At 45.3% G+C, this 144,179-nt stretch overlaps 2 protein-coding genes across 5 annotated transcripts; both read right to left on the reverse strand.

Annotated features, from left to right (window-relative positions):
* Positions 1-451: 451 nt before the first annotated feature.
* Positions 452-49,716, reverse strand: TAPBPL (TAP binding protein like). Of its 4 annotated transcripts, none has more exons than XM_085619798.1 (8): positions 49,509-49,716; positions 39,511-39,756; positions 32,029-32,556; positions 30,247-30,585; positions 21,451-21,783; positions 20,343-20,435; positions 11,531-11,565; positions 452-1,787 (listed from the first exon to the last, which is right to left on the reverse strand). In XM_085619798.1, exons 1-8 carry the CDS (start codon positions 49,594-49,596, stop codon positions 1,737-1,739), a joined length of 1,713 nt encoding a protein of 570 aa, XP_085475924.1. In that variant the 5' UTR covers positions 49,597-49,716; the 3' UTR covers positions 452-1,736. The 4 variants fall into 4 exon arrangements, with proteins under 4 accessions (XP_085475924.1, XP_085475926.1, XP_085475925.1 ...); XM_085619799.1 differs by lacking the exon at positions 452-1,787 and adding an exon at positions 8,816-11,382 and having other exon boundaries at positions 49,509-49,706; XM_085619800.1 differs by lacking the exon at positions 39,511-39,756 and having other exon boundaries at positions 49,509-49,696.
* A 5,416-nt stretch (positions 49,717-55,132) lies between these two features.
* On the reverse strand, positions 55,133-75,436 carry CD27 (CD27 molecule). Its single transcript, XM_085619802.1, has 5 exons — positions 73,874-75,436; positions 73,064-73,192; positions 60,983-61,102; positions 59,451-59,512; positions 55,133-55,940 (listed from the first exon to the last, which is right to left on the reverse strand). The coding sequence occupies exons 1-5, from the start codon at positions 74,016-74,018 to the stop codon at positions 55,881-55,883; spliced, it is 516 nt and encodes a 171-aa protein (XP_085475928.1). The 5' UTR covers positions 74,019-75,436; the 3' UTR covers positions 55,133-55,880.
* Positions 75,437-144,179: the final 68,743 nt, after the last annotated feature.

Raw genomic sequence — 144,179 nt, forward strand, 5'->3', positions numbered from 1 at the left:
CCAAGCCATATCTTCCCTGGACCGGAAACAAGCATCCTGGGACCGGTTTCGGGTTCATAACCCTCGTCAGCCAGGCTATCTTGAATCCAGTGGCAAAGTGAGCAAGGGACCCACGTCTGGGCATACCCTGCCAACTTAGGGCGAACAAAGCTATACCAAAGGGGATGATGGACGGAGCGTTAGAGCAAATCAAACACTCACCCCCAGTCAACCCTTTGGTATTGCTTCATTAAGCAGGTGACCTCATGTTTGTTTAATTATTCACTTATTTTCTTAAGGCTTGATGTGGGGGAATGATTCCGTTTAATGGCAGGCTGACGTAAACTACGCACTCTGTTAGGTTTGGTATATCAAATTTTAACATGCGCTTAATTCTGACAGGCTAGAAGGAAGTTCCCAACTCATCCACAGGATAAGAAATGCGACTCAATGACCAACAATATAAATGTTGTACAGGTTGCAAAGGTGCTTTTATTATGTATTTTTATTACATCGAATTCAATGTCAGAGACACCGATCTGTTCACAGTTTTCTATATATATCTTCTGACAAATTAATAAAATACAAACTTTCAGGTTGAAAAATGAAACCGAGAACAACCATTAACATGTGTAGGCCTTTAGTGCTTTGTAATCTCTCATCTGTTCATCGGCGTATGAAAAGACACCAGAAACCAAAAGTTCATAGAGTAAAACCTATTCTCTTTCAGCACCCTACGGTCAAGTGACCAAAATATATTCATTGAACAAGGCTCTGTACATATCAAAAATGAGCTTGTCTTGAATGTGTATTTCAAAAGGTTCCACTTATACTTCTACACTGAAATATACAAGCTGAAACCAAATGCCACTGTCCATTGTTGTGCAGCACAGTGGATTGACCAATGGCCACCAGTAACACAGGAGTTACTTCCACTCCCCTCATGACTTGCAACAAAGTGATGGAAGAAATGCTTGAATTATTCCCAGCCATGCCCTGTAAATCACTTCCTGTTTTGCCTTCAATGTCCCAGAATAATGCTTTAACTCCTGCAGCAGCATCACAAATGCAATTTATTTTCCAATTTTTGTTCATAGTCAACCTGAAAGCCATTATTCAACCCTCAATTAAGCATAATTTTTTTAATTTAAATACAAAATCTGCATGTCTACGACATAGACCAATAAAAATTAAAAGCATCTTCCCTTACACAACTTATTTTTCTTGAAATACCCTTTTTCTCCTGATATTAAACACACACCTCATTCACGCTGACAAGAGCCCCCATGAAGCCAGTTAGCAAAATTCTATTGCGTGGACAAGACACGGTGAATATAACAGAAGGTGTTGTGAGGTACAGATAAGCACAGGGGTAGAGATAAGCACAGAGGGGGGGGGGGTTGTGAAGGAGTAAGAAGGAGCTCTGGCAACTGAAGGCAAGATTTGGAAAATGCAGAGAATGAGTCCAGTGCTCAGTGTGCTGCTAGACTCACTGATGAGGCCCAAAAGGGGGAAAACCAGTCCAGGATTACTTTCATTCATGCCTGAAGGGGGCAGGTCAGTCTTGACTGTTCCTATAAGAACAGGACCAAGAGTAATTTGTATATGGCTGGTCTCTTTTCAGAGTGGCACAGAGGGATGCAGTTACATTGATTGCCAGTGAGTGAGATTAATTCAAACATTCCTTCCATTTCTTGGTTGCTTGGTCCAGTCGTTGTCCTAAGCATGACGGATATAGTCAGACGTCGGCCCAGGGCTCACTGTGCAACAGGGCCCATGCTGCACTTCACAAATATGGCCCTAGTAAGCTAAAGAGAAAACACAATTAAACTTCCAAGCCATTTCAGTGCAGTTGATTTTTAAATTTCTTTCGAAATTAGACCTACTAAATCACAGAAAATTTAAATGCCCCAAGTTTGAGGCATGTGTCAATGTGTCACTGGTGGAACAGTCTACACCACTAGAACAAATGTGCCATCTTTATCAGTAGGCACAGTTACACCACTAGGGACTGGGCAGCTGGACAGTCGATTCTAAAATGACTATCTGCATTTTCCTACTGTCCACATTCCTCACCACTTACCCAGACTCACTACATCCTGTTCGGTACTGAAATAAAGTTAAGACTGAAAAAGAGAGTTCCTTAAAGTAAAAGTTTATGTACAGCAAAAAAAAAGAAATAATATAACAACTCTGACCCCTAGTGCAAGAGAAAAGACCCATGTTGCTCTAATCAGCCAGACTAAATCACAGCTGCACACATCTAAGCATCAGTAATAGGTCCCACTACAAGATTCTTCAGCTAGACAGATCTCATTTTGCAGCAAACCAAAACACCATGTTCCACTTCTAGCTTCCTTCCTGGAAGAACATCCTTACTAGAAGGCGCCCTGCATCACTCAAGCCTCGACATGCTCCACACATCTCCCAACTCCACCACCATTACATCCCTTTGACACCCATTATTTTAAAAGGAGCCAAAAGTCCAGGTGATCCTTTCCTAGCCAACATTGGTTTCTTTACCAACAGCGTGCCACCCACATTGCACACTTGATTCTTCACCCAGTGGCTTCTGTCAAACCAACCCTTGTATTTGCCATGATGTTGTTTAATTTTCTCAAATGACACACTGTTCAGTGCAGCCGTATTTCTTACACACCTCAACCACATGGGTTTTAATTTCGACCGAAACGTATTATGCATCCTCTTTGATAGACAGATGGTGACCACCAGTCACTATTCGCTGTGGTCCAGCGTGCCCAAAGTGTTGTAACTTTTACTTCAAGGGCTTTCTAACTTCATTGCTCTCAGAACACAACTCCCCAGTAACCTATTCATACCCTCAGCCAACCATTGGTTTTCAGAGCGTACAGGTCAGTCTCGTGGTGAACACTGCAAAAACTAAAAAAGGATTCCCTGCATTGCAGCAGGGATGAACTGAACACAGTTGTCAGTAAACAACACTTTGTGCACACCGTCAGAAGCAAACTCATACCTCAAATATTCAAGAACAGTGCCAGTGGCGATGCAACTTACATATCTATTGGTGACCAACATAGTGGTCTAATCCACCTGCAGCATCATGTCAAAACAAATTAAAAGGGACCCATGATAGCCAAACCCAGTTTGGACTCCACTTCTTTGGAGACATCAAAAGGTGACTAAGGAGTCTCCTTTATTACCCTACACTTATCCCTCCTTGCATGCCTGCTGCATCATGTAACACCGTACTCCACCATGCGATCACGTTGAGCCACCAATACCTCTCTCAGACTTAGGCCTTAGTCCGATTCATTTCCAAATGGCGTTCATGGGAAAGATTTACAATTATTTTCCCTCATACCAACTGGAGAGATCAATCTATCTCCTCTGAAGTATTCACCTCCAAATAAACCTAACTCATCCCTCATATTCCAAAATTCCTTATCTAAATCAGATAACGCAATACAATTAGGTCAGACCTTCACCATCTTGTTTCTAATCCCCACCAAGATATTATCTGCTCCTCTTTCTGTGGCATCCTCCCACTCGATTTTCTCTACTGAATTCAGACACACCCTGTGAATACAGTTATCCTGGGGCTTAGACACACCCTATGAATAGAGATGTCCTGGGTCTTAGTAAACACATCATTTACTGGAAGCCTACACAAACAATCAGCAGCCTTGTTGTTCAAACCCTGCAAATACTCTACTATGAATCTGTAATCACTAACACCTTTCCATACACTTACATGTAACACCTTAACTCCAACAAAGTGTACAGCCCAATCGAAGAATTTGAAGTGACTGATCACCCAATAGGAAGCAAGCGCTTCTCCCTAAATCATAGAGTAGTTGGAATCACCTCCCAAAGGAATAGGTGGCAAATGCCACGACTCTTTCCTCACAGTCTGCTATACGAGTAAGCACAACGCCTAATCCATGCAAACTAGTGTCCAAATTCAAAAACTGTCCTCTAGTGTATATCAAAGTGGACATTCTACCAATTTCTTACTTGATTAATTTGAAATCATTCTGGCACTGAAAATTGTCACCACTATCATAGGATGTGCAATTTATGCAAAGTTCTGAAAAATGTTGGAATAGTACTCCACTAACCCAAGAAATCAGCCTTGCTGGTCTTTATCAATTGCAACAGGTGCATTGATTATGGACTCTAACAAATCCATTTTTGGTTAATACCTTCAGCAGAAATTGTGTGATAAGTGACTATCTACACAAAACCAGTCTTCGCTAATCTCTCAGGACCTCAATCAAAACTCTATTGTGGTCTCCCCTATCACTGCCATGTACTAAAATAACATCCAGGAAGAATATCACCTGATCTATGCTCGCCAGAGCACTTTTCATGACCCGCTCCAGAAATATGCAACCACAAATGCCAAGCCAAAAGGCATCCTAACAAAACGATAAGCCCCAGAGCTTATAGAAATGAGATAAGATGTCTACATCCTTCCAGCAACTGTATTCGAGGATATGCAAATGATAAGCCCATCACTCTGAAAAGTTGTGTACCCTCAACATCGGTAATTCTTCCACTAGGTTTGGTAACGGATGCCCGTCTACCCACAAATTAGGATTCAGTTCAGAAAAATGTCCAAATATTCTCCACCAGACCACCAATCATAGGGCGATAACGCTACAGGCGTAAACCACTGAAAAGGCTTTAATCTTCTCCAACATATATGATTCTGGTGTTAAAAGGCCAAGCATTATACTGGGAGCTTTCCTTACATTGTGGACCACAAGTTTTCTCCCACTTTGTGGTTACGTTATGTGATAGAGATTTATACAGCACGCAGCTACTCCAAAGAGTGTGCTGGCGCTAAACAGACATAACGTCAGCTACAGCTAAGACCTACGCAGATTTTTTTCTTAGAGGCAGAGGGATCCCACGTAGTGCATAACTCCCTAGGGAGATTGTTCCATGTGACCGGCCCCAAATAAGAAAAGGATCTGCCGCCCGCTCTAAGCCGACAGATTCTTGGGGCTCTAGCCAAGTGTTCAGAAGAAGAGCCTAGAGTTCTGGCAGCGACATAGTCATGGATCCTCTCCCTCAAGTAGCCGGCCCCAAAGCCTTGCAGGGCTTTTTGTACCAGAACCATAGCTTTAAATAATGTCCTTTTTTATTGGAAGCCAGTGGAGGGCCTCCAGATGGGAATACATATGTGTTCTCAGAGGGAGATTCAGAAGCAACTGGGCTGCCGAGTTCTGAACCACCTGAAGTCTACCTAGGACATGGACAAACTTTTTGTCAGGGCCAAAATTACAGTGTGGTTTGTGGCCAAAGGCCGCTCCAGTAGAGGTCAGAGGGGAGGGGGAGGGGTAGGGGGTGGGGGGGGGGGGGGGGGCCAGAGTAAAAAAAAAAGATCAAACCTTTTTCAAAACATTAGACAATGCAACTATGCTGGATTTCAAAAGCAGATGCAACTACAAAGAGCACATTTTGACAATACATTTTTATTAGCAGACAATAGCAATCTTAAGAGGCATTGAATAGCTTCATACACACTTTGACTACAATTCCATCACAGTCTCTCTCTCTCTCTGTCAGTCAGTATCTCGCTCTTTCTCTCTCTCTCAGCCAGTCAGTCTCTCCGTCAGTCAGTCTCACTCTCTCTCTCTCTCTCTCTCTCTCAGCCAGTCAGTCTCTCCGTCAGTCAGTCTCGCTCTCTCTCTCTCTCTCTCTGTCAGTCAGTCTCTCTCCGTCAGTCAGACAGTCTCTCTCTCTCTCTCTCAGCCAGTCAGTCTCTTTCAGTCAGGCTATCTCTGTCAGTCTCAGTCAGTCTCTCGCTATCCCTGTCAGTCAGACTCTCTCTCTCTATCCCTGTCTGTCAGTCAGTCTCTCTCTTAGTCAGTGTCTCCGTCAGTCTCTCTCTCTGTCTCTCTCAGTCCGTCTCTCAGTCAGTCAGTCTCTCTCGGAGTCAGTCAGTCTCTCTCCCTCAGTCAGTCAGTCACTCTCTCTCTCGCTCAGTCTCTCTCTCTTTAAATAGCAGTATTTCTCTACTATAAACAGACACGCAATAAAAATAGATTTTTAGATTGAACTACGGCGATATATACATATAACTGACACAGATCGCTTGGTTACAGGGCTTTAAGTGGGATGAAAAACCTGGTGGTTCTCTCAAAGGGCCATGACCGATAATAAGGAGATGGCTTAAAAACATGTAAACAAAAATCTGTGCTTAGCATTGTGTGCCACCCTACTGATATTCTGCTGTTTGTCATTAGATCCAGATATATCAGATACAACCAGTAACATTATACCTGCAACAAGTCAGGACTATTGGCTTTGCCAATGGTTGTTAGTAGCAGAAGATAAATAAGCAACAACTATGACTTTGTTGTATATAAATTATAATATTGAAAATGCTTCAGTTCTGAAAAGATGAGACTGTGAAAGAACTAAAACCAGTCTATTTGAAATTACATCAAAATCCTTGAGCAATGATGCTGCTACTGATATGAGATTTTTTTTGTTCACCCTGAGGGCGAAAATGGAGACCCCGATAGTTAGTTGTATAAGATAAATAAGCAACAACTATGGCTATTTTGTATGTAATGTATACAATTGAAAATGCTTCAGTTCTGAAATGATGAAACTGTGAAAGAACTAAAACCAGCCTATTTGGAATTACATCAAAGGCTTTGTGCTGCTGTTGAGTTGAGATTTTTATCTAAGGGCGAAAATAGAGACCCAAGTGGTTGTTAGTTGCATAAGATAAATAAGCAAAAACTATGGCTTTGGTTTATATAATATTGAAAATGCTTCAGGTCTGAAATTATGAGACTGAAAAAATGAAAACAGTCGATTTGAACTGACAAAGGCTTTCTGAGCAGTAGTGCTGCTGCCGAGTTGATATATTTCTTTCTCACCCTGAAGGCAAAAGTGGAGCCCTCGATAGATACCTTTCTCAGCACCTGCTTTGAAGCACCTGGCCCACTAAAAGCCCTGCCTGTTATCTCGGGGTGAACAAACTCGGATAAAAAGTAAATTTCAGCAGATTATTAACTCACAATTGGTCACAGAATGCGGCAACGCCAAGATGGGCAAGGTTTCTTCAGCATTCGAAGCGTCCCAAACCAAGAACCAACCAGGGCCTGTATCTGTGGTTGGAAGGAAAGGGCACTATAAACTTTGAGGCATAAGTTCCTTATTGAGCTCCGATGAGTGCCTGGAAGCGGTGCTTCTTTCGGCCAGAAAGATCTCCATATGTTAGGGGAAGATGAACCGAAGATCATCATCTCGGTCTTATCCGGTTTGCATTTTAGCTGATTAATTGCCAACCACTGGAAGACCTTAGAGAGGCAGTTTTCAATAGCCTCCCCAGCAAACTCGTTTCCCTTTCCACAGGAGAAGAGAAGCGGAGTGTCATCTCCATAAGAAATCGCTTTAGCTCCCAAAGATTACACCAATACCACCAAACATTAAACAGAGTAGGGCTTAAAGCTGAGCCCTGAGGTACACTAACCGTAAGTTAGCGCCCTTTGGAAATAAAGGAGGCATCCAAACCTCTTGGCTTCTGCCGTCCAGAAAAGAAGTAAGCCAGTTCAGAACAGTATTCTTAATCCCAATTGCCTGGAGGCGATCGAGCAGCCTTCGATGAGGAACAGTATCAAAGGCCACCGATAAGTCCAGCATGATCAAGATGGCCTTGCATCCTATGTCCAGGGCATCTCTTACATAATTCACAACTTCTAAAAGTGCAGTTTCCGTAGTGAGGTGAAGCCTAAAATCTGACTGACTGGGTTGTTGGAGATTGTTTTCCTCCAGAAAATTGTTTATCCAATATTTTAGAAGAAGCAGGGAGAAGAGAGATGGGTCTATAATTGGCCGGCGATTTAGGATCAGCTGTGGGTTTTTTTAAGTAAGGGCATGACTTTTGACCTTTTGCAGTGGGCCGGAACCTTGCCAGATTGTAGAGAGGTGCTTCATACTCTGTTTACAATCTGGTTAATAACCTGGGCTACCTTAGCCAACATTGCAGGAGGGCATGGGTCGGAAGGGGAACCCGACTTCAGACTCTTAATAGCAGCCAAAGAATCGTCTAGAGGCAAAGAGTATAAATTAGCAAAGGTTGGACTCCCCTTGGTAGAAGTAGAATCCTTTGTCTCAGAGTGGATTATTACAGATTGGACAAGCACAATCTCTCGCAAAATCACGTGGGTTATTAGATAATAGTAAGATACTTATTAAATATTTAGCCCTAATTTCACTCATTCCTCCCGTTGCTCTTTTTTCTAGTTCAGTACTCAATGTCTTTGATTTGTCTTTCCCCACAGTACTAGTCTCAGTCACCCACTCAATTCTGTTTCCACATTACTAAAACGCTGTCAAAATCATTAATCTCGTCCACCCTACCTTGTACAATGGCAATAACTCCCTTTAGCTTTTGAATTGAAAGAGTCAATCAGATCCCAACATTCACATGTTCTAGCCAGATTTTATAAACACGCAACATAGTTTTCTACACTTTGTTTTCTTCTGCTGGCTTACACCAAGTTTGTTTCTTATTAAGACTACATTTACACGTGTTCCAAAATGTTTTTCTAACATTATCACAGGGGACATTTCATTAATGTCCCTTGGTTTACCCTCACCATTTTGTCAAGACTCTCATAAATGTTCCTCGATTTGATGCCAACATTGTGGGGAAATGTTTACTATCTATAGCTATCAAGTAGGGGTTGGATAGTTTTTTCCAATGCTTCCAAGAAAGATGCGTCTCTCCCGCTTCTGAGAGAAATATTTGTGGCGGGGACATGTTGGCCGCAGCGTTTTAACTACCCGCATTTTAGAAAATAGAACAAAATGACAAAGCAAACTAATATAAATAACACAAAAAATTAACACAAGAATTTAAAATAACTAACTAATATGACTTCATACATAGTGCTTACACAGGTTTCAGAGTACATTACTCTCAGTAGAACTGTTCTAGAATGTGTCCACACAACTCTGCTAAATGCTGTATCATCAGGTAATCCTGAATTTAGCCCGTGCCGTCAACAGAATTAATCCTCAGAGAAATTGTCCGCGAAATCAAGCATAAAGATGTTGGTCACCCTTGACTCCTTTCCACGTGCGCAGGTTTTGTCTTGTATTTTTTATCCTGTAGCTGGAAAGCTCCACTAGACACTAATGTTCTGACTTCTGTTGCAAGGTCTGCAATGTAGTTCCTGTTTTGTCACTGGATGAGCTTGTGTTACACTTTGGTACTTCCCGAACTGCCCATCCAAGGTAGCACTAACATGACTTCACACTAGTGTCACTTAACAGCGTGCATAAGGTGAAGTGAGAAGAAAGGTTTGTTGTAGATGTACTAGTGTGGAAGCGCTCCTTATAGGTGCAGGTGACCTACCACAGCGTCACACTCCACACAGCTTAACAGCCTCCCGAGTTGGTGTCGCTGGAGACGTGCAAGATTAGTGCAGTTACAACTATGTTATTTACCCCCAGCTTATGGGTACCTTAAGTTGGAAACGCCAAATACAAAACTGAACAGTACCTTTTTTCACCGTACGGTGCCTTACTCTGATGAATGAAATAAGCCCGATATTAGATCACGTTGCACCAACAGGAAAATGCAGGGGTTTGTGGTGAAGCCTGCCTCCTACACAGGTCGTCCCCGTTGCCATGTCTTGCAGGTAACACTTCACTGAAGAAAAAATCTACACTACTGGAATTAATGTACCATCATTATTAGTAGCATTGGTTATTCCACCAAGTGCCTGGCAACTGGAGAGCCACTCTTCAACTGACCCTTCATGTTCTTCCCAACTTACTACATCTCCGGTGACATCACCAGATTTCACCTTACTGGCCCAGTCTCAGTGATGACCACAAACATTGGAAACCAAACACCTTCAGCCATACACCCCTTCTTTGTCTGAGTCAAGACTTAGTGTTGCATTATGAGTTTGGTGGTGCGGGAGAGGGACTGCCCTACTCCCACACCGCCAAACCCATGATTGAACCGCCCGCCAGATTAGGAGTTTTCTACTGTCTGGCGGGCAGTTCTCTGGTGTTCCCACGGCAGTGCCTATGAAATGGGCACTTCAATGGGAACGTCAAAATCAGTACCTGCAAGGCATGGACTGCAGCAATCCATGCTGTGCAGGTACTGGGGTGCATGCATACGGGGGCAGAATATGTGCCCCCCTGCATGCACCCCATGACCCTGAGGCAACAGAGGGTGCTGTAGGGCCCTCTTTGTTTCCTCTCAGCCACGGTTTTAATGGCGGGCTCACCGCCATGAAAACTGTGGCGGAGAGGAAACTTGTGATTTGCTTGATGCGACCACGGTGGTCTTGCCAAGCATATTGTGACCGCAAGCCCACCGTGCCACCGCCAAGGATCTCTGATCCCTGGGAGTTGCTGTGGCCCCAAGGTGGCCCAACCGCCCTGGTCATAATAGGGAGGTCTGAAGACCACCACCGCAGCACCCCCGCAAGTCTGGCGGTCCATAGTCGGCCAGACTCCTAATGAGGCCCTTAAACACTAAAGTACACATCTAACAGAAGCAAATACTCACAACCTTCCTTAAACATTTACCATAAAGACTCAAGCACAGAGACATTCTGTACAATGAACAAACAGCATCAAACCGTAGTACCAGAGAGTACCAGAGTATCACTGGGATACTCTTCTGTAGGAATATTGCTTAAACTAAACAACTTTTCCCATGAAAACTTAACAGTTTAGTCCAACCACTTAGTTCTTTACCTGCGTCCACTCGTCCCTTCCTCATCTCCAGTGTTACAAAAAAGAATGAGTGCACACAGGAAAGATCTACCTCTGGAGGCCGCATGTACAAATGTTGAAATATTTTCTATCATGTAGATCCCTACAGCAGCTAATCAGGTATATGAGTCAGTGCCCCATATGTTCTGAATGGAAGCCACAAAATCCTGGGGATCCACATGACATCACACAGGGAACCATAACAAGAGATCACATCATGGCTAGGAAGGGGAAACATCATTAACAATGGTTTCTTTCTTTGATTCTCCAGTGTCAATTCTCTTTAGTCCTTTCTTGAATCAGAGACAAATCTGTTATCCTGGGATAAGAACACATGAGTGTTAATGTCCCGTTGATTAACAAGATAGGTTTGGGCATCAATGGTTAACATCCATGTATTTTTTCCAAAAGTCCGGTGAAGAGGCATGAAAAATGTCCAGAAACAAAACTGCAGACATTAAAGGTACGGGAAGACGGAGAGGACTTCATGTTTCCGAAGCATTTACTAGTTTTTAAAGCCAGCAGTAATGAATACAACTGAGAAGGTTGTTGCACTTTAGGTTTCTACTTGCAGCTTCACGTCTGCACCATCTAAAGATCTCCAGCAGGAACAGCTCTATTGTAACTTCTCTACTTGTTTTAATTTAATTTTAGCTGGAATGGATAGAGAGAAAAAGGATCACTGAGGTATGACTACACCTCCCATTCACATTCTGGACTCTCATTTAACATCAGTTGCTCTTCACTCTCCCCTGCATACCCCAGATTAGCCCATACCCTCAGTAAAGCAAGCTTGCATTACCTTCTGCCCTTCGGCGTCGCTCGCTCTTGCGCGGTCTGTAACAAAAACAAAACAATCATTAGGGAAAGTAGCATTCAATCCAGACTGCAACACAGTGAAACACGACTTCAAGCTCAAAGGTTGGGAAACGATAGAGCACAGCTAATGATCAAATTCACAAAGGGCAAAACTTCTGTTGAGTTTCAGGAAAATATGATGGTGGTTTGTATATTTCTATACTTTTAGAAGGAACTATGGACCTTTAAAGGCCTCCAAGTGCTTTGACCTAGAAGGCAGAAAAGACTGTACATTACCCAAACAAGACTGTCCTTTGCAGTTTTTGGAACCCACAAAAATGTACCTCCTAATGCCTTTCCTCTAAGTTACAGTTACATTACTTTGCTTCTGTTGAACAATCCCCTCATACTCTCTATAACATATACTCTAAACAGGCTATAGAAAAGCTATAGAAGTATCTTGGTACATTGGACCATGAAGCCTTAAGACAATGCTACAACTTTAAATTGGATTCTTTTTTTACTCCACCAGCAGCAAGCAAAGGCAGAGCAATGCTATGGATCTGAGCGCTTTCTTGAAGGCGTCACAATTCTAACGGCCATGTTTTGAATTCAAATTCATTGGACAACGTAGGTGGCTCACACCTGACTGAGCGCAGTTTCTGCTGCATTTGACAAGTCTTTGGCTCAACGATGATAGGGCCCTAAACTTAAACTTACCATAAACTTACAAAAAATAAGGGCAGCTCTAGTACAGGACAGTGTTTCAGATACTATTAACAAAATAGGGCTAATCCAGGATAATGATGACTTTTTCATCTAACTCACAAAATGTGGATGTATTAAGGAAAGAGAAAGGTTTTTAATTTGTGGGTCAGAACCATAGAACATTTTTAAATTATGTGAAGAAAAGTACCTGCCTGCAAACTATCAATGTAAAGAAAATACCAAATTTAGGAGATTTAGAACCAAACTCAAAATCTTTTAGCTTTCACAGACAATTCAAGTGCAAACAGAGGCTTAGTAGCAATTGTGCTTGTGCCATAAATTAAAGCTGTATATGCATAAAGTGTCCTGGATAGTGTTAAATACAACCTTAGATCATTGGAAGTTTAAAATGCGGTTTTCAAGTTTATATATTTACTGTTATATTTTATATGTTTGAGGTTGGAGTGTTGGCATGTCAGGATTGCTAATTAAAGTCTTAATGGTTTTGTGTCCGATATTCTTTTGCTTTTTCTAATTCACCCCATCCTAGCGGACTGTTGGTGTCTGTAGCGTCACATGCAAAGTTGCAATCTGAGGTCCCCAACCTGTAAAGCTACAACGTGGTGTAGCTCTAGGAGTTTTGCAAGGAGAGGGGGCTGCCCGCCAAAAGGAGCACTAAGAAGGCAGAAGGCTTTGTGAGCATGGGTGTAGACCCACCAGTTGCCAGTCAGCACAGAAAACTAGGATGGAGAGGATGATACGGATGGCCTGGATACCAGCCCTGAGATGCAGCTATCAACTGAGGGGGATGACTTGACTCCCGAGTTGGGACTCAGTACCACAGCAGAGAGCAGAATGTCCTCTCAAGGCCTTTCTCCAGAGGAGCTGGAATACAGGAAGGCTGGGAAGGAGTTAAGGCTGCAGATGGCCCAGCTTAAATTGGCCATGGAAGAAAAGAAACTGGTGATGGGGGGAGAAGAAACTGGCTATGGAAGGAGAAGAAAGGAAAATTGCTGACGAGAGGAGCCTTAGAAAGCTAGACATAAGGGCTAGGACAGCAGACTCCAGCAATCTCAGTGGCAGCACACCTGCAGTTTCCTTTTGAGATAAGAGGTTTCATATTCCAAAAGATCAGGTGTCTGTCTATTGTGGGGGACAACATTGACAAGTGGTTTGACACTTATGAGGTGGCTATACAGATGCATAGGATCCTTGAGGAGGATTGGGGGCTAGCCTCTGGAAGCACATCCCTAGAGAGGGGAGGGATGCCCTACTTGCTCTAGATAAGGGGGACGAGATGAGGTATCCCTCCATGAAGGAAACCCTTGTCAGAAAGTATGGCCTTACCCTGGAGAAGTACAGGCAGATGTCTGGGGACAGCCAGAAGCTACCCAACAGTCCTGGGTGAATTGTGTGGACTCCTTTGAGAAGACACTGGGCGGTTAGGTGAAGGACAATGAAGTAATGGATCATCGGGGCTGTACATTTGATTGTGAGAGAGCACATGTTCAGTCTTTGTTTTGCAGATGTGCGCCAACACCTTATTGACAGTAAGCTCACTGACCCCAGGGAGGTTGCAAAGAAATAGACTGCTGACTCAGCACCAGGGTCCATCAGAAGGTATCTGGGGGTATAACCACATGGGTGGGCAAGTTCCTCATCAGAAGAAAGAGGGGGCGGGGGACAAAGAGAAACAGGGAGTTCTCTCAAGGTCCCAAATTTAGATCTAAGGGGGTAAACCCCACCAGAACAAAAGAAGAAATGGTTCCCTGATAGTAAGTCTTCAGGGAAGGCACCCTCCAAGTGCTATGAATATCAACAGATTAGGCACTACAAGGGGGATGCACAGTGGGCACAACCTGCCCACCCCACACACTGGTAGGCAGACATCAGTTTTGGTTAGTGTAGTGCTTGGGGAGAAGATTGCCCCAGATAGTGTTAGGGATAGCATAGAGGTTACCCTTGCATCCCTGGGTGACGGAGAGAGGGCGCAGAGAAGTCACATGCCTAGTAACACAAGGAAATATAGGCAGTGGGTCACCATCAATGGGCCAAGGGTTGAGGCTGTGAGAGACACTGGAGCCAGCATGACAACGGTCAGATATCATCTGTTGACCTTAGAGCAGGTAGTCCCTAAGGTATTCCACCAAGTTTTGCCGCCGACAACCATGAGAGTCACTACCCAGTGGCTCAGGTTCCATTTGAGTGGTTCCTTAAGGGTAGCTGAGTCCATCCTTGCCTGTGGAATGTCTGCTTGGCAATAACCTATAGCACACCATCTGGAAGGAGGTGGAGCACAGGTCACACTTGGAGATGTTAGGTTTGCCTAAGTGGGTGTGTCTGACCACACTGTCTATGACCATCTGAGAGGGTAGTAAGGAGGACCTGGAGCCTGAAAAAAATGGTCCAGGTGCTTGCCAAAAAGAGGACCCCCCCACCCCCCCTCCAGGGGTGTGGTAAACCTGCTCCTGAAATGCCCACGGTTCTGAGGGTGAGGCCCCGGAACCTACAGAGGAGGACATTGCTACCCTGGGAAACCTACCTGAGCTGACCAACTGGCAGCAGGGAGGTGGTTCCACCAGAGAGGAGCTCTGTGAGGCACAGATGGAGCTCCGTACTCTTGAGGGCCTACGACAGCAGGCCAAGACCCCGGCAGCTGATGACACTTCTGGTGATCACCTAATTTATTGGGAGAATATTCTCCTTTATAGTGAGCCTAAGGTTCCTGAGCCTGGTGCAACCCATGTGTTAGTGGTACCCCAGTGCTACAGGGCCTTCCTTCTGGAGCTTGCTCATGATGAACCTCTGGCAGGTTTCATCTAGGGCAGGACAAGACCTTTGAAAGGCTTGTCGCCCACTTTTATTGGGCCCAGATGAGCTGGCCTCAGATGCGTTCTGCAGGTGGATCTAACGTGCTTGCCAGCCTCTGTTAATCCAGCGGAACCAACACATCTCCTCTGCTGCACAACGCAACCCTGAGCAGCATTGATGCTTCACTGCTGCTGCGTGGATCATACCAGTCGCAAAGACCGGCATCGCCTCTGCATCCTCTTTGGTGCCGCCACTGTACGGTGCATTCTTGGTGCAGGCCCTTGCCGACAGCAGCCTTGAGGAAGACACCACACTCTGCATCGCAGCCTTGCAGCTTCTCGGAACTGAAACATCACCCTGACTGTGCAATGCATCCCTGATGCCGGACTTAACATCACAAGCCCCCATCGATGGGATCCTTGCCGACGATGCAGGGCCTTGCATCGCAGCCTTGCCGCACCTCGAAATTGATTGGCGCACCGTTTCAGATACGCGATTCATCTTAAATATGGATCCTCACAACGCTCTGCAAACCAAGATTGAAGTGGTGCCCCCCAGTCCTGGACCCTTGGAAGTGGGCATAAGGTGCTTGCCAGCCTCTGTGGATCCAGCAGCACTGACGCATCACTGCTGCTGTGTGGATTGGACCCATCACAAAGACCGGCATTGCCTCTGCAGCTTTTTTTCGAAACCGCCGCTGCACGATGCATTCTCGGGCCGGCCCTCGCATCGCTCGTCGACGGCAGCCTTGAGGAAAACACCACACTCCGCATCGCAGCCTTGCTGTGCCTCGCAACTGGCACATCACCATGACTGTGCGACGCATCCCCGAAGCCGGACTTCACATCAAAAGCCCTCATCGACGGGATCCTTGTAGATGATGCAGGGCCTTACACCGCAGCCTTGCTGCACCTCGAAATCGATGCATAGTTTCAGATGTGCGATTCATCTTCGACACGGATCCTCACAATGCTCCGCAAACCAGGATTGAAGATTCTTTGTTCAGGAGGCTGAATTGGGTTCCTGTAGACGGCACACTCCCCATAAACTTGTGACTTTGTCCCGAGGCGGCGCAGCTAGATATCTACAGTTGGCGCTTTGTGCTTTTTGGAGCTATTTTTACTAAAATCTCTGGTTCTACTGATTGAATTTTTATCATTTGGGTCTTGTTTTAAAAATAACTGTATTTTTTCAATCCGGTGTGGGATCCTTTTTGTGTGGCGTTTTCACTTTATTACTGTTTGAAGTGTTCCACAAATACTTTATACATTGCTTCTAAGTTAAGCCTGGCGGCTCTGTGCCAAGCTACCAGAGGTTTGAGCACAGGTTAATTTAGGGTAGGCTTGTGCCTCACCCTGACAAGGATTGTGTTTGCTGCTTGTCCACGGCTCACACCCTAATCAACCAGTAACCACATTTCTTACACCTACTGTCTGGCTACCTATGCTTCTTTAACTGTACTCCCCACAATTTTTGACCCATTTGCCAAAACTAACACCTCTCAGCCAGAAGTGCTGGCACACTATTTACTTCTACCATGAGAATTGAATTTATTCACCTCATTCCACTGCGCTTAGCAAATTGCTAAGTGACTAATCACAACTTGAGTAATGAGTAAGCTGGACTTTGGAAGTAGGTTCTTGGTCAGTTTCGAGGACCACTACTTCTTCATTAAAAAAATCTTGAGGACACTATCCAATCCTTACAGACATAGATCCACTTCACTCGAAAGAGATCCGTCAGGCTGGCTCTTGGCCAAGCAAAGGGTCTGATACAAACTTATCACCTAAATATTCAATACTACACATGACAGAACACCCTCCTACCCTTACAAACTACTAGTTCATCAAGGCCCAACTCGTGCTGTTTGCTTTGCTAACCAAACCCTACCCCCGTAAAGTCACCTCACGCCTCCTTACGTTTTTCGTCTTCTAGACTCCTGGGAAATGCTCCCCATAGTCAGCTTGGCGATACCTCTTGCTCACACAAGTCTGAAAACCCACCTTTTGCTCTAGAAAACACTTTCAGCCCATGGTCCTGCACTCCTTAGACCCCATCACCCCTTAGCTGGTATTAAAGGATAGGGTTGTTGCAGTTTGTACAGGTTTTGTAGTTGTATTCTGTGGGCAATGTGCAGGTGTACAGAGCTGCAGTCCACAGTTGCTGCAATTATTCTTAAAACCTGAATTTTTGTGTGGAACTAAAGCTATACCCGTGTTAGAAGCTGCAGATTAGAGGTGTCCAGTAGCTTTAAGTGGGGTGCCAGGTTACCGTATTTTTGATAGTCAGTGAGCCAAGCGAGTAAAGCAATTCTGAACCACCCGAGAATGGTTTGGGGGTCTCTCCTCAAAAACATGTGAAATAATGGGGTCAAATGGTGCACTTTCCAGTCCCATTTGCTAGTAAATGAACACGTCAAAGGTTCTATTTAGAAATATTTCTTATGTGACACTCTGCAATTGAGAATAAAGATGCTTCATGACAGCTCAGTTAATGCTTGTCTAAGGATGCCAATGTTTTAAATATATTTTTGGGCCAACAAGGCACTTGTGGCTACCCGACAGCCTACCCCTCAACCCTCCAGCCCACTAAAGCCCAAGTTACCTGTGTCCACCTGTCAGTGAATGTTGGTTCACTTGTGTTTTTTTTTTTAATCTAACTTCTTACCACAATCATGCAGTTTTGTAGTAATGTTAATGTGCTTCCTGCACAGCAATTCCTGCAACCTGTAGGTGACAAGTTCAGGTCCTAGTGAGATAGTTCAGTTGTTTCATGCAGCTATTGTAGGGATCCTTGTGCAACTTGAAGTTCACAAGCTTCGATCCTTAGAAATAGTTCAGTGGGTTGCTTGCCCGCTGCAAACATCTGTATGCTATTATGTGCAGCATGAGTGTAAATCCTTGCAGGGCTTCCTTCTTCAGATGTTGATGGATGAAATTAATGACATTGAGTTGGGCAGTACTATTAGTAAATGTCAAAAACATGGCATACAGAATAAAATGAATTTCACGGTCTCCAATAGGGGTGGGTGATAAATTCCGCTCCGCTGGCAAAGTTGTGGCCACCCGCGTTAACCTTGTAACGCAGAGTTCTGGCCAAACTCCAGAACTGCCACATGGGGGAGTTTTTTCTCACGTGCCAATAGTAAGTTGGCGAGTGAGAACTGGCTTTCCCTAGTGTCATTTTCAGGCGCAAGGAGGCCAATCGTAGAGATTTTCTCAACGGGAGCAGTCGCGACGATTTGCGGTGAGAAAGCTGCAGCTCAAGTAGAAAGCCTACTGGAGTAGCAGCAAAGAAAAAGGGCCTACTGGAGCACCGTGCGGTGTCTTTTATGCTAATTTAGCAGCACGGAACAATCTCCCTGCGCTAAATATCTGCGCAACGTGTCGATTTCTGCCCGCTTGCGGAATTATGCAGAATCACGCGGTTTTCATGTAACTCCGCGGAATTCCATGGAGTGAAACTCCGCGATTTCACCTACCCCTAGTCTTCAACTCCTTCCAAATCCACAGTTTTTAAATAATAATCTGCAGTTTCTTTATACAACGTGCTACCAGTCTTTAACAGAAGAGCATGCAGTGCACATTGTGTGCTGGTGGTAGTAGGTAGAGGGCAGTGGCACTCATATTGGGGCACCAGGATGTATTTTTCCATCACCAGACTCTGACCCAGAACAAAGAATGAGACTGAAAAACAAGAAGAAAAGAGAAAGAGAGGAAAACAGAGAGAAGGGAAGAAAGCACAGATTAAAAGGAACCTGTAAGAGTGAGCTACAGACACAAGACGAGTAGGGTGGCTGAAAAGTGGCATGATGTAGAAACAAGACCACGCAGCTTTGTGATCTGGCAGCCACAGCATTCTGCAACAGGCCACACAAAAAAAACTTTGGGTCCCTGCATTTGTTTTTACAAATAAAGCAATGATTGCATAACTTCATTTGTTGGCATTATACACAGAAAGGGCCGAATAGAGAAAGCTACAGAATGGAGAGAGCAGTGAATGGGGACCAAGCAGTCTTGTGCAAAAGATGAGAGTCAATTAACAAGGTGACTGGGAGGGCTGCATCTTTTGTTTGCTCTTTTTTACAGTGCAGAGCATAGCTGCACTACAAGCTGTGTAATGAGTGCATGCAGGATCGGCTTTCATAGCCTTATGGGAAAAGTCATGGCTACTCTAGCTTAAAACAAGAATTGCCTTTGGGGTGTATAGGCTTTGGCTAAGGGTTTTAGCTGTGAGGCATAGCTAAAGAAGAACAAAAAAGCCTTTGATGTAGCCCCGATGTCGTGTCGTAAGTGCAAGTTCTACGCAGTGCGTGTCTACAAAATCACGTGGGCACTTTTTTCTGTTTGGTGAGTGATCCAAGTTGGATCGTGGAGAATCCTTTTAAAAAAAAAAATTTATAAAGAGGGTAAGGTGGAAGAAACATTGGTAGGTGACCAAAACAACACAGGGGATTAAAGCAACATAGGGGGACAGAAGCAACACAGAGGGCACGGAAGGGTAGGCGTAGCAAAGCGTCAGAGAAAAACAGAGCGTGGTGGAAGCACATGGGCGAGCTGACAGTGGGGGGAAGAGTAGGTTGTGGGGAGGCGAAGCAACGGGTGGGGAGGCTATGGGTGAGGGAAGCCACAAAGGTAGTGGGTTGGGGAGGAGAGGCACAGGACAACAGAGGCACCACAGAGAGAAAAGTACACCAAGACAACAGTTGAAAAAACATGCACTCTAATGGAGAACTTAAAAAGCAAGCAGTGGAAGCATAGAAGCCAGCGAATAGAACGTGATGGTAAAGAGGGAACGCTTCACGGGAGGCGCAATACTAAGCACTTACATTAGTGACAGGAAAGACAACCAATGGTAATCAATGGGTGAGCTTAAACCCCTGTAAGTTCTTGGTAAGCCCACAATATGTATTGCAACAGGCAGCGCATGCGCTGCATAGTTGGGGAGACCTACAAACACAGATGTGTAGCAGCATGATTTGTTGCAGAATGTGCAGAGTGGTTATCAAGCACTGGCCTTTGGGGACTAGAATAGGAGTGCTGGATGCAGCGCACTGCATAGGAGCCCTGGCTACAGGGGACTCTATTGAAGCACTGGATGAGAGCAATGCTGTGAGAGTGCTGGCTTTCAACTTCTGCTGGAAGGTAAGGTGTACTGTAATGGGTTTCGATGAGTGATGTAGGAGTTCTTGCTTTGAGGGATGGCGTGTATGAGAGCGGACTGCGGTGTATGCCGTAGGCGTGCTAGGGGACGGTTATCCTACAAGTGCTCGCTGGTCGCATAAGCAGATTTCATACCTTGGTTCCTGAGTTTGAAGATCATGTAGCTGGTGATAATAACCAGCATGAGGAGGATGGACAGGATGCAGGCTCCCCAAATATATGTTGCTCCTGAAGGAAATAAATACACAACGTGAAGGCGGGAAAAAGACAAGTGACATTTCGGTAGGAGGCCACCAGCGGATAGAGCGGTGTGTGCTTGGGGGGCAGTGTGTGTACTTTGGTAGAAGGGTGTCATGGGCATGTTACTGTAGGATCTGGGTCCCTTTCACGCAGTAGTTTGTGTAGATGAAGCTCCACTTGGGGAGTAGTCTTTTGGTGGAATACTTCATATGGCAACAGAGACCCCTTAATGGGAGGAAACCCATTGGCTGAACAGTGCAGGAGGTGAGTGAGGTTCCCTCATGACTGGGTCCCAGAGGTGGAGCCAGAGTATAGCGTAAGAGGCACCCCTAATGCTGAGCTATTGGTGTTGCAGTGTGTAGAAAAGGAATGTTCTCCAGCGCTGCGCGGCATCAGTGGGGACGAGCTGGTGCTTAATTTGTCAAAACATAAGTGAAAGGGCCTCAGATACTTCATGGGAAACTACTGGAACTCGAATAACCAGCCAGGGATGTCAAATGCCAGTACCACCGTTACTTACTAACCATCACAAGCTAACACATGTGACAATTTGTATAATTCTGCATCACCAAAGTAGTAACAATGGCCTGGCTGAGTTATCATGTTAATGTTAGCATAAATGTGATTTTTAAACCCTCTGCTTATCTGCAGTGCTCAAAAATAGACGGAGAGCACCAACATGTGCTAGACAGTTAGAAATAAATTGCATTGTTGACAAATAAGTGCTTGTGATGAGCACCGGCAAACACCGGCACAAACTAAGCACTCGCCAGTGCAGAAACAGAGGTAGGTTCATCATGGGCTTACTCTAAATGGTAGAGCAATGTAGCTCGGAAGGGAGGTGCATCCATAGTAGAGCCTCATTAATGAATGACTGCAGATGTGAGGAAGAGCCCTCTTAGCTAATATGTGTATTAGTATGTAAGACATTGGTGGTGTGCATGTGTGTGTATGGCACAATCGGAGTTAGGCTGAGCGTGATGGGGTCATAAGGCTCAATTACCTTTAGGCTCCAGCAACACTCTTGCTGTGATTGGCTCCTTCAGCGATATGTGGCTGACGCTGCAGGTGTAGTCCCAGCCACCTTTAACCAAGTCTGACTCAAGCACCTCAACGGAAGAGCTGATGCTCAAGGTGCCATCCTGGTTGTGCCGGTGGCTGGAGGAGTACGACTCCGCAATCTTCAGTGCATCTTTCAGACCGGCCTGTTGCACATTTCTGGTCCAATGCACCTCAACATCCAGTGGGAAATAACGTATCATGTCACAGGTGAGCACAGTTTTGGGGATTGGGTCATCAGGGTGAGGCAGGACAGAGAGTGTGACCCTTGGAGGTTCTGTAGAAGAGAAAAGACAGTGCTGAACACACAATGGCACAAAGAACAGAAACTGTCCCATGGAAGGCATCAAAAGTCAATTGGACAAGAATATGTGAGGGAAAGAACCTTGAGAGATACTTGTGCCTATAACAAGGCCTGAACACAACATTTGACTCCAGATTCCTCTTGCAAATAAGCAGATCTTTAAATTATTTTACCATTCTAGATTGTCAAGAGTAGCTACTTTATTCCTTCCTCCTTTTTCTCAAGGAGAGATTGAATGGCACCTTTAATGTCACTCAAGCAATTTAACACTAATGAAAGAGGGGTTGAGTGAAGGTATCCGGCCAATCAACCTTCCGGCCATGCATTGTTATATTGTGTAACCTATTTTATATTGAAAATTGTTGTCTTCTAATGCCCGTATGAATCCATGTACTATTCATGTATTTAATACATCTGTGAATAAAAACAAGGTTGCTGATACATTTTCCAATATCTTAGTTCTCCCCCCTATATAATATAATTTACAACATTTATTTTACTTTTGAAATTCACGAAAGGAAACACAAAATTTGTCATACATCACTCTGATTTCATTGATCATTCCAGTTGTTCTCATCTTTAAAAGGGATATGCCCCAAACAGTTCAGTAAAGGTGGCTGTGAAATTTGTCATGAAACTTTCAAATTAGCGTTTTTAACTCATTAAACAGTGGGGCCTATTCACAAAGGTAAATTTGGTCATAAAGGTACGTTTATGACCACATTTACCTTTTTAATGTCTTCGATGAATTTACAAAGGGATTCTTGGCAGGCGTGAAAAAAAAAATGAGGGTTGAGATCTCGGTCCTGCATGGGTGGAAAGAGAGTATACCGAGGTGTAGTTTGACTTGGAAATTTGAAAAGGCCGTAAACAGCGCATGGCGGGGGGCCAAGTTATAGTTAGTGCTGCGAACTATAACTGCTGAATTGTTGTGTTTATTTAGTTCAAAACAATAATGTTGTCACTGAGAAGTTTAACCTTTTTTTTCAGTGAATTTGTAGTTTTTTTTATATAAACTAAATTTGATAGATTTTTGAAGCATACAACACACGACATGTCCACAGGCACAACAATATGGTAAAATAATGGCATACTAAGTACATCTCTACATCCCACCCCAAACATATCTCACTGCAGTCCATGGTACTCTAACCATTTTCTTCATATCTTGTCATGCTTTTTCAGGCATACCCTGGCTTCCTATACAAACTTCTCCTGTGTTACACACCAATCCATCACCTGTTTCCATGGATCAAGTGGGGGATGAGAAGGCAGCTGCCACCCTTTAGCAATATCTCTCTTTGTCAATGCCACTCCAATCCCCACCAGAATCTTATATCCACCGGCATCACACACCCCCATCAGAACACCCAACAGAATGGGCAGTGGTGAGTTGTCAATGGGCCTCCCCACCACAGTAGATAGGACATCAGCGATCCTGCCTCAGTATCATGCAATTTAGATTTTGTTTAAGTAAATTGATTATTTTTGGAGTGTATCAATGGTAGAATAACTGAATAATATATCCTGTATGGGGACATTATTTTGAAAGGGAATGACATTTGTATTGTAATATAACAGAAAAGGGTGCACAGTTTTCAAATTGTTTCTAAAGAATTATTTCGGAGTATAAAACAGAGTAATACAACAATATTTGTGTTGAGATTGCCCATCTCCTCAGTTGTTGCAAGTCTTATATTAAGACATCTTCTCAGGAAGTTCAATACTATTTTAATACCACACTTTTCATAGCCTTCGTATCTGTGTCTACATTAAAGTCATAATTAAAATTCTGAAAGAGTGACCAGTTTTTTCATAAATGTATATTATTAGGTTTCACTATGTAAATCTACTTTTAAGGTGTTTTGTTATACTCACGAGAGGCTTGTGAGCAGCTTTTGCGAGTTATACATTTTGTTATACATTTTGTTTTAAAGTATTATATAAAGTTATTTTTTATGTTTTCAGTTATTGTTTAATGGTAATCTATAATAAGGGACTCATTAAGATATGTTTGTTATATTTATTTATTACAAACTAATAACTCTCGCGAGACACTTGTGGAAGTTGAAGACACAATTCCTGTGTGGACTCCGAGGAGACTGTACGTCCTATTCGAATCTCGCAAGATTGTACATTTGGAATTAACTTAAACAGTGTTTTCTTGTAATACTGAACAAAGTAAGACATTAGAGATGTTGATTAATTTAGAAAAAGCGATGAATAGTTCCATTCAATATATAAAGCAATACATTTTTAGTTAATTATTAGTACTTTTTACAAAGAGGACCTACCGCTAATGTAACTACTTATTTTATGTGCAATTGGACGTCTGTATGATATTATAGTTTTATATACCCTTTTTTTGCTTTGCAGTAACCCCTTAATGTTATTATGTAAGAGGTAATCGATAAATACTGCTGTATGTAAGATCTTGCTCTATATAAAAAATTATGTGGGTTGTTAAGTACATATCTCTATATAAATGCCAATAAAAAGCTATTTAAAAACAAAAGCTATTTATTTTTTACAATCTCATGAGATTCTCGCAAGACTCTCGCAAGAGGTCTGGGAAAAGACACCCATACCAAGCAAGAGCTGTGATTGGAACGTATGGCTGTCTCTATCTACAAAAGGTAAATTCCATCCTTTTGGTTTATTTGACTATTGAAGTTTGCTGTGGGTAGAACTTGTTGTCTTGCTCTGTATGCCTTTTAGTTTTGGAATTGAAAAATATCTTCATCAGATTCTGATGAGCAGCCTAGTGCTGTTGAAACACCTGAGCCACCTCAGCCTACCAAAGAGTCTTGAGTATGACAATATTTTAACATGAGGCCAGATGGCAAAAAGGTCTCTGCAAAGTATGTCATCTGCAAACTTTGCAAGAAGGAGTTCAGCCGGGGGAGTAGAAACAAACAGTATAGTATGAGTACCACAGGAATGTGGAGGCAGCTCAGGTCTCTGCATCCACAAAGACCGGCTTGGGCAGAGTTAGCTTGTTTGTGCTGAGGAGCTCGACAACTCTTCAGGGGCTTCCACCTCATTTCAACCTGGAGATACCGTGCCTCCACAGGAGTGTTGAAGAAGGTAACAACCCTGCTTATCTTAATAAAGCACTTTTTACTGTGTATGTAAGCTGATTATTTTCCATCAGAGACAAGCAGGTCTGCAGAGGACAACCTTGTCCAAGATCACAAATGCCCCCATAGGCAGTAGTTTTTTACATTTTTTTAAAGTTATTTTTTCCAGAATTGCCTCTTTTTTCTTTTTAAATTTGATATTGTTGCTCCCTCCCCCCACCCCCAATTTGTATATTTGAGTTCTGCCCTATTCTAAAATTTAAAAAAAGACAAAAAAAAATTCTAAGTTAGAACACACAAAAAATTGACGTTAACAAAAGCAGCTCTTTTCAGAGCTACCCTATAGTTTAATTATCTATGTTCTTTGCAGCATGTTTCCCTTTTTTCCTTCTTAAAAACTCTTGTGAAAGCCAGGAAAAGCTTATCATAGTCGGTGGCCCTTGTGAGCCTCTCGCGAGGGTTTGTGAGACCCTCGTGAGAGCCTGGCGGGGCAGTGCTGCCTTCTTTATTCTCACTAGACCATACCAAAATTTGAAAATCACCCACTAGAAAAGCTCGTATTGGTTGTAAAGTAACTGCACCATACAATCAGCAGCTGATCACAACCTAATCTACTTTTGTAACTGCCAAAAATCTACTAATTACATTTATAATTTTGCTACCCTCCCACATTTTCATTCCTCATATAACTATCTTGCTCCTGGAGCTTACTCACTCGCATTGGATTTCAAAACTTGGACATCACTTGGAATGATCATAGCAGTATGAAGTGGCATCACTTGTTACCAATGGTTCAGAGCATTCTGGATTGAGAGCACCCAGACCTGATGATTGTGCTTAGGTCATTGCCACCACAGTGCACTATCACAGGAGCTGCACTTGAAATCCACATGAAGGAGATGTTTTCACAATTTATGTTTTTATTTCCTCACACTGCCTTTGTATATTCTAATATATGTCAAAGCAAAAAAGGCAAAAATGGCAATGGTCGAAACAGTTTTGGCCTAAATACAAAAGCCACAGAAACATGTCAATAACACAATTTCTGCATTTCTCTGTGACCGTGGCATGGGTTCCATATACCATAACAATATCTGTTTTGATATGCCAAGTGTCTATAGGTGAGATGAAGTGCCCTTCACTGCAGAAGGGAACAGGATCTTCCCTAACAACATCAAGGAATGTATCCAGTTCTATGTGTAACTGAACACTACACGCTATAAACACAAAGGCTCTTGTCAAAGCAACCCAATTGCTACATTATATGATTCTTTCATGTCACATAACCCCTTTTTAGTTAGAGCCTAGGCAGCGCGCATGCACTGTCTGTAAGACCTGTTGTTATCTCCTCTATCGGCTTTTGGCATGCTCATGAACTGCCATTTGTCCGTTGTTGTGCCATTTAGAAATACGGGGTTTTTATTGGTGCATTGGGTCTGATTCTCCCGCCTTTGCATGCTTGGGTCACGCCCAGGCGATTTCACTCATTGTTTGCTTGCGTAGGCCATCCCAATACGTCCGTGGTTCCTCCTGGTCATCCTGATCTGCCTTTTTATTTTGTAGGCTATCAACATCGTCTCATGGAGCAATGCTCTGTTCGGCACCTGCAAAGTGGCAATTTCTGTCCGGTAGCTGTTGAGCTATGGCAATAGCTCTAACTTAGAAAAATGCAAGACCTATTGCATTTCTAATTCTTGTTTTATGATGATGGCAACTGCAGGACTCTCGTGAGAGCAGAAGCACCCAAACTCCTGCCTCTGCCTGAATAGTTCTCAGACTCTTGCAAGAGTCTTGCGAGCTCAACACTTAGCATATATCTCATGGATAACAGTTCTGTAATCCTGGGTGTGGGCAGTAGAGTGTGCAAACACATAAGCCTCTCTGCTGAGACCTCTCTCTTTAGACAGATTTTCTCTACTACACCCTACCTTTTGATGATCTCGCGAGAGTCTCACAAGAATGTACATTTTTTCAGGGGATAGATTTTACACTTTCTTTCATTACAGTACTTACACTTTATAGTTCCCACTACTAGGGTATGTGGAGAAAGTAGCCTCTCAGCTCAGAGTTTTCCAGGGTATAACAGGAGTACATAATATAGTGCAAGGTGAAACTGGCGTCTGCCCGCCCACAATTCTCTTCAGGGTGACCAGTATGTACAGTAGTCTGTGGGAGGGAATGGCCTCTCTGCTGAGACTTCTCTCTCAGATGATGGATAGCCATAGTAGGGTGTGTGAAAGGACTGGCCTCTCCGCTGAGACCCCTCTCTTGGTTGATAGGTGAGTGTAGTAGGATGTGGGGAGGGATTGGCCTCTCTTTTCAAACCTGTCAGATGACAAGTGTGCATAGTAAGGTGTGTGAAGGGACTGGCCTCTTTGCTGAGTTCAGACCCCTCTCTCAATTGATGGGTGTGCGTAGTAGGGTGTGGGGAGGGACTGGCCTCTCCTTTCAGACAACCTCTCTGGGATGATGGGTATGCGTAGTAAGGTGCAGGAAGGGACTGGCCTCTCCTTTTGACCCCTCTCACAGATGATAGGTGTACGCAGTAGGGTGCGGGAGTAACTGGCCTCTCCTTTGTGAGCCCTGTTTCAGATGCCGGGTCTGGTGGCTGAGTGGTCTTATGAGTTCATTGTATGGGCCTGTGTTCGACCTCATGGTCACTGTTTCAAATCCAAACAGGTCCACTCAGCCTTTCATCCTTCTGAGGTTGATTAAATGAGTACCATTGAGTTGGGTAACAATAATAATCTGAAGAGTGTGCATAGTAGGGTGTATGGGGAGCAACTAGCCTCTAATTTGAGACATCTCTCTCAGATGATGGGTGTGCAGAGTAGTGAATGGGGAGGGGCTGGCCTCTCCTTTGAGACCTCTCTCTCAAATGCCGGGTGTGTGTAGTAGGGTGTGTGGATGGACTGGTCTCTCCTTTGAGTCCTCTATCTCAGATGACGGGTGCAAGTATTAAGGTATGGGAAGGGAATGCCCTCTCCTTTCAGACCCCTCTCTCAGATGATGGGTGTGCGGAGGGACTGGGCTCTCCTTTTAGACCCTCAACTCAGATGACGGGTGTACATAGTATTGTGTGTGGAGGGACTAGCATCTACACTGACACCTCTCTTTTGAATGACGGGTGTGCGTAGTAATGTAGGAGGAGGAACTGGCCTCTCCGCTGAGACCTCTCTATTGGATGATAGGTGTGCATAGTATGGTCTCTGGAGGGACTGGTCTCTGTGCAGAGACCCCTCTCTTGGATGATGGGTGTGCATAGTAGGGTGTGGGAAGAGCCTTATCTCTACTCACAACTCTTCCCAAGCTGATCGGCATGAATAGTAGACTTTGATAAACACCAGCTCCAATAAGACTCTTTTTACAGTAACAAGTGTACATACCAGAGTGTAATCAAAGATGACCTACCCCTGTCTATTTTGCACGATCCAGCGTGAGTCTCCCAAGAGCGTAACTTTTTTTTTTTTAAAGAATAAACCTTCTACTCATCACAGTACTTACGTCTTACACACTTCCTCTCAATAACAAAGACCACTATATGCATTTCTACTACAAGAATGTATTGAGAACTCCTACTCCTTTTTACTATTCGTAATCCTGTTAGAGTCCAATGAGATTGTAATTTGTTTTAAAAAATACCAATATGCATTTATTTTCATCATAGCAGTTTTCCCTTAGAGACCTCCTATCCAAATCTAGGGGAACAGGATGCCTTCCTGCAGCCCCCTTAAACCTCTTTTCTACTTCATTTCCACAACACCTGCAATTTTTCCACAGTAAACAGAAATGGCGGCCACAGCCAATCATCAGAGAACTTGCTGTTGCAAGATTCGCTGGAGCCTTAACGCTCCCGCAAGAGTGTGAAGGCTCACGGGAAAAACAGGCACCTCAGGCAATCACAGGACTTTATATTTTATTTTTTACTCTTAGTATCTCAAAAACTACTGAACGGATTTACACAAAGTCACAGAAAGCTCAATCTGAGGACCTAGATCTAGCTTCCTGTCGAATTTAGTGTAATTCAGTTCAGCAGTTTTTGCTCTAGCCCGTCTTAAAGAAGTCTATGAAAAATGTATGGGGATTTTTCCTTTTGGGACCTCTCTTTTTTCTCGGCCCCTGCTGGACCAATGGCCACAAAACTTTCAAGGAATGAGTTGAGGTGCATGAACATTTTTTGGGAAAGTTTTGTGACAACCAGGGCCAAAGTTATTAGCAAACCAGAAAACGCTCCGTCTATGGAAAAGCAGAACAAACTATATTAACTTAGTGACCACAGCCAGTAGTTAATATGCACACATTTACAACTTTACAAGCCAGGCATATATATGGCCACACATTTACAGGGCTACACAAAAAACGGGACAATCAAGATATAGAAGTGTGACTGAGGGCTTTAGTCCTACGTTAATGTCTGACCTGTCCCTGATTTTGCTTCTCAAAATCTGGTCACCCGAACCTTAAGCCCCTTTTGTTCGCTTTAGAATCCACAGTTGTAAATCTGAAACGCAAACCGGACGAGAAGAAAATCTTCAACAGAAACTGACTCCCAACGTAGCCCAAGCTGACAGACCTATGAATAAACAACAGCAGCTCAAGAAGGTTGTTTTCTAAGTCGGGCCTCAGTGCTCCATCCTGCTGAAGCTCCTATGTTGCACTCAAGAGTCATTTAGAGACTTTGGACACCTCTAAGGTAATCGGCAAAATGTTTTTTAAGACACCACACCTGCATCCTGATTGGCGGGGTGGATCTATCTGCATCCAAATTAGTTTTTTTTTTTATTTACTCTTAACACTTCTTTGTAACTATAACTTAGCCAGTTTCTTTTTTACTCAACATGGGATCCAATTAACCAAGTACATGAACTCTTTTTTTAAAGTTCAACATTAGGACCTCAATGTTCGTTTCACAAATGACTATGAACTGGAGACATGGCATTGTGTGAAGCTCTATTTCATTGGCTTACACCTTAATTTACCAACATCTGCAATAAAGCTTTGGATGTGATCTCATTGTAAAGTTCAACATTAGGACCTCAATGTTCGTTTCACAAATGACTATGAACTGGAGACATGGCATTGTGTGAAGCTCTATTTCATTGGCTTACACCTTAATTTACCAACATCTGCAATAAAGCTTTGGATGTGATCTCATTTCAAACTAGCAGCCCGGGGTCGTTTGAGACACCTTGGTAGTCCTTGCCGAGCTTGAAGAAATCACTGGGTAGGAAGGGAGCTCTGGTAGCAATCAGAAAGAACTGTCTAGCTCTGCTTTACTTCTCCAGCTAGGCCAAACCCACACTAACATGGACAGAACACCCACCCCCTTGCTCAGGACAGGCATGTGGCTTCTCACCTTGGACAAACACATGAATGATCTGCTGAGCGTGGCTCGTAGGCGTGGTAATGAGGCAGATGTATGTCCCCTCATCCTTCACCCCGACATCTGCAATGATGAGGGTGGCGTCCCCCGAATCCAGCAGCAACTGTGGGTCCATCTGCAAACGAGCTGGCCATTTTCCGGATTCATCGCCCGGGGAATGCTCGAGAACAGTGCGACCGCTGCCTTCGTGTTGGATCCTCCACTCCACAGCAGCCGCGTCCAGGCTAGAGGACAGCAGACCGCAGTCCAGCCTCACCGTGTTCCCAATGCTAGTGATGAGAGAAGGGGTGCGGGTCAAGACGCTAAGGTCCACTGGAAAGGAGACAGGGATGGTTAGGAGAAAAAAAAAGAGATGTGTGAATGAAACATTTACCAAAGAGAGAACACACAGTCTAAGGCACAATTATGAGTGCCCTGGAATGGGGTCAATAGCTAACTACTCAATAAAATGAGATAATGGAGTGTTCCAAACTTACATGGATTAATAAATAGCAGCTATTATGAGTTCAACCCTGCAACATGGGGAACAGCATGTGAATTTTGATGCTTTCCGCACCATAATCCACATGGACTACTCATTACTGGACCTCTCTCCAGCACATTGCATCAAGTTTGGACTGCAGGAACTTGTGAGGGGCTAATTTTTAATGTACCCTGTAAATTCTCTATGTAGAAAATAGCGCATGCTCCGGAAATTCCAACGTGTGGTAAATGGAGTTAGAGCACATATCTAAATTTTACAGGGCACTTGTAAGCAGCCGTTAAGTGAGCATTGCGACTGAATTTCCATTGGTTCCCAGAAAATGGAAACAGACTCAAAGGGAAGGCTTTAATGCTGGAGCAGTGTGCATGAGAAGGGGAACATCCACGACTAAATCAACATCTAGACTTAATTCCCATTTCACCAAGAGCTTATTCTAACACATGCATGTTAGAATGCATGTTTGTGTTCAGGGACTTTATCTCATTATGCGTATTTAAACCCAATTGTACTTTTATTGAACTATGGGCCCGATTCACAGAATTAACTTAAGACAAAATCCTAAACTTACTACTTTTGGTATTCACAGAATGCACTTACTACTTTTGGTATTCACAGAATGCACTTACTACTTTTGGTATTCACAGAATGGATTTACGACTACTAACTTTACGTCCGCACTCGGGCCGGAAATTCCGGCCCAGAGGCGGGGCTTCCGGGCCGGAGGCGGAGCTTCCGCCCCGGAGGTGGGGATTCCGGCCAGTGGCAGAGATTTAGCCATGGCCAAAATCTCCGCCACCGGCCCGGAAGCCCCGCCTCCGGGCCGGAATTTCCAGCCCGAGTGCGGACGTAAAGTTAGTAGTCGTAAATCCATTCTGTGAATACCAAAAGTAGTAAGTGCATTCTGTGAATACCAAAAGTAGTAAGTGCATTCTGTGAATACCAAAAGTAGTAAGTTTTGGATTTTGTCTTACGTTAACTCTGTGAATCGGGCCCACTATGTGTAATCGACGGATAGTAAAACGTCTTTCTTAATTTAGGCCCTGCATTCTCTCAATGAGAAGGAGCCTCGCCTACTGCCATGCCCCGTGGTAGAGCAGCGTGCATATATGAGAGTTAAAACTCAAGACTAAACGGACATAGAGACTGTATTTCCCTGTTATCCAGGAGTAGGAGGTCCCTATTCAATAGGGGTATTGGCTAGGGCTCTGCGTCTCCGCCATTCTAGCCCTTGGTGTAGCACTGTGTTGGATTCTTGTGTCACCTATGATTACCTAGTACTGGTATTCTCCCATTGTCACTCAGTGGCACCTTCAGTCGAGAATGAAGTTTGGTTTGTCCATCACTTTGGTTGTCATTTGTCACGGTCTTCGTCACTATGGTGATGCTAATATTTCCATTTGGAACCTGAATGTAAAAAACGAACCAAGAGGATGAATGGGTTGGCTCCTTCTCTTCAAACACTCCCTCTTCCAGTTCAAGTCCCATCTCTTCCTTTAGGATTTCAGTTTTTTCCTCCATAAGCCCCGCCTCTTTGAGCTGAGGCCTTGCCTCTTCCTTTTCAAGTCCGGCCCCTTCCTGTAAAGGCCCCGTCTCTTCTTGTTGGGGATCCACGTTGCTCCGCTCCAACCTCGACATATCCTGGTCCGCCTCCACCTTTTCAAAACCTGCATCTTTCTGCTCAGGTTTCATCTTCTTAGGTTTACTGCGACCGAAGTAGCGGCTGATTTCACAAGTCACCTCCTGCCCATTGCAGTCAGCATGCAGGATAGTTTCTGCTTCTGCCACCCCCATTGATGCTCCTGAAAAAAAGGGAACAAATGACCAATGAGGTGAAATGGGCACATTCTAAATGCAAGTTATACAATCTGACCTCCAGCCTGCTCTGCAAACTTTACCTCAGCCTCAGAATGGTAATTTTCAGGAAATGGCAAAACAAAGAAAAATTTGACCAAAACAACCTTAGCTCCTAGAAATGCTTTCATGAACTGGAGCTTGTGCATTTTATCAAAGTAGAAGTGTCACTGATTAGGGAAGCCTGGCAAGTCGCGCAGGACACCATTTTGGGCTGTATTTGGTAATGAAGCAAATCGTGCATCTATGACAGCTATGACTAAAAAGGTCGCCAATGCATGCACTGGAGAGACCAGTATACACTGCATGCAACAAAACAGTGGTCCTGATTTGCATACAACTTACGCAATACATGGCAGCAAGTAAAGTTGCCACGTAGCGTGAACGGGAGAGAACAGAGCAGCAGCCTATCTCCTTAGATGTATTGTTGGTCTGCTCTCTCCCGGTGATGGCACTCTCTTAGCTGCCATGTGCCAACACAGACACTCTTGAGCCATACTAAAATGGAGTCTGTGTTGTGAAAAGTATAGATTACGCTTTAAGGATTTCCCACTTTGTATGCAGCCTATATAATGCAGCACACAGGCAAAGTGGGGAAAAATGCAGAGAAATGAAAACATTCCTCCTCGTTATGCCTGCCTGAACAAGGTACAGGATGTTGAAGAAATCCCTTTCTACAATTCTTTGTAGACAGAGATGTGTGTCAAAATCCAAGGGTGGTTAAGGGGAACGCCCGTGTACTGCCCATGGAACGCCCCCTTGATGCAGAGTAATGGAAGGAAGCTTTGCTGTACTTTGAGTTATGATCCAACGCAAATCGCTATTTGCTTTGGATTGTGAATCCCAACACAACACTTTGCGTCGGGTTAGCGTTAAAAAAGTAACACACACCTGATGCAAAGTCTTTATAAATCTGGGCCTGTGTGTGCAGCACAGTACACAAAGTGAGCACACTAAAAGAGCATCTAAATCAGAAGCCTGCTCAGTCAGGATTTCACCCAGCCTACGCCTGCTCACGCGATATTTCATCAATGACACGTTATGTTATGTTATGTTATGTTAAAATCATTTATAAAGCGCACAGCTGCCCCAACGAAGGGGCGTCCCGGCGCTAGTAGCAGTATCCAGAGGAAAAATGATTAGGCCATAGGGAAGAGAAAGGTCTTAATAGCTTTACGGAATGAGGTCAGACAGTCCAGGCTGCGGATCTTCAGCGCCAGGGAGTTCCAAAGCTTGGGTGCCAAAAGACAGAAAGACTTGCCCCCAGCTCTCGATCACTTAACTCTGGGGACAGAAGCTAGCATCAATTCAGAGGAGCGCAGCGTACGACTAGGGATGTACGGGGTGATCAAGTCAGACAGGATCTCGGGGGTGGAAAATTTAAGAATTTTGAAGGTAAGACAGAGGGATTTGTATTCAACTCTTTTGGAGATCGGCAACCAATGAAGGCGTTGGATAGCCCCTGCTCCTGAACATGATCTCGAGAGACCAAGGATGGCGCGAGCTGCAGAGTTTTGAGTACGCTGAAGACGGTTCAGTTCCGCCTTATTGGCCCCTAGCAGCAGAGAATTGGCATAGTCTAGTCTCGAGAGAATAGTGGCCTGGACTATAAGTTGGCGTGTAGCCGGGTCAAAAAACCGGAGCGTGGGTCTTAAGGCACGTAGAAGACCAAAGCAGGTGCCAGCTATTTTTTTGGTATGCTCTTGAAAGCTCAAGGTCGAATCGAACAGAAACCCGAGGTTCTTCACCAACAATTTAGGGGGGGGGGGGGGGCAGGTCCCAGGGACGGAGGCCACCAATGGGAGTTCCAGAGCTCCCGTTCCCTGCCTACCAGAAGAACCTCGGATTTAATGGCATTCAGCTGGAGACAGTACTCTGTCAGCCAGCCCGCGATAGCCTCAAGGCCTATCTGGAAATGAGAGGCATCGTGAACATGGTCGTCCGAGAGAGCTACCATGAGCTGGGTGTCGTCCGCGTAGGAAACCATGGAGAGACCATGGTGGTGGGCGACTGCAGCTAAGGGTTGTACGTAAAGGTTAAACAGGGCCGGGCTAAGCGCCGAGCCCTGTGGAACCCCCTGCTCAATGGGTTTGATGGAAGAAGCAAAAGGGGGGGCAGAAACTTGAAAAGATCTGTCAGTCAGAAAGGAGCGGAACCATTCAAGGGCAAGATCTTTTATACCGGCTTCTTCAAGCCGGCGCAGGAGAATCCGATGGGAGACAGTGTCAAACGCGGCACTCAAATCAAGTAATACGAGTGCCGCTGTTTGGCCTTTATCAAGGATGGAACGTAGGTTTTCGATCACAGCTAGAAGGGCGGTTTCTGTGCTATAGCCCACACGAAATCCATTCTGGGATTGGTCTAAAATCTTATTTTTGTTTATATGATCAGAAAGAACTTTATTGGCATGTGCCTCCGCTACTTTGGCCACCCACGGTAGAAGAGAGATCGGCCGAAAATTCTCGGGCTTGGTGGGGTCAAGGAGGGGTTTTTTCAGCAGAGGAAGTACCTTGGCCTGTTTCCAGGCCAGGGGAACCAGAGCCTTGCTGAATGAGGAATTGATAGTCGAGAGTAGCGGCGGAAGGAGAACCGAAAGGCACTCTCGGTATAAAGCTGGTCTCATAGGGTCGAGAGGAGACCCCGATTTGACTTTGGAGCTGAGAGCAAGGAACTCTTCTTGTGAGATAGAAGGGATGCTCTCCAGGGAGGAATAAGATGTAGGAATTGCGAGATGTTCTGACGTCATAGGATGATTAGGGAAGGATTTATAGATATTTGCAACTTTTTGAACAAAGTAGGATGCCAGTTCTTCGCATTGTTTTCCGGAAGTGATATGCAAAGTGAGTGGATCTTTCCTTTTTTTCAGATCATTGAGGATTTTGAATATGCATTTTGTGGGGTTGTTGCTGGAGGCAATCTGATTAGTGAAGAAGGCTGTACGGGCTAGCCGTATGGCTTTGTGATAGCTTTTGATAGCGGCCTGATATTGTTTCTTCACTAAGGGGCAATAGTCCTTGCGCCATGCTCGTTCGCTATGTTTACAGGCGCTCCGCATAGCGGCAAGGGAGTCTGTGTACCAGGGATTGGAGCAAGCGTCACGTCCCTTAGACCATTTTAATGGAATAAGGGAGTCAAGTGCTGCATAAATCCACTCACGGATAGCATTGTAGGCTTGTTCAGGGTCGAGGTTATCAAGGGTGGGAAGGCTGGAAGATAGGAAGGCCAGAAGGTCCTCCAGTTTCAGTTTGTGCCAGCTACGTTTAAACATGGCCCTAGTCGCAACTCCAGGAGTGGTCTCCACCTGAGGAAGGAGAATAGTAATGAGGTAGTGGTCAGACCAGCAGACAGGGCTAGGGGGTTTGACCTGGAGGGAAGGGATATTAGAAAAGACCGGGTCTAATAGATGTCCAGCCAAATGCGTGGGTTCCAGCACCAGTTGTTTAAGTTGACAAGCTTCAAGATCAGCAAGCAGAGAGCTGACGTTCGAATCAAGGTGGTGGTCGAAGTGGATGTTTAGGTCGCCAATAAGGGTGAAATTGGCTGTTCTGGTGGCCAGAGCATGAACAGCTTCCATAATGGCTACTTTAAATTCAGTGGAGGGGCCAGGAGGACGATAGACCAAGAGGCCAGAGAATGCGAAGTTGGCATTAAGTGAGATGGAGAAGCGTGCACACTCGGAACCAACAATGTCCTCGCGAACGAATGTGCAGTGGAGGGGAGTCTTAAAGATGACCGCCAGACCACCACCTCTGGTTTCTCTATTGATGGTGTGGATGTTAAAACCAGGAGGAAGAGCAAGCCCAGGTTCAACAACAGTATCAGCCGTGATCCATGTCTCGGTAATGAAGAAGACATCTGGAGATTCTGACTCAATGAGATCATAAATTTCGTTGTAGTGTTTCACTAGAGAACGCGCATTCAGGTGGAGTATTTTAAAAGGAATTTTGATAGGAATGTGAGCAGCGGGTGGAGGTGAGGGGTATGAGTTGTACCTGCATCTGTTACAGCAGAAGGGTCCCTCTGGAGATAGACAGTGATCTACACTGCACAGGGGAAGATTATGTCCAACTGATAGCAGAAAATCCCTGGTGTACCTAAGCGTTCCGGGCGTGCACCCAGCAGCATGGCTGGCGGCATAATGGCGCGCCCGCTGCGCTCGTCCGCTGCGCGCCCGAGTGAGCGTCCGCTTAAGTGCTGGCATGGAGTGGAAAAGCTAGTGCGGGCCAGGAGTTACCACCAAGATGGCGTCCCCCCTGCCTCCACACGAGAAGCTGGAGTGCCGATCTGATGGCGTCCCTGGTGCAAATGCCCCAAAAAAGTGCAGGTAAGCAATACAAAGCGCAGACCCAGCAGACTGAATTACAAGAAGTATTAAAAGCTGGTAAAACCCCCAACAATTAAATACAAGTAAAACAGTTTAAAAGCAATTTAAAAACGAAAATAGCAGTAAGTAGCTAAGCGTCAAGCTCTACCTCCCGGCTCAAGCCTCAGGAGACTACAGTGGCGGGCCCGAGTGAGCGACCGCTTAAGTGCTGGCATGGAGTGGAAAAGCTAGTGCGGGCCAGGAGTTACCACCAAGATGGCATCCCCCCTGCCTCCAAACAAGAAGCTGGAGTGCCGATCTGATGGCGTCCCTGGTGCAAATGCCCCAAAAAAGTGCAGGTAAGCAATACAAAGCGCGGACCCAGCGGACTGAATTACAAAAGTATTAAAAGCTGGTAAAACCCCCAACAATTAAATACAAGTAAAACAGTTTAAAAGCAATTTAAAAACGTAAATAACAGCAAGTAGCTAAGCGTCAAGCTCTACCTTCCGGCTCAAGCCTCAGGAGACTACAGTGGCGGGCCCGAGTGAGCGACCGTTTAAGTGCTGGCATGGAGTGGAAAAGCTAGTGCGGGCCAGGAGTTACCACCAAGATGGCGTCCCCCCTGCCTCCAAACGAGAAGCTGGAGTGCCGATCTGATGGCGTCCCTGGTGCAAATGCCCCAAAAAAGTGCAGGTAAGCAATACAAAGCGCAGACCCAGCGGACTGAATTACAAGAAGTATTAAAAGCTGGTAAAACCCCCAACAATTAAATACAAGTAAAACAGTTTAAAAGCAATTTAAAAACGAAAATAGCAGTAAGTAGCTAAGCGTCAAGCTCTACCTCCCGGCTCAAGCCTCAGGAGACTACAGTGGCGGGCCCGAGTGAGCGACCGCTTAAGTGCTGGCATGGAGTGGAAAAGCTAGTGCGGGCCAGGAGTTACCACCAAGATGGCGTCCCCCCTGCCTCCAAACGAGAATCTGGAGTGCCGATCTGATGGCGTCCCTGGTGCAAATGCCCCAAAAAAGTGCAGGTAAGCAATACAAAGCGCAGACCCAGCGGACTGAATCACAAGAAGTATTAAAAGCTGGTAAAGCCCCCAACAATTAAATACAAGTAAAACAGTTTAAAAGCAATTTAAAAACGAAAATAGCAGCAAGTAGCTAAGCGTCAAGCTCTACCTCCCGGCTCAAGCCTCAGGAGACTACAGTGGCAGGCCCGAGTGAGCGACCGCTTAAGTGCTGGCATGGAGTGGAAAAGCTAGTGCGGGCCAGGAGTTACCACCAAGATGGCGTCCCCCCTGCCTCCAAACGAGAAGCTGGAGTGCCGATCTGATGGCGTCCCTGGTGCAAATGCCCCAAAAAAGTGCAGGTAAGCAATACAAAGCGCAGACCCAGCGGACTGAATTACAAGAAGTATTAAAAGCTGGTAAAACCCCCAACAATTAAATACAAGTAAAACAGTTTAAAAGCAATTTAAAAACGAAAATAGCAGCAAGTAGCTAAGCGTCAAGCTCTACCTCCCGGCTCAAGCCTCAGGAGACTACAGTGGCGGGCCCGAGTGAGCGACCGCTTAAGTGCTGGCATGGAGTGGAAAAGCTAGTGCGGGCCAGGAGTTACCACCAAGATGGCGTCCCCCCTGCCTCCAAACGAGAAGCTGGAGTGCCGATCTGATGGCGTCCCTGGTGCAAATGCCCCAAAAAAGTGCAGGTAAGCAATACAAAGCGCAGACCCAGCGGACTGAATCACAAGAAGTATTAAAAGCTGGTAAAGCCCCCAACAATTAAATACAAGTAAAACAGTTTAAAAGCAATTTAAAAACGAAAATAGCAGCAAGTAGCTAAGCGTCAAGCTCTACCTCCCGGCTCAAGCCTCAGGAGACTACAGTGGCGGGTCAGAGTGAGCGACCGCTTAAGTGCTGGCATGGAGTGGAAAAGCTAGTGCGGGCCAGGAGTTACCTCCAAGATGGCGTCCCCCTTGCCTCCAAACGAGAAGCTGGAGTGCCGATCTGATGGCGTCCCTGGTGCAAATGCCCCAAAAAAGTGCAGGTAAGCAATACAAAGCGCAGACCCAGCGGACTGAATTACAAGAAGTATTAAAAGCTGGTATTAAAAAACAGTTTAAAAGCAATTTAAAAACGAAAATAGCGGCAAGTAGCTATGCATCAAGCTCTACCTCCCGGCTCAAGCCTCAGGAGACTACAGGGTAGGGTCACCAAATAGCCAATAGCATGAAGTGGGGGGGGGGGGGAATACTTCTCTAGGTGGTGCCAAAGCCCGCTCTATGTACATTTTAAAGAATTTGTAACAAATATGTTGGGTATATTACTGCGCTGCCAATATGGTATGATTTCTACATTGTACATTTCCATGAAATTGCTCTTAATAAATCTATCTTTCAACTACTGCCTTGGAGCAGATCTGTGCCAAACCCCTATAGGATAAGCCCCCAAGCTGTGTCATTTATTACAGAGGTGGCCTTCATCAAGGGTGATGGGAGACATCTTGCAGTTTGTGTTAGTATCCTGAAGCCAAGCATCTCGTAGTAACTTTTCCCTTTCTACTAGCAATGGTTTCTTCTTGCAGCACATTCAACTAACCTCTGCCTTCAAAGATGATGGCATCCTCAGCTGTATCCTGGGGGTTGTAGTCGGTGTAGTCATTCAGGTATTCTCCATCTGTTACCCTGAGATCACGCAGGACTAACGTGGCTGCATCGTGGCTGAATCCAGAGGCAAATCCGCCCATATGTCCAGCCTTCTCCTCCAGGAACATGCAGTCCAGAACCAGATCTACTTCTCGGGGCCCCTCAGTGCTGAGATCCGGGGGTGGCCCCCCACACACACCTAGAGAAGCAATACTTGATTAAGATGTATCCGGCGTGCCTACTTAGTAAACCTACACATACCCTCCTACTCACATGAAAGAGGGCAGAGAGCTATCATAAACTGTTTCTACCCAAGAAACAACAAGCCAGTGTTCCTACTGACATGAAACAATACATCAAAACACTGATTCTGCTCACATGAAAAACATAAACCAGTGTTTCTAGTGACCAAAAACAATACACTGATTCTACTCGCAAGAAAAAAAAACAGTGTTCCTACTGACATGAAACAATATATCAAAACACTGATTCTGCTCACATGAAAAACATAAACCAGTGTTTCTAGTGACCAAAAACAATACACTGATTCTACTCGCAAGAAAAAAAAAACAGTGTTCCTACTGACATGAAACAATACATCAAAACACTGTTTTTACTTACAACAAAAATAAACCGGTGTTTCTAGTAATATGGGTCAAAACACCAAAACACTGATTCTGTTCATATGAAAAGGAACCCACTGGTTCCTCTAACATGAAAAAATACACAAGTGTTTTCAGAAACATGTATGTGAAAATGTTTCAACTCACATGAAGAACTACAAACATGTTTCTACTCAAACGAAAGAGGGCAGCAGTATCTCTACTCATAATACAATAATATTTATATTTACATAATAAAGCTCACCAGTAATTTTGTTCCCATATGAAATACCCTTTTTTTCTATCACAAAAAACCCCAGAGCCCCTGCTCAAATAAATTATAGTTCATTGTATGCGCATTTAAAACACTTCATTGTTTCTACCTACTTGAAAAAAGTTTCCACTCGTAAAATGGTGCCTCGGCAGTTCTCTCACTAAAACGTCATGATATTTAATTGCACTCACATAAAAGTACCCAGGTGTTGTGCTCACATAAAAGTATGAAATGCTCCTATTCACATTATAAACACAGCGTTACTATTCACAAGAATAAAGCTTCAATGTGTCTACGCATCTGGTCATCTGACCCATATATTTCTTTACCTAGCAAAATAACTCATTCTTTCCGAAACTTGTGACCTTGTCACCTATTTCTACTTGCCCAGGGACCTATCCTAGCATCTTGAGTAAGCGGGAACACAATATATGAAAACGTATACATCATCGAGGTATATAGATTCCATTTCACTTACCATCACAATATTCTATTTGCACTAGTTTTGTAGGATGACATTTAAAACGTAATGTCCTGTTAGTACCTTGTCACTAATAGGGGCCTCGCGGATTGCATGAGGAACCTTAAAGACTAACACCTTTCTATATGTACTAGTCATCAAGCAATCTATAGTAATGCATCAGCTCTTGTGGAAATGATCTCAGTGCCTTTATAGTCAACTGGGGAACTGGTATTTCCTCTACATGCTTCAGAATCACCCATATCATATACTTCCCACTGTTTTCGACATTTGATGTCGATTCAAGGAGCACTTCTCTGTGGATGGAAATAGAATAGAGACCCCATCATATGCAAAGGTAGTACATGATGTTTACCATTTTCTATTGTCACTATACTTTGTATATCTATTCTGAATGTCCACTACTGTAAGAACACATTCACACGGTGTACCTCTGCCCAGCACTAGCTCAACACAATGTATTCTTGGTTTCCCAGATATTGCACAGGTCACCAGGTCAATTGTCAGCTGTGCCTGGTCAAACCCAGGGATGTTGTAAATACCTTTCTTTTTTTAGCCCCCTTACCTATCAATCCACACAGCAATTGGACTAACAGTCATGGCAGAGAGTATTCAGAATTACTCAAAAAGCAACCCAATTTCCGTTTTTATCCACGTTTAAAAATAAATACAGAGAAGAAAATGAATGTCTTCTGTGTGTTTTTATCTGTAAAAATCAGTAAAAACGGAAAACCGGGAGCCTTAGTTATGAGGTCAGGGAGTGCTAAAGGGTTGTTGTTTACATGGATATAACGCTGCTGTTCGTGCACCGCTTGGGGAGCTTTAACGCCTCCATTCTGTAGCAGTGATGCTCTCATTAAACCTGATCTGGATACTCTGGACCTTTAGGTTTGTAGGTCTTCATTCAGGAAGCTGTGTCTACTGTGCGTCACATTATCGCAAGATGCTGACTTACAGTCCAGTGAGACATTTTCACGGCAGCTAATCTGCCGCAGAAGATGAACCTATAGACCACAATCCCTAAGCTGGCAGTGCCAGATTTTGGGATACTGAATTATAAAACTGGGAGACATCCTGGAGGACGCAGCCTTGGAATCCTTCTCGCAATTACGAACTGAGGGGCAGATTACGATGGCGGAAGGGCCACCACCGCCAGCCATGCGGTGGCGGTCCTTCCACCACCGGACCACGATTCCCCCCCCACATTACGATGGCGGGGGTATAGCTTTGAGACCGCGGTGGACACAAATACCGTCCGCCACGGAACTGCCACAGGAGCGATCTGCATCCATGAAATGGTGGCGGTGCCTAGCAGGCCCTGTCTGCCAAATTAGGATGCTGTCTCCAGCCAGTCTTTCCGTGGCGGGTAAACCGCCATTGAAAGGCTGGTGGAGATTGGTTTCGGGGTCCCGTTGCGGGCCCCCCTAGTGTTGGGCGGAGGTGTGGGTGCACTGGGGGAGTACCCATGGTACCCCTCTACATTTCACTGCACCAAGTGGCAGGCACTGTGTGGTGCCTGCCAAGTAGTGCAGTGAAATGGACAACATGCTATTTTCACACCGCGGCGTGCGCTGCTGTCAGCAGCACCCGCCGCAATGTTAAAATGCAAAATGCGACCACCATGGTGGCGGTTGCATCCTAATTGGGTGTGTGGGACCGCCACATGTATTGCGGACCGTCCCGGTCACTACCACGATGGCGGACGGACTCCAGTCCGTCCGCCATCGTAATCGGCCCCTGAGTTTGGCCTCTAGAAGTTACACTACTTTAATTACCTACAGTCTCTGCAGGTCATTACGCCAGTCCTAAAGTATCTGAAACTCTGCCAAATTTCTCTTCACTCAAGGCCGAACTGACCAATGGGACTCCGGACAAGTGAGAAGTCATGCAGACCTGTAGGAGATTAGTCTTTCATTACCTGGATTGCTTTGAGCAACTGAGGAGAGGCTGCAAAACAGATATTGGTTCATTACATGTGAAGGAATGGGGATATATTGTTCCACTTTAGACTGATTCAATTCCACTATCTACATCATATTTGCGATACTAGACAAATGCTCTGACATACGGGGCATGACTTATCCCCATTCAGTATCAGATGCCGCGTGACTTAGGGCGACTTCTGACATATAGCCTGCAGCTGCTTGGATATTCAAGAGGTCTGGTTGGAAGTTGCCGTTGTTTTAGGATGGCAGATTCCCCTTACACCTAAACCTGCTTTACCCACTATCCTAGCCTCCCTAGATACGGATAGGCATAGCAGCACCCCAAACAACCTGGGGTTGGTAATAGAAGGGTGACCACTCCATCTCATCATGGGCACCGCTTCCAGTCTGGCATTTTTGTCTTAGAAATCCTCAGTGTGAGGTGTGACAGTCAAATTATATCAGCTGAAGCAAACCAACACTACAACACCCAGATGCATTGGGCTGACACCCAAAAGACCAGGACTGCAAACTGTGTGCATGACATGAAGGGAGATCGTCCCCTTAGATAACAGTCAGGAGGGACATAGCTCAGAGCTAGAGGACTTCTGTGACGCCTCGTGGGCAGAGCTATGCAAAGAATGAGTGTATGGCTCCTTAAACCCCAATATACGAGGCTAGAGGATGCCTGCATGAGCATGGACACATCTGAACCTCATGGAATCTGGACTGAATAGATACTAATGGACATTGTTCGGTCCTTAGTAGGGTATACGTTTATCGCTACCATATATATGTAGCTCCTAGACTGATAGGCCTGCTGAGGGTTGGCCCAGAAATAATTAACGTTATACGATTATACTGTATAGATGGTTATGGAATGTACATCTTGACACGTTGTTGTCACAGTAGTAATAGCTGAAAATGCCAATAAAATTATTTATTTAAAAAAATCTGAAATTGTTTAACGTGGTTGTTTTGGATATGGGCCATGTGGAATGCTGGTCCTGGCTGCTGAACAAAAAACATACAAGCTCATGGGGGTGAAAAGTGAGGTTGTCCTGCAAGAGATAGAGATGCAACATGCCCAAGGTGCTCGGAAGGCCATTAGGCACGGGGGGTTTAACAGAGCCATTCAGTGGTTTGTACTCTGCCGCGCCTCGTAGACTCCATATAATAATCCAGGGTGATTTGGCAGTGCCATGTAGGGGTCGCTCCAGAGTACATTCCACGTAATAATCTTGGGTGATTTGGCAGTGCCATGTAGGGGTCACTCCTGAGTAGATTCCACATAATAATCTTGGATGATTTGGCAGTGCCATGTAGGGGTCGCTCCTGAGTAAATTCCACATAATCTTGGGTGATTTGGCAGTGCTGTGTAGGGATCGCTCCCGAGTAGATTCCACATAATAATCTTGGGTGATTTGGCAGTGCCGTGTAGGGGTCGCTCCTGAGTAGATTTCACATAATAATCCTGGGTGATTTTGCAGTGCCATGTAGGGATTGCTCCTGAGTAGATTCCACATAATAATTTTGGGTGATTTAACAGTGCCATGTAGGGGTCTTTCCTGATTGCGCAGATTAATATTGGGTGATTTTGCAGTGCCATGTCGGGATTGCTCCCGAGTAGATTCCACATAATAATCCTGGGTGATTCCGCAGTGCCATGTAGGGGTCACTCCTGAGTAGATTCCACATAATAATCTTGGGTGATTTGGCAGTGCCGTGTAGGGGTCGCTCCTGAGTAGATTCCACATAATAATCTTGGGTGATTTGGCAGTGCCATGTAGGGATCGCTCCAGAGTAGATTCCACATAATAATTTTGGGTGATTTAACAGTGCCATGTAGGGGTCTTTCCTGATTCTGCATATTAATATTGGGTGATTTTGCAGTGCCATGTCGGGATTGCTCCTGAGTACATTCCACATAATAATCCTGGGTGATTTGGCAGTGCCTTGTATGGATCGCTCCAGAGTATATTACACATAATAATCGTGGGTGATTTGACCGTGCAGTAGTAGTAACTTTATTTCAGACATGGCGGCCATAAAAGTACACATTGATAAAATTAATTGGGTGATTTGACCGGTGCCATCAAAGGCTTACTTATCTGTGACTGTGGGGTATCAGGGGCTTTAAGGTGTTGCACCTCTGTCGTCCCACTGTCGCTCCTGAGTAGACACCACACAATACTCTTGGGTGTCTTGACTGAGGCTACACGGGGTCATCACTCTTTTCTTGTCCACCACTGCAAGGAAGACCCCACATAATACTCTTGAATAATATTACAGTGAAATTAGGGTTGGCACCTGGGTATATTCCACATAATATTTTGGGATGGTTTACCAATGCCATCAAGGGTTTGCTCCTGGGTAGACTCCACATAATATTCTTGGGCGGTTCAACAGAGGCTTCAAGGGGTCGTTTCTCTATTGACCCCGTCGCTACGGTTTCATTAATGGGTCACGCCTGGGTATATTCCACATAATAATCTTGGGTGGTTTAAGAATGCCATCTAGAAGACGCTCCAGGGTAGATTCCTCATATTAATTTTGGGTGGTTTAAAAGTGCCATCAAGGGCTTGCTTCTCTGTGGCTCTGGGTTTAGCAGTGCCCCCCAAGAGGTCACTCCTCAACGTTCCTGGGTTGACGCCACATAATCCTCTTGAGTGGTTTAAGAGCACCTTCACTGGGTCGCTCCTCTGTTATCCCTGCAGGTCTGGGGAAGACCCCCACATAATACCCTTGGACGGCTTTACAGTGCTTTCAAGGAGACGAAACTCTGTTGTCTCTCTTTCGCTCCTGGGTAGACTCCCTATAATGTTCTCATGTATTTTATTAGTACCACCAATAGATTGCTCCTATAATGTCAGCCAGCCACCATCCATCCACCTAAACCCCGCCACTCAATACTGCAGAGAACAGGCACCAATGCCGAAGAGATCTGCCACACATTGTGACGTCTCGTTGGACTTTAAAACAGTCTGACCCTGCACACACCACTCCCCTCCATCACCAATTTCAAGCCACATACTCCGGAATATTACAACAAACTCTTTGAAAACAATACAGCTTATTTAAGAGTGGATTGTAATACCGACCTTCAAGCAGCTATGTCCTCTCAACACACCAGATCTACTAGTAGGTCTCCTAACATCTGTATCTAGTATAGGCAGAGCCACTGGAATTATGCGATTGTGCAGCTGCTGCGTTTTTTTACGCATAACTGTGGATTTGCCGCATTTGCCACATAATTATCATCTGCCCTGTAATCTGCAGATTTTAGCAAAAAATAATTTGGTTCTAGCTCAAGCGGTTCAAAACATACTAAAAACGTAGAGAAAGTGCTGCTGCACAGTGGAAGGCCCTTTGCTAAGATTGGCTGGTCACATTTCTGTTGCTCACTGCCATATTTGGGTGTTAAACTGGTACTAATGAGATGCAACCTATGCCCAGACAGTAACAAGTGTAACAAGCATTGGCAAAGCCAATTGCTCTCGCCCAAGCAAGAGCTTTTAGTTTTGCCAATGTGTTTTAGTCACGTTGTACACCAGTGTGGCTGCGGTTCAGCATGGCTAAGAGTTAGTGGGGTAAAGGAGAGTGGAGTACAGTGGAGTGTCGTAAAGGGGAGAAACATGGAGTGTTGTGGAGTGGCGCAGAGAGTCATGGAGTGGCATAAAGTGACGTGGCGTGGAGTGTTGTAGAGTTGGGTGGCGTCGAGCAGAGTGCCGTGGAGTGGTGTAGAGTGTTGTTGAACGTCGTGGGGGGAGTAGATTGTCAGAGTGGAAGGGTGTAGAGTGGAACAGAGTTGAGTGACAGAGTGGAGTACAGTGTTGTAGAATGGAGTGGCATAGAGTGTCATGGGGTGGCATAGAGTGAAGTAGAGATTGTTGTGTAGAGTGGAGTAGAGTGTTGCAGAGTACAGTGACAGAGCAGAATAGGTTGTTGTAGAGTAGAGTGGCATAGAGTGGAGTAGTGTAGGAGGGTGAAAAGGCACAGAGTGGAGTAGAGTCGAGTAGTGTGTCACAGAATAGAGTGGAGTGGAGGTTAATGGAGTAGAGCACCATAGAGTGGAGTATTGTTGAGTGTCAGAGAGAAGTATAGCGGCAGAGAGTGGAGTGGCGTAGAGTGCAGTGGCATAGAGTAGAGTGTTGCAGACTATAGTGGCGTACAGTGCAGTGGTGCAGAGTAGATTGGTGTGGAGTGTTTTGGTTTTCAGTAAAGTGGTGTAGAGCCCTCTGACGTATAGTGCAGTGGCATGGAGTAGAGTGGCGTACAGTGCAATGGGGTGGAGTGGCGCAGGGTAGATTGCAGTAGAGTGGTGTGCTGTAGAGTGGAACGACGCAGAGTGGAAAAGAGTGGTGTAGAGTAGATTGTTTCAGAGCAGAGTGAAGGGGTGTAGAGTATAGTGGCATAGAGTAGAGTGTTGTAGAGTGCAGTGGTGCTTGGAGTGGATTGGTGTAGAGTGCTGTGGCAAAGAGTGCACCGGTGCATAGTAGAGTAGTGTGGCGTAGAGTGCATTGTCGTAGAGTGGTGTAGTGTTGAGTGAAGTGAGGTGTTGTTGAGTGGGATGGTGCAGAGTGTACAGTAGAGTGCAGTGGTGCAGTTTGTAGTGGTGTAGATTGTAGTGGGGTAAAGTGGAATATGCATGGTGTGGTACTGCACTGCCATTACAGACAACACATCTTCAATTGAAATGACCATTACATTTCACAGACATACAGTTTTACTAATAAAAGTAAACAGCACACAAACGATGTGTGAAAATGTCATCACCTAGTGTTTTAATTTGTCTTGGTTTTGTGTTAAAATATTTGTTTCCACCACACTTCAGAATTACCGTAAAAATGTGCTTCATTTGTGCTTTCCATATTCTGAAATATCTGCACAGTTCATTTACATTTTGTGCTAGACAAAAATACAACATCGTACAGCACACCCGAGTATCCAGTTAGAAAAAATATAACATCTTTCAGCCTTTCTGTCTCACATGGTTACCCAGCAGGATTGTCACATAAATAAATCCTCTCACTTGGAAGTCAGAGAAAGAAAGTAAACACCAAGCTCCCTGGAAGACACAGCCTGACATTTGACCTCTGTCTTTGAATGCACAGTAAATGTGACAAGATAAGAACAAGGTTTAAAGTCCTGTTTACAGGAATTCAATACCAATGGAAGAATACAGTAAATGAAATGTGGGCAAGGGAAGGGATGAACTCAAGCTGGACAGCCTAAAACAAATAAAGCCAGCAAATAGAAGGCAAGCAAATGTGAGTTACAAACCACAAAGCCAATGGTAAGCAATTGGCAGAATGTATTCCCAGGAAAGCTTTCCAAAGTCCCCAAGATGTGGTTAGCAAACCAGACAGGTAGGCTTCGACCTAAAAATGAGAAAATAATACAGTAATACTGCCACAAAATGTGTAGTATTATACCATATAATGTGGCTTTTCTTGCCACATAAGTTACTCAACTATGCCGCATAAGTTGGCCCACTGCCACATAATTCCAGTGGCCCTGGGTATAGGAAGTGGACTGAAAGACTTTCGATAATCACTATAAACCCTCCATGGGACCTGCAGAGGAAGCTTTCACAGCCATGTAATGTAATCTGAGCGTGCGCTCTCTCACTCACCTGTACTGCATCACACTTCTAAGCACTGCCTAGAGGGATTTTACATGTCAAGTATAGCTGACGAGGCAACGATTGACAAGGGAGTGGCACTCTTAATACAGAGTCCCGGCTGCAAGTGTCCCGTGACAGACGACCAATTGGCAGCTGAGGGGTTGAAACAATGCCCTTTGCGTGCTGGCCTGGCACATTAAGGGGGCACTTGCTGAACGCACTACACTGCCCTGCCAGAATCACAGTCTTTTGACATGGAGGTCCACTGACTGATCATGAAACAGGAAGCTCACCACCAGTTCCACAAAATACACCGTCATAGAATCTTTCCTTTTGAACGGTTGGCGTTCTATCCTCAGTCGCTCTCGTCTCACCGCCCGTTGTCAATCATGAGCCTCCCTGTGTCTAGCTGTCAAGTGCCGCCATTCCGCGTGCGCATCTTCAGTCAGCCATGGAGTTGTAGCCAACCGAACTGCATTATGGGACTGGCAGTTTTGTCTTTAAATTGTATGTGTGGAGTTTAAAATTTCACCACGCTAATTAATGTTGGAAAATGTTCAGGGAGGGAGTTACTTCGCAGCTTCCGCTACTCAATCACAGAACCCCGCCTCCTCATGTGTATGGTTATATCTGAATGATACAAGGGGAGCCGCTGGGGCTTTATGGCCTGGTTTGCAAATGCTGCAATAAAAGTCCCTTCTTTACATCGAGAAATCCGGTGGATCTACGACTCAGCCTCGAGGATCTAAAGAATTTATCGAAGCCCCTGATTTCCATGGAATTTCAGTCAGCCCGGCGGATTCACAGCTCTCCAGTTTCCCACCTTCATGCGCGAGTACGTCATCCAGTCGACGGTCTGGAATCTGCATTCTGGGATTTGTAGGTTTTATTTCTTCCGTAGTAAAAGGAGGACTACAAATCTAACAATATAAAGTAATAAAAACCTGCACTTAACGAGCTACTCGCGTATGGCTCTGGGTAACCTGGGAGTACTGCCCGCCACAGCAAGTAAAACCCTAAACCTGCCAGGCTGTCAGATTCACCTTCCGGGGAAGCAAAGACGAGACCCAAGATTGCTGGAAGAAGGCGTCCGAGAGGGGCCCCCGGGACGACCCCGCGGCGGGCACCCATCGGAAACACCGAGTCTCCCGCCCCAGAAGAAAGGAAGCCTGGAGATCCCCTGTTGTTACACCTTACATGGCTGCTTCTTGCTGTGGATACGCACTTTCACTTTCACTTTTAGGCTTCAGAACAGGAAGACGGTTAAACCAGCCTCTTTCCCCCAGCAGCCTCCTCTTCTCTCGGGCTGGCCCAGGGCTGGAAATAAGGGTGCAGGGTGTCCTGCAGCACCCCTAAAATAACCCTGCCGGAGTCCCAAAGGTGAACGATAATTTAAGTTTAGTTTTTATCTTGTCACATTTGCTGTGAGCTCAAAGACTGAAGTCGAATGCCAGGCTAATCTTCAAACAACGTGCGGATTATTATTTTAACATGGGTACTGGTGCTCACTTTTCTTTCTCTTAATGCAGTGTGAGGATTTTGTAAAGTGAATTATCTGACAATCTTGCTAGCCTGAAAGGAAAGGCACACACACCAAAATGTAAATACACATAAATAAAGTGTAGACGTATTTCAAAATAAACAAGAATGCACAAAGTACTTTTTTCTCTAATTCTGAAGTGTGAGGGACACAGATTGTAATAGGAGCAAAACAAATCAAGACACTTGACTTGGTGATGCTGAAACACAATTTCCGCACATCTTTTGGGCGCTACTTAGTTCTATCAGTAAAACTGTAGGTTGGTGCATATTTAGTGGTCATTTAAATAGAAAATGTGTTGTCTGTAAATGACAGGGGCTACCACACCATGCTTTAGTGATATATTTGTGACAGTGTGCCCCAAAGTACAACACCAGCTACTTACTACGCCCTTACCGCTCTCTTGCTTAGTGGGTGCTGCTGACTTACGACAATAGTTCTTTGTGGTGTGATGCTTGGATTTTAAGAATCCCCGAGATCAGTGATGTAACACTGATGGCAGCTCCACAGTTTGAAAATCCTGCCAGCACCACAGGGGCCGGGTTAAACTGACCCGTTGTGTTACCCGTAGTCTGTTGAGTGAAGCTCCCCTACATTGACTAGGCGCTTGTAGATTTGTTTTCAGAATGGATTTTTTACTGGCTTGTGGTCAATAAATCGGAATGGGCTCTACAACAGTGAGTGTTGCCCACGCTACCCACTAGACAGTGTGCAAGAGATCTGCTCAGCAGCAGGCTGGGAGTAGAGGGCAAGCTGCAAGGTCACACTGCCCGCTAGTGAGTGTCAGACATACCTGAGTCAGAGTGAATATAGCTACAGTGGTTCCAGATTTATTGGGTGACATTTCCCTGTTGCAACGTGTTAGACCCGGCAGCCTCAGGGTGGTCCTTTTAATATTGGTGTACATGATGCATTGGAGGCACAAGGGGCTAATAAATGAGCCCCTGAGTATGATACCCACGTCTGGGCATACCCTTCATACTAAGGGCGACGAAAGCACACAAAAAAATGTTGGGCAGAAAGCTGAACAAATTTAATATTCACCTCCAGCCACAGATCTGGGTTTAATTAATTGATTTTTGCTCACCATGCCACTCCAGTTTAACCCTCAGTGGGAAGGGTATGCCCAGACGCGGGTCCTGTGCTAACTGCGCCACTAGATTCAAGCTAGCCTGGCTGATGATGGGTGATACCCCAAAACCTGTCCCAGGATGCTTGTTTCTGGTCTTGGGAGGACCGTGCCTGGCAGTTTGGGCTGAACTGTTCCCATGTGGAGCAGGGTCAAGACTGCTTTGTATACAGATGGGTCCAAACTGAGGTGGCATAGTAAGCAAAAAAACAACAGATTCAACCCAGATCTCTTGACTGGGGGGTTGTGGCTGAAGTGTTTCAGCACTGCATCCATCATCTTGTTGTGTTTGCTATGTTTGCTCTAAGTGGCCAAGGGTTTGCCAACATGTGGGTCCTTTGCTCGCTGTGCCACTGGATTCAAGATAGCCTGGCTGATTAGGGGGTGAATACCCTGAAGCTAGGCCTAGGAGGTTTGTTTCTGGTTCAGGGAGAACCTAGCCTGGCAGTTTTGGTCTCACGAGGAGCAGGGTCCAAACTGGAGTGGCATGGTGAGCAAATGAGCAATGGATTCAACCCAGATCTCTTGACTTTGGGGTGGCTGACGGAAACGTTCTATCATCTTATTGTGTTTGCTACCTTTAGAAAGTTGGCATTTTCTTATTTTAATCAATCTGCGCCTCTGCCTGTCTCTGAATAGGGTGGATGACAGCTGTGCTTTGTGCATTCCCTCTAGCCAGCCACACACAAAGGGAGCGTAGGGGTGCATTATGGGCCATTCACATCCTCATGGTCAATCGCCTGGCTGGTGGGTCTTTTTGAACTAGATGGGAGGGTGGAGCTGACACTTGCACCTGAATAGGAATTTTAAAATTCATATCAACTTCTACTGGATGGATTTGTCATTTTGTTCTTATATTATTTTTAAAACCATAATATATTTTTCTAATCGTCTGTGAAGTCTTTTTGTGGTGATTTCACTACGTTACTGCATGAGTTATTACACAAATACTTTACACATTGCCTTCTCAGTTAAGCCTGCCTGCTCTGTGCTAAGCTGCCAGAGGGTGAGCACAGGATAATTTAGGTTGTGTTGTGACTTATCCTGACTAGTATTGTGGTCCCTACTTGGACAGGGTTCATAACTCTGTCAGCTAGAGACCCAATTTCTAACACAGCGTGTTTATGTGTGACATTTAATTGATGTATGTGGTACACTAAGTGACAGAACCACACAGTAATGTCCACGAGGAAGTCAGGCCTGATCAATGGTCTCGGGCACACAAGGCAAGGTTCCTTCGCAGCTGTCTTATGCATCAATGCATCTATGGACTTAGTGTTTACGTTTGCTGAACAAGATTTCGACAGGAGTGAAATGTGTGATCATGGGTGACAGTGAGATATTGCTGAGTGTTTGGTTGCAGAGAAGGGTGTGAATGGTGTTGTCCCGGGTCCGAAGCCAGAGCAGCTGTAAAATAAGGCCTGATATTCGCACACCTGAGAAACTGAGTGCAAGAACACCGGTCCACTTGTAATTGTGCAGAGCGGAATTTCACTACACAAAACTTGTAGTCGTAGCCTTCGTACAGCTGGAGTCGTGGTCACTTGCCTGTTTTGTCTTAGGGTGCAGATGCAGGAGAAGCGCTTTGAAAGAGAGATGCGCACTCTATTTAATTATTATGACTTGATTAGATTTGTTTTATTTTTGTAAAGTGCTAACAATGGCCCGGAGGCTTCTTGGCGCTACCCATGACCGAAGGGACCGAAAAGCCAGAACATCAACTTTCCCCGAAAAAACACATCACTCAAACATCCAGGGAGACCGACCAGGTATTTATCATCAGTACAGCAATGCAGCCACTAACAAAACATCATGACATCACTGGTCATATCTCTACTCTACCATAAATTGAAAGCCCAATCAGGTTGAGTAAACAATGCAGATATGCAAGGTTTAATCAACACTAATGAGTTATCAATTATAGCTACCCGCCACACCCGGTCAGCATTGCCCTGGAGCTCAGTGGCCCTCATGGTTTAGTACAAAGAGAACGGGTTTTACACAAAAAGGAAGAAATGGCGCTCGGCAAGTCAACGTAACTGTGTCTATGATTCTAAAAGAATTATTTTAGTATGGTGCTAAACTGGGAAGGTGAAACCCTAATAACCCCTTAATTTGCGCAGGGAACCCCTACCACATAAGAAAAACCAAAAAACCCATGCACACATACAATTTTATAACAGGCAAAGTCAATGCATGAAAACAAATTGAGCAAAATCCAACGGGGATGTCTTAGTCTTCTTTAATAGGTTGTTTAACAGAGCAGCCAGCCGACACGTGTTTTATCAGAGAGACAATGGTCTCTGAATCTTCAGGGCGGTTAACTCTAAATCACACACCGTATGATCCCACCACCGGTGATAATTCCAACCCGGTGGGGCTTTGGTCCGTGCTAAGAACGCTGTTCTGCGAAACCATGGAAACAGATGAGTAATAACCAAAAAAGTAAGGACGCAAAGTAACGATAACTCCAGGATTGCAGTGGAGCCGCCAGGACGTTTGATTCCGTTTTTATCCCAGTGGGTCTCATAGACGCAACACACGTATCTGACATTTATGGACTTTGCTACCACCAAGCTAATTTGTGACTACAATACATGGGAGAATTTTGTCCCTGTTTTAATTGTACTGGCGTGATTACTTTCAGCGACATATATGGCTATTTAAGACCACTGCTGTTCTCTCGACTGTTTTATTTGGTTACTGACTATAGAGTTGCCATCGTGGAGTTATCGTTACTTTGTGTCCTTACTTTTTTGGTTATTACTCCTCTGTTTCCATGGTTTCGTTGCATTGACTTTGCCTGTTATAATATTGTATGTGTGCACGGGTTTCTCAGTGGCCCTCATGATTGGACAACTGGGATGGGACAGCCTTCAGCAGCAATCACAACAAAGCAGAATTTCCTATTTCATACCTCAATACCACCTGCATTGTTGTGAACACATTACAATACTTGTACACCTTAACATGCACTAATTGTATATGATTGAATTTCAATATTGTTTATTATATTTAGTGTATTAACCTAAAGAACTCATTAACTTTGATATGTCTGAAAGGTTTCATGCATTTCAGAGGACACAAAATCATTTTATTCAGGTTTGTACAATCCCACATTTTCCTGCACTGTGTAGTAAGCAGAGCTTTGTTTTGAGAATTGACAGCTAGAAGTGCGAATAGGGAACTAAGCATTTGTTGATGTTGTTGTATCTCTCTTAAGGTCTTTTTGCATTCCATCTAGAGAGCAGATCCTGCCTACTGCTCATTAGCTAGTTTCTATCATGTTTCCACACTTCCATTGACTTGTATGGAGAGACAAATGCAAACAATATGTTTGAGATGTATGGATTTTAGCATGATATGCTCTAACTGGATTTGAGCTGATGAGCTAGTTCATTGAAATGATAACTGCAATTAATTATTTTTACATTAACCACTTGTTAAATATGTGGCCTTCCTGAAGTGTTGTGTTTTTTTTTTTTTACACCTCCCATGCCCACAATAGAGCAAGCAGCCAAGGTCTGAGAATTTGAAACCCGATTTGGGTGCGGGGGCTGTGAGGGCCTACCTGAAGCGGGAGGTAACTGTGTCTCACATTGTCACAGACTTGGGTCGAGCGACCACACCCCAATCTATGATAAGGTGGTAGAAGGTGGAGTCAGAGGTGGAATCTCCTCCCCATCTTACCTCTGGCCAAGACAGCTTGCCTGTATGAAATCCATCGGGTGGGTAAGAGAGAAGTAACTGAAAGATGAGTGAAAAGAGAAAAATAGAAAATAGAAAAAGGGTGTTGGGGCTCACCTCTACAAAGAAGAGAAGAAGACAGGAAGGAGGAAGAAGAGAGGTACAGAGATTTCTCACAATAAAAGGGAAACTGGGGATTTATGTGATCCTGAGGGAGAAAAGAAATACTTGGATTTTGGGACATCAAGACACTCACTAGGATGAATGAGACATTAAGGGAATGCTGTTTATGAAAAAAATGAAAAAACCAGTTCCAGATACAAACCCTTCAGAACATGTTTACTTATGTATATTTTTTCAAGACTTACACACACACACTCTTCAACTAAAAACTCACGGCCTGTGGCAGTTCCCACAGCTCAGGCTTTCATGATCCACCTTATTGTGACTCCAGAGAAAGTTGTTGTAAATGTTCCCAAGTCTTTTCAAAGATACCATTGGGTCCTGCACCCAAAATCAAATCCGGGTGATGATCGGCAGTCAGAACTAAGGCCTCTGTGATATGAATCAACACAATCATGCTGAGAGATAAGCAGTAAATTATATACATTGACCATCCTTCTCAAATAAACATATTTTGTAGTCGTCCACTGAAGTGCCTACTGCTATGAATGAGGCTCAGGAGACTCTCATGTCCCATGCTGGAGATCCTGGGTCCCTAGATTCAAGGCGGGAGAGTATTCGCATCTGATTTTACTGCCGGAGCGGACTCAGTCTACATAATGAGTGCTCAGAAAGGGCTACATCTGGGGAAGATGCTGTTTAAATGCGAGTCCTTGGCCGGTTCTTCAGCCCGATGTCCTAAGAGGTAGACATGTTGAAGGAGTCTTTACTTTCAATGTCCATTGGTACGTAAGGCAGCCATCTCTGAGCATCTGTCTTTTGACTAATGTCCTAGAAGACAGCCGTCATATTTTCACCGTGTTTCTTCAATTGTTCTTTCAGCTTGAAGCGTAAAATCACATCCATAAGGTAAGTCTGTGAAGTAGAAAAGAGTAGTCACTGTCGTGATTGTCCTTTCCTCCGCTGCTTGCCTCTCTTCTTCCGGGAGGGCCGTGCCTGCAAAGAAAAGATGAAACAGTCTTAGAAGGGTAACTTCCAAGGCTGCACTTGGAAATCTGAAGCTCATCTTCCAACCTCGCATATCAAACATTCCGTCTCTTTGAGGAATAGAAGACCGACACCATTATTTCAAGCCTTGGTTCAGCCACTGACCCCAGTTCTTATCTTTGACAGGTCATTTCAATGGAATGCCCTGATAGTCTCCCTTTCACCAATTCACCAATCCCTCTGGCCCCACTTTGCCCCATTCCTTGCTGTCAAGGACAGGTATACAACTTTGGCTCCCAGTTTTCTGTTTTTACTGATTTTTACAGATAAATACAGACAGAAATTGGCATGCTTCCTATCTGTATTTATTTTTAAAAGCGGAAAAATACAGAAAATTGTGCTTTTTGTGAGTGACTCTCCATGCTGTTCTTCGTGAATGCTAGACCTCCAGCTGAGCGGACAGACATCATGGAGAGTTAGAAAACCAGAATTAAATGTCCTTAAATACAGGCATAGGGTAACAAATATTTGTATATAATGCTAATATTTACCTGTGGGTGTCGTGTTTTGTTATATTTGACGGCTTAATTAGCTAAACCATGAAAGACATCAAACTATGAGTGCATGCTTATCGGTTAAATAAATGCGGAAATATATCATTTACAAATCAATTTATTCTCAAAACACAAAATAAATATGGAAAAATACCAATATGGTGGCGGTAAAAATTAATTTGGATAAATACAGACGGAAATGTTAAATAAATAAATACCTTATATTTGGGAGACCTATATAAAACAAAGTTCAGAAACACGTGAACTTAGGGGGCACCAGGATGCAACAAACCAATCCCCAATCCATGGGATTTACTTATTTTTATGATAAAAGCAAACCAATCCATGTACTCTGGTGTACAAGAATTTCATCATGACTTCAACATGTGGAGAAACAGACTGCTCTATTGGTTGTGGTTGACTTCTAGAGCAAATAGGACAACTTTGTTCTGTTCCCAAAATTACCCCTAGCCATTGAGCTGGCTGCAATATTATTGGAAGAAGCAAGTCTGGCCCAATGCTCTCCTAGATGGGGTGATCTTAGATAGAGGTAGTCATTTCATCTGAAAATGATCAAGCCTCACAACTATCCAGGCCACAAAGGCACAACTTACCACCCAAAGATTATAGTAGAAATTGAGGAAATCGAATCACCAAGGACTATCTTTATTGTTGTTGCCCAGCACCAAGATGAATGGAGGAAACTGAGAGCAATCACAGAGTTTACATAGAACACTGCTCAACACAATTCCACTAGGTACTTCCATTTTTGCCCTTCAGTTTCCAACCACAATGCTCCAATTTTCTTTTCAACAATGAAGGTTCAACAGTTTACCAACACATTAGAGAACTGTGTGCAATATACAGAGTAGTGGTCATGCATGTAATGGTTGCCATAGCAGCATAGAAATGATTTGCCGATACCCAATACCACCCTGCTTCCATGTATTATCTTGACATTCAGGGTTTGTTAACCTCACCATTTTAAAACAACCCCTGACCTCCCTAAGGCTGCATCTTGTTTACTTGGTCCATTCCTTTTGCAATGGTTTGGGTTCTCAGTCCTATAGCAGTTGAACTAGTTTTGCCTGCTCAGTAGTGCATTCATCTTGTTTTTGCTTTTTATAGTGATTGTTCCTCTGCCCAATGTCTCAGTGTTGGGTCCCTTTTCTAGTGTTGTGATGGGATCCCTGAGTTGGAGGGTGGATTTCAGGCTGCTTCGTGGTTAGTCCCAGGATTTGCCCATGGAAAGGTCAAAGGCTGGCCAATGGGCAAAAGAGTCTGCTTCTTTCATGCATGCGACTGATATGGTTTGTGCTTTTCTTTCTGGATGGATTTGCTTTCTCTAATTCTAGTGCTTTCATGTGGTCCAGCCGGAGTGGCTTTAGGGAGGCTGTCTACATCCAGGGCTCACCGGCTGTGCTGATCGGTTGCTTTATCCTGACCCATTTGGCCGTCCTCTTGATGGTGTGCCTGAGGCTGCCTCACTGTAGTGTGTCATGATTTTGGTGAAATGTGTTTGTCTCATGGCTACATGAGAGGGAACAGGGGCGACTAGCAGTTATTTAATTCCCAGTGATGAACGCAGCAGTTCCAGACTATCTTGTTCCCAGATCTTGACTGATCTAGCCTCACCCAAGGTTATGTTGTGCATATTTCTAGAGAACACTATCACCCGGGAGGGTATCCTGGTGCTGATCAGGTGTGAGTCTAGGCACACCTAGGGCCTAGTGAGACTACTCGAAAAGCCAGGTCTTCTGCTTCTTACGTTAATCAAGAAGTGAGGAGGAGGCTCTTGTGTGTAGTGGCAGGTCGTTCCACACTTTATGAGCGATGTTGGAGATGGTCCAACCCCTGGATCTTGTTTTCTGTATGTGTGGGATGTGTGCAATTAGTTGTCTGGCAAAGCAGAGGTGTCTGGAAGGTTTGTGAGAGCAGCTGGCATCACCAAAGGGACATGAGGTTTACAATTAAATGAAATAAAAATGGGTTATATAAAGCGCTCGATTGCCCATGGGCGTCTTGGCGCTAGTCTAATGGAGAAGTTAAAAAAAAAAGAGGAAAGACAACCGAACAATAAGTTAAAAAGCCAGGTTTTAAGATTCTTTCTGAAGGAGGGACTAGTCTTTAAGTGAAGCGGTAAGGCATTCCACCGTTTGGTGGTTCTGCAAATAAAGCTTCTTCCACCCCAGCATGGATCATCTCCTTCTGGGTTATGGCATACGAGGTCAGCTTAAGAGTCCGTGTTGTGATTCACCCTTTGCCTAATAACAGTTAAAGTAGCATGTCGTTTGAGCCGTGCAATTCACCACACCCAACATGTGTAATTTGCAAGCATCCTTCCCTTTCTCAAGCTTGCTGTGTCTCCTCTTCTCATTTCATCTTTTTGTGGGACTTGCTCCCTGGATTTCCTGAATCTGACCCTGTAGCCTGCTGTGTTTTAATATCTAGCTACATCTTTACAAACAGTGCAACAACACTCCATATCTCCCAGTTCTCTTCTTTACAAACCATGAGAGGCCTCCGGAGTCTTACCATCAATAATAATACGGTGTCTCTGGAGATATTTTGGTAACCACACGCTTTCAGACTTTGAGGTCTTCTACTGTCAGCCCTTTGCATCAAGATGCCTCTGCCTTCCTGTATGTTTATCTCCCCTCCTTCTCCCATATTTCCTCTCTTTGGGCCAGATGCATCAAAGGGTTGTGCCCATTATGTGTCTATGGGAAAATGTGTTCATGCATATGGCCAATTGTCTCTAACAAGATAATAGCTCCAGGTTCTGTCTTAGTGAGAGGAAGGAAGATTTAGGGATCAGATCATATGGTGTCGCTGATCCCAAAAATCCAAACTCTTGTACCACTCCTCACGCAGACCCTCCCTTTAGCTCCTTCATCCATCGCTCTCTTCTCCCCCTGCTCTCTCTCCCTCTCAGCTTTATTGAGATACAAAAACAATTTTTCACCTTTTTGGGCTTGAGCTTCCTGGCTTGGTTTCCGGATTGTGTCGTCTGTGGTTCCTGGAGTCCTGGAGATGGAGTAACAAGAAAGATTCAGCTCGAACTCATTGTAAAGAGCCTAAAACATACCTGCGCCCCACAAACCCCTCACATTGGGTCACCTGAGGTTTTGTTTTCACCTCACTTACAGAAAATGTATTGACTCTTTATACTTTCCGTCACAATACCTGCAGCGTGCCTCTGTACACTCACTGCCCTCATTTTTGTTAATGGGGAGGTTCCCCAGAGATTAATAATATTGGAGCGGGACGGGAAATTAAGTCAAGGCATACAGAGGAAAAACCCACCTCCAAATCAAGCTTCCTAAAATAGAGTCAGCAATCTATGTATAGGCCACAAAAACATTTTCACAGGTTACAGAGATTCTCATATATTTTTTTTTTCTCAAATGTATTTTTCTATTTTCTTCTCTTTATACTATATGTGTCACAAACATACTAAATATACAATAGTAAATGTATAACATTGGTTTATTCAGACAACTTCCAACCTCCCACCCTTCCAGTCATGCAATTCACACTCATTCACATTTCACACACAGCATCCATGCCAAACCAAACAGTCCATCACATGCATGATGGACTGTTTGGTCTTGGTATGGATGGTATGCCAATGTTATAGTTTTAGTTTATCTTATGGAGACAGACCTCTTTCCATCACTATGGAGACATCCCACCCTCAAAGGATGGAGCAGGGGTCTGGAAAGTGGAAACTGGATGCAGGGAAGCCCCTGTTAGCTAGGAGCGAGGCATTATCACTAACTGGTAATGTGAGTAGCATTCAGGCGCAATTTACCATTTTTAGGTCTCGCCTGACCCAGCGCATGCGCTGCTCTGGCGAGACTTTTTGAGAGGGCTCCAAAAAGTGCTACCAGGCCAGCCTAGAGCTACAGTGCGTGTGCGCGGGCAGGCGCTTTTGGGACCTTATAAGTATTTAGTTATGCAACTGTTGCATGGCTAAACACTTATAAGGTCCCAAAGGCGAGACCTATTGGCTATGCCAATGCTTGTTACTCATTATTGTTGAAGATGCATTGGGTGGCTGTGTGTGTGACTTTAGATTTCTTCCAAAACCGGGGTGTTTGTCAGCCTCCTCCATCACACTGTTAAGCGCCGCAACCCACGACACCATAAGAACACCACTCTGGCCGCTCACGCATCACTATAGCCTCTCACGCACAAATCTAGCCACTCACACGCAACACTGAAAACCGTCCCACAAAAGCCCATAGCGAGTACAACATCCCTCCACCCAAGCACTCCTCCACAGTAGTATGCCCTCCGTTTGACAAAGCGCTTCAGCACCTCGGAAGGTAGGTATAGAGCGCTAGGCAATTGCAATTACTGTGTCCCGGAGTAGGAACACATCCATGAAGCTAAAAGGGCGTGTGGTAAGAGAAGGGCAGGTTACACAGAGTGCTGGTTACATTCTTTTCTACGCCAAGCGCCTCGCCACGTCTAGTGCCTTCCAAAACTCACCTGAGTCTTGTGCGCGGGGACTTAAACACAGCAAGCAGTCTTCAGTGGCGCAGTAGAGCCCCGCCCTGCACGTACAGAGGGCGTCTGATGTCAGAGAGCACTTGCTTCGGTATTCCAGCACTGGGGGAGAGAGAGAACCAGGTGTTTAGTTAGAATGAGTATCAGGGCGGACGCAGCTCCGCTGGTGTACCTCAGTCCTGACCCAGAGCACACCTACAGTTCCACACATGCACAGACAGATCAGATAATGAACCCCTGCCCCGACCTGAAGCAACTTAGTAGAGTTGGGCGAGCCACTGAAGGCTCGAGCCAGGCTCGAGCCTGAGTCCTGGCATTGGCTAAGCTCGAGGTCCAGTTAGAACCTCGATCCCATAACGAGCCGAGCTTTCATGGGACTTTTGGGCGCCTGCCTCCCTGTACCCTGGATGTGGCCTTATGACCAGAGCGGTCAACTTTGGTACTAGGGGGGAGCCAGGTTGAGTCTCGGCGTCTGCTCCTGTGATTGTGGGCACAAATCACCCCTCCCCCGCCTACAAACAACGAACCGTACCCATTTGTAATGTAATAATTATTGCGTATTTTTTCAAATTAGAAGAGACTCTCATATTTCATGTAGCGTTGTTTGCTGTAGGGTTTACATAAGAAATTTTTTTAGGGCTCGGCTCGCGCACAGGCTCTAAGATCCGAGCCAAACCCTTAGCTCGGCTCTCCCTGTCAATTTGTTGGCTTGTTGCCCACCTCTGCAACTTAGTACCAGGACTCACAGAAAGCTCTGCCAATGTACCTCAGCCCCGACCAGCATCATATCTCACTATTCGAGTCATTGAAGTTAGGTGCAGTTCTGCAAAAGCACCTAACGTAAATTACTCCTTCTACCACACAAAATCTCACACACAACTCTGCTAATGTACCTCACTCACTCTTAACCAATGCACACTTCCCATTCCAGAGCTCGAACCCACACACGCAGGTGTGCCGATGCGCGTCAGTCCTGAGATGCTGCACCAGTTCACCCCCCCCCCCCCATCCCCCCCCCCCGAACTAGTATTCACACTCAAGGCACACAGTTGGGTCAATGCACGTCAACCAGCAACCTGGTACCTCTCCTAGTACTGTGATGCTGGCACGCACACATCTTCTGACGATTCCCCTCATACTTGGCACGCAGCACACCCTGCCATTCAGTACGGCATTAATTTGTAAAGCGCCAGCATTTCAAGGCGCTTAGTAAAGCTAAGCATAGCTAAATAAAGTGTAGAGAAAAATAAAGTGATTTTTATGTCTTTCTTTGTTAGATAATGCACACGACCTGCCTCAGAAGTTAAAACCTCAAAATATCTCACATAAGGCGAAGTTTACCCAGTGCACTCCTAATGGGATCCAAAGACTCTTCACTCCCGGTCCCTCCCTTCCGGTTCCACTGATACTCTGTCACCGTGACCCACATCCAACACGGCCAGCGCTCTTCAACCGAGACCGCCATCCGGCCCTCCCTATCGAATATATACGATAATAAAGCTTTTGGGGTTGACTCCTGAAACAATTGACATGGAAAGGGGGCGACCGCGACGTAGAGATACCAATGCCTACGGCGCCGCGTACCTATTATTAGAGCCAGCAAAGAAAGTCCGCCCACTCATCAAGGTAGCGGTGGCGGTGCCAGGCAAGGGCGTCATGCTGCAGTGCCCGCCCTCAGGTACGGAAGGACCGTCACGCGCCGCCTCTTGTCCCGCGCGTCACTTGTTACTGTGCAAGTCATGCCTGAGAGCTGAAGGTGACGCGAGGTATTCCGCGGGCAAAGAAACTGCCTGCATTCTGATCTCGAGGCTGCCGTGCCTCGAAAGTGGGAGGGAGGCGTGGAAACACCTCGACTACATTGATTTACCTTCCGGACTCCTGAGGCATGGCCTGGTCCCAGATGGGGTTAATGCGGCTGCTGCAGGTATCCCAGTGTTGTAAGTGAACAACGTTTACTCTCTGATCCCATAAATATGGTATAGCTGAAAGCACGGCTTTAAGTGGGCCGGGTCCTGCCGGAGCTGAAAAAGCATGTGCTGTGTCGGGTCCCTATCGGACTCTCAATTTTGGCCTCGCCCTTAGGATGAAGAAAAAAAAATCTCAACTCTGCATCAGTGCCACCCTGCAATGCCTTAGAGATAATTTCAGAGACTCCTTAAAGTTCTTTCACAGTCTCATTTCAGAACTGAAGCATTTTCAATATTCTATACAAGGAAGCCATAGTTGTTGCTGCTTATTTATCATATGCACCTAACAACCACTGACAAAGCCAATAGTCCTGGCTTGTTGTAGGTGTTATTTTACTTGTTGTATTATATATCTGGATGCAATGACTGAAGCAGCAAATTACCAGTCGGGCGGCACACTATGCTAAGCACAGAATTTTAGCTTACTTTCTGAGACATGCCCTAATTGCATCGGCCACGCCCCTTTGAGAGACCACCACACGGTTTTCTCATTCCGCTGAAAGCCCTGGCTGAAAGCAAGCCGCGTCATGCCAACACACAACTATTTGCTTTGCTAATGCTTGTTGCTGATGCTGTTCTACATCTACAACAAAAAAGAAAATGCTTGTTTGCTGATGCATTGTCAAAATAATCAAGCATTGTTTTAGAGGGCCACCGAGCATGGAGGCGTAACTGGGCCCAACCGTGTTGGTTGAGGCCGTTTACTCCTGATGTCCTGGGGCCCGACTTACTATGGATTCTGAGCCACTGAGCACAGTATCCTTTCTGCACTTGACTCTCATTGGTAGCAGTGGTCGAGCAGTCAAGGCGTCGGGGGTGGGGGGGGGGGGGGGGGGGGGGGGTAAGGTACATGTTAGTAAACACGAGTCATAGCTCAGAGGGCACGGAGGTGGCAGCCTATTGCTTCGTTATCCTTAGGTTTCTGAGGAAAATACTCTGGCCTCTTCCTGTTGCCTCACAAAGGACCATGCGTGCAGGCCTTGATTATTTCAAGGCTTGAGTGTGGTAATATTATTTATTTATTCGTTATTTTACTAAGAGATAGCAGGTCCTACAGAACGCAGCAGCACGTCTCCTGTACCACCTTCCAAAACATCCCATCATCTTGATTAGCTCCCAAATGACTAATGTATTCAGTACAAGGCGCTCTGTTAAATGTTAAAAAGGCATGACAAAATCAGAACCACTTCATCTCAAGTCAGTCGTGCAACCCTATCATACCTGTTGGACTTTAAGCTCCAGTAATGTTCATTTTGCAGTAATTCCCAAAATCCATAAAGCTAGGCGAGGTGGTCGTTCCTCTGCCTACTTCGGCCTGAAATTGTGGAATTCCTTCCCTTCAAAGCTGCGCATATGCAACTCTTTCGTAAAGTTTAAAAAGTATGTCTTTTCTAAGTCATCAAATTTCTTTATTTCGGTTTACAGAGAACCATAAAAGAACAACCTCACAAGGAACAGATGATAGACAATAGAATAAAAAGAGCAATCAGGCAAAAGTGAAAAACGCTCGAACTAGATGAGCCTCTGCGATGAGAACACAAACGATTCAAACTGGCCAAACATGACTAATAAAATAGACTCTCGAGCACAAAGCTGAATAGCACATATTGCCTAAAAATGCTCTTGGTCAAACTAAAAATATATGTATAAATATATATATATATATATATATATTGTTTTTTAAAAACATAAACGTAGTATAAAACTGATATTTTCAAAAATTATTTTGGCATAAATAAGAGAGACTTTTTCTTTTTGTTTGTCCTTTCCCCTTTTTGTTTATGTTTAGCGCTGGGAAGCCCCATTGGGGCAGCAATGAGCTTTTTCACATCTGAATAATAATAATAATTTAATGTAATGCTGCCTGGTCTACATACACCCAGTGCATGCTCTCACCATGCGTACACTGCACAGCACTGCTCTATCCCTGTGCTGTACCCTTCCCAGGCCACATACACCCAGCGCAGAGGCATCACCCCTGTGCTGCGCACACTCGACATCTAACTGATGTAGGCCAAGGGGGAGTTGAGCACACAACAGCGGAACGTTAGAAAGGTGAGTGAGCATGTCGGCCTCACTCCAGCAACACTGGTTAATAAGCACCTGTCCACGCCTCCTTATCACAACACGGTATACTGTCACCACCGCTCTCATGCTGCCTCATTCCTGGTGCAGGCAGTAGCCTTCCAGCGCTATGAGGTTTGTGCTTAGGGCGCCCCTCCCGCTCCTACAAGATCACTGTCCGTGAGACAGGCCTATGTCATGGCGCACATGCATGGTCCATGTTTGCCTATGACAACAAAAATCAGCATTAGGCATCCAGAAAAGAGTACAGTTGCGCACTAAGGGCAGGGGTATATGTACACAACAATGCCGAGGACATTTCCATCCAAACACATTGGAAAAGAATGGATCCCACTTTTGAGACCTATTGGCTTTGGAACTGAATTTTAGTCTTGCTGAACAGCATCAGCAAGGTGCTTTGCAGCATGTGACAAGCTTTAAAAAAGGTGCCATGATGCAGGCGCGTCATTTATTAGGGGTGTGAAGGCTCTATTATGCATGTGCACCTACAAAATAACATAACTACCATATTTTTTAGGACTCGGATCTAGACGGCGCGCATTACTCTGCCTTGAACCGAGGCATGCTGTATCTACTGTTGTGGGCTTCTGCCCGCTCATATGCTTCCCATTGGCTGGCACCATCGTCGCTACAGTGGTCATTCTCCCCATCTGTTAAGGGCGTGCATACGTCAGGCCTCTTCTGGTGTTTCGCCCTCCCCAAGTGCACCACCCAGCTTCTTTTAAACCGTTCTCACGGCCACCTTAGTGCACTGTTTCTGCACTACTTTTTTCTTTGAGAGCGCTTTTCAAGAGCGTCGGTTACAGTGCGCTTTTTCCCTATGTCCTTCTCTTCACCTTGCCTTATGTTGGTCTTTCCCCTTCCCCACTACCGCACCTCTCGTTCTCCTTGAGCCACCCTCTATGGTATTACCCCCTTACCCGGGACCTGACCCTCTCATAACAACCTCCAACTCACCTGCCCACTGTGGTCCCGGGGCAGTAACCCTGGCCTTCACCATGGTAGCCCACCGGTGCATTTACAGCAGCCACTTACGGTTATCAACAAAGCGATGTAGTGCCTGAAAAGAGACACAGCGGACGCACTTTATGAGTACTGGTTTGCATCAAGCCTATCTCAGGCAGCACTGCACTGTTGAAAATGACGCCTACTCTTTTATTTAAGGCACAAAAGCGTTCTCAAGATGTGCTTCAGCGTATATACTAGGGAACATCTGAGTGGCTCAACTTGGTCGTCATTGTCCTAAATTCGGATCATGTGGCGGTTGGAGCACTGTTCCTAACCAGGCGGCCATCATTTATTGTATTTTAAAACGTTGTACACCTCTATTGGATTTATGCACATTTCTTTCTGTTTTCCAAGATGGAACCCAGGGTTACTTAGTGGTTAATGCACTTGATGGAGATATATGAGTGAATTCCATGATCGAGTTAGAAGCATCATAAAATAGCAGCACCGGTTAGTGAGCTTGTTTCAGAGCATATTTGATCACATATTTGTATTTTATGTAGGTAGTGCAGCGGGTTAACGCCTTTGTTGCAGAGATTCATATACTAATTGCAAGGTACAAACTTAGTATTATAGCTCACTGAGCAATGCTCCTGCACCAAAGAGTTGTGTGTAATTTGTGGGGCGTTAGATTAGACAGTCTTAAGCTGTCAATATTTTGGAGTGGTTAACATGATTTAATTTGAGTAGTTATAAAAACGATTTAATAAGTGCTAAATAAATGGTTATTAATGTAATTAAACCGATAGACAAATCATATATACTTACACGGCACACAAAGACCTACACTTCTTACATACAGAGCTTGAAGAGAGACAAAAAAAGTCAACATTCTAGTTTTTCTGTTAACTTCTGAAGAGACTAGGTGCATGTCTGTTTGCTCTTACAGGCGTCTCTGACCTTGGTGCATGTCTGTTTCCTCTGACGGGCATCTCTGTGAGTTTGGTGCATGTCTGTTTGCTCTTACAGGCGTCTCTGACCTTGGTGCATGTCTCTTTGCTCTGACAGGTGTCTCTGATTTTGATGCATGTCAATTTCCTCTGACGGGCGTCTCTGTGAGTTTGGTGCATGTCTGTTTGCTCTGACGGGCGTCTCTGACCTTGGTGCATGTCTGTTTCCTCTGACGGGCATCTCTGTGAGTTTGGTGCTTGTCTGTTTGATTTGATGGGTGTCTCTCTGAGTTTGGTGCATGTCTGTTTGCTCTGACAGGCATCTCTGAGTTTGATGCATGTCTGTTTGCTCTGACGGGTGTCTCTCTGTTTGGTGCATGTCAATTTCCTCTGACGGGCGTCTCTGAGTTTGGTGCATGTCTGTTTGCTCTGACAGCCGTCTCTGTGTTTGGTGCATGTCAATTTGCTTTGATGCGCATCTCTCTGCGTTTGGTGCATGTCTGTTTGCTCTGACGGGCGTCTCAGAGTTTGGTGCATGTCTGTTTGCTCTGACAGGCGTCTCTCTGAGCTTGGTGCATGTCTCTTTGCTCTGAACGGCATCTCACTGAGTTTGGTTCATGTCTGTTTACTCTGACGGGCGTCTGATTTTGATGCATGTCAATTTCCTCTGGAGGGCGTCTCTTAGTTTGTAGCATGTCTGTTTGCTCTGACGGGCGTTTCTGAGTTTGGTGCATGTCTGTTTGCTCTGAGGGGCATCTCTGTGTTTCGTGCATGTCAATTTGCTTTGATGGGCGTCTCTCTGAGTTTGGTGCATGTCTGTTTGCTCTGACGGGCGTCTCAGAGTTTGGTACATGTCTGTTTGCTCTGACAGGCGTCTCTCTGAGTTTGGTGCATGTCTGTTTGCTCTGACGGGCGTCTCTGTGTTTGATGCATATCTGTTTCCTCTGACGGGCATCTCTGTGAGTTTGATGAATGTCTGTTTGCTTTGATGGGTGTCTCTCGGAGTTTGGTGCATGTCTGTTTGCTCTGATGGGCGTCTCTGAGTTTGGTGCATGTCTGCTCTGACGGGCGTCTCTCTGTTTGGTGCATGTCAATTTCCTCTGACGGGCGTCTATGACTTTGGTGCATGTCTGTTTGCTCTTACAGGCGCCTCTGTGTTCGGTGCATGTCAATTTGCTTTGATGGGCATCGCTCTAAGTTTGGTGCATGTCTGTTTGCTCTGACAGGCGTCTCAGAGTTTAGTGCATGTCTGTTTGCTCTGACAGACATCTCTCTGAGTTTGGTGCAAGTCTGTTTGCTCTGATGGGTGTCACTCTGAGTTCGGCACATGTTTGTTTCCTCAGACGGATGTCTCTGTGTTTGGTGCATGTCAATTTGCTCTGACAGGCGTCTCTGACCTTGGTGCATGTCTGTTTCCTCTGACGGGCATCTCTGTGAGTTTGGTGTATGTCTGTTTGCTTTGATGGGTGTCTCTCGGAGTTTGGTGCATGTCTGTTTGCTCTGATGGGCGTCTCTGAGTTTAGCGCATGTCTGTTTGCTTCGACAGGCGTCTCTCGGAGTTTAGCGCATGTCGGTTTGCTGTGACATGTGTCTGAGTTTGGTGCATATCTGTTTGCTTTGATGAGCATCTCTCTGAGTTTGGTGCATGTCTGTTTGATGTGACAGGCGTCTCAGAGTTTGGTGCATGTCTGCTTGCTCTGACGGGCATCTCTGACCTTGGTGCATGTCTGTTTGCTCTGACAGGTGTGTTTCTGAGTTTGATGCATGTCTGCTTGCTCTGACGGGCGTCTCTCTGAGTTTGGTGCATATCTGTTTGCTCTGACGGGTGTCTGGGTTTGGTGCATGTCTGCTTGCTTTGACCGGCATCTCAGAGTTTGGTGTATGTCTGTTTGCTGTGACAGGTGTCTGAGTTTGGTGCATATCTATTTGCTCTGGTGGGCGTCTCTCTGAGTTTGGTGCATGTCTGTTTGCTGTGACAGGCGTCTCAAAGTTTGGTGTATGTCTGCTTGCTCTGACGGGCGTCTCTGACCTTGGTGCATGTCTGTTTCCTCTGATCAGTATCTCTGGGAGTTTGGTGCATGTCTTTTGGCTTCGATGGGCGTCTCTCTGAGTTTGGCACATGTCTGTTTTCTCTGGCAGCCGCTTCTGAGTTTGGTCCATGTCTGTTTGCTCTGACGGGCGTCTCTCTGAGTTTGGTGCATGTCTGTTTGCTCTGACGGGTGTCTGGGTTTGGTGCATGTCTGCTCGCTTTGACAGGCATCTCCGAGTTTGGTGCATGTCTGTTAGCTCTGATGAGCATCTCAGAGTTTGGTGCATGTCTGTTTGCTGTGACAGGCGTCTCAGAGTTTTGTGCATGTTTGTTTGCTCTGACGAGTGTCTCTCTGACTTTGGTGCATTTCTGTTTGCTCTGACGGGCATCTCTCTGAGTTTGGTGCATGTCTGTTTACTATGACGGGCGTCTCTCTGTTTGGTGCATCTCAATTTCCTCTGACGGGCATCTCTCTGAGTTTGGTGCATGTCTGTTTGCTCTCACGGGCGTCTCTGAGTTTGAAGCATTTCTGTTTGCTCTGACGGGCGTCTCTCTGTTTGGTGCATGTAAATTTGCTTTGATGGGCATCTCTCTTAATTTTGGTGCATGTCTGTTTGTTGTGACGGGTGTCTGAGTTTCATGCATGTCTGTTTGCTTTAACAGTCGTCTCTCTTGAGTTTGGTACATGTCTGTTTTCTCTGACTGGTGACTCTCTTAGTTTAGTTCATGTCTGTTTGCTCTGAAGGGTATCTCAGAGTTTGGTGCATGTCTGCTTGATCTGACGAGGCTCTCAGAGTTTAGTGCATGTCTGTTTGCTCTGATGGGCATCTCTCCGATTTTGGTGCATGTCTGCTCCGACAGGCAACTCTCTGAGTTTGGTGCATGTCTGTTTGCTCTGAAAGGTGTATCTCTGAGTTTGGTGCCTGTCTGTTTGCTCCGCCGGGCATCTCTCTGGGTTTGGTGCATGTCTGTTTGCTCTCACCAGCATCTCTCCGGGTTTGGTGCATGCCTGTTTGCTCTGACGGGCGTCTCTGAGTTTGGTCCATGGCTGTTTGGTCTGACGTGCATCTCTGAGTTTGGTCCATGTCTGTTTTCTCTGGCGGGCATCTCTGACCTTTGTGCATGTCTGTATGCTCTGTCTGGCGTCTCTCTGAGTTTGGTGTGTGTCTGTTTCCTTTGACAGGCATCTCTCTGAGTTTGGTGCATGTCTGTGTGTTCTGACGGGCGTCTCTGAGTTTGCTCTGATGGGCGTCTGAATTTTTTTGGGGAGTTTTATATAGCATGAACTTGACCCAAAGGTATTGGGTATCAGACCGTTTTACATGAGCACCAGTTGCTTGCGCAAGGACACATTAATTTTTGTTAGGCACGGGGAGATTAAGTGATTTGCCCAGAATCACAGGATGTTGAGTGTCCTTGCCGAGACTCAAACCCAGTTCCTCAGATTTGAGATCGACCGCCCTAGCCGTTAGGCTACATCCTCTCCCATTTTGTGTTTGGTGCATGTCTGTTTGCTCTGATGGGCGTCTCTCCGGGTTTGGTGCATGTCTGTTTGCTCTGATGGGCGTCTCTCCGGGTTTGGTGCATGTCTGTTTACTCTGATGGGCATCTCTCCTGGTTTGGTGCATGTCTGTTTGCTCTGACGGGCGTCTCTCCGGGTTTGGTGCATGTATGTTTGCTCTGATGGGCGTCTCTCCGGGTTTGGTGCATGCCTGTTTGCTCTGATGGGTGTCTCTCTGGGTTTGGTGCATGCCTGTTTGCTCTGATGGGCGTCTCTCCGGGTTTGGTGCATGTCTGTTTGCTCTGACGGGCGTCTCTCCGGGTTTGGTGCATGCCTGTTTGCTCTGACGGGTGTCTCTCTGGGTTTGGTGCATGTCTGTTTGCTCTGATGGGCGTCTCTCCGGGTTTGGTGCATGCCTGTTTGCTCTGACGGGTGTCTCTCCGGGTTTGGTGCATGTCTGTTTGCTCTGACGGGCGTCTCTCCGGGTTTGGTGCATGTCTGTTTGCTCTGACGGGCGTCTCTCCGGGTTTGGTGCATGCCTGTTTGCTTTGATGGGCGTCTCTCCGGGTTTGGTGCATGTCTGTTTGCTTTGATTGGCGTCTCTCCGGGTTTGGTGCATGTCTGTTTACTCTGACGGGCGTCTCTCGGAGTTTGGCAGGAGGGTGTGGGTTCCAAGTGTGGCCACTTGAACAGAACTGCTCTCCACCTTGTAGAATAAAAGGAGCTGCAGGTGACCCTACGAGTCTACAGCTCCAGCACTGAAGCATGAAGACTTTGTAGATAGCTATCGTTGATCACCTATTTATAGTAACTACTGCAAAGACCTGTTTGTTATCTAGAGATATTATCTAACTCAAGGAAAGAGAAGGGCAGAGACAGCCAAACAAGGGTTAAGCTGAGCGATTTGCACTGACCTCTAAATGATCAACTCAGTGAGCTATCGAACTATATTGCACAAAATATCACACCAATATTTTAACCGTGGGCACTCTGACAACTCAGTGTGTGATTAATAGCAAATGGTCTGGCTGCATTAAAACAACCGGGGCTGGTCGCATCATGGTTTAGGGCTGTGCTCCTGGGATGGGGCCGGTCCGCTGCCATAATAGGGCTGCTGCACTGCATGCGTTCATATTACTCTTTAGGCAAAGACTGTTCATAAAGCGGCGTTTACCAGAAGACCTTCTGTGCTGCAGCGCCCCCTGCCGGTTCGTTCTGTAACAGGCCCCCCGCACAGCTCATGTTCACGCTGTGCTGGGCTGTGCGAGGCTGCACGCTACATTCCTGTGCCTTATCGCTGTGTACACATTCCTCCATAAGATTGCGCAAGTGTCCGTCATGTTTCTGACGAAGTTACACAAATCTTGGAAAGGACCGACTCTGTCACTAAATACTTGTACCGTTACGAAACTCCCGTGGCCTCCACAGGGTCGAAAGCCAGTGCCCGTGAACACGTTGACACAGAATGATTGACGTGTCAGATTCCTGCGTCATTAAAGATAAACACACCATGGACTGTATGAAAACAGAACACGTGTTTACATATTCTCATCCTGCGGTCTCGCACAGATTCACACGCTGTGAGAAGAAGGGTCCCGCCCTACAGCTAGCTACTTTAAACAAGCTGACACAATAAAGTAATCTAATTACTTTTAAATAATGTGACAAAAGAGTACTTAAGTTACTTTTAAGCAAAACAGTATTCCAGTTTAAACAGCCTTACCCACATAGGTAATCAGGTTACGTTTGGTAGACAAAATAATATGGATTACTTTCAGTTACTTTAAAAAAAAATAATCCAAACACCTCACAAAAAATGTAAATTGAAATGCCACCCAATCAATATTCTCTTTCCCTTGTTACATGTGTGCTCCTGAGCTGGGTGGACAGAGGGCATTCAGTGTAGGACTCAGCAAGTCGAAATAAGGTTTACATTTCTGCAGATAAAATCTATATATATTATAGTTCGAGTTTATAAAATGGCAAAACAAACTTTCAAGAGACTTATGGCAAGAAAATATTACAGAATTCACTTCGCACCAAGACCTGCTCCCACATGGATCTATTCCACATAAAGCTGGACTTTTTCTACAAGGAAGGCAGAGCCATGAGGGGTCTACTAAATGAAACTACTAAATGAGACAATATTACATTAGTAACAATATTACTGGGTAAAGATACATTGTAGCAGGTTTTAAAATAGAATGCCTGGAAGTTTACACCGGAGATAACAAGTTAAGACTTGTTGGGTTCCCTGGGGTGTGAAAAGTGAGTGACCCAGCACATTATATTCGAGGCAATTGCTGGAGGCGTATACAACAATAGGCACTGGCTTAACATGCCAGAGGAGAATTTTGTATTTCCAAACTTTGTAGAAGAATGACTCACTATACCAATCCTGTCGTCTGGTTTTCAGACTGTCCCACTTTTAAGTTTGATTCACCGAGCAAATGAGTCAGGGCTTTCCAAGATTTGTGTAACCTTGTCAGAAACATGACAGACATTTGCGCAATCGTATAGAGGGATTTGTGTGCAGAGTAGGCTAAAGGTTCTTGTAAATAGATAAGGATGAAGGGCACCTACCTCCCACACACTGGCGACACGGCTGGCACAGGTATTTGGTATTCCAATTGGAATTGAATGCAATTCCTTGACGGCAGGGCCGGCATTCGGTGTCCTGGAGAGGGGTGCATCGCTTGACCATGTAGTGACCTGCATAGTAGAGTGAGTGAGAGAATATTTAGGAATGTGCTGAGAGAAGCTCAAGAGATGGCATGGGTACAGGTAGGAGGAAGGAAGCAGAGTGTCGAGTCATGCTAAAGAGTGGGTGTTAGAGAAACTGAAGAGCTGTAAGAGGGAAGGGCAGATGCACAGAGAAGAAATGACAGTTACAGAGGACGGGTAATGAACAGAGAATAAATACAGACACAGAGGATAAAGTGCAAAAGGGAGAGAGTATAGGAGAGAGACCAATTGCTGGGGGTGGGTGGAAAAGAATAATGCTCCGAGAGAGACAGGCTTTGTTGCAAAAAAAGAGGGGAGGATAGAGAGAAAATAAATTGAATGGAGGGACGAGAGAGCGATGGAGATAGACTGGAAAAGAAAGAGTAAGAATTAATGGTGAGAGACAGGGAAGTTTGTTGAAGAGATAGAGAGACAGCAGGGGAAGAGGGAAGGCGAAAGCAAAGAATTGACACAGAGGGGCGAGTGATGGAAACAGGAACATGCATTTGGGAGAAGCACATGAACGATGGATAGACTCAGAGGTAGACAGCAATACCAGAGGAGGGGTACCAGGGAGACAGGATTCTGGCAGAGGAGACATTCAAACATTTAAGAAAAGGCATCGGTGTGTGGCCCTCCTGGTATAGAGCGGGACCTTGTGATGCTCACCTGGTGGGCACTTGGAGCAGCAGTGCCCCTCGCTGAGCTGGTACTGCGTTTCATTGGCACAGGAAGGACTACCTGACACTGAGCCCAGGACGATTATGGGTACCAGGAACAAGGAGAGCTTTCTGCATGTCACTTCCGGCATCATGTCAAGACAGCAGGACCAGTGACCTCGTGATGTCACTAGCACAGCTAGGTCGTCGAATCGGAGAAGCTTTGACGCCAATGGTCTGACTCTATCACGATATGAAGAGAGCTGATTCGTGATATGTGTGGATTATAACGTGAGGTGAGAGGGAATGGAGTCTGTCACAATCTGAACAAGGAGCGTCTGTGCTAAGGTATTGGCGATATCGTGATAGGGTCAATACTTGAGGGGGAATGGTCTGCAGTTGCGGTATGGGTGGAGCTATCGCGAGAAAGAGAAAGTTCTATATTGTTATTGGAATGGATCTATTCTGCGATGGGGAGTGGATGGGATTGTGATAGGACTGTGGGGTGTGCTGGGATAGGGCACGGACTACACCATGATCTGAAACACAGAATATTGTGACGTGAAAGAGACATTCAGTGATATGATAGAACCATATTCTGTGAAGTGCTGAGGGAAGTGTTATGGGAGCAGCACCTGCTAAAATAAATGTGGAATATCCAGATACGATTAGAAATTACTCCCTTTTTTGGGGTCTTGATACGAGCCCTCTTTCCTCTACCTCAGTAATAAGATTGTTTCTCTGCACACTCCTGGTCTCAGAGTACGGGAATTATTTCCTTCTCTCTCTCTCTCTGTCTCCCTCCTCCTCCCTCAGTATGAGTTCGCCCTGTCCTTCCCCTGGCCTCTCAGCATGCAGCCTGTCCCCCAGCTGGAGGGTCCTTCCCTTGTTCCTCACTGTGAGGTATGCCCGCTCTGTCCCTCAGTATCAGGTGTCGTGTGTCTCTCTGGCCCACTCCCTGCAGGTAGAGGGCGCTTGTCCACCCCTCAGTCTGCGGACCCTTCCCTTTCCCTCTCCCTGGGTCTGAGGTCTCCCTGCCCTCTCCCTCCCTTGTCTCTCAGGATGGGGCAGCAGTTTGTCTCCCTGTCCCACTCTCTGCAGCTAGAGGGCTCTCTTCCACCAGTTAGTCTGAGGACCCTAACCCAGGTCTTTCGCCCTCTTCCTCCCTGCTCCTGGGTCTGACAGGCCGGGGAACAGGCATTTATAGATCGACTGCTTTCGATTTCCGGGAAAACCCCGGTCTTAGTCACTCGATGATTGAGCCGAAAATTCCAAAACAGTGGAGTAAGGGAGGAAATAAAGGGTGAGTGAGAAGAAAGAGATAAAACGTGAGTAGGTGTCTAAAAAAAAGACGACGTGAGCACAGGAGGAAGGAGTAGAAAGCGGAGGGGTGAGAAGGAGAAAACATGGAAGAAGGAAGGCGGAGACGAAGCTCCAACTGCAACCATTTGGGGAAACGCGAGCACTTCCGAGGATCCTTTGGATCCCCTCAGCCCTTGGGCACGGTCGGCGAAGAGGAAGCTGGCAAACGGAGGTTGGGGGAGGGGGGTGTTTGTGATAAGGGACAGAACCTTATTTGTAAAAAAAAAAAAAAAAAAAAAAAAACGTGCCTGGGTCAGTGTTGGAGGTGGTAAAAAATGACTCTGGGAACCCATAAATTGGGGGTCTAGGTGTGGTAGAGGAAAGGGGGTGGAGTCACGAGGGGCGGAGCTGGAAAAGCAGAGCCTGACAGAATCTGTAGGAAAGAAATTGGCAACAAGGACTTACGTGACAGCACACCTGTTCTAATGCATTCAAATGGTCGCAAGGAGGCTGGATTTTAAAATATCTTATAGGGTTAAGATACCTGCTGCGGGGGTTATTGTGTGCCCAGCAATTTTAAGCGGAGGATAATAGCGGTAAGATAACTCTGGTGGTTAACACCGTTCGGCGAGAGGTCTGGGTTTCGTCCAATCACAGTATTGACTCAAAGTAGCAAGGTGGGTTAATGCGCTTGCTGCAAAGCACATCATGTAACACGCAGATCACAGATTTGTATTTTATTCAGATAGGTAAGTGGGCTGCTGCTTTTGACACTGAGATAATGTTGTTACTTCTATTTCATACTTATTTTTTTTGCAGAGTTTTATATAGCGCGAACTTTACCCGAATCCAATCGCTTTACATAGCGCCAGTTACATTACATGAGGACACATATTCATTTTTTTTTTGTTAGGCATGGGGAGATTAAGTGATTTGCCCCGAATCACAGGATGATCAGCGTCATTACCAAGACTCGAACCCAGTTCCCCATGTCGGAGGTCGAGAGCCCTAGCCGTTAGGCCAACTCCTCTCCCCTAGTTGCACGCCTGGCATCAAGAAGCCGCATGCATACTGTAAGATGTGTTGAGAGCCTTTTTGTTTTTTTCTCAGTCTGTTGTTATATAACATTGCAAAGAACAATTCTTTTGGAAAGTAATAAAGTCGTCTTAGTAGAGACAACCACAATCGCTGTCTTACGTTTATTATCCTGACTTTGTCTTTCTCTACACCATTCACTCTTAACACATGAGGTCTACAAATATGGATGATGTGTCATTCCTACACTTTATAACTCTCATTGTCTTATGTAACATTACCTGTACATTGATTTTCAAACTTGTTTGATTTATTGTGATTCCGTGTGCAACTCTACACTGGGATGAGTAGTGCTATAAAAGAATTAAATAAATAAAAAATCAGTGACTTCCCAGGGAATCAATATTTGTGGAAATACTCACAAATAAATCATGCATTCTTCCAGTGCAAGCACATCTCTGACATAGGGAGTAGAACAAGTTAAAAACCAGCGGCGGCTCCTCCGCTATGGCGGAGGAGTGTCGCTCCACTGCTTTCAAGCAGTACGAGAAGCAAACACACATAAAATATTAATAACGTTCAGTTATTATCATTTTTTGTTTGTGCTGCTTTGCGGTCGGGTGGGTGGGCGGGGCTGGTCTGCTCTAGGAGTAGGGCAGTGAAGGAGTGGTTTGCCCACTCCTAAGTGCGCAGTGACTGTTTGGTCGGCCCTCTCGAGTCGCCCAAACCAGTCATATGCACTTTCCCTGTTCTCCAAGCAGACTGCATTACAGCCTACATGACGAACATGCCCACCCCTCCAGCCCATGGCTGAGCGCCATGTCGGGGCGCTCAGACCAATCACAATGCTGCATTGCAGCATTGTGATTGGCTCAGGAGAGGGAACCTGGCTGCCTCCTTCCTATTCCTAAAGTCGGAGGCAGGAGAGCAGGAGCAGAACCGCGGGACCTGGCGGCAAGGTAAGTTACTAAATTAAAAAAAAAGAATTATGCTCCCTCCAGTAATCGTGACCCCCCCCCCCCCCCCCACAACCCCCTGCACCCACCCCCCCACCCACGAGCAATGCCGGTCACCACTGTTAAATGGCAATGGCAGCGTTGTGATTGGTGGGGACAATGCCCAGCCGGGCTCCTATGGGGAGGCCATTTTCTCTATGTAGGCTGCATTCAGCCTACATAGAGAAAATGCAGAGTGCGCATGACTGGTTTCGGTCAGGCTCCACAGCATTGGGCAAGCCACTCCTCCCTGACCCGCCCGCCCCCAACCAGGCATACCCTTCTGCTTTCTCGCAACTCAAGAAGCAGAAACAAAAAATGCTATTTAAAATAACATTTTATGTTTCTGCTTCTCGCACTGCGAGAAAGCAACGGGGGCGACACTACTCCGCCCTAATGGAGGAGCCGCCCCTGGCCTTATGTCTCTTTAATTCATCACCAGACACTCTCTGTATCTCTAGCTCACTCTTGCAGGTTCATTTTAATCCCTGCCTTCTCACTTTTGTTACTGTTTTTCCACCTTTGTTTTCCTCCATATTTCCCCATTGTGTGTTTTTCTCTCTCACTCTGGATGCAAGTTTGTTTTCGTAAAAATGTGATCTGGTCCCCAAAAATGACTGGCAGTGGGCCCCACCTGCAAACACTGGCTCAAATTAAGCACTGGTGAGGAGCTAGACGGGACACGTGTGAACGTAGGAAAAAAGCAGAAGAGCAGAGCCAAGGGTAGATGGACCCAGAGGGGCTACTCTGCACCTCTCTGAAGTGAGGAAGACTGCTCTCAGGGAAACACAGCCAGGGACCAGCACAGAGAAGCTCTTCGCTTGTGAGTAGAGGTGAGCGAGCCAATAAATTAATGGTGAGAGCCAAGATTTTGGCTTGGCTCTAAGAGCACGTGCACAAGTCAAGCCCTGAAGGTATCCAGCATGTAAATCATGCAGCAAAGATCATGTCAAAATATGATTTAGTCTCACAATTCAGCAAAATACGTTTCTTTACGTTAATACATCAGATTATATCACTGCATTGAGAGTAAATTATTAAAAGTGATAGTTTTTACACACCTTGCCACCCCCGTCCTGCTCACAATGCCATTAGTGAACAAAGAGGCAAGTCAGCTGTCACGTGCACCCGGAATGTGGCATAGCTTTTATTACTGCTGGAGCATCATTATAATCTATTAAACCAGGCACAAGAGGTTTTTGTACAGCACACATCCTAAATGCACATATTTGAAGGCACTCTCGTATGCAATAAAGGAACAAAATGAAACATTTTCTAGGATCACACAATTTGGTCAAGTGGTGAAGCCGGGTTTGATCCCAGACAGAGGTTTAGTAAGGATGGCAAGAGCCCTATTGCAAGCAAGAAAAATGGCTGATGTAGCTGCTGCCTAGGTAGTAAAAACTGCAATTATAAGGGTTCAAAGGGCCCCTCAGAGCTCTTTACCCTGGTGCCACTGCACCTGCTGCACCAATGTTAGTGAGGCCCCTGCTGGATGAATCTCTCTTTCTATTGCCCCTTTTACATCGAAGGTTACTGCTTTAAATTTAACTCTTGGCACAGGACGTTACAGTCTGGGTGGCAGGCAAAAGCTACTTGAAAGTTCCGCTTGTTTTGAGATGAAGGGTCTAACAGCAGTGCTTAACTTGTGCTGGTGGTTGCCAGTGGACCTCCCTAGCACTCTATTTTGGGACTGCCACTTATTTCTCCCGATTGGACATTTCCTGAGAGCAAGAAAGAGAAAACACACAAAGGGGAAAGCAGGGGCGACTTCTCCACTGAGCGGAGGAGCGTCGTCCCACTGCTTTCTCCAGTGTGAGAAGCAGAAACATAAAATGGTAATAACTTTCCGTTATTAACATTTTATGTTTGGTTGCTGGCAGGCGGTTGGGCGGTGCTGCTCTGCGAGCAGCCAGGGCAGGGGAGGAGTGATGTGCCCACTCCTGAGGGCGCAATCACTGTTTGGACGGCCCTCTGGGGCCGCCCAAACCAGTCATTTGCACGCTGCCCATCTCCATGCAGGCTGCAGTGCATCCTACATGGAGAACATGGCCTCCCCGAGAAGGACCTGGCTGGGCGGCGTCCCCACCAATCACAACGCTGCTCGCTGCTTGTTTATTTTTTGCACTCCTTAGATAATTAGAGAAGAGCTAGAATTATTCTGCATGTTTCTACATTCCAAACAAGTGCAGCTTTTTTTTTTTTTAACTGACATCTATTGAACACTTTCTAATATGTTTGCGACAAATAACTAACAGCTTTTTGATATCTTTACTTTTGCACTAGAGGTTTTATTTGTATTTTTTATGTTTGCAAACGAGCTCTCTCTTTCATATGAAAGAGCTATTCACCAAGGTTTTAAGTGGTTTGTGGCAAAGGTAATGGTGTGACCATGTATTATATGGGACAAAGTACCCCCTCGCATACATGATAAGGATAATGCAAGTCACCTCGGAGTTCCACAACCTTATAAAGGAACTTGTCCTTTGGCCTTGTCCATCTATATGGTAATGGAACTCCTCAGTCTTCTTATAATGTACAGTGGGGGTACTTTATCCCTTATATTATATGGTGCAAACTGCACCCAAAAGGTTGCAGAGTGTTCTAAAGTTGGAAACTAAAAACAGAAACCTTGACAAAACATCTATAACTTTCAGTCGTGAAGGTGCTTCTATTTTAACAATCCATTGCTGTTTCCTAACTTGTTCTGAAAATAAGTAGTCAAGACCTAAGTAATTGTGTGGATTGGCCTTTTCTGGCTGTGCTGTACATGTTAGTACAAGTGTTTCTAATGATTGAGACTGAGGTGTCGTGATCATGTTGGGTAAATGATTTGGAGGAATTTGGCCTCTACTGTTTTAGTTGTTTTGGTGACCTGCACTTTTGCATCTTTGTTCTGCTCTTTTACTTCAGTTGTACTTGATTCTGGCAGTTTTGTAGATTTGTTTGGTTTCATCAATGTCAGTGACATTTCCAACTAAACAAATACCAAGTCAAGATGGATATCAAGTCAAGCAAATACCAAACAAATCCTAACCAAATGAACAAATGAACCGGTTCAATACAGATTTACCTCATGCGTAGTCTTCACCTCCCACCTGTTGATCCTCCCTGATCCAAAGAAAATCACCAACCGAAGGCCCTAGTCAAGGCTAGCAGCCACAAGGAAGATCAGAGTTGGAGAGCAGAAAAATCACCTTGGACCACGAGCAACACTAATCTCATCAGGTGGGGCGCTTCCTCAGCGAAGTTCATCTTACCAACCTGATCTCCTGCCCTGGTCCGACTGCAAGCGCTTGATGGAGACCCACGTTGAGCGCCAATTTGTGGAGCAGATTAATTAATAACCTTCTGGTGCAGGGATCACCACTTCGCCACGGGTTCGTATCAAGTAAGGAGGAATCAACAGTGGAGCGAAGTACAAACCATAGGTAATTTATTAAGCATTCAGAATGGGTCTCCATCCAACGAGCACCATGGAGTTACTCAAGGAAAGGAGCACACTTGAACAATAGCTACATGGGTTTTTATAGGGAAGATGACAAACAAGGAACGCCCAGAGGTAAATAGAACTTTGGAAAGAACACACAAATGAGCTAAGGCAAGAATCTGACAGCCTCGGTGTTTTGTGCAATTTCTACGTTTTAAGGCTGAACAACAAAATGTGCTATTCTGGGTACACTTTACTTAAGGATTAACTATTGCCTGAAAATCTCCGAGCAAGCTGACTCTGCATGTTTACGCAGCCTACAATGTCTCAACTTTAGCTTTGTGACCTAATGTTTATGCAGGTAGCGTCAGGGACAGAATCAGGCTGAAAACAGATCAAAGGTGAGTATGAATAAAGCACAGCTAAATTAAGAAAATGAGAGATTCAGATTTTAAGGTTTCACACCAGCACAGATGTTGCAGTAGTCATTCATTGCAGATGATTCAGCTGACACGTGTTTTGCCAATTAGCGGACTCGTGTTTCGCCCACCTTATGGACTTTTTCAAGGCTTTGAAAGGTATTTTAACTCCAAAAATAATACGATAAAAATTGCCATGCAGATGATTCCTTTATATGAACCTCCCAATAGTATTAAAATGGAAAGACCTGATGCTATTCTGCTTCTCTAAGATCCATGTGTATAGAAACATTGCGTGGCATCAGAATCTTCTTTACATATCGTTAAAAAAGGGTGAGTCATCCCTTTCGACGATTGGTCCAATATTTATGAAGCAATTTCCCAATATATAGAAGGTCTATCCAACCATTTGTAAGGTGGATCACGTCCGAAATTGTCAAAGTGTCTGAATATTCCACAGCCACTACTTAAGGATATCTTGGACATTGATAAGTCACTACATTTGCTGTGGAAGTTATGGCATGCAGCAGTCTCTCAGTGTTCACCAATGGAGATCAAATACGTCTTTGAGTTCGGACGTGATTTTTGATTTGCTTCCTAGATATTGGGCAAACATAACTGATTGCCATTGCTTTTTGTTTTTTTTAAATTCTTTTTATTGTTAACCAAAACAACATCACAGCTTATACTTGGTATAGATCAAAAGGTATGGTAGTCAGTGACACATTACACACAATTCCATATTATCCTGTGAAGTATACTTTACAGTTAGAGATAGAACATTACGGTGTTAGGTCTCCCAGGGGCAGTTGCACCAGTAACACAGGTGGCTCACATATGGTACCTCTATAGTCGTTCCATTTCCCTCATATTTGTATCCCTTTTCTAGGGCACCCTCTTGTGACAGATTCCGTTTTTTCGCGACACATGGGCCAATCCACGTCCCCTTCCCATTCCATCAGCGTCGGGGCTGCGTGGACTCCCCACTTCCTTGCAATGTTCAACTGAGTGCCATTGTTGTATATTTGGGTTTCTGTATATAACATGTACTCCACTCTTTATGTGTGGTTTAGATTGGGCTAAGGTCAACGGTTCGGCCAGGATCTACATGCGGATGTGATAATAGTGTATGAGCACCATAAATTGAAAATCATTACTAAGTTTTAAAGGGAGGGTTGTACATCTATACCAGAGTTGTCTTCTTTGTTCTACACAAAATTTGTAGAAATAGGAGATGCGAGCTGCAGTTCTGATGAGGGTCTTACAGACGGGGTAGGTTACTATCCTTGAAGTTTTCTTAGAAGACATGCCTGTCCTTTTTCTGCTTTTTGGAATAACAGAGTGATCTAAAGATTATTCTTCAGCTTATTGGTAGCCAATATAGATGTGAAGCACTAAAGCTATTTTGTCTCTTGGGTCTAGGTGGAGCCTGGCTGTTGCATTCTGCACTTGTAGAACCTTTTGATTCAATGGGCTTAGGTACAGGCTATTGATGCAGTCAGGCGGTAGCTAAATTTAAAGTGTTTTGGGGGAATAAGGGAAATGCAACACGCCTTTTGATAATTTTCAGAAGGTAGAAGAATGTTTGAATTGTTCTGTTTATTTGCAGGGTTAATGAGAGATTGGATTGATTGGCGATGCTCAGCTAATGACTATTTGCAAGGGTTAAGGAGCGAATCCTGGGATGGGGCCAAAGGAAGGGGGAAGGACGTAGAAATGCATTGCTGACTTTGTCATTCATAGGTTTATTTCTGTTAAGCCATTATTTACATTTTTGGAACTGAGGATTTTCTTTTTCCAACTTTTAAAGATTATTTGTGTGTCATCAGCGTAGTTGTATCATGAGTGACCAAACGAACAGATATGAGCAGCCTGCGGGCTCCGATAGCGATAGGACACATGTGTGACCACTCCACAGAGAAGGCTTTGGGAGATAGACTGGATTTGCAATATAGAGATGATCTTTAGTCTATTGAATAAGATACATAGGTTTATTTTTTATTATATGGAGTTTTATATAGCGTGAACTTGACCCGAATGTATCGGGCATCAGAGTGCTTTAAATAGCACCAGTAGCATTACATGAGGACACATTCATTTTTTTTAGGCACAGGGAGATTAAGTGAGTTGCCCAGAATCACAGGGAGATTAAGTGATTTGCCCAGAATCATAGGATGTTCAGCGTCATTGCCGAGACTCGAACCCAGTTCCCCAGATTCGAGGTCGACCGCCCTAGCCGTTAGGCCAACTCCTCTCCCCGGGGTGTTTGTGTTCCTTCCAGTGCTGCTAATGTTTTTCACCCAACCACTTTGTATTTTTTTGTCAGCAGCGAGGAGGGCTATTGGAGTGCCTTTTGGAATGGAGGGGAGGGCATTCATGTGGCCATGTCCTCTTCATTTACTTGGCTGTACTTGCACAAGTCCATATTATTCACTCTCCCAAAGACTTCATAAATCTGTGTGGCGATGCCCAGCGTCAGCGACACTCAGCGCACAAAACAGGGTCCAAAAATTCTGGCTAAATTTTCTATATTAGACATGTTAACCTACACTTCCTCTTTGCATTATATTTTCTGTAACCGAGGTCGTAAGCCCAATTAGTAGGTAATATTATGACTATAAGGAAATTACGCAGCAGACTAATTGCCCCTTTGAGTTTTGCCATGCCAGGATCAAAAGTTAAATAAATGGGATTGACCTAATTGGAGAGTTGGAAGGGGATGGGCGTATGTTTATGCAGGGATTCTGTTTCAAATCTATAAATGTAGGAATGGCTTCACTTTTGTCGCAGTTGCAGTATGCTCGCACATTGATGTGAGTCTAGATGGCAGATGAGGTTGCGGTCTAGTGTTTGGAGGTAAGGGGAGGTGAGGAAGGTGGGTGGGAAAATGTCACATGGAGTCACTGTATCCCAGGTGAGAGAATGATGGAGGCTTTAAGGACAAGTCCATGGTGCTCCTCCTCAAATATGATAGAGATTCTGTCCACCAAACTTGTAGTCCAGCCTCTCTCTATGTAGAGTCGGTGAGCTTCCATGTTTCTGCCCGCAGAGCACCCGCCTGTTCTGCCTACGGAATCCTTTGACAGCAAAGATGGCAGACACTGGAATGTAAGTCAAAGTACCTCAGCTCCTCTGCCGTATTTAGGGCAGACGTTTGAATGTACTTTTTGCTCTTCGGGACCAAAAGAGAAAGCCTGGCTGTCCCAGACAGGAAAGCAAAGAAATGACCCCCACACACCGGGGAAAAACGCCCAGCGTACCAATTTCTTTGATATTTTTGGGTTCTTTCCCAAAACAGTATTCCGCTGTGGGAGTTTGTTTTTAAAGACCAAGAAGCTTTGCCAAGTGGGCGCGATAAAAATGGCAGTTGCTCAGCAAACGTTCAGTGCCTTCAGCGGAACTTCTAAAATGGCTGCCCTACTGAAGGCATAGACAGCTCCTGGCGGAGATCTCTAAATTGGCCGTCGGTCTTCCACAAAGGCACCTGTGCAATCATTCCACTTGCCTTGGTGGACCGATAGCCCACCCACCAATCTCTAAATAAGCCCCGTAGATTTTAACTTGAAACCAGACACAATATTCCATTAAGAACAGTGTTAGAAAAGCCTGAGCAATCGATGGACAACATGGGTCAGTCGTGTGTGAATATTGTGTATTTCCTTACTCTTTACTGGGCTGTGTTCCTTGATGATATTGTATTGTATTTATATAGCGCTTACTACCCCTGACGCCGCGTCAAATCGCTTTTTCGGTGAGTAACACGCTACTCCGGAACACAAAAAGGATTAGTGGTCAATTAGTATAGGAAAATATGAAATTCATTTGAGCGGTGGGCATGTTAGTCTGTTACTTGGATTGAAAAAGGATAGTGGAGGGATAGAAGAGGGAAGGGAATGCATTTGTATAGCGCTTGCTACCCCTAATGGGGTGTTGAGGCTCTTTTCGGCAGGTAGCACGCTACTCCGGAACCCAAACAGGATTAGTGGGAAATTAATCTAGGGTAATATGAAATTAATTTAAGTGGCGGACATACAAGTTTGTTACTTGTATTGAAAAAGGATAGAGGAGGCTTAGTTCGTTTTTTGATCGGTTTGTTGTAAAGTGGGGTTGTGATTTCCTGTGGTAAGAGGTACAAAAGGTGAGCTTTAAACTATAAAGGGATGTCAGGATGTCAAAGCTCACTGGAAGGCCTGACATGCTCTCTGATGCCACGTAATTGTGTTATGTTATTTGCATCCTGGTTTCTATTACTGGCCGTGCCTTTGTGGGCTCTTTGGCTGAGCCTTCTAGATGCACATCTGGGGAAATTTTAGATTAACTGTTCGATGGGGTTTCTTGTGTTTTTGATGTTCTGTGCCTTTAGGGATTGATGCGCGTGTTAGCGCCTTGTGCATGGATTTTAAATAGGAAGGTAACAGTGGATTGTCGGCCCCCCCACTCTGTCTAAATAGCCGGATGGTCCAGTGTGTCCTAGAGAAGACATCTGAGGATAGGGGTGAAGAGAGCTAAACCTGCATAAAGGGTCGGACTGGCCTATAAGGCAACCGTGCAGTGCCTGAGCGGCCAGTCTGCCGGATTAGTGTGTGGTTTTTTTTAGCAGTTTGGGGCCGGTTTTATGGCCAGGTGGGCCGGTTTTTACTCCTTTATTTCCCATATATTACTGCTTTTTTTTTTTTACCCATATGCTTTGCTAATGTGGGCCACTTTTATTTCGGTGCCCAGACCTATTGTTTTTGTCCCAGTCCGACCTTGCCTGCATAGACAGGAAAACCTGAAAAGGGACTCGCCTTGCAGAGGATGGCGTGCGGGAGAAGGTATCTACAGCTCCAGGTACAATGAAAGAGGTTGGTGCCTGCGGGGTGCGGGGGAAGTCGAGAAAACGAACCTGCATAACCACAAACAAGAGACGGGGTGCAGGGAGGGTAGGTGCACCCGCCCACATATGAGGAAGCGCCGGAGGGAGTCTGCCCTCGTTAAAACAAAAGAGTCACATCAAGACGGCGAATGCTCATCTCTGTAGACAATGGAGCCACACCCTGGAAACGTAGAGATGGTACAGTCCGGGGCCTGTCTGTGTATTTAGAGACAACAGCTGAGCCCGTGGTGAAGATTCTCCGCCCCAGGCTCTGCTCGATTAGGTGTGAAGTGCTGGCTCTCTGTGAGCGGTGTGTTCGTGGTGTGAGGGAGGACAATGTTTCTGTGTTACCCTTACAGGTGGGGGTTTACAGGGATGTGTCACTGAGCCTGCCAACTCTGGAATTTCCTCTGACTAGATTGCAACCAATTATTACTCGAGGGTTAACAAAATAAATTGTATTTTCAATTGCGCTATTTTAAACATTTGCTCACATTAAGCTTCAGATGGTAAACAAAAGTAAGAGCTTGGGGTCTGACAAAGGTTTGTGGTCACTGGTGACATCATGCACAAAGATGGCAATGTCACTACTAGGGGTGTGTGAAAAAATTAGGTTTACGGCGAACCAGGTAAAATCCTCATTTTTAGGTCTCGCCTGGCGTTGCAGCTCATGCGCTGCTCACTCGGCGCGATCTATTGTGAACGAGGACTTTCAGAAAAGGGCTTGAAGCCCCACCCCTCATTTCCATTGGCTGGCATCACCATTTATGATAAACGGCGTGCTGCCATTGGAAATTAGCTTTTTGGGTTGCCTCCCTTTGGCCTTTTGGTCCGGCCCATCCGGACCTGCTCGTCTGCTCTCCGTGTGTCGCAAATGGATTTCTTATCTTTAGGAGGCGTCACGTGTACTGCACGCTCCGGGCTTTCTGCATCCATGCTGCCTTCACGCCTGGAGCACGCGCCAGTTGGCTCTCATTGGTTAGCGACTGGAACAATATCAATTAAAGAACAGACCAGGCAATGTTGTACAAATGATGCCCAATTTAGTGGGGGCAAATCACAAAAATTGACGGACTGGCATCACACACCACCAGGTGTCATGCTTCATCATCTGCCAGTCCTCGCCCTCTAAAAACCACGTTTGATAGAGGGCGGGCATACACCTGAAGACAGGGATGACCTTCTAAACTAAGTGGGGGCCCAAACAAAACAAGCATTGGCATAGCCAATAGGTCTCGCCTTTGGGACCTTATAAGTGTTTAGCCATGCAACAGTTGCATAACTAAATACTTATAAGGTCCCAAAAGCGAGACCTATTGGCTATGCCAAGCGGCCGTGTGGCCGTGAAAGTGAGAGTGATCGCAATCGCGATCAAACATCAAAGCGGCCATGTGGCCGCAAAAGTGAAAGTAATTGCGGTAAAAGCGCGCGCGCGCCCGCGCACATGCACTGTAGCTCTACGCTGGCCTGGTAGCATTTTTTGGAGCCCTCTCAATAAGTCTCGCCAGACCAGTGCATGCGCTGGGTCAGGCGAGACCTAAAAAGGAGTGAGTGAATTTAAAAACCATCATAGTATACCTGAACAATTTTTATTCTATGGGGTTACTATGTGGGATTAAAATATATAAGTGCGGTGAGTGGGGACCTTATCATCCCTTCGCCGCTGTGAATCAGTGATTGTTAATAGGGGGTCAACATGTTTCTGCCTGTATTGTCCACTTGGGTACGTGGCATTCGTCAGGACCTTAAATATTGGGCTCCAATCTTACCACTGGGGGCGTAGGCCTATAGCCAGCTGCCACCTGTTTAGAGAAACCCTATTGGAAAAACCTATTTACCCCATGGGCACCGGGGAGGAGGCTGGACGCATGCAGCACTAGGTTTTCTAGCGGGGAGTACGCCTTGAACTAATGTGGCCACAAGGATTTCCCCCCTACCCCTCCCATGGGGCAAATAGGTTTTTCCAATAGGGTTTCTCTAAACAGGTCGCAGCTGGCTATAGGCCTACGCCCCCAGTGGTAAGATTGGAGCCCAATATTTAAGGTCCTGACGAATGCCACGTACCCAAGTGGACAATACAGGCAGAAACATGTTGACCCCCTATTAACAATCACTGATTCACAGCGGCGACGGGATGATAAGGTCCCCACTCACCGCACTTTATATATTTTAATCCCACATAGTAACCCCATAGAATAAAAATTGTTCAGGTATACTATGATGGTTTTTAAATTCACTCACTCCTTTTTTTGTTTGGGCCCCCACTTAGTTTAGAAGTGCATCCCTGTCTTCAGGTGTATGCCCTCCCTCTATCAAACGCGGTTTTTAGAGGGCGAGGACTGGCAGATGATGAAGCATGACACCTGGTGGTGTGTGATGCCAGTCCGTCAATTTTTGTGATTTGCCCCCACTAAATTGGGCATCTCTTAGACACAACTAGGGACGGTCCTTTCTGTGGTTCATAGCTTTGGTTGGAGGCTGACTGTTCTCTAGTACCCTAACGCCTCTAGTTCCCTCCCCGGGCCAGACCCTGGGTGTAACTGTGGTTCTTTTTTTTTTAATGTTGTACACATACCAACCAGAAATACAAGCCCAAGCTTGAAAAAGAACACTTGCATATTCCACGATCACTTGATTGTATAGCACCCAAAAGACGCCCGGTACAAGGGGAGCGCTAGATATAAATGAAATCAGAGAGGCCAGGGTCTCTCGACAGTGGCGGATATGGGTGCCTGGCAGCTGGTGTGGCGGCAGCTTACCATTGGTTAGTTTCGTGGCTGCTGCCACCCAAGGTTTTTTCCCAGTGTAGTGTGGCTCCAGGTTGAGTCCGATGACTGACAGATGGGCCTCTTGAAATAAAGACAGTGTCTTGGAAAGTAGGGGAAATCCACCAGACTGCACCTGCTCTGTAAGACATTCTTCGCAGCGCCTAGAGGCGCCCCGGTCGGCCTACTGTGTTTGTTTATTTGTTTAATCGCATTCTTGTGTTCGTTCACTCCTTTATTTGTTTCTGCGTCAAGTCATTCAGGCTTTTATTTGTTCGCGCCTTGCAGGTCCAGAGAATGTCTTGCTACCTGTACATGTTATAGATTCACGAGCCATTTGGTTTTCATATATTCGTTCACTTATTCATTGGTTGCTAGTTTGCTCAGTCATTCTTTCTTTTTCTCGTTCGTTTCTTTATATGCACTTTGTTTTGTAATTTTTTCGTTCAATAGTTTAATCCCTTTGCATTTCCGTCGTCCATTCATTGATTGTGTGCGTGTTTGTCCAGCATGTATTTTATGTGTGTTTGCTATTTAGGTAATTTTTTGACGCTGGTTCGTTCACATCTTTATTTGTTGATTCATTTAATGTACGGTGTCCGTTCTTTCACTCGTGCTTTTATTTTTTTTGTTTCTTCTTTCACTGAAGTCTAACGTTTTCCCTTCGTTCGTGCATTAATTGACTCGTTAATCTACTCCAGTCGTCACGCGCCCATTCGCACGTATGTTAGCAGAGTAGTTCTTTATTTATGTATCCGTTCTCGCGTCGTCCTTTCGATCTTCATTCAGTCACTGTGCAGCGGGGGTGGGTGGGCTATCATGGGGGGTGCCAAGTTTAGCAAGAACGAGGGTCGCAACCACTTGATCGCAGACTTTGTATCACTTAATCCGTGACAGGGGCAGCATTCATAGGGGTAGGTGTAGAGGCAGCGGTACGGGCAGCAGTGAAGGGTAGCTGTAGGGACAGCACTAGAGGCAACTGTAGGGGCAATAGTAGAGGTAGCGGTAGGGCAGCTGTAGGGGCAGCATGCCAGCATCAGAGGAAGCCGTAGGGGCAGCTGCAGGGGTAGTAGTAGTGGAACCTATAGGGGCCGCAGTAGAGGCAGTTGTACAGGTAGCAGTAGCAGAATATGTAGGGGCCGAAGTAGAGGAAGTCGTAGGGGTAGCTGTAGAGGAAGCAGTAGGGGCAGTTGTAGAGGCAGTAGTAGGGGCATCAGATGGGGCGACAGTAGAAAAAGCTGCGGGCCGCAGTAGAGGCAGTCGTAGGGCAACAGTAGAGGAAGCTGTAGGGGCCACAGTAGAGGCAGTCGTAATGGAAGCATTAGCGGCAGTAATAGAGGCAGCAGTAGGAACAGTGATTGTTCCATACGTAAATGAGGTACCATTCGGGGAGGGTTTGGAGCCATTCTATGGGCAGTGATGAAGTAGTAGTAAGCTGTGGTGATGGCAGTAGTGGAGGCACTCGTAGAAGAAGTGACATGGGACATGGTACAGGTAGGGCAATGTGGTGGCTGTTACAGGGGTGGTGAGGTGGGATCTAATAGGGGCAGTGGGAAGATGTAGGGCCAGTGAAGATGGGCCGTAGGAGCGCCAGTAGTAGGAACAGAGATGTGGGCTGTAATGGGACAGCAGAAGGACTGCTATCATGGCATTGGGAGGTGATGGAGCCGTGGTGGACGCAGGAGTGGGGGGCAAGGATGGAGCAGTAGTAAACGTGTTAATCCCCTCTGCCCTAAAAAAAAAAAGCCAATGATAACAAAGTGAAGTGTTGTTTTTTTTTCTTCCTTTTTTTCAACGCAACTCCTGCTTATATTACATTCAAAATCAACACTCATAACTGCTAAGAAGCCACATGAGGCCCCTTGAGCCAGTTATGGATATGTAGGTAACAACGGTGCATTCTGGGACTTGTAGTTTTCCTTTATTGTAAGTACGGGTTTAAAAATCCCAGCGTGCGAAATGTAATTGAGTAACAAGCCGAGGCTGCAGAACTTGTTACATTTAGTGCAGAGTCAACTGGCAGCTGAGGGTGGGCGAGTTGTAAGTTCTCATGAAGCGCTGAGCCAGGACCCTCACAACCAAACCATGACCACATAAACATCAAAAGCCCATTATATAAATTAAACCCCTACAAAACTTTAATTACCCGGTGTTATGTCACATAATTTCCGACATTTCGTGTGACGCTTTTTAAGGTTAATACTTACGTAATGTTACTTTTCATCCCTTTGGGGGAAAGTCCTGTTGCAAATCTCTATAATTTTCTTGAAATTTTAGGTGATTACACAAAGGGAAATGCTATGATTACTTACCGGTAATCCCCATTACTCTTAGTCCTACTCGTCCTCGACCCAGTCATCACTAATGAGGTATTCCACAAGACAGGAAACAAAACAGGAAACGCTTTTTAGGCTCCACCCACCCTCCCGTCAGGGGCTATAAGACACCAGCCAACCAAAAGCACATCCTGACATACCAAGCAACAAAGGCCTGATCAGGGAGGGCGGGCGGGAAGTATGACTGGGTCGAGGACGAGTAGGACTAAGAGTAATGGGGATTACCGGTAAGTAATCATAGCATTACCTCTACGTCCCTCGTCCTCGACCCAGTCATCACTAATGAGGCATACCAAAGCACCCCCAACAACAGGCCTTTGGCAAACCACACAGAAAACAGAGACCGAACACATAAAGGCGTGCAGCAAAAAGTAGTTTAATGAAAAAACACAAAATCAGGGAGGCGGAACAACCTCCACAGCACGCAACACACCACTACCGAAATTGGGTCGGTCAGACAGAGCACAATTCAAGCGATAGTGCCTCACAAAAGTAGACTCAGAGGCCCACGTCCCAGCCCGACAGATTTCATCAAGGGAAACCCCATGAAAAGCAGCCCAGGAAGCAGAAACACCCCTAGTGGAAAGGGCCTGAACACCAGAAGGGCAAGGCAAACCAGATCCCTGATGAGCCAAAGAAATAACAGACTTGATCCAGCGACCAAGAGTAAGCCGAGACGCAGCTTTACCCTGACCAGCCAAACCAAAGGTCACAAAAAGGGAGTCCGAGGAACGGAACCCCGCAGACCGTTCAACATAAAGGGATAAAGCACGCCGCACATCCAAAGAGTGAAGCAACAACTCAGCAGGGGAAGAAGGAGAAGGACAGAAAGAAGGAAGAATCAACACCTGAGAGCAATGAAACCTAGAACGAATCTTGGGAACAAAACCAGGATCCAAAGAAAGGACCACCGCGTCATCCGAGAAACGCAAAAAGGGAGGGGAACAACGCAAAGCAGTGAGTTCACCCAACCGCCTGGCAGAAGTCACAGCAACCAAAAATGCCACCTTAAACGAGAGAAACTTAAGGTCCACCGACTCCAATGGCTCAAAAGGAGCAGACTGCAGAGCACCCAATACCAAAGAGAGATCCCAAGGAGGAACCGGAGAGCGTGAAGAAGGAGAAGACAGAGAGAAACTCCGGAACAAACGGGAAACCAACAAACCATCCGCAGGAGGAAGAGAAGCCGGATCCCGGAAAGCCCGAAGAGCAGCCCACTGGCCCCTCAGAGTAGACAAGGCATATTTCTTCTGAAACCCATCCAAGAAAAACTGCAGAATGGAAGCGATAGGACAAGATACAGGAGAGAGACCAAGCCCCGCACACCAAGAGGAGAAAGAAGCCCAATGTTTAGAGTAGGAGGACAAAGTGGAACCCCTACGAGACCCTTGCATCACAGAGATGAGGTGATCAGGCAAACCCCGGACCCCAAGCGACAACCGTTCAACCTCCAAACCGCCAAGGTGAGAGGGACCAGGAGGGAAGGGGAGGGGGACCTCAGGGGAGACGGATAACGTGGCAGAATCCAAGGAGGGCCCACCGCCAGGCTCAACAACAGAGGAAACCAGGACCTCCGCGGCCAGTGAGGTCAGACCGCCACCACCTGGGCACCCAACCTCTGGACCTTCAGCAAGAAGGCAGGAATCAGGGGGAAGGGGGGGAAGGCGCACAGCAACCAAGGGGGCCATTGAAGAGACAACGCCTCCACCCCCCAAGCACACAACTCCGGGGCCCGAGAACAAAACAGGGGGAGTTGAGCATCCGCCCGGGAGGCAAACAAGTCCAGCAGGGGAGTCCCGAACCTCCGACAGATCAACCGGAACACCCTGGGGGAGAGACACAGGGAGAGGGAAGATGGAAACCTGCGACTCAAGGCGTCCGCCACCACATTGTCTACCCCCCGGATATGCTGAGCCGAGAGAGCCAGAAGATGACGCTCCGCCCAACCTGCAATCGCACAAGCCACCAAATTCAAGGAAGGGCTGCGAGTACTGCCCTGGTGGTTGATGAAAGCCACCGTCACGGTGTTGTCCGACCTCACCAGGACATTGCACCCCAGCAGACGGGAATGGAAGAAACGAAGAGCCCTGGCCACAGCAGACAGTTCCCTCCAATTGGATGAGCGACGGGACTCCAACCGGAGCCAGCGAGCCTGAACAGACCACTGACCCAACGTGGCCCCCCAACCGGCCGCACTGGCATCCGTTGTCAACACCAAAGGGGGAGGCAGGTGAATCCACATCCCCTTCGAGAGATTCGCGGAATCCAGCCACCACTGGAGATCCGAAACCACCCCCAAGGACACAGGTACAGACAGAGAATAGTCCTGAACTGGAAACGGCACCCAACGCTGAACATGCCACAGCAGAGGCCGCAGATGAACCCTGGCCCAGGGTACCGTGAAGACAGTAGCGGCCATATGACCCTGAACCTCGAGCCACTGAAGAAGGGGGGCCGCAGCCTGGGACAACAAGATCCGCAACAGGGACTGAAGACGTCGAATCCGAGAATCCGGCAGGAACACCTTGCCCAGGACGGAGTCGAAGATGGCCCCAAAGAAAGTCCGTCGAGTGGCAGGAAGAAGCTGGCACTTTGGAAGGTTCACCAGAAAACCATGACTTTCTAGCGTAAGGATGGTCAAAGAAAGGTGCAGAGTCATGACGTCCGGGGAAGGAGCCTGGAGCAGCCAATCGTCCAGGTAGGGGAACACCGACACCCCCCGGAGGTGAAGAAGGGCCACCAACGGAGCAACCACCTTGGTGAACACCCTGGGAGCGGACCAGAGACCAAACGGAAGGACACAGAACTGCCAATGATGACCCTCCAGGCAGAAACGCAGGTACATCTGAACCTCCCGGGCCACCGGCACATGAAGGTAGGCGTCCTGGAGATCCAGAGTAGTAAACACCCATCCGGCCTGAATCAGCGGGACCACTCGTTGCAAGGTTTCCATCTTGAACGGGATCTTCTTCACAAACAGGTTCAGACTCCGGAGATTGATGACAAGCCGGAATCCCCCCGTGACTTTCGGCACCAGGAAAACAATCGAATAGGTCCCCAGACCCCACTCCAACCTGGGAACGGGAACAATAGCGTTCCTGAAAAACAGGGCCTGAACACCGTCCCTCAAGGATTGGCGACGGGAGCGGCACAAGGGAGTCGGAGTCCGCACCACACCCGAGGGAGGCGGAGGGGACAGGAACTCGATCCGATACCCCCGGTCCAGGACATCCAGCACCCACTGATCCGAGGTTGACAGACGCCAGGCTGGAAGGAACAACCTCAATCTCCCACCAACCATGGGCGTCACTCCAGCGGGACCCACGAACGGAGGGGCATAGTCAGGAACGCTGCGGCCCAGGACCAGCATCACGAGGAGGTTTCTTCTGGAACTTCCGAGGGAAACCACGACCAGCTCCACGAGAACCTTTAAAGGAGGACTGCTGAAACCGGGAAGGTTGGCGAAAAGACTTGGCCTGCGAAGAGGAAAAATCTTTACGAGAAGGTTGCCTCCGGAAGGAAAAGGAATGTTTACGCTCCTTAAAAACTTTATGCAGCCTGTCTTCCAAGGCATCCCCAAAGAGACGAGGGCCAGTAAAAGGCAAACGTAAGGCCATGGACCTCTGGGCGGCATCAGTATTCCAACCTTTCAACAACAGATTCCTACGAGCAGCGATAGAGGAACCACAAGACAGAGCAGAAGCACGTACGGAATCAAAGGCAATATCCGATAGGAACTCAGCCTGACGTTCCATCGATTCCAGCAAATCCGGACAGCAACCACCCTCCTGCATAGTCGAGAACAAAGTCTTAAAGTCAGTCAAGAGTGATTGAGCCACATAAGCACCGTAAATACCAGAACGGATGGCAAGGTGAGAACCAGCATAGGACTTGCGCAAAGCAGTGTCAATCTTTTTATCCACTCCATCGCGAAGAATGTTATCATCAGCCATGGAAGGACGACCAACCAAATTAGCGACAATGGAGTCCACACGTACAGACTCAGGAAAGGACTCTTCCATGTCCTGCAACGGGTAGAGCGTCGACATGAAGCGCGGCAACATAATATGATCAGGGTCCTTCCACTCATTCAAGAGTACATCCATCACAAACGGATGCACAGGAAGCGAAGACGTAACCGGCTTCCTAAATTGCGGTAGAACTGCATCCGAAGAAGTACTGGCCACAGCGTCATCCGGGAACCCCATGTTCTCACGCACATGAGAAAGCAAGTCCGGCAACAGTTCCCTGGAGATATACTTTCCCTTCAGATCCACCGCACCCAAAGAAGCATCATCAGAGGATCCCGAAGAGGAAATGTCAGAGTAAAGGGCCGCGTTCCCACCAGAACGACCCCCAGCAGACTTTTTGGAGGACTTCAGGTCAGATAAGGTCTCCAAAATAAGACGTTTCAAACGGTCATCATCCAGCTTGGGACGCTTCCCAGGGGGAACAGGATCCGCACTGTCCAGAGGAGAAGAGGAAGAAGACACAGGAGACACATGCCTCCTCTTCTTATGATGCTTCCCCATCAAAGCAGCAGACAAAAGTAACCAGAAGAGCAACAGTAAGACCAACACGGAGCAGTGAAGACCGAGAACAGACGACCAACCTCCTTTTCAAGAAAAGGAACCTAGAAAAACCCCGCCCCCAACAACCCGGCAGAGATCTGAAACCGAGGCAAAAGAGGGCGTGGCCAAAAACGGAACCAGAAAACAAGGCAGCGCGCGGCCGCCGAAGGCTGAAAATCCACGAACTGCAGCAGCGCAACCGGAGCCCACCCGGGTGCTGCAAAGCCAGGAAAAGGAAACAGCGAAACCGGAGCCCACCCGGGCGCTGACCACACCGTCTGAAAATGAAGGAGCACTCGGCCCCCAACCCGAGCGCTCCCTGGCCGGAGACGAGCAGCGCAACCGGAGCCCACCCGGGCGCCGTCGACAGTGACTGAAAACTAAGGAGCACTCGGTCCCCAACCCGAGTGCTCCCAGGACCAAGATGAGCAGCGCCACCGGAGCCCACCCGGGCGTAGCCAGCACCGCCACAGAAAATCGGAGCACTCTGCACCCCAACCCGAGTGCTCCAGAAATGCAGCGGAGAATGGAGCGCCCGGACCCCACCCCGGGCGCTACACACAGAAGGCAGGGAAGGAAAGCAGACGGAGCGCCCGGCCCCACAAACCCGGGTGCTCCAAACCAACCGCCATGACTGACACAACAGAGAACAGAGCACTCAGGCGATCCGCAAAGGCAAGGAGAAACTCACGTGACCAGCGGAACAGGCACCCAGGAAGCCAGCACAGCCCAGCAGGACCAGCAACCAGGAACCTGCAGAGTCCAGGAAGCCCCGCATCCCGACTCAACGAAGTCCCACGGAGGTCCAGCAGCGCCCCCAAAGCCCAGCAGAGGAGGACACCACAAGACACCATGAAGCAGGTAAGTGCCCGGCACCTACCCCAGCGTCCCTGTCAGGTCCACCGACAGGAAACAAAACAGGTTGTGCTTTTGGTTGGCTGGTGTCTTATAGCCCCTGACGGGAGGGTGGGTGGAGCCTAAAAAGCGTTTCCTGTTTTGTTTCCTGTCTTGTGGAATACCTCATTAGTGATGACTGGGTCGAGGACGAGGGACGTAGAGGTAATGATGCGATTTGCACTTGGGGTGTTGAGGTACAGCAACATGAACTCGTCTGCCAAGGATCACACACTTGAAACCGTTTGCCCAGGATCACGCGTTTTTGTGCGCCTGGCATTCTTGCAGCTGGAGCGTGCATGTGTCTTCACCACTGCATCGAAGGCGACGGAGGAGAGGGTTGTCAGTGCGCAATAAAGAACGCAGTAATTAAACCTATCTCAAGCTGATCTCCACTTCATTTGCATACGATTTGTTTTTGACCCGCCCCTCCCCTTGTGTTGGCTTTAGAGGATGCTCGGTGTTCCAAAGGTGGATTGGTGGGGGCAGGGGGGAGGGCTGTGTCCGATTGGCAGTAGAAGCGGGAGTTTGGACGGCACTGCAGGAGTCTTGTACACTGCCTCCGGGGCGATTATCACGTAATGTGATGTTTTTACAGGTTTGTTTTACCTAAAGCGCCACAATGCAGCCTGCAGGCCCGAGTAAGTTTGTATTACAAGAGCATGAAAAATGGCGTAGTGAATGGCGGAAGTTTTAAAATAGACAGAGTAGACAGAGTGACACTGTGAGAGCTTTATGGCGGTCTCGGTAGTTAGACAGTAGTGCTTGGAGCAGAGAAGCATGAAGGCGAATCGCTAGAAGTCCTGTGTGTGACAGTAGAAGAATACATAGAGGTGGGTGCGGTCACAAGTTAACAGGGAGAGCCGGGCCAAGAGCCGAGCCGGGCCAGAGCTGAGCCGAGCCACAAAAATATTTGCCATGTAAACCATGCATCAAACCATGTTAAGTATTATAAAGTCTCTTCAAAATGTAAAAAAGTGTAGTTGTTTAAGTATGGCACAGAGAAATACTTATTAAAAGTTATCGTTTTGTACTACTGGTAGTCTGAGCTCACATTTTTGAAAGTGCTTTCATGTGCAATACTGAAGAAAAAAAGTTTTGCTGAAGTAAAATATTTGCCCAAGATCATGCAATTTAAATGGGGAAGCCAGATATTTATCCAGGTTTTCTGGTTTCACTTTGTACAGATCCGCCAGTACACGGGTACTATTCATCTTACCTTATGTTAAGGCTTTGTTTTTACTGCTTAGTGCATTTTTAGGTCTCGCCTGACCCAGCGCATGCGCTGGTCTGGCGAGACTTTTTGTGAGGGCTCAAAAAAGTGCTACCACTGAAGCCTAGAGCTACAGTGCATGTGCGCGGGAGCGCGTGCCTCACTTTCGCGGCCGCACGGCCGCTTTGATGTTTGATCGCGATTGCGATCACTTTCACGTTCTCGGCTGCACGGCCGCTTTGATGTTCTCCCGTGAGCCAGTTTTTTTTTTCCTGTTTATTACTTCTATGTAGTAATGGTGGCACCCGTGCGCCGCCATTACTACAGAGCAGTAATAAACAGAAACAAGCATTGGCATAGCCAATAGGTCTCGCTTTTGGGACCTTATAAGTATTTAGTTATGGAACTGTTGCATGGCTAACCACTTATAAGGTCCCAAAAGCGAGACCTATTGGCTATGCCAATGCTTGTTTAAATATAGTGCAGAGTCTACCCGAAGGGCCAGCGCTTTACATGAGCAACAGTTACATTACATGCATTGTTTATTGGCATGGGAAGATTAAGTGATTTTTCCAGTATTGCAGGATGTTGAGCTATTGCCATTTTGCATTACACCATTTCATTAATGCTTCACGAACTGAAGAAAACAACCAATGACATTTACAATGTCAATAGCTCAGAATAATGTCATTGCGAGACCTATTGCATTGTAAATGCTTGTTTTAAATTCTGGATAGAATTTGGGCTAAAATACTCAAAAGGGGCGGATCTTTAGGCTGTAATGTGAGAACCGGTTAAAAGGTAATTTAAGAGTCGTCCACAATATTTATTTTTGCCTGTAGTAGGCAGATGGCGATCCAATGAAAATCAAGGACCTGGGGGGGGCGTGGCTTGCAGCCGAGCAAGATGGCCGAGGAGCTCCATCACATGGCCGAGGAGCTCCGGGACCACCGAGAGATTCCCCAGCAATCCGCTCATTAATCTGCACAATAACTAACCCCAACGCCATAAATCGCAAACCGGACTGTGTTGGGCACCGGATGACTGCAATTGGAGGCCCGATCCTCGCCGCAACGCTGCCCAAGAGACACGACAGTGGTGAGGCCTGTGCACGCTTTTGAGACGGCGGCCTCGAGTAGCAGAGTACCTCAGCGGGGCAGCGTCGGAACTGCAGCGGCGGCGGCCGGAACGGCAGGCGCCGTAATTTCATGCCGACTGCTGGCAGAAATACAGGGACAAGACATAGTGGGGGCTCCAGATGAGAGAAGTGTCCCGAGGTCAGTACTAGCCCTGGCACCTTTCCCCAATAACGCATCAGAGAAGGAGCAGCGTTGTCGGAGACCTCGCCCCTAGGACACCGACACGGACGACCCACTGCCATCTATAATAGAGATAACTGGGGGCGCACCAGGGGGCTTAATTCTTTACCGCTAGTCGGGCGGCTCACCATAACTGGAAGGGCAAGACAAAGCAGCAAGAGAAAGGCCGCCACAGAGAACGTGAGCGTGGGGACACATCGGGCCTGTGGGCAGCAAGCAACTACCTCGGTGCCTCACTGGTTCCCCGATACAAGTACCGGCCCAACTCCTCGCGTTAGCAGTATACAGGCTAGACCAGCTCAGTCAAGGCGACAGCACTCAGGTGTAGCAGGTCAAGGAGGGAATAATTGCTGCTGGGTGCTACGACCCCTTAGAACACCCCTGGACCTAGCCACGAGCCAACACAACTGTCCCCCCACTGTTGCTGCTCACTTTGCGTAGCAGGAACACCAAAAGGCCGAGTGTGACGTCCAACCACACGGCAGGCAGCGGCGTATACTGCTCTCCATCCGGACAGGGCATCCCTGGCCCATTCACCGCACGCTCATGGGGGGGCAGGGGCCAGCGTGCACCGCAGCAGCTCAAATTGGACAAATATTCCTACTCCAATGACTTTCCTGCCCTACCCGATAAGTCGGCCTCCAAAGAGCAGACCCCCGCACAGCAAGGCCCGCAGGAAGTTACACTGCAGGACATTATGGCCGCCCTCACCAGTGTACAGACAACGGTGGGATCGATCTCGGCGGACGTCTCATTCCTTCGCTCCGACTTTCAAAAAATGGCCACAAGAGTGACGCAGGTAGAAACTGTAACATCATCCCTTGTTAAAGACACTACTACTCTGCAATGGAAAATCAAGCAACTAGAAGCAGAAAACAGGCTCATGGCGGCGAAACTGGATGACCAAGAAGGACGCTCTCGGCGCAACAACGTCAGGATTACAGGCATTCCGTAGAGTGAAGGGGGACCGGCAATGGACCTGTACTTCGAGGAGCTCATCAAGACGAGGCTCCAGCCGAGGGGACTATCCAATTTCTTCTCGGTCGAGAGGGCACATAGGGTGCCAGGGGGCAGGCCCAAACCGGGGCCCCCCCCCCGACCAGTGCTGGCACGCATTTTTAACTTTTGCGACCGCAACCCCATTCTACAGACGGCGCGGGTAGCCCCGCCGCTGCGCATCATGAACTCAGTGGTATCATTCTTCCCTGACTATACAGCCGCAGTCACCAAGAGAAGAAGGAGCTTTCTTGAGGTGAAAAAAGAACTAAGACGCAGAGAAATTACCTACTCTATGTTGTTCCCGGCGAGGCTGCGGGTAGTGGCAGATGGCAAAACCTGGTTTTTTGAAGCGCCTGAGGAGGCACATGGCTGGCTGGAGGGATGGCGCCAAGTGAGACGTACGGGACAACCAGCGAGTCAACAACTTAGAAGCTCGCCGCGGGAGACCTCGACAAGCGAAGGAGATGGTGGCGAGAAACAAGACCCATCCCAAGGAGAAGCTGGAAGGTGAGGTCCGGTAACAGCCAGAAGGGAAGACCACACAACAACAGTGGGACCTGCTGGAGGAGGACAGCGAGACTTGAGGTCCTAATAGACAGCACCATGCAACCGATCCAGGCCGGCTGGCTCTGGGAAAGACTGGGACACTACAAGGGAAGTGCTTTGATATTCGTACTGCTACGCGCTATAAAGGTTGGGGACAATGGGGATCCTCGAGGGACATCTCGAACTCCACCTCCCACACGCAAGTACTGTTTTTGGGATTGAAGCACTCTGCAATGTTGGGGTGGCGGGTAGTTGGGAATCCGTCCTGCAGGAGAGCAGGGAGGGGTACAGTTTACGTTTGTCTTTGTTGTTTCCACAGTAGGTTTGAAAGAGTATTCACAGCCGAGATACTTTGCCATTAGATAGATGCCACAAGGAGCCATTAGACACCCTATGTTCCCATGTCGACTGATCGTTTACAAATGCTAGGGCACGTAACGCTCAGCCCTCTCCGGCCACAGCCTACAGACCCACATACATTGGGTTCCTCCCTAAAGGTATTTACCTGGAATGTGAATGGACTGGGTAACAAAATCAAGAGGGGATTAGTATTACAATACCTTAAGTCACACGCCCCATCAGTTGCCCTCATTGAAGAATCACACATGGTCGGCACGGCAACTAAGGCGTTGGACAGATGGTGCTTTCAAATGGTGGTCCATGCCGACTTCACATCCGGTTCGAGAGGGGTGGGGATCCTAATCAAGAAAAGCTGCCCTCTAATAGTAACCAAGACCTGGACAGCTGATCAAGGGCACTTTGCAGCACTATCCTGTCAATGGGAGGGGCGACTGTACAATCTGGTGACTGTTTACATCCCTCCGGCGCTCCAGAGCCTTCCCTTCCCATCCCTCGGTAAGTTTCTGTTGGTACTCACACCCGTGGAATTAATTATAGGAGGCGACTTTAACACCATCATGGATGCAGCACTAGATAGATACCCACGTAGCGGGCAAGAGACGGCCACATCGCCCCTCCAGGAATTCCTGGACGCAATTGGGCTGGTGGATGTGTGGCGCACATGAAATCTTGATACACTCCAGTACACCTTCCACTCAGGGGCACACAATAGCCTATTGCGTATTGATTATGTATTTGCCTCCCACGAAAGTATGGAGGGAATAGTAGAGATAAAACACCTCCCCAGAGGTATCTCTGATCATGGGCCCATATTTATGACATATACATCGCTCCTCAGGGGAAGAAGACGTACATACCCCATACACCCGGGCTACCTCAAAGATCCCAAAATTTGGAAACGCCTCCATAAGTCCTCTGAACATTATTTTCAAGAAAATACACACTCAGTGGCCTTGTCTGTCACCCTATGGGAAGCATATAAAACAGTCCTCCGCGGGCAAGCCATTTAATTGATCACGGCCCACAAACGGGACCAAACGCATCAGGTGAAGGGGCTTGAACGGGCGGTGGGCAGAGCTGAAAGCGCACACGCCGCTGATCCCACTGACAGCACGACCCACTCACTCAGCCTGGTGAAACAAGCATATAGGGACTACGTATGGGAGGGAGCCAAGGGGAAGATCATGAAAACGCAACACACCATCTATGAAGACGGGGACAAGGCGGGCAGGCTTTCAGCCTGGTTAGAGAAAAAAGAACGGGCCAGTCGTTGGGTAGCTCAGATTCGCCTGCCCTCGGGAGAGACACTGACGGATCCTAACGACATAGTCACAGCGTTTGCACACCATTATGAAACAGCCTATACCCCTGTAGCAACAACCTCCGTAGAAGAGAATCTGGCATACATAAAAGACATACGTATGCCAAAATTGACATCGCAGGATGCCCAGGCGTTGGAGGCGAGCCTTACAGTGGAGGAAATCACTGCAGCCATTAAAGGGCTTCATCCGGGAAGGTGTTGGGTCCCAACGGTATCCCGATAGACCTCTATAAGAAAGATTCTGACATGTTAGCACCCCACTTGTTGAGGATGTATGAGGCTAGCCTTGAGAAAGGGATACTCCCTGACGACCAGCGAGTACCAACACTTATTGCGATTCCAAAACCGAGTAAGCCCCCACAGGACTGTGCCTCCTACTGCCCGATTTCGCTCCTCAACGCATAGGCGAAAATCCTTGCGAAAGTACTGGCAGCCAGGCTGCAGCCCTACCTCACGACCTTAATACACCCTGACCAATCCGGTTTCATGCCGGGCAGAAACACGCCAATGAATCTCCGAAGACTACATGGGGTGTTGGCCAGAATACCCACCAATCAGGAGGATGCGGTCATTCTTTCTCTGGGCGCCAGTATGGCCTTCGACCGGGTTGAATGGCCCTTTCTTTTCACGGTACTGCAGCACCTCGGTTTCAGGCCCAATTTTTGTGCTTGGATTCAGCTGCTGTACACGAGACCAATGGCGCAGGTGGTAATCAATGGGCGACTGTCGGAGGAGTTCCCCCTGGGGCGTGGCACCAGGCAGGGGTGCCCCCTGTCTCCGCTCCTATTTGCCTTAGTGCTTGAGCCTTTGGCGGCATGGATTAGGTGGGACCCATCAATACGGGGGTTGCGGTGGGCAGAGGGCTGGGAAGACCGTATATCCCTCTACGCAGATGATATCCTGCTATATATGGCGAACCCCCGAAGTCCATTGTCTGCCTCTTGGACATCTGCGAATCATACGGCAGAGTTTCAGGTTATACCATCAACTGGGCAAAGTCGGTGCTTTACGTACTTAGGGGTCTTCCCCCATGTCTGCCACGGGGCGTGGAGATATCGCTAGCGATGGAGGGATTCAAATATCTCGGTATACACATCACGCCACACCCCTCACAATTTTACGAACGCAGTCTCCTGCCACCACTGAAGAGACTCCGTAGCGATGTGAAATGGTGCCACTTCCTGCTGCTAACACTACTGGGGAGAGCTGCCCTGTTCAAAATGATGGCTCTGCCCAGGTTTTTATATGCACTACAGAACACCCCCACCCCTGTCCCTAACTCCTACTTGAAGGCAATTGAGGCAGAAGTGGGACACTTCCTTTGGGAAGGAAAGCCCCCATGGATAGCGCAGCGTAAACTTACACGGAGTTGGTATGACGGGGGAATTGCCCTTCCCAACATTCAGTTATACTACTGGGCCTCACAGCTTATAGTGATTAATCACTGGATACACGCTTCCCGAGAGGAACCCGTATTGCGTATGGACAGGCACACGCTAGGCACAGATGGACTCATGGGGGCATTCTATGACAAAACACGGAAACAAGCGCTGATTGGTCCCACGGCACACACCGTGCATGTCTGGTCGGTGGCACAGTGCACTCTTGGATGGGGGGGAGTAATAACACAACCGACACCACTCTGGGACTCCCCTAGGTTGGGTAAGTTACGCACCAGCAAAGGTTTCTCCCGGTGGGACCAAATAGGCATCACCACGGTTGGGGACTTGTGGAAAAAGGGAGAGGTAGTGACGTTTGCACAGCTACAAGCAACATATCAAGTGGTTGGGACGGAGCATTTTAGATACATTCAAATAAAACATGCACTCACAAAAACCATAGCCCCTGGAAATGACCTCCCCGAGTCCTCGCCGATAGAGGACCGATTATTGACAGACCACCTCACAAAAAAATCAACCTCCTTAACATATCGCAAATTAATCAACAACCAGACTGACCCCACCCAGGATCTCAGGGAGAAGTGGCAAGCCGAGGTCGGTGACATGGATGAACAAGACTGGCAAGAGGCCCTAGCTTCCCCGCGGGAGGTAGCAATCCCATCCAGACTGAAACTTGTGCAACTTGAAATACTGCACAGAACATATTACACCAGGACCACACTTTACAAAATAGGAAGGGCTGAGTCACCGCTTTGCCTTAGATGGTGCAGAGTAGAGGGCTCCTTCTATCATACACTATGGGGACTGTCCCTGTATTACTTTGTATTGGAGGGCGATCATGGATACACTCACCCGTATGAGTGGGCATGAGATTTCCCCGGAGCCGAGGAGATGCCTACTCAATGTGTGGGAGCCAACTGACCTGAATCACGCTGAGCAGAGCTGGGCAACCATGGGCATGGCACTAGCTAAATGAAACATTGCTCGGCTCTGGGGTGCACAGACAGTCCTTTCCCACCAACAGTGGTGTTATGACCTAGACAGCGCAATGGTGGCGGAGAAATCTGTATTCGTCCATAGAGGATGTCCACGGAAGTGGACGAAGGTGTGGGGTAAATGGAACACATACCGGAGGACTTAGATCTGGACTTGAGCGATTGACAACTGTAACGGGAGGGCACTGGGGGACGACTATTAGTATTGCATTGTGTAGGTGGCTGAGAAATGTGTTAAAACTCACTTTTTCATGTGTAACGTTGAATGAGGCAATGGGAAAGAGAACTCGGGGTCCTTTACGAAACATGATGCACTTGATTGTAATTGGATGTGATCTGATGCTAATGTTAATAAAAAATATATAAAAAAAAAAAAAAATCAAGGACCTATGTTGACACTGGCGTCCCCAAAAATATATCGTCCGACCCTAGTTACAAGTGATGTAAAAGGTTTGCATACTGTGGACATGTTCAGGCATGGCAGCGGGATGGCGCGGTGATGGGGTACCACCCTCCTCCCATCTGTCCACCTTGGTATGGCAGACACAGTGTCAGTAGGCCTTCCTATGCCACATATCTGCAGGTAGCCATAAGGCTATGCTATGCTAGGTTTGTCACAACTGTAAATGTAATGTGTCCATGTGTTTTATCGCAAAGGTATGAACAGAAGCCCCGGTGGCCATTGAGAGCGTGCTGGTATGTACACCTCAATCTCTTAGGACATCATCAAATATATTTCCCCATTGGTCCTTTGTTATTTGACTTGAAGCGCTGTATGGGAGATAATATTAGGAATACATTCACAACATGCGGAGCCAATGTGACTCCACAAGAAGGACCAGGAACCAATAGTTATGATTAAATGGCTTTATTTTAGAATAAAATCAGTCCAGTATTTAAATAGAAAACAGATAAATTCACAAAATAAAACAATAATATGTCTCAATAAGTTATATCGTAATAATATGAGATACAGAATGATAACCGCCACAACGAGAATAAAGCAAATTGTCGCAAACAGGTGTTCCATAAAGAAACTTCCCTTTTCTGTTCTAAACATAAATAAGAGACCAGAATCTCTGAAATGAATTTCTATCCATGGAGCACAGAAGTTGGCAGCATAGAAGTGAATTTCAGTAGAAGATCAGGAAAATAAGTGTTCAGCAGGAAGTTTTACACTTAGGGAAAAGCCCACGAGAGAGATCTATCTGTTCCCTCTCAGAGTCAGGGAAAGTCCGTCTTACTAACTATAGAACACAAATTGGACATAACAGTAACTTCAAAAACATACTTATCTCTACTCATGCCAACAGGAACCAATCGAATTGTTGACTGGGAAGAGCATCAGCAGACTCCCTTAAGTTCTGATCTCATCAAAATTGTGACTGCAGCGGTCAGTCTTGAACACCCCACCACCCTGGTTCGTGATGACCATTGTGTCTCCGAGTTCATTGCCAGATTCCTGCCCTCAGGCCTCACTATCAGGCATCTAATACAAGCAATAAGTCTTTCTTTAACTAACAAGAAACATGACAATGCACCTGCAAAGGGAAGAAACACCATACCGGCAAGGTTCAAAACACAATTTTTAGTTAGGAAATATAGTCAGGCTAAGGTAACTAAATAGTCAACATGAGCTTTGGTTACACGATTTTGCATACACATATATATTGAGAATACATTTGAGAAATGACTACAAAGAAAACATGGTTACATTGAACAAATAATCTAATACTCGTATGCATGGATTCTTGATGACTACTAAGGTTACATTTCAATAATGGATTTAAATGTATCACACTTTAACCCTTTGGATGCGTCGGACAGCCCCCGGCCATCCGACGTCAGGGTGTGTGTCGGATGGCCAGGAGCCGTTTGATCTGTGCACGCGTCAAACTTTGCCGCATCACGGGGGAATTCCGCCCGCATTCAAAGGGTTAATAAAATTCAGCCACACCTTGAATACAAATGTTGTATGTGAATACATAAATGTATAATGGTGACACATAAAGGATGGAGCCTAAATTATGCTGCTCCACCACTCTGAAAATCTCAGCAACAGGAACAATCTAGGTCGGGTCCACACCAGTCAGCAGCACAAGCAACCGGAGATTGGTTTAGCCCATTTAGGCCTCATTAGTGAAGACTAAGATGGACTGCTGCGTGACAGTGAGCATGGGATACTGTCACACATAGGGTATCTACTTCAACAAAGGACAAAGTGTTGGACGCTTGAAATAATCGTGGCTAATGGTCATCATTGATGAGTCTCACATAGGCTTGAAACCATTTCAAGGTTGCTTAACCTTAGAGGAGATCTGTACTAGCAGTTCGGCTAGGGCTGTTTCTGTTCGAGAAGGTCCAAGACATTTTGCATGAGACTTGGTCCTCTCTGAGGTAGCACGCGGGGCAAAAAAAGGGATGGACTGGAATGCACTGCTGAGTAATTATCAGTGCCTAAGATGAGTTCAAGCATTCCAAGCTTTTTTGTTTTTTCTCTGTGTAATACTCTAAGTGGAGTTTCTGTGCCCAGATTAGGTCCTGTGTTCGCTGGGACATAGGACTCAAGCTGCACCTCACAGATGAGGCCCAAATAGAGCGAAACTGGTAACACGTCTGGGGTTGTGTCCCTCTCGGAGTGCACTTAGCCTGGTAGGCTGGGCTGCTCTAGTCCTACTGGAGCCGGTACAAGGCTGATTTGTATATGGCTGGTTGTGTTATGAGGTCGATTAGTGCACGAGAATGATGGAATGGAATGTGATTCTCAGTTATTACCAGTGGCTGCGATTATTTCAAAGGTTCCATTCATAACTTTAAAAAAATCTTTTTATTAGCCCCAATCATTCTTTCTTTGTGGTGTTTTTACATGCTGTCAATCTGACTTGAAATACAGGCAGCAATGAAAAGTATGTGCAAAATGTCCAAAAACCTTTTGATTTCCAAACATTTGGAAATTTGTAGGACATTTTCAATTTTCTTTTTTAATCAACTGGTAAATAAGAAATCTATGCTTTCTAGGAAAAATGGGTGTTAATGATTTAGACTTATGCAATTCATAAGTCCTCTGGACTGCAGAAGAAATTAAAAAAAGGCTTCAGCCTTCTTCTAACATTTGCTGGCCATTGCAGCCAAAGGGTTTCCCTAGATACCCCTAGGGGTGACAGTGTTGCGCTTTACAAATGGTGTTTGAGTGACTGCTTGATTCTTGAAATATGACAGGCATGTGTTCAACCAACAGAATAACATTAGAAAAAGAAATTCCTCATAGACCCTACAAGCACTGAATGAACATTTATCAATATCCATTTCCTTCATGAACCTTTCATAAAGGAACAAATATTCATGACAAGTTTATTTAGCGCTGGTGGGGTCTATGATAAATTTATTTTTCTTAAAATGTGCCCCTTGGTCTGATCAATATCATAGATTTTAGATCTAAGAAAGGATATCCCACAATCATTTGAAGGACCAGCATGTGAGCAGAGGCAACAATGTGCACATTTAGTCTCGACTCATGGAAAACAAGAAACCTCCAAATTCTCATCCAAGACTAACCCACCATTCAGCTTCATCACACTGGGGACAGGAGCTTCAGAGTGTCCAGTGGAAATATAGAAATGGCACTATGGAGGTAAAGATGGTCTCGCAGAGCACCAAATGACACATTTCCACCGGCATACACACTCTTCTGACTCCCTTGCGTGAACCCAGATGTGTCCAGTGGCCACAAACTGCAATGGATAGCATATTCGTGAGACTACATGTTTATCACAGAGCAAATGCCACCGGGAGAGTCAAAGAGGTATCAAAAACCCACCACCTCAGCTGAATTCCCACAGTCTCAGTTCTGTGGCCTCTGGAAACTGACAAAATAAGCAACTTACCTGCTTTGTCCAGTTTGGTTTACTTCCACGGAGCCATCTCTTGGCTTTTGGCTGCATTCATAAAGCCGGCTATTGATATTGCGTAATGGTTTTTGGCAATACGAGCTCCAGTGAATGACACGAAACGGGGTTCTTAACAGGTAGGGCGGTAAATATTTCAGACTCCGCGCTGAAGCACAAACTCTCCAGTTGAACGTTAGTTGCCCCATGGCCACACTCTTATGCCCATGTCAGTAATGGAGGAGACGAAGCGGGACCTTATAGACTCCAGGATCTCGTCTGCCCAATGAAGCAGTACCATACACCTCAAACTCCATAACAACGCCCTACAACACCAGATTTCTGCATAATCCATCCTGAAATTTGACTGTCTTCTTGTGGATGGCTAGTGGACCCTTGGCATCAGTAGAACTAAATGCAACCTAAGGTAAACCATGTCATATACTGGGAGCAGCCCCTATGCAGATGCTTCAGTTTACCTAAAAAATATGTTTTTATCTTCAGCAAGCACGCGGTCCACAAAGGAGATTCCCCATGGGCCTTCTCAACCTTGGCCAGTATATTATTGTAGCCAGGACCCCAAACAAGTCATTTAAGGTTTTCTGCTACACAATGTGAGCACTGCAGAAACCATGCAATAGAGTAATACCTAAAGAACCTAGCCCAGGAAAGATCCTTGTAAAAGGTCAGCGACGTATAAACCATGCTACAGAAAGCAGCATGAAGACCCCTGACCAGCAGAGATCCAGACACTGTGCCCTGCAGACATGTCTCGTAGAACAATCCCTAAAGACTCTTCACCAGCAATGATCCACACTTACTGTGAGTAGCCAAAAACTTGCCATAAAACACCAACTCAAGAATTTGATCAGAAATGGTCCACACACAGTATCAGCTCCACATAAGCCATGCCAAAGACTCTTGTCCAGTAATGATCGGCATACAGTGTCAACCCAGCAGAAACCATGCCACAGAGCAACAACTAAAAACTCTAAGGACCCTTACTCAACCATGATTCACACATGCTGTCAGCCCATGCCTTAACCCCTTCGCTGCTAGGCCTCCCCCCCCCCGCTAAGCCTTTTTTTGGCTATTTGGGGTAGTTTGCGCTTAGGCCCTTGTAACATTTTGACCACATAAGGTATCCACGCCAAATTTGCATCCTTTTCTTCCAACATCACAGGGATTCTAAAGGTACCCAGGGCTTGTGGATTCCCCTGAAGGAGTCACAAAAATTAGCAAAAATACAGCAACATTTTGTTTTTTGGGGGAAAAATGGGAAAAAGTGCTGCAAATGAAAGTGTCTGTTTTTTTCCCTGCAAATGGTATCAACAAAGGGTTAGTGGGACCGAAATCACCATTTTCCCAGCTTTTAGAGACAGCAAGACGTTTGTCTGAAAACCAACATTTTTTACACAGTTTTGGCATTTTCCTGGGACAAAGCCTACTTTTGCTATTTTTTGTGCTTTCAACCTTCTTCCAGTTAATGGTAGAAATGGGTATGAAAGCAATAATGGATCCTGGAAAGCTATACATTTTAGAAAAGTAGACAAAATTCTGAATTCAGCAAGGGGTCATTTCTGTAGATCCTTCAAAGTTTCTTTATAGAAACTAACAGTTGAATGCAGGAAAAATGTTTAATTAGTTGGAAAAAACCAGCCATTTGTGCCAACGTTTTCACCTGTAACGTCTTCTAATTATGACAGCTGTTTAAAAGCAATATACCGTTACATCCGCTGGACCTTTCTTGTTGTGGGGATATATAGTACTTGTAGGTTCACCAAGAACCCGACGAACCCAGAGCCAATAACTGAGCAGTGTCTTGCAATGTTTTTTTATCATGTACCGGGTATAGAGCAATTAAGTTGGGAAAATCTATACATAGAAAAATTGGTATTGAAGACAGCTATGTATTTCTGAAATTGGAACAAAATATAGAGTTTAGAAACAGTAGATATTTGCACATTTCCGAAATTGTAAGTACTCGTACTATCATGAGAATTATAGGACATTTTTCAAAGTGATTTGTTTTTACACATTGTCTTTCAATTGGAAGGCAGAAACGCATCAAAAGTCAATAGGTAATATAAAGGTGCTCTACAATTCTGTGTTACCCTAAGTCTTCCGATAAAAATGGTACTTCTCTTGTGTGGGTAGGCCTAGTGCCCGTGACAGGAAATGGCTCAAAACGCAACATGGACACACCTCATTTTCACAGTGAAAACGGACCCTTTTTTTGCAAAGTGCCTAGCTGTAGATTTTGAACCCTAGCTCTGCCGGCACCTAGGAAAACATAGCAAACCTATACATTTTTGAAAATTAGACACCCAGGGGAATCCAGGATGGAGTGACCTGTCTGGTTCTTATCAGGTTCTATCTGTTACCCAGAATCCCTTGCAAACCTCAACATTTGTAAAAAAAAAAAAAAACACATTTTCCTCACATTTCTGTGGTGGAAATTTCTGGAATCTGTGTGGATCCACAAAATTCCACCCACCCCGCATTCCCCAAAGTCTTCCTAGAAAAATGGTACCTCACTTGTGTGGGTAGGCCTAGTGCCCGCGACAGGAAACGGTCCAAAACGCAAAGTGGACACACCACATTTTCACAATGAAAACAGACCCTTGTATTGCAACGTGCCTAGCTGTAGATTTTGAACCCTAGCTCTGCCGGCACCTAGGGAAACCTAGCAATCCTATCCATTTTTTAAAACTAGACACCCAGGGGAATCCAGGATGGGGTGACTTGTCTGGCTCTCACCAAGCTCTGTTAACCAGAATCCCTTGCAAACCTCCAAAGTTGTAAAATAACCCCACATTTTCCTCACATTTCTGTGGTGGAAAGTTCTGGAATCTGTGTGGATCCACAAAATTCCACCCACCCCGCATTCCCTTAAGTCTTCCGAGAAAAAGATGGGTTGCAATGATGGTTGTATGTCATTACAACGCATTCCGTTGCAACGCATGCCTTTACTACGCATGTGTTACAACGCGAATGCCATTACCACGAATACAATTTTTTTTTTATTAATACCCCTGTGCGACCCCCCCGCCCCTTTTTCTTCTAATAAATTCCCCTGCCCTCCACAACAAAAATGTTTCCCTGTGCGATTCCCCCACCCACAAACCCTCAAATTTACCCCTTCGCTACACGTCCCCCTCATTAATTACTTAAACTAAATTCCCCCTTACCTCGCTACTCTTCTCTGTAAGCTCTTCCGATCTGCGACGCACGTCGTAAAGAGGAAGTGGAAGTGTCTTTCCGTTTCCTCAACGATTCCGATTGCCTCCACATCGATGGAATCAGGTTTTGTTTTGTGTGGGGGAGACCCCCAACCCCCCTTTTTGGTTTGCATGCCTTTTTTGTGGGGGGGAGACCCCCAAGCCCCCTTTTTTAATATTACCTTTAGCACACATGCCTTTACTACATATCTCGTAGTAAAGGTATGCGTGGTAAAGGCTTTTCGTGGTAACCACGCATGCGTTGTAATGCATGCATGGTTATGATTATACGTGGAAACGGCCGCGTTGTAGTGGCCGTTTCCCACAATGACTTGAGAGTTGTCATGTCTGATAAATGCTTTTAACCCGTTCCGTGCGCACGTCGGCCAACGGCCGTCGCAAGCACTACCTCGCTGGTGCTGCGCACGCCCGTTGGCCGACGCGGCCCCGCCCACTGATAAGAACTCCCGCACCGCGGCGGAATTTGCGCTGCGGTTAAGGAGTTAATGTATACTGTATAATGCATATACCTGAAGCTTGTTTTGTTTAATAAAAAAATAATTTAAAAAAAAAGTCTTCAGAGAAAAATGGTACCTCACTTGAGTGAGTACGCCTATTCCCCGCGACAGGAAACATCCCAAAATGCAACGTGGACACACCACACTAGCTCTGCAGGCACTTTTTAAAAACTAGACACCAAGGGGAATCCAGGAAGGGTTGGCTCTCACCAGGTTCTGTTACCCAGAATCTCTTGCAAATCCTCAAAATTTGTAAAAGAAAAAAAAGCACATTTTCCTCACATTTCTGTGGTGACAAGTTCTGGACTCTGAGTGGATCCACAAAATTCCACAAACCCCACATTCCCCAAAGTCTTCCGAGAAAAATGGTACCTCACTTATGTGGGTGGGTCAAGTACCAGCGCCAGGCAAGGGCCCAAAACCTATTGAGGCGACATCAAAATTACCCATCAAAAAACAACCTGGTTTTGCAAGGGGGGGGGGTCCCATGAGTTTTTGGCCCCAGGCTCGGCGGCCATCTAGGGAAACCTACCAAACCCACACATTTCTGAAAACTAGACACCCGGGGAACCCCAGCAAGGTATGGCTTGCGTGGGTCCCCCAACGTTTCCCTACCCAGAAAATAACACATATTCCACAAATATTTGTGTGGAAACACTGTGCCGGCATGAATGTCCTACCCCACAGCATTCTCCTTAGTGTCCCGCGTAAAATGATACCTCACTTGTGTGGGTGTCCAATGCAGAATTGCCTAAAAACGTATTTATTTTTAAAATGTAGCGCTTAGAATTCTCTGTGCTATACCCTTAATCCCTAAGTTTTGGGCTCTTCCCATTCACAGGCCCTTGCACCACCCTCACAAGTGAGGTATCATTTCACTCTGGAGACTGAGGGGAAAGCTGTGGGGTAAGACGTTTGCGCCGGCACAGTGATTTCACCCAAAAATATGTGGAAAATATGTTTTTTTCAGCTAAATTTGAGGTTTGCAAGGCATTCTGGGTAGGAAAACGTTGGGTGATCCATGCAAGCCATACCTCGCTGGACTCCCCCCGGTGTCTAGTTTTCAGATATGTGTGGGTTTGGTAGTTTCCCAAGATGGCCACTGAGCCCGGGGCCAAAAACCCAGGTGATCCCATGCAAAACCAGGTTGTTTTGTGATAGGTAATTTTGATGTCGCCTCACTACGTTTTGGGCCCTTGCATGTGACGGGTACATCACCCACCCACGCGAGTGAGGTATCATTTTTATCAGGATACGTGGGGGAACACTGGGTGATAGGAAATTTGTGGATCCACATAGATTCCAGAACTTTCCCGCACAGAAATTTGAGAAAAAAGTGATTTGTTTCAGCTAAATGTGAGGTTTGCAGGGCATTCTGTGTGGGAAAGTTCTGGAATCTACGTGGATCAACACATTTCCTGCCACCCAGTGTTCCCCCAGGTCTCCCGAAAAAAATGATACCTCACTCGCGTTGGTGGGTCAAGTACCCGCGACAGGCAACGTATTGAGGAGAAAACCCACATTTTCCACATATTTTTGGGTGGGTAAATGTCCTACCCCACAGCGTTCCTCTCAGTCTCCCGAGTAAAATGATACCTCACTTGTGTGGGTGGTGCAAGGGCCTGTGACTTGGAAGAGAAAGTCTGGAATTTGGGGGGGGGGGGTATTGTCATGCTGCTATCTGCCCCCCAGGGGGTTATAAAGACTGGAATGTTTGCGGGGGGGGGGGGGGGTGGCAGCATTGGCATGCCCGTTTTGGGCAGCCCTCACCCCTAATGCAAATTGGAAAAAAAGTCCCTGGCGTCTAGTGGGCTTTTTGCCTTCCCCGGGGGGCAGATTAGGGGTTACTGCTCCCATCTGCCCCCCAGGGGAGACAGAAAGGCTATCATTTTTGTGGGGGCATCAGCATGCCCGTTTTGGGCAGACCCCACCCCTAATTGTATTTGCCCCCCAAAAAATCTGGTTTCTAGTGGGCTTTCTACCCCCCTGGGGAGCAAATTGGGGGCTACTGCCCCATCTGCCTCCCAGGGGGGGCAGAAAAGCTGTAATTTTTGTGGGGGTGGGGGCATTGGCATGCCCGTTTTGGGCAGCCCCCCCCCCCTAATTCAAATTGTCCCAAAAAAATCCCTGCCGTCTAGTGGACTTTTTGCCCCCCCGGGGGGGCAGATTGAGGGCTACTGCCCCCATTTGCTCCCCAGGGGGGCAGAAAGACTGAATTAGGCCAATTTATTGGAGGGGGAGCAAAGGCCCTTGCCCAAGGGGCCGCTCCCGCCTCCCTGGTGTCTAGTGGGTGGATCCCTGCTAGGTGATCGTCCTCCTGAGGCGATCCCCAAGCAGGGATCAACTGTGGAAGGGTACCATTGGAAAGGGGAGATTCTCCCCTTTCCAATGATACATTCGCCCATCTTTCTACTGAAGGCTCATTTCAGTTTCTACGAAATGACGTCGGCGCGACGTGCGCACTGATCATCATTTCACTGAAACTGGGAGGGCGGGGGCCTCGGGAGTTGGGGGAAGCTCTTCCCCAGCTCCTGAGGCTTTAGGGGAGAAAAATAAATCCCTCTGGTGCATGCACCAGAGGGATTTCCTGTGCCATGTGCCAGGATGGCTGGGAGCCGTCCTGGGAACACGAGCACTGTGGCGCATGACGGCTCCCAGCCGTTGTGTGCACAGAAGGGATTAAAACTCCATCTAAGGACCAATGACCCGAAATGAACAACACGCACTGTCAACTACCAGAAATCTGCTTCAGAACATGGGTACTCTCAAACATTTTCCAAGGCCTTCAAAGTTTGGCCTGAGATGTGACCGGGTGGCCGCATCGATGCCAGCAGGGTGGCGATCCGAGTGGAGGGGGATGCGGTAAGGAGGGTATAGGGGAAGCAAAGCATATACATCAACTGGCTGAATTGCACAATGTGAAATCAGAAAACCTGGGATTAATCCCAGATTCCCCACTGTACCAAATTGTGTGATCCTAGGCAATTGTTTCATTTTACTTTCTCTGCTTTTTTTTTTTTACTGTCACATATAAGAAAACCTCGAAATACCTGACTTCAGGCTGTGTGCTGCACAAAACCTTCTGCTGTGTTGGATTTAATAAACTATAATACTGTTCATGTATCAGAGTAGGCCATCCTAAGAAAGCCCATAACAACTGAATTGCCTCTTAGTTCACTATTGTCATTGTTGTCTGTGTGAAGAAAGAATGTATGCTTTTAAATCCATATTTAAAAACTATCACTTGAAAAAAAGACTTCTCAATGAAAAGATATATTCTGAAATACCAAGATGAAATGGTTCTGCATGTTAATGAAATACACTTTTTGAACCTTTGAAGAAACCCTATCATATTTTTACACTTTTGCTGCAGGATGGCTTTGAAAATGAAGGTGTTCCTAAAGTTAAGTGGTGCAAGACAACCTGGAGACTTCTGTGCTTCAACTTCAATTAAACTTTAAATAAAGGCTTGCTCGCATATTTAACATTGTTTTAATGTTAGTGCTCATTCCAGTGAACAGCAGCCCAGTGCTGCTGTTGATCGGGGGGCCGCATGTGAAGGTCAGGAGGGCTGCATTCGGCCCCCGGGCTGTACTTCGAGTATCACTGCTTTAGAACAACACATGAATGCCCCCGCCTAGCAACAACCCACATACAGGGGCTTATTTACAAACCTGATGCACCACTGGTGCATCACTGTTTTTGATGCACTGGTGGTGCAGAGTGCAGACCCATATCTACGAGGCCACACAAACACACTTTACGCGGCTTTTCATTGGCTCATAGAGATAGAGTAAGGAAAAGCAGCGCATGTGACTGCGTTGCTTTACTTTGCGTCAGAGGCATTCCATAGGTGTTGCGATGGGTGTTTCCACGCAACATCCAAGGAATTTGATGCATTCCCAGATTTACAAGGACTTGTAAACCTGAGAATGTGTCAAAAGCCTACGCCTCCTCAGGGGAGGTGTATGATGAGGAGAAATTATTTTATTTCTCCTCGTTTTCCTCTTTCTATGTGTGCTGCTTTGGAAAACGCCTCCATTGATTGTGTTTGTTCAGGAAGGTGTCCCTTCCTGCACAAACACAATCATTCCTACAACGCAGACACCCTTGCACCTAACTGCAAGGGTGCGTGCGATGCCGCCAGCGCAGTGGAAGAGGACTGGAATGTGCTGTATCTCATAGATACGGCGCATCCCTGCCCTTTCCTTTTGACGCAGGGCAGCGCAGCAAAGTGAGTTGCTGTGCTGCCCCGTGTCAAAAACGAGTAAATAAGCCACACAGTGTTTCTCACTGAAACCCTGCGCAGGCCTCGAGAAATCTATTCGCCCACTCCTGAGACAGATTTTATCAGGATGAGTTTTTGACAGTGAACTCCAGCTGGCTAATAAGAGGTGCTCTGTTCATTCAGGAGTGAATAAGCAATAAAGATGTCTTTACATCTTGTTTTTATCTTGTCACATTTGCTGTGTGCATTCAAAGACAGAGATCAAATGTCTTCTAACAAGTTGTCTCTTGTTTTATCCTAGAGATTGGTGTTTACTTTTCTTTCTCAGACTGCGAAGTTAGAGGATTTTGTAAAGTGAAATGTCTGACAATTGTGCTAGACAAACAACATTTCAATAGCTTGAGAATGAAGTGTGTAAATATGTCAAAGTATATTTCAGTAGTTGGGAAAGCACCTTTTTTTGTAATTCTGAAGTTAGATGGAAACAATGATTTTTTTAGGTCAAAACAAATCTTTACTTGGTGATGTTTTACTCGGTGATGTTCAAAAGATAAGTATTTGCTGAAACCCGATTTCCACATATTATTGTTTATATGCTATAAAACTTTATCAGTAAAGTTGCATCTCAGTGGAAATTTTGTTGCCGCTTTATTGGAAAATGTCTGTCTGTAAATGGCAGTGTGCTACCACATGCCTTGGTAATATATTTATTAAAAGTGACAGTTTTTAAATATGAACTGAGAAACATTCTTGTCTCCACGCCAATAACAATGCTATTAATGAACTCAGAGGCTAGTCATGGGTCATGTGTACCCCATATGCGGGCTAGATTTGTATAATTCATGGAGAAATAGTTTAGTCTGTTAAGTCAAACACGAGTTCTATGCACAGCAGACCTGTTGAACTCACATTTATGAAGGAGATCTGATTTGTACTCATTAAGTAAATGGCGACTCAGTGAAATAAAATATTTGCCTAGCATCACACAATTTGAGATGAGTTTATGGGCCAAGTGCATTACAGTTAGGTCTAGTAGCTTGTCTAGTCACTAGACCTACAGGTCTGGTAATATTTTTCTGATCTTTGAGGCCTTATTAACCATATCATTGAACAACACATGAAGGGAGGACCCTAGAAAAACAGCAACCCTCAGAAAATGTCAGCCCTAGAGCAATGTGCCATTGAACAATACCAGAAGACTTTTGATCAACCAAGATTCACGCACAGTTTCTGCCTCTATGAAACCATGCCGTAGAACACCACCTAATGACCCTTTAACATCACTGACCATACAGAGTCTCAGCCCCACAGAAACCATGCCGCAGAACACCACCCGAAACCTTTGCCCTACAAAGTCCCTCTAAACAGAGAAGAAAGCTCCCCATCCAGAGACAGTGAGTGTTGGGTGTTTGTCTTTTCGAGAAAACAGACAAAATAGAAGATCTTAATTCCAACGACCTTTCACTGCAGAGCAGAGTTGCTTGCTTAAAATATTTAAGTCTGACTTTGTATGCATATATTCATATCTAAATATACATATATATGCACACATGCAAAGTCAGACTTAAACATTTAAGCAAATATTTATATATGCAAGATATGTGAATACATATTCACTGAAAAAATCAAAGGGTAAAGTGATGTTATAGTTAGGTGTTGAAATAATATAAAACCTAACATTATAATTTACTGAGCAAACTATAACCTATACGCCCTCCATGCATTGCTTATGACCTCACATTACATCACTCATGTCACGTTAAATGGCATTATTGATGAAATCACTATAGTCATCTCAAATTACATCATTGATGACATTAATATTTAATATAAAAACTTCAGTAATCTAAATTATTAATATACATTTATTTTACTCGTAAAACAAAAGTAAAATGCTACAGCACTATTAACTTAATTTTAAATTATATTTTAAAATAATTGCAATACATGAAATTAAAGTTATTTTTCTGAAGTTTAAATTTAAGGGTAAATTCCTAACTAAAGCAAAAATTCATTATTAAAAGTGACGTATAGAATTACCTAAAAGTAGTTTAATAATGTTTCCATTAAAAATATTGTTTCATTAATTTCAAATTCAAAAATATATTTTATTATTAAATAATATTTTTTTTACACTAAATGATATCTATATTAACTATTTTAAATAATTTAATTTAATTTTGCATAATTTTCTGTGGGGTTTTATTATGAGTCCCTAACTCCATAATGTTCTATGGGTTGGAGTTGCAGTATCAGTGGTTGGAAATGTGTGGTGCTGGACTTATTTAGCTGTAATAACTTACACTCATAAATGTGTGTCCACCCTCTTTTTCAGGGGGTGGAGAAGTGCAGTTCTACACTTTTGAGTAACTTTATGATCCGATTTTGAGTGAGTAGTCTAAAGTAGTAAAGTTACTCACAAGTGTAAGAGTAAATCACATGTATAAATTACTCACACGTGTAAATTAGCTTTGTTATTAGCCCAATTTGCCTGCAGCGGCTCAAAAAAATGTTTAAAGAAAGGAAGGTGAGGAGGGTATGGTAGGGATGCAACAGACAAGTCTGGGAGGATGGGGTTAATAAATAGAGTGGGATCACAGTGTTGAGGCCCGGGGGATGGTAGGGTTCTTTATGAGTACTAAACTGATTTCAAGGTGCTTACAGCCATGAAATGCCAGGGGATGTTATCAATGCTCAAGGCCAGGCAGCTTAGCCAATGACAAAACCAGTTGAACACAGTTGCCAATGAGTGAAAGGGGATGTCAAAAGTGCCTTTCTGGGTGTGTAAATTGTTGTATCTGCATTTACTATTCTCAAGTTGGGGTGTCCAATGTAATATATTGCCGGAGGAATACGTTTTTTTTTTTTTTGTGTTCAAAATATTTTATTGAAATTTTATAATGAACATCAACAACATAGACATACAAAAATTATCAAATTCATTCCAATAGAAAAGAAATTGGTCATATTCTTATAAACTTAAAAGGAAGGGGGGGAGGGAAACATCTAATAACAAATTATTGAGTAAGCAATAAATAGAGCTACTATGACATATTAATTAGTATAAAAATCGTAAAAAGCAATACAATACATAAACATACCCCTAAGATGCAAAATAGAGATCAACAGGACTCCAAAAAGAGTGATAGGAAATAGGATTATGATTAACCCCAGACAAAGATAATTGAGCACCTCGTCTTGTAAAGATAACCCAAGACCACCAAGCATGAACTGATAACTTAGAAACATCTTTCCAACAAAAGGTAATAGATTTTAACGCAGCAGAAATCAAAAAATCAAAAAGCTTACATTCAAAAGAACTTAGAGATTGGGATAATGTAACTGATTTGCAAATTAACATTTTATATGATAAGTCTTCATGTATATGTAACAATTTCTTAATAAAATCCCAAACTTCTGTCCAGAATTTTGCAATTAAAGGGCAATCAAAAAGCATATGTCGTAACGAACCAGGATGCAATTTACAATGCCAACAAGTGTCAGATTGAAGGAGTTTAGCTTGGAATAAACGTTGTGGAGTCCATAAAGAATTAAATAATATATAGGAATTGGTTTGATAAAGTGAAACAGGTAACCAACCAGAAATACTTCTAATCCATATAATTTCCCATGAATCATTAGACAATGTAAGTGAAAGTTCATTATTCCAGAAGGATGCAATCATTGTTATGTTACTTCCTAACGTATTAGATAATTTTTTATATAAAATGGAAACACCATTAGCTTTCAGCGATATAGTTTGGATATACACGGATAGATCAGCTGTAACACTAGTCGGAATAGCTTGTGGAAAGGAATCTAAAATTGAGTTAATTAAATATTCATATTTAATACGATCAGATTGGGTTAAACCAAACCTTGTTTGTAGATCCTCAAACGATATAAAGGTATTGTTGGAATAAATGTCTTTAAGATAAAAAATACCCGCTTTGATCCATGAAGACCAAAATCTAATGTTCCTATTTAGTTTAATGATATTGCTATACCATAATGACAATTCAACAGTGTTATACATGGGGTATAGAAAAATAGAATCTAAATCATTAAAAACCAATTTAGTGGATTTGAGAACGATAGATTTATGAAAAACTGAGGAGGTGTTGGACATAGTTAACAGCGTTGGTAATGGGAACGGCCTCACCATAGATTTTTCAATTAGGAGCCAAGAGGGTGGATTATGTAAAGGGAAATGACTAAACCATATGGCACTTTGTTTTAAAATAAAATCTTTATGATACAGAAAAAAATCTGGGATACCAAATCCAGCATTACATTTAGACATTTTTAATTTTTTATAACTAATGCGAGGTGATTTGTTATTCCAAAGAAATTTGGAGAGAAGTTTATCAATATCTTTATAAAAGTTTAATGGGAACTGAGAGGGAATCATGGAAAGAGTATAAAATATTTTTGGAGCAATATTCATTTTAATAGATTCTAGTCTACCCCACCATGAAAGATGTAGCAAAGCCCATTTAGACGTTTTATCTTTAATATAATCTAAGACAAACTTACAGTTTAAAGTCATTGTAGATTTTATAGATGAGGAAAATAAAATACCAAGATATTTTAATTTAGTCTTTTGCCAAACAATTTCATTCATAGGTATCATATCAGGAGTACAATAAATGTTTAAAGGGAAAAATTCAGTTTTATTAGTGTTTAATTTATAGCCAGACACCATAGAATATTTTGTTATAATCTCTAATAAAGAAGGAAATGAGGATAAGGGGTCACTAATACATAAAAGTACATCATCAGCATACGCTAAAGTTTTAATAATAATCTCATTAATAATATTTCCTTTAATGTTATCACATTTTCTTATAGATGTAAGAAAAGGTTCAATGCCAATTAAAAACAGTAGCGGGGAAAGGGGACATCCTTGTCTAGTACCTCTAAAAAGGGAAAATTGATTTGAAATTTGGCCATTAATAAATAGACGAGCAGTAGGAGCACAATATAGAGCTGAAATCATACGAATAAAATTATCTCCAAAGTTAAAAGATGATAAAGCATGGAATAAAAATTGCCAATGCAATTTATCAAAGGCTTTTTCAGCATCCAAAGCCATAATTCCTGAAGGAGTAGTTAACGTAAGACCTTGTTCAATGACATGTAATAACGTTCTTGTATTATTTGCAGAGTGTCTATTCTTCATAAAACCAGATTGATCCGAATGTATAATAGAATCTAGTACAGGGGATAATCGTGTGGCTAATATTTTGGCATATAATTTACAGTCTTGATTAATTAAAGAAATAGGGCGATAATTAGATACAAGGGTGGGGTCTTTATCAGGTTTGGGAAGAACGATAATTAAAGCTTCAGTAAAGGATCCTGAAGTAATTCCCGTAGAGCCAAACATTGTGAATAGTTGAAATAATAAGGGTAAAAGAAGGGATTGAAACTCTTTATAAAACTCCGCTGGGATACCATCAGGACCCGGAGATTTATTCTTTTTAAGAGATTTTATAGCGGTCAAAATTTCCTCCTTAGTAATTGGAGAGTCAAGCCCCATTTTATCTGATGGAGAAATTTTAGGTAAACCACATGAGGATAAAAAAGAATCAACTAAGGATTCATTATGAAATTCAGGTTTATCATATAACTTAGAGTAAAAATCCAAAAATTCATTCACAATATCTTTATGAGATAAAGCAATTTTACCATTGGATCCATGAATAGAAGTAATTTGAGTTTTATCCTTTTTGATACGTAAGTAATTCGTAACAATCTTCCAGATCTGTTTGCATTAAAACTAAATTTAGCTTTGGCCTTAGAAATCTGAACACCAGCTCTATTACTAAGAATTGTATTGAATTCATATCGAAGCTTTTGCAACTTACTTCTATATTGAGGGTCATTAGACGAAATAAAATGTCGTTCATATTCCGCTATTTGCTTTTCTAGTTTTTTAATATTTGCATTAAAGGTCTTATTTTCGTGAGCCATAATAGAAATAGTTACCCCTCTAATATAAGCTTTAAAAGCATCCCATCTATTAACCAAAGAAGTAGTACCTTCAGGGTTAAATTGAAAAAAATCATGAATGGCAGAGAGGAGCTTTGGTTTATTAAGTTCATTGAGAGCTATACCAGAATTCATTCTCCATCTAGGCTGGTTAGTAAAGGTTGGATTTAAATTTAGAATACAAGAAACCATTGCGTGGTCAGAGACATCAATGTTGCCAATCTTGGGGTTACTAACACAGTTGATCAGCTGTTTCGAAACTAATATATAATCGATCCTAGAATGAGAGTTATGTGGGTTAGAAAAAAAAGTAAAACATTTTTCTGTAGGAAAGTGTAACCGCCAAATATCAACTAACTTAGTGGTTTGAAGAAATAATTTAAAAGCAAAATAAACCCTAGGGGGGTGGAATTTAGTACGAGATATTCTATCTAATAACGGATCAGATATGACATTAAAGTCACCTGCAACAATTAAAGGTACATTACCAATTTTAACCACCTCCGTTGAAAGAGTAGCCCAAAAAACAGGGTCATCTGCAGTAGGGCCATAAACATTTAATAAAAATAAGATAGAATCATGAACTTTAACCTTAACAATTAAATATCTCCCATCCGTATCTGTAATTTTGCTCAAAACTTGGCAATGAGCTTTTTTCGCACAAAATATAGCTACACCATTTTTCTTGCCAATAGCAGGAGAAGAAACAATATTATCAACCCATTTTTTCTTCATATAGTTTAAAATTTTATCATCTATATGAGTTTCTTGCTTTGGTTTGTTCCACGTCCGTTGCTGTCCCTGTCACGCTACTGGAGTAGCGCAACGATCCATTTTTCACCGGAGAAGCCGCTGGGACGCCGGCACCAACTGCCCAGCAGCTGAGGAGGGTGAGGCGCAGGCCCCGGGACTGCGAGGACCAGCATTCTACAGCTCCAGCTGGTCCTCTTCCCGCGTGAGCCGCGCCCCCTCACAGCGCCACGCCCCCAGCCAAGCCCTACAACCCTTTAAAGAGCGCGCTCTGAACCGCGTAACGCGGGACGCGCGCGGGACGCAGCGCGGGGCGAAGACCGGGCAAAGAGCGGGCCGTTTAAGGCCGTTCAAGGACGGCTGAGGACGGCCCTGGCCCTGAACCCCTGCCTTTTTGCCTATATTTATCAACTAACGACTAAGGTAGGCGGAACTGTGTCCTGTTTTATCGCATATCAACATTAACGGTCACCACCTTTTACATCATTTATTGTTGACTTTGTGCTCAGATGTCGGCCATGCGCAACAGAACTAGAAGTTGTGCGAAAAAAGCTGCGGCGGTCACACAGGTGACAGGAACTATAGACCTCTTTATTTCCCGTGTAAATGAGACTATTGATCAAAGTATTGTTGTTTTGGAAAAAAGAGTCTCCATGGATCTTGCAAATGCTAAGCGTTCATCCTTGGGTTCCCTTGCCAATGCCAAATCACCTGCATTGCAGCCTTCGAATGTCTGCTCCCTACCCTTAACCATACCCACCAATAGTGCTCCGATTGTGCCAAATATTGTTGATTTATCGGTTGCCCTGTCAGACTTGGACCCGTCTTTTGCGGACCTAGAGGTTACTCCAGACCTAGAGGCCTGTCAGTCCTCCGGCATAGCGGCCCCATGTCTGAGTGGGTCTAATGAGGTGGTAACAGCTCCTGTACCTATAGCTTCTCGGGGAAGGGCCACCAGTCTCCCAAAGGCTATATCTAAGAGAAAAAGCAAAGCTAAAGTTACAGTTAGGAATCATAATTTGATTTCCCCTACCCCACAAATGACTTCAGGTATTCCTTGTTGGGTGCAAAACTTGGTAATAGATTTAAAACTAGACCTTGAAGCTACAATAGCAGCACAAATCAAGCCTCTAATTTCCAAACTGGATAGGCTTACGTCTTTAATACATTCGAAATGGCCACAAAAAACGAATGGGCAAGGGCCTGATCAGCCACAAGGGAGTACAGAAGCAGTCCCTAAATGTTCACCATGTATCCAGCCCCCTAAAGATGTATTAACTAACGTTCAAGTAACTGTAGCCCCCGGGAATCCAGTTATACCTCATTTGTTGCAAACCGGGAGTAATTCTGCTCAATCCACATCTATACCCACTCCGAGGGTGGTGGGACCGATTTCGACTTCTCAACACCTTGTTGTTGGCAATAATACTACCACTACACAAGTAAAAGATGTTGTAGGGAAATCTAATACCCCTTTAGTATCTTCCCTTCCCACGAACATACCTGAAGGTCCTAAGCCTAAGCAGGCACGTTTTAGGTCAATCACTTTACCACCAGAGGTTTCCCCTTTTGTGGTCGTGTTGACAGCAGTCCCCCCGTTGAAGGAGGGAGTAAAAGAAAGTCATGTCGAGCTAAGAAACAAATGTGCCCAATGGTTCCACTTACATAAACCTCTACCCAACGGTATGAACGGTGAAATTCTTACTGTACGTAGAGGGGACTGGGTGGGCAGAAGTAAGAAAACAATAGTAGGGGATGTAATTACAGTTAATTTTAGAGATACAGGGACAGTTAGTTATATATGTAATGTTCCCAACAGTGGTCCTGCGACTCAAATTAACCCATTCCCCCTATCTTACTTTTTACCGATGCCTTCAAGATCAAACCCTCCCTGTTCCACTTTACAAAGTAACAGAGGATCCGTGTTTCCCCCGCAACATACTACCAAACCATGGCAGCAACCACCATATCCCTCTTCTCCTTATTTTCCACATTTTGTCAATTTTCACCAGCAGCCACTACATGTTCCATCTTTTCCTCAGCACCATGTTAATTCTCATTGGTCACATCCTCCCCATTTTTCACCACCTTCATTTCAGTCTGACTATCAGTGGCAGCAACCCTTTCAGCCACTACAACCAGTTAAACCCCAGTGGCAGCAAGCATGGCAGAACCTGCCCCCTTCCCAAGACTCATTGTATTCACAATTTGCTCACCCCAACAGATATGCTGTGTTGGATGAGGTAGATTGACTGAGCTCTACTGAAGCTTTGGATTTAAACATCTCTTTGTCCTATTCAGATATGGCGAGTGCTTCTCCTGCTACACCTTTAATCGTACTCCCCGAATCCCCAATGGTGTCATCAGTAATACCCCACTCGTGTTTAGAAAACAGGGACAGTTATGATGCATGTATAGATACTGTCATTCCCAGATTAAGCCCAGATATCATCTCTCGGGAAGATGGTCCTAATCTATTACGAGCAATTCAGCCAGAGCCATCTGTAGTTGGTGATTCTGGCAAACCAGCAGGTCTCTCCCTTGTTTCCTGGAACATAGCTGGCCTTGCCAGTAAATTAGGTACACCCTTCTGGACCAGTTTTTTGGGGGAGGGATTTGACCTAATTTTGTTGCAGGAAACTTGGTGTCTGGATCCTATTAACATCGAAGGGTACATATCCCACTGTCTCAGAGCCACCAAATCTAGCTCGGGTAGGGCTAAGGGGGGCCTCCTGTTGCTTATATCTACCAAGCTGCGCGATTGTACAGTTAAATACAGCACGACAGTTGGGGCTCATAGCCAAGTTATAAGGTTGGAGTGCAAAAAGAATATCGATTTAGTTGTGATAAATTTTTATAATAATCTCTTTGATGCTACTAGAGGGGATATTCTACCGCCTCTAGAAAGGGAAATAACTAAAGCCCTTGGTATCTCGAAAAGAATGGCCGAGGTTGTCTGGGCTGGGGATTTTAACTTGCAACCCTGCCATTTGTCCAACGGGAACATCTGTGGCTTTGGTGCAGCAATGAGTAGTCATTGGGGGGGATTGGGCGTGAGGGAGGATTCTCCTCATTTCCAACATTGCAGTTATGGTTCCACATTAAATAATATGCTAGTCACATTAGACATGACCCTGTTAAATTGTAACACAAACAATCAGGCGAAAATATGCCCTACATTTACAGGCAGAGATGCAGGATCATTCATAGATCATATTCTGTTGTCTAGCAGTGGAGGTTTTACCGATTTGCATGTAAATGAAGAAAGTCTCAGTGATCATAATAGCCTTCGTGTCACCCTTTTGAGGCATGGTACCTCGACGGTTTCAGGTGGGAAATGTTCTACTGACTTAGTACCTATTAGACCGAAGGGTCTAAGGATCAAATGGACTGGTCTAAATTCTAAGGTTAAGCAGAAGGAGGTTATCACCAGATGTAAGAACCAAATTAGTTCCTGCTTGGAGGATGATTGTGACCTAGGCTGTTTATTAGTTCACTTCATCTCCATGAATAGTATTATTGATGGTATTTTTACTAAGGCCTCGTTATCCAATAGCGGTCCGAAGCAGGGGTGGTTCGATAAGACCTGTATAGCCGCCCTCCATGATCTAAAGAATGCCTTAGGCACTAACCCACGTGTTAAGACGGACATACAATTTTTTAGGGTAAAATATAAAACAGCAATTAATACCAGGAAAAGGGTATTACAGACCGAGGCATGGGATAAGTTGAAGGAAGCAGCCGAGACCAAAAACTGCAAACTGTACTGGGAAACCATTAACAGCCCGTTTCTCAATAAGGAAGATGTCCCAGAATTAACATCCTATGTGGCTTGTAGCGATTGGGTCAGTCACTTCTCCAAAATCTTTAATCCAGACGGGTTACCTCTTGAGCTAATGTTACCTGAGTCTATCTCATGGTTACCCCTCCCGTTGGGAATTACATTAGAAGAAAGCCATGAAGCAATTTCTTCAAGCAAAGGAGGTAAGGCCCCTGGCCCCGATGGGGTCCCGCTGGATTTATACAAAGACGAACCAGCTCTATGGGCTCCCATCCTGGCAAGGTTATTTAATTGTGCGGCAGAAACTAATCCCCCGCCCACTTGGGGTCAATCAGTCATTATTCCTCTACACAAGAAAGGTGACAAATCAGAGGCCTCTAACTATCGTCCAATTTCATTATTGGACGCCTCTGTGAAGGTGATGAGTAGGATTTTGCTCAAGAGGCTGGAAGATTGGGCAGCTAATTTTAACATTTTAACTAGAGTCCAATATGGCTTTCGGAAAGGCCTGGGCACATTGGACCAATGTGTAAATTTGGACCTTTTAATTAATAAATACACTGTGGCTAAAAATGGCAATCTTTTTTTATGTTTTGCTGATTTGAGCAGTGCTTTTGATTTGGTTAACCACACTATTCTTTGGGAGGTTTTGCTAGATGCAGGGGCTCCGAGGGAAATAGTCCACTTTTTAGCTAGACTTTACGAAAAACTTTCTTGCAAGGTCCGCTATGGCACCCTTGGCGAATGTACCCCGTTTTTCAAAGTGTCTCGGGGCATACGCCAGGGATGCGTTTTGGCCCCGTTGCTATTTTCCCTCTTTATTAATGACGTCGACCGTTCACTGGTTGACATCCCAGCAGATGCCCCCTTGATTGGTGGTAAACCTGTTCCGTTGTTACTTTACGCGGACGACGCTGTTCTCATATCCCGTACACAGTTGGGCCTTCAGCGCCTAATCGATAATTTTATGCATTTTATTCAAGTTAGGCGGCTACGCGTGAATAAAACTAAGACGTATGTTATGTCATGCGGTCGGGCAGCTAAGCAGGTAAAGCATACCTTCTTTCTGGATAAGGAAAAGTTGACTCCTGTCAAGTCCTTTTGTTATCTAGGAATTACATTTAATAATATCGGGTCTTGGACCTCGGAATTTGATTCCATAAGACTAAAAATGCTGCGATCTACTGGCAGTATTTTTCGTTTTGCCTCTAAACTCGGCTCACGAAGCATTTTAGACATGATGAACATATACAACGTTCGTTGTGTCCCCTCTGCACTGTATGGGGCAGGTGTATGGGGCCATAGTGTGGGTACATCTCTGCAGAAGGAGGAAAATAAGTTCTTAAGAAGGTTGTTATGTGTTCCCCCTTCTGCCTCCACTCTGCTGATTCACGAAGAAGTTGGGATCGAGTTCATCTCTGATTTAGCAGCAGTCCGGCCACTTTTATTGTGGCGTTCTATTTGGGCTAAACCAGAGACTCGATTTACTCAGGATATCATTCTTGATTGTATAGGCCTGGACCACTCCTCACGCATACAGTGGTTGAGATACATCCACCGCTGGTATCTCCTTCTTTTCAATATAGATGCATTCCGCGAGCCAGAGGAGGTTGTTTCTATTTCAAAAAAAGAAATCAAGACAACGTTTTTTAACTTTCGAAAGGCAGAGCGAGACAAAATTTCTGGCAATCTTGTTACCGTGAAATTTTATAAAGATTTAAATTTAACTTCGGGGTTCCAATCCTATCTTGCGTATGTGACCCGTCCCTCCCATCAGTATGTTTTAACACGCGTCAGATTGGGTATTGCTCATCATCTGGTTGCATTTCCAAACACAAGAACCAGTTCAGATATACCCTGTCCGTGCGATAGTATTTCCCGACAGAATAGTCGCCACTTTTTACTTCTTTGTAAATTTTATCATTCTCTTAGGTTAAAATACCTTAAGCCAATTTTTATCAAATATAATATTCGTACTACAGAAACAGCACTGATACTTTTATTCTCATTAGAGAACGAAGAGATTTGTTTTTTCCTGGCTACTTTTATCTTGAAATGTACAGCTGCCAGGGAAACCTGTCTGTACTTATGTTATACAGCTGCCAGGTATTGTATTATGCTATTACTGTTTACATTTTTGCTTGTATATATAAGTCCCAAGTTTTATACCTTCTTTGTAATTAGGGTATTATTTTTGTTTTTTGACCACAGTATTTTATGACTATTTATAAATTTTGATGTACAGCTGCTAGGATAGGCCCATTGAGTAATTCCCACTGATCACCTGTGTGTTCATTCATTTACGTTTTTCTTTTATAACAGTATGTTGACCCAAACTGGCATGATTACCTAATTGTTGCACTTTAGCCTTTGTACAATGTCTTCTCATTGTTTCTTATAAGTGGTCATATGGTGATTTTACACATTTTTAACTATGTATTCTTTTGCTTGTATGATTTGTATGTACAAATCGAATAAAAGCTTTAAATTGAATTGAGTTTCTTGCAAAAAACAAAAATCAGCTTTGCAACTACCTAAATAATCCAAAATTTTTGTACGTTTCACAGGATGGCGTAAACCTTTAACATTCAGTGACACTACTTTAATATTAGCCATGACAAAATAAAAAGAGAAAAGGGTTAGAAAGAAGAAGGTCAGAAAAAGACACAAATGTTAAGAAGAAAGTAGCTCCAAAACACACAAAAGGGAATGGAAGAAATAAAACATAGCAAAAAAGACAAACAAAACACATAAATATGAAGATTGGGACGCACACACGCTCTACAAGCATGGCCAGAAACCGCTGGAGCCCAAACTATTAGGAGTTATATAAATCTGTCAAAGAAGATCATACATGAAAGAATCAAGTGATAGGACCCTGAGTGTCCATAGTTTGCTGTACTTGCTGATCCAGAAATTGTCGTAGATCTTCAGGACGCTGAAAGGATTTTGAAAAATTATCTTTCCAAATGCGCATAGTTGAAGGGTCAAAAAGGCCATATTGGTATCCAAGGCTTCTCAATCTTGGGCGAAGATCAGTAAAACCCTTACGTATTGCAACAGTTTCCTTGGCAAAATCTTGATGAATAAAGATTTTATGACCATTGACCAACAATGAAGGAATTTCTCTAGCTGCTTTTCTGATCAGAACCAAATGATGGTGACGGAGAACTTTAAATATCATTTGTCTAGGCTTGCTATGTTGAGGATTGCGACGTGAAGGAATTCTATGAGCCTTATCGATTTCAAATTTTTTTGGAAATTTGACATTTAAAAGACCAGGAAGTAAGTTCTCTAAGTATAGTCGACAGTTAGATCCCTCAACTTCTTCTGGCAAATTAAATATGCGAAGATTGTATTGTCTATTGCGATTTTCCAAGTCTAGAAGTTGTGAGCACAGAGGTGATATTTTCGCCACAAGTGGAGTAAAAGCATCGACTTTAACTTTATTGTCTTGTATTTTAATTGAGTTGTCTGAGATTTTCATCGACAAACTCGCCATTTCCTTTCGTACATTTTTTATTTCAGTCGCAATAGTTTCTGTACTAGCACGAAGAGCCTGAATTTCCTCCAAAATTAAAGAAAGCGAGGGTTCAGATGACTCCACCACCTTTGATTTTATTGGGGGCGGTGAACTCTGCTGTTTTCTTTTATTTTTGTTATCCATTTTTGAGAAAAGATAATATAATTTGATTAAAAATGAGTAGATTATGAGTAAAAAACGAAAAGGAACAAAGCAATCCTTCAAAATACTGGTGCAGCAGCTAAACTGGACTAGGGGTGTGGCTAGGCCCAAGCCAGGCCCTTTCCTGAAGTATGCTCCGCCCCCCTGACAGACTAACCAGGCAGTCCTTCAAAGCAGAGCTCGGAGCAGGAACCAGGGAGCCAGAAACACGACTTCCCACGATGAAAACGAGCTGAAACCCTTTCACAATGCTGGTAAGCCTGTAATTAGCGCAGCGACCTCCTTTAGAGCAAAATTTTGACAGACTTTCGGCGTTTTATATAAAAAAACGGGCGAAAACGCGGAGGAGCTCACCGAGTGGCGGCCATCTTGATTCGCGCGCTCGCGCGTCCTCCGGAATACGGTTTTACCGTGTGCTACTTGTGCATAGGTATTCTGCTTTGGAACCTGCTGCTGCCACCAGGAACTACATTTGATGTTTTAACTATTGGTCAGTTAGAGATAACAGTGGACTAGAGGACACCCTCTTCTCTGGGCTCACGTCAGACCCAATAAAGTCACCTTTTCTACTTCCTTCTACTATCTTTCGTTTGGAGAGGAATGCAACACGTATATATGTACATGTTTTGTATGTATGTTGTGTGTTGGTGTGTGATGGCATTAGCTATCACCAAGATGCTAAAGCCGTCTGTAACAAAGAGCTGATAGGCTAAACAGAATTATCCCCATACCCATAGACGTCCCTTAGGGTTCACCAGGGGTCGAGCTGCGACCCCTGACTTGACCCTTGTGACCCCTGGGACTTGCTTTGCGACCCTGGCTCCATTGCCTGGAACACAGCAGCAATATGTGGAGGCTCCACTCTCCTTGTTTAAAGTCAATTTTTTATTATACTAACAGTGAATAATAAACATTTAGGTGTAATATGATCTCCTCTGGCAGCTGAGATAAGTAAAAAAATGACTTTAAATGTAGGCTGTGTGCGTGCTTGTGGTTGAAAGTGTTTGTCTAAAAGGGTGTGTGTAGGTGTAACCATGTGTGTGGGAGTGAAAATGAAGGTCAAAGTGCATGTGAAGTCACGCCTACTACTACTGGCAATTCAATGAATTGACGTCCATGCCCACACCTGTTTTGGAACTGGAGACAGTCTTTGAACTGAGAAAACCCATGGATAGGTGGGGCCAAGTACACAATGCTCTCTGCGTCAGGCACCAGGGCAGTGGGATTATCCGGGAGCCTGGGTCAAGAGCTCAGTTGGTTTTACGCTACAAAGACCAAAGGGCACATAGATTCCAGAGCTGTTACTCATTTCTATGTGAAATGCACAGAAGGATCCCTTCTAGGTTGTTTTAAAGAGTTGTAGGCGCGCATAGGCCAGAGAAGTGAGGGGGAATAAGCTGTAACCGGAATACCACACCTTGATCACATTTCGCTCATTTTGTTATCTCATTTATTCTGCCATAAGTCAGTCAGAATACAATATCAAAGAATTTAGGGGCATATTTACAAGGACGGCGATAAATAAACGCAAAGCGCGCTTAGCGCTTTGTTATTTATCGCTGTCTATCTCTGGAATTAGTCGCCCTGGTAACGCGTTATTAACAACGCGTAACTCAAGGGCGATAAAAATTCTAGAGATAGCGGGGAAATCGCCGTTTTGCAGGGAACATCGCTGGTTTTCCAGCGATGTTCCCTGCAAAACGGCGATAACCTTGCTGATACGACCCACAGGGTCGTATCAGCATAATCCACCCCAATGTCAGGGATAGGTAAGTCTGCATTTTAGCAGACGTTAGTTTATGGAGAAAACAGTGGTTTTCTCAAAAAACTAACATGTGCTAAAATATTGTGGGCTGCCTTTTAAATATCGCGATTTAAACATCAGCGATATTTGCAAGGTAGTCCATCCGGGGTACGTCCAGTGACGCCCACTTTGCATCTCATTAGAGATGCAAAGGGAGGCGTTGGAAAAAAGGGTGCTAACATGCTATTAGGTATGTTAGCACCCTCTTGTAAATAGGGTGATAGTTTTATTTCCGCTTTTTTTGCTTTTTATAGCCAAAAAAGCGGAGATAAAGGCCTTGTTAATATGCCTCCTGGTAAAGTACAGGAGAGCAAAATACAGATTATAAAGTGGTAGAGCAAAATCAACTCCTAGGGTCAAGGAGAAAAGAGCCTTAACCCATCCAAAAAGACTGCACTTTAATAGGGTTCTGAACAAAGGGCTTCAGACATTCACCACGGTTGTACATGGTTCCCACCACGTGGACCAATCAGAATTAAGCGAAGTGAAACAGTTGCAGAAGAATACATTTCAAAAGTCTCCCATAATTCTATAACAGGGAGCTTCTCATAAATTCTACCCCTACTAGAACAAATAAGGTTACATTTTTAGGTCGAATCCTACCACACAAAGCAGTTGACTGGTTTGATAAAGACATCTTGGAGATAGTTGGAAAGCTGTCTTAGGAATGCAACCACCCATTGCTTACCATTGACTTTGTGGTTTTTAACTCACATTTTGATTGTTTTCTATTTGCTGGTTTTATTTGTTTTAAGCTTTATTCTAGCACACAACAAAATGTAAATGTCTGTAAATTAACTGCAAACATTTCAGGATATATCAGAATTAGGTAAGCACCATTGAAGCACATTAAAAAAAATGTAATTCGGAAGTGTGCTGGAAACAAATATTTGAATACAGTCAAAACAAATCAATATACTAGATGACGTCATTTCCATGTGTGCTGTATAGCTTTAGCAGTAAAACTGTGGGTGCAAATGCAATGGCCATTTCAATTGAAGTGTGTTGTCTGTAATAGCAGTGCACTACCACACCATGCATGCTCCACTCTACTGCACTCAAAGCTATTCTATGTCCCTCCATTCTACACCATTCCACTCTACGCCACTTTACGACACTCTACTCCACTCTACGCTATTCCAGTCTGTAATACTCTACTCCACTCTACACCACTCTACTCCATGCCATTCCACTCAGCGCCACACTACTCTGTTCCACTCTACTCCACTCTACGACACTTCACTCAACGACACTCTACTCCGTTCTATGCAACTTCACTCTACACCACTCTGGGCCACTGGACTCCACTCCACTCTATGATACTCTATGCCACTCCGCTCTATGACACTCTACTCCATGCCACTCTACTCCACACCACTTTAATATGACACTATGCTACTTCACTCAAGTCCACTTTATCCCTCTCTACTACACTCCAATCTATGACACTCCACTCTACACCACTCTGGGCCACTGGACTCCACTTTACTCTACTCCACTCTATGACACTCTACACCCCTCCGCTCAATGACACTCTATGCCACTTCACCCTAGGCCACTCCACTCCTCTCTACAACACTCCAATCATCTATGACACTTCACTCTATGCCACTCCATGGCACTTCCTTATATGACTCTCTATGCCACTTTACAACACTCTATGCCACTCCACTCTAATGCGCTCCATGCCCCTTTACTCTACTCTATTACACTCCATACTATGCCACGCCAATCTATGAAACTTTACTCCACTCTACACCACTGTGCATCACTCTATGCCCCTCCCCTCTACGTCACTCCATGGCACTGATTTCTACGACACTCTACTCCACCCTAAGTCACTCTGTCACTCTACACCACTCTATACCACTTAACTCTAGCCCACTCTACTCCACTGTACACCACTCCACTCTACGACTCTCTCTACTCTATGACTCTCTCCGCTCCACGACACACCACTCCACAACACACCACTCTGACACCCCATGCCACTCTACACCACTCCACACCACACCAATTAACTTCACTTTACCCCTCTCTACTCCACTCTATGCCACTCCACTATATGACACTTTACTCCACTGTAGACTACTCCACTCTATCCCCCTCCACTCTACACCTCTTGACTCTACAGCACCCCACTCTATAGCACCCCCACTCTACAGCACTCTATGCCACTCCACTCTACGACACTCCACTCTACGACACTCCACTCTACGACACTCTTGTCCACTATATGACACTTTACCCCTCCATTCTACAACACTTTACTCCACTCCACAATACGCAACTCTACTATATGCCCCTCCACTCTATGACACTCTGCGCCACTCCACGGCACTATATATTACTCTATGCCACTCCACAGCACGACACTCTACGACACTCTACACCTCTCTACTCCACTCTATGTGACTCTACTCCACTCCATTCTACTCTACTCTACTCTAATCTGTGCCACTCCACTCTACGACTCTCCACTCCACTCTACTCCACACTATGTATATTGTTTATTGTGCGGTTAGTTTGAATCATTAAAACTGTTAAAAACACATACAGTGTACGAACGGTCTTAAATAATGAAAGGAGTGCGCACACAGGTTAAAAACATCATGATAAACTAAAACGGTGTAACTGATATTATTCCATATTAGCATAATAAGACAAAGTGCTCGTGCAAAAGAGCCGGAATAGCCAGCAACGACACATAAAAAGGCATCCTAATAACTAGAATGATCACAATCATCACACTGATGTTGTTCTGTGTTATCATAGTAAAACAAAGTGCTAGTGTAGAGGCACCCAAAAAATTCATTAAACGTTGCCTAGCACCTGGCCCGTTTAACAGTTTTTTCTCTTTTTAAACTAGGATTAGGTAGGATTAAGTAGTGGAAAGCTTTGTCCTGTTGGTAGAACTATCTCACAAAGTACAAGTGCAGTAAATAACCGCAGCAGGTTATTTGCTAAAGGAGCACCATCGAACCAACATGGATAACAATAAATTCCCAGACTCCTGATATAAAGCATAATAAATAATAGCAGCAAATAATTTGTTAAAAAGGCCATCTGACCAACATGCATAATGGTAAACTCCGGACACGTGTTGAGCAAAATTTCTGCGAGGGGTTTAAGAGGGAGCAGGACAATGGCGCTCAGGCAGGTGACCGATATAGTGTATTATGAGAATGAAGAACTAGTGATTCACGGTGCAGCCAGGGCAGAGGAAAAAACCCTAAACCTCTGAATGAGTTATGAGCCAACAGGCCGAAACACTGAAATCACAAAGCAAGTCCTGGGCACACGTAATAGATAAACAGTTGTTACAATAGTTAAAATTATATAGAGGTCGACACCGGTAGTTCCATGAAAGCTGTTTTATGTACGAAGTATTCGTGAAAAAGAACAACGCCAGCCGACACGTGTTTCGTCAACAGGTCACTGCCCGTGACTCTTCAAGGCTGAAATAAGCGTATATGTGTAAATCGAGAACCGGTGAGAAATCCGACCCGGTATAAGGGTAGTAACGGAAGCCAGAGGTATGGCTGTCGAACAATGTGTGAGTAACACGAGCGGGTGCGTCCGTGAATATGCAGAGTTGCAGAATTCAGCCTGTGCTCGTCTCGAAATGAGAATGGGAGCCATTACCGGTGTTGACGTGTTGAGCAACACACAGAATTTGATAAAAATCAGCCATGCTGCAAGTGGGAAGAACCCTCTAACAGCAGTAGACGATGATAGGAGCCAATTATCCATTGGGAGTGCCATCAGACTAGATTGCATGACAGAGGGAGTTGCTGAGTCCACTCTATGACACTCTATGGCATTCTGCACCCTTCCATTCTACTTCCCTCCACTTTAATACACTCAAAGCCAATCCACTCTATGACACTCCACAGCACTCTACTCCACTCACTCTACTTAATCTACTTCACTCTACTCTACACCACTCTACTCCAAAGTCAAAGGAACTTGTTGAGCGCACAAAGCACCCCAGAAGGTCTCATGGCACTTGCAGAACTCCAAAAGACTGACGGCCAGAACTGGGCAGCGTTATTTCTGATAAAATAGCCACGTCGTTTGTGATCAGTGATAGAGAGGAGATAAGACGGAAGCTTATTCCAAAGGTGGGGGGCAAGAAAAGAAAAGGATCGTCCCCCACTTCGTGCGGTGCGGATTCGTAGTGGGGTGAGAAGGGGTTTTGAGCTGGATCTCAACTGTCTTCCTGGCTGATATCTGTTAAGCTTTTTCGCCAGATAACAGGGTCCCATTCCATATATGCTCTTGTGGGTGATGCAAAGAATTTTAAAGCGGCCTCTCTTTCTTACCGGGAGCCAGTGAAGGGCCTTCAGACTTGAAGCTGACGGAGATCTCGGTGAAAGATTTAAGACGAGACTGGCAGCGGTGTTCTGCAGAATCTGCAGTTTGGAAAAAAGATCTTCATTTAGGGAAGCTAATAAAGCATTCCCGTAGTCCAGACGACTTACAATAAGACCATGCACCAAAGGTTTCCTGGATTAAATCGGTATCCATTTGAAGATTTTGCATGGTTTCCGCAGGATACCATAGCAGGTGCCCAGTACAAGGTTGACATGATTTTTCATGGACAGTTTGTTATCAATGGTTATTCCAAGATTCTGCAATGTTTGTTTAGGGGATGGGCATGGACCCAGTTCCTGGGACCACCACTCGTTAGACCAAAATTCTTCCGCCCTACCAAATAAGATGATCTCTGTCTTATTACCATTCAGCTGTAGTTTGTTATTGCCCATCCAGTCATTGATATGGATCATGCAGCTCTTAAACCTGGTCATTGTGTCAGCAGGGTCAGGGCCAAAAGTAATCAACAGCTGAGTGTCATCTGCGTATGACACGGCCTCAAAACCATACAACCTGATTACACTGGCCAAAGGTGTTACGTAGAGGTTAAAGAGCATAGGGCTTAAGATGGATCCCTGGGGAACTCCTATGCTTACTAACCTACTACAAGAGGCCAGGGTATCTATATGTACTGTAGTCGAATGGTTCATTAGGTAGTTTTTGAACCAGTCCAGGGCTTTCGCCCTGACTCCCACCTCCCAGAGCCGCTATTCTAAACTGTTATTGCAGATAGTGTCAAAAGCGGCTGACAGGTCAAGAAGGACCAGCATAGCCAATTCTTTTTTATCCAGGGCCAGCCTGATGTTATCAACCACCTCTACTACTGCTGTTTCGGTGCGATGTGCCGCCGAAACCCTGATTGCGATGGGTCAAGCAATCCATGATTTTCCAAATGGGCAGCGAGTCGTTTATTCACCAGGGATTCGAGCGCCTTCCCGAAGTAGAGCAGTAGCGAGATAGGACGGTAGTTGCCGGGAACCCTGGGATCTGAGCTTGGCTTTTTCAGAATGAGCTTGACCAGGGCTGTTTTCCATCTGGTTGGGACCACGGCTTGATCTAATGACATATTGAAGATTTCTGTAAGATTGGTTATTAACAGAGGAGCTATTTTCGAGAAAAGACGGGATGGAGGAGGGTCTGCCGGGGAGCCTGATTTGATCTTTGCTAGAGCCTCTGATACTAGTTCACAGGTCACTGCCTTAAATTCCATCAGCAAAGGCAGAGTGGGGTGGCTATTGGCAGCCGAGTAGAGATCAGCATTGTTAGTGTTGACTTGACTAAAGGACCAACATATGACTTTAACTTTTTCATCAAAGTAAGAGGACACTGAGTCAACCCATTCTTGTGTAGGGGGAGGATCTGCTGGCCGGTGTGAGGGGTAGTAAATTCCTTCAAAATTTTGTAGAGTTCTTTTTTGGAGTTTGTGGCATTATTAATCCTATTGGTTAAATACAACTTTTTGGCCTGTTTAATATTATTTAGATAAGTACGGTGGATCTGTTTATATTTTGTCCGATCCCCAATAGTTTTAGTTTTCCTCCATTGACGTTCGGTGGTTCTGCTGGAAAATGTGTCAATTTCTAAAGCAGGTGTGAACCATGGCGATGCTTTGACCCTGACCGTGACCCTTGACAAAGGGGCCACTGAGTTGAGGGACAATGTGATGGCTTCTTCAAAAGCAGTTGCTGCCTGATCTACATTTTTTATATGAGACATAGACTCAAAGTTAAAATGAGCTGAAAAAGCTCCGGGTGTAACTTTGCGCCAGGGCCTAATCAAGATGTAATCGTTATTCTGGCAGTTGCTGGAGACATCAGTAGGAATGCAAAATTTTAGCAAATTGTGATCTGACCACAGTAGAGGAGTAGATTGCTCTACTGTAAGCTTAGTCGAGTTAGTGAACAACAAGTCAAGAGTATGACCGGCCTGATGGGTAGCACCAGCCACCCTCTGGATCAGTCCTAGCGTCTCCAGCGACATTACAAATTGGTTTGTGTCAGCATCCAATGATAACTCCGCATGATAATTAAAATCTCTAATGAGAATAAAATTGTTTACGGCAAGTACATGAGGCGCGATTAATTCCATTAGATGATTTACAAAGTTAGTTTTTTGACCTGGAGGTCTATAGACTAAAGCTCCTCTCCATGTATCTGGACGATTGAATTATAATTTTGAAGATTAGGACATCCATTTTTCCAGTGCTACAAGTGTCTAATGTGGTGATTTCTAATTTGTCCTTAGAGGCCACATCAGGGGATGACTGACCGTGAAGCCATGATTCTGTAATAAAACAGATATTCGTTTTTTCGAAATCTAAGAGACTCCATAGTTCTAGCACATGCTTGGAGATTGACCGGGCATTAAGATAGAGCCCGCTAACCTGTTTAGGAATATCACATGTATCACTCATTTCCTTTTTATGGGAAGTAATAACCTTTGTGGGTTCTTTATTAGTGGTCAAACCGCCGATGGTAGGAGAGACAAAAAAGTCCTCAGTGCCTGATAGGTCATCCGGTTTTCGAGAAATAAGGGGCGCATTTAGTGATTTTAGTTCTAGACTGGAATAGGGCAATGTGACCATGTTTAGATAAAATAATCACAGTTCCTAACTGAAATGAAGTGGAGATGGCAGGGGTCTTGGCGGCTGGCGGCGGTCTGGCGCAGACGGGCTTGCCTTTGGCACACCGCTGCGCGTCCGCGCTCTTTTCCGTTTTTAAACAGGCAGGAGAGGAGATGCGGGATCGCTAGAGCACTAACCCAAACAGGAAGTAGGGAGAAGCAAAGTCTCGGTCTAGAAGTAAGAGAAATGAGCCCCACGTCCCTCTGCACAAACGGCACGAGCCGCGGCAGACCGGGGACAAGGCAACACCACCTAACAGGTATTTATTTCCAGGCTACTGGTGCGACATTCGATTTTCAGAGCAATGTGTAAAGATGCAATTCAGAACGCAAAAGATAAAAACAATTTAAAAGTTCAATGATGATGATATAACTTAATCACAGATAGAGATTTAGCAAGTAAATAGTACTGCGAGGCGTAGGTCCATGTACCGACTGGTCAGCCTGGGGTCCGTTGCGCGTCCGCGCTCTTTCCCGTTTTTAAACAGGCAGGAGAGGAGACTCTCCTCAACTCTGTGACTCTCCACTCTACGGCACTCCACTCCACAATACTCCACTCTACGATACTCCACTCTCCTCAACTCTGTGACTCTCCACTCCATGACTCTCCACTCTACGACACTTAATACCAATCCACTCTCTGACACTCCACTCCAGTCTTCTCAATGACACTCCACTCTATGGCACTCTACTCCATGCCACTGCAAGACACTCAAATCCACTCTATGCCCCTCCACTCTACGACACTCCACTCTACGACAGGCTGCTTCACTGTACGCCACCCTACTCTACTCCACAACACTCTGCAAGCCTTCGCTCTACTTCCACTCTACTATACAACACTCTACTCTTGGACACTCCAATCTATGCCACAACTCTCGACTCTACTCTATGTTACTCCATAACACTTTACTCCACTCTATGCCACTCCATGACAGTCAACTCTACTTAACTCCTGCTATGCCACTCTATGCCACTTTACTCCACTCTAGCCACTCCACTACACTCTCATCTACTCTATGACACAGTACTCCACTCTACTCAATTCCACCCCAGTCTATGCCACTCTACACCCCTCCACTCTATGCCACCCTACACCATTCCACACCACTCCACTATACTCCACTCTACACCAATCTACTCCACAACACTCCACTGTACTCCACGACACTCTACTCTACTCCATGACACTCTACTCTACTCCACGACACCTACTCTACGACACTCCACTCTAGTCCAAGACACTCCACTCTAGTCCACAACACTCCACTCTAGGCCACGACAGTCCACTCTAGGCCACGACACTCTACTGTACTGTACTCCATGACACTCTACTCCATGACACTCCACTCTACTCCACGACACTCTACTCTACTCCACGACACTCTACTCCACGACACTCTACTCCACGACACTCTACTCCACGACACTCCACTCTACTTCACGACACTCCACTCTACTTCACGACACTCTACTCTACTCCACGACACTCTGCTCTACTCCACAACACTCTGCTCTACTCCACGACACTCTGCTCTACTCCACGACACTCTGCTCTACTCCACGAAACTCCACTCTACTTCACGACACTCCGCTCTACTTCACGACACTCCACTCTACTCCACTCTACCACACTCCACGGCACTACACTGCATGATACTGCTCTCCACTGTAAGCCTCTATCCAACCCTTCACTCCACTCTACTCCATGACACTCTACACCACTCCACTCTATGACACTTCACTCCATGCTACTCTCTTCTATGCCACTAACTTTTAGCCATGTTGAACAGTAGGCATGCTGGTGTACAACATGGCTAAAACACATTGGCAAAGCCATAGTTCCTGCATTAGGTGAGGCGTATTGGCTTTGCCAATGCTTGTTACATAATTCTACCAAGGCAGCGCGTTTAGACCTTGGACACATACAATTTTGCTGAAACGACAAGTTAATATTCTTGGAAAAACCATTGCCTTGTCTGGAAAAGATGCATTCAACATCATTCTGCTGAGACATGAAAAACGTTTGTCCACGTGATACAAAACATTGGCAACAGACGTCACAGCCAAGATGGAGTCTGAGGCCTGTGCTCTCTAAAGCAGCAGGAGTTCTTGACACAAGGCATCACATTTCAGAAACACAGCTACATCCCCTGCAACCCCAACCCCAGCACACACTGCGCACTGACAGGGGTTGTACATCACATTCGGGCAGAGATGAGGATATTGTCGCAGTAGGTGTATTGCCCTAATTTCGTACGAAAGTCTCCAAGAGGCCCCAATGTTTGTTTGTGTTCTCCTTTCGAGAGGTCCCTGAGCGCGAGCGCAGCGGTGGAGGAAGACTTCCCAAGAAGAAGCAAAAAAAATATACATCATCCTAATATGAGATGAGTAGACGTGGAAATAGCTGCTGATATCTCACATCTAGCATCAGGATAGACATAACTGGAATTTGAAGTATGAACACCGAGCTTGTTTTGTGGATGTGTGCTCTAGCCTTCTGGCTAAACTAAAATGTCCTAATGTACAAATCCTGATGTTTTTGAGGCGAATTGTACGACATTTCAATTGGTGATACTGTTGTAACATGTCATGTTACTTAAATTCATTCTAATGAAATTGCCTAAAGCCCACAGGGGTAAGGCTGAGAGGAAACTGAAGACTGGATGTCTCAGCGAGCTACACGCTCGAGAATAAAATGAAGTGCGACCTTGGAAACAAGTTCGAGTCTTGCAGGGTCGACTTGGCTTTCCATCATTCTGAGCATCCTATTAATACCTGTTATTTACAGCGGCTAGAAACAAAACAGAAGTGGTATGAAGCACTGTAGAAAAACAGGTTATTATTTAATGAACATTGCGAGAAGGGAAGGGGTTGGGACAGGTTGACAACAGTTATTGACTGAAAGCCAAGCTGGGAATCGGTCGAGGTTACCGGAAGGAAGGCTGAGAGCACGCGGAGAGTCGAAAACAGGTGATTCCCTCCAAAAAAAGAATCCGGGAGCCCAGGCACGTGCAGGCCGAGAGTACAGTACTGGGAGATGAAAGGCAGCTCTGTGAGATGTTGAAATGTCTGTCCCTTATTGCATTACACAGGCAGAGGTCCAATGGGCGTGGCTGCCGCGTTGAATGTGCATGCCCAGGGCAACACTAGAATGCTTCGTTGGCATGACTTGTGGGTTTACAACATTTGCCAAACCCGTTGTTGGTTAATAGGCCTTGCAACACTTTTACACAAGGATGTGTCTCGGATGGGGTTTCTTCTGCTGTGTATCTGGATTTCCCCTGTAGTATGGCAATATGGCTTTAACCCCAAGGCTTTGGAGGCCACCGGTCACGGGTGACTTGCTCACAGTAGAGGTTGTGTTTCCTTATATCTGTATGAGGGAATGTACCAGGAAGTGTTTCCCAAAAGGTCCAGTTGATATTGACAGATCGGGTCTGGCTCCGAGTCCAGGGCTGCCTTTACTTCCTTCTTTCAGTCTCTTGTCTCTGGGTGCTGACCCTTCACTTGGTCACCAGTTGCTTGTGTTTTGGGCTCTTCGCTGTGGTTTAGAGTTCTGCGCACGGGCAACCGGCAACACAATCCTTAAGTCAGAGCTCCCAAGCCACGCAAAACCACTCTGCATGACCCTACATGAAATCTAGAGGAACGATGCTGCCTTGAGTTACTCGCTGGGATGGCGTTCCATGGGTGGAGTGTGGGTGTACCCACACACCCACCCATGCTTTTTGCCACATTTCCATATTTACTAAAAGTAGAAAATATGGGACTACATCAACATTTGTCACCTTCTCAATAGAGGTGCAACTTCATTGTTTCCGCTTTCTAAGAGCGCTGCATTCTGCACCAAAACAATCCAGCCTGCAACGCAGGCGCCCTTGGACCATGGTACAAGGGTGCCTTACCTGCATTGGTGCCAGGCAGCACATAGTGCATCAGTGCAGTGAGAACGCAGGGATGTGCAGTGTCTTAGTGACTATGGCACATTCCTGCCCTCCCCATTTGAGACAGCGCAGCAAGTTGTCTTGCTGCGTTGCGCTGCGTCAAACATTGAGTTTCACCGCCATCGTAATCAGGCCCTTAGTTATGAAGAGCAGTTGTTTTCTGTAGCTGCAGACATTTTATTTACATCACCTTTTTTGTGTAATTTAGGGGATTTCACATTGTGCTTATAACATAAAATTCCAGAAATTGCACCTTTACGCCTCTTTGGCTAATTTAGCCACTTACGCAGAAAAACTAAAGCGAGGAAGCATGGAACAAAATGAATGATTAGAGTGTGAGCAGCTGTTGTTCGTTGCACTTTTTTATGCGTAAAATATGCCCTTGCTTCTCAAATGGATTGTATTCGATGCCAAAATATAGTACTAAAGACCAGCTTTGCATTTCACGTAACTGCATGTATCTTTCTATGATTTTTCTCATAATTATGTGCAATTATGCAAAAGCACATTGCCCGAATATCGCACACTGTGAGAAGTTGGCCTGGCATATGCTGTTCCTAGTTATAGGGACACCTTGCACCAGTCCAATTCGACTCCTATTGATGATAGGTTTAAGACAACCTTTAAAGAAAGCTATCCTAGTGGTAGCTGTGGAGAGCAGCCTTCAGGCTAAGTCTTGAAGGAGTGTTAAGCTTATTGTTTTACCATAATAACCTCTTGAATAACCAAATGAAAGAGTAGCCCACACAG

Source organism: Triturus cristatus, chromosome 7 (genome assembly GCF_964204655.1).
Source record: "Triturus cristatus chromosome 7, aTriCri1.1, whole genome shotgun sequence".
NCBI lineage: Eukaryota > Metazoa > Chordata > Amphibia > Caudata > Salamandridae > Triturus > Triturus cristatus.

Coding starts and splice junctions, on each gene's coding strand:
- TAPBPL (XM_085619798.1), bottom strand. CDS start 49,596: ATGGGTGCCCGCCGCGGGGTCGTCCCGGGGGCCCCTCTCGGACGCCTT. Junction 39,757..49,508: donor CGTCTTTGCTTCCCCGGAAG/GTGAATCTGACA, acceptor TTGCTTCTCTAG/GTGTGTGTGGGGGGCCACCC. Junction 20,436..21,450: donor AGTGTTGCTGGAGCCTAAAG/GTAATTGAGCCT, acceptor TATTTCCTTCAG/GAGCAACATATATTTGGGGA.
- CD27 (XM_085619802.1), bottom strand. CDS start 74,018: ATGATGCCGGAAGTGACATGCAGAAAGCTCTCCTTGTTCCTGGTACCC. Junction 59,513..60,982: donor TCCCCGCGCACAAGACTCAG/GTGAGTTTTGGA, acceptor CTCCATCTCCAG/GACTCCAGGAACCACAGACG. Junction 55,941..59,450: donor GGAAGCTCAAGCCCAAAAAG/GTGAAAAATTGT, acceptor TTTTCTTTGCAG/GCACGGCCCTCCCGGAAGAA.